The sequence below is a fragment of the Martes martes genome (assembly GCF_963455335.1).
Source record: "Martes martes genome assembly, chromosome: 2".
Taxonomy (NCBI): Eukaryota; Metazoa; Chordata; class Mammalia; order Carnivora; family Mustelidae; genus Martes; species Martes martes.
This window is the reverse complement of record NC_137889.1, coordinates 60,455,517-60,598,960: the sequence shown is the minus strand read 5'-3', so window position 1 is coordinate 60,598,960 and position 143,444 is coordinate 60,455,517. Positions and strand designations below refer to the sequence as shown.

The 143,444-nt window shown below is 46.5% G+C and overlaps 3 protein-coding genes across 3 annotated transcripts; 1 reads left to right on the top strand and 2 right to left on the bottom strand.

Moving 5' to 3' along the window:
* Positions 1 to 4,571: 4,571 nt before the first annotated feature.
* PNMA2 (PNMA family member 2) lies at positions 4,572 to 5,666 on the bottom strand (the record flags this gene model as incomplete). The annotated part of the gene is made up of 1 exon (XM_080796311.1): positions 4,572 to 5,666. One exon carries the CDS (start codon positions 5,664 to 5,666, stop codon positions 4,572 to 4,574), a length of 1,095 nt encoding a protein of 364 aa, XP_080652437.1.
* A 9,161-nt stretch (positions 5,667 to 14,827) lies between these two features.
* On the bottom strand, positions 14,828 to 15,133 carry LOC308338270 (large ribosomal subunit protein eL43-like; the record flags this gene model as incomplete). Its single annotated transcript, XM_080796310.1, has 1 exon — positions 14,828 to 15,133. The coding sequence occupies one exon, from the start codon at positions 15,131 to 15,133 to the stop codon at positions 14,828 to 14,830; it is 306 nt and encodes a 101-aa protein (XP_080652436.1).
* Positions 15,134 to 67,528: 52,395 nt separating this feature from the next.
* On the top strand, positions 67,529 to 136,355 carry DPYSL2 (dihydropyrimidinase like 2). Its single transcript, XM_080797614.1, has 14 exons — positions 67,529 to 67,757; positions 71,236 to 71,324; positions 72,973 to 73,157; positions 106,518 to 106,682; positions 109,069 to 109,130; positions 109,624 to 109,704; positions 110,256 to 110,324; positions 115,307 to 115,427; positions 123,505 to 123,661; positions 124,142 to 124,283; positions 126,353 to 126,523; positions 130,241 to 130,420; positions 131,269 to 131,434; positions 133,347 to 136,355. The coding sequence occupies exons 1-14, from the start codon at positions 67,719 to 67,721 to the stop codon at positions 133,436 to 133,438; spliced, it is 1,719 nt and encodes a 572-aa protein (XP_080653740.1). The 5' UTR covers positions 67,529 to 67,718; the 3' UTR covers positions 133,439 to 136,355.
* Positions 136,356 to 143,444: the final 7,089 nt, after the last annotated feature.

The following is a 143,444-nucleotide window of genomic DNA, read 5'->3' as shown; positions in this document are numbered from 1 at the left end:
GGATGCATAAGTTCTGGAGATCTAATGTACAACATGATGACTACAATTAATAATACCATGCTGTGTACCTAAAATTTGCAGAGAATAGATTTTCAGTGTTCTCACCACATGCATGCGTGCATGTGTGCACACGGTAACCATGTGAGGTGATGAATGTGTTTAGTTTGATTGTGGGGATCATTTCACAATTCATAAGGACATCAAAACATCACATTGTACTCCTTAAATACACACAATTTTTACTTGTCAATTATACCTTAAATAAAGCTGGAAAAAAAGAAAGTTTACTTTTGTGACAATTGCTTGTTATTTCAAGAAAGCTGTGGTAGGAGCTGAATTAATTGGGAAAGCTGTTGTACCAAGAAGACAGGGAAGGCCTTCAGCAGAACTGCCTTTAGGCTGTGCCAAGCAGGGGCAGGTCTGGGACAGGATGGGTTGGAGGTGAGCCTTCCCTGCCTTCTCTGGGGACTTTCTGCCTCAGCTCCTAGCCTCAGCACCACCCACAGTCTGGGTATCGCCTCCCTTTGCTTAACCTTTCCCTGCACGGGTGGGTGGGGGTGGGGTAGATTGGGAAAAAGCCTCAGCTGCTGCTTTAAGCACCCCACACAATTAATGGGCAGCTCCAGCTGGTGTCCTGAAAGACAGATTGAAATCCTACACCTTTTTTTCTTATGATCGAATTGATTTTGGCATCCGCTTCCAGAGTTACTCTAGTTTTTAAGAAAATGTTCATCTGGGATATCAAGGACCACTCGGGCACAGCAGAAGGTTGTGTAATGCAGGTCAGGACCAGGGACAAATCCAGAGCCTGCTACCGTGGGGAGGCTAGTTTCTAGGAAGCCCATCTCTGGACACCATCTTGCACCCCAGGAGACTTTCAAATGAGTAGAAGTCTTCCCTGAGTTAACTCGAGGAGCTCCTGGCCCACCCTGAAAGAAAGGAGTTCAGAGAGATGTCTGCTCTGATCATAAGTCTTTAGACCATTCAAAGGTTATGCTGATGGTCAACAAAAAATGAACTCTGAGTGTACTTGACAAGACTGTCTCAGATCCTCTTACTTCACTTCTGTGTTTCATTTCAGGCTCCACTCCTTGAAACTCTAGCTTCCAACCATCTTTGCTTTCCCAGTCTTGACTTGGAGGACTCCCTTAGATATGGCTTACATTCATTACCTTTCTCTTCCTACTTTTTCTTGCTAAAGATAACATCTGGCCAGGTACGATCCTAAATAGACTCTTCCCACATCGGGTTGCTTTGCCAATCCTCTGTCTAGGCTTGCCAGGACTGACCTACAGTGAGTGGTGGGGCACAGGGAGTCAGTTTATGCCAGGAAATGCATTTGCAAGTGGGGAGGTAATGATGATGAACTAAAAGAAGCCCCTTCAGCACTCTCCAATCTTTCCTGAGGTGGGAGACTGAGCAGTTTCCACTCAAGAGACATGAGGGCAGCAGGCTACCAGGAGGACCTGAGTTCAATGAAGGAATACGGTGCCAGGGAATTTTGCAAGGACTCTGACAATATAGGCTAGTTTGTCTAGGACATCATGAGTATCAGGAAGGCATGTTGGATGACCTTGAAGATCAGCACTGCAAGGAAACACAGTGCAGCATGGACAGGAGAGTAAAGATGAGACTGATGATCAGAATCTAGCATTTGGGATGGAGGGCGGATGACAATGGGATGTGAGGCTTGGCAGTACTGGTTGGTGCAGTGGAGATGTCACATGACCCTAAGGCCTGAAAAAGTTGATGGCCATGGTGAAAAGTTGTCTTCAGCAGTGGGCTAAGTAATCTTGGAGGTCTCAATGGCCAAGGGTCAGGACTGGAGACATTGTAAGTATAAAGTGCAGCCAATTTTTTATGAGGTTTTTTGCTCAAGTGATTGGGAGACAGTGTTGGGCATCCCTAAGGACACTCATCTTGTAATATGCTGCTTCGCACTGTGTATAGCCCAGGGATGAATCCTCCCTCATTTCACTGCAGAAAAGTGGAAAAGAAAAAAATTTCGAGAAGGCCTATGGCAAGAGAAATTTTCCTCCTACACATCTGCAAGGTAAAAAGAAAATGATTTCATCCAAAAGATGCAATGTTTTACCTCTAGGTCATTTCCCTCTTGGCAGAATAGATATGGAGGATTATCTGTACAGAACTTGACCAAGAAAGTGAGTTTGAGGTCTCTGAGGGAACAGGCCTCCATCTGTTGTTTCTATGGAATTTAAAAGGGAAATCGATGATGGGTGGACTGCACCCTCTTTCATCCCTAGAGACAAAGCTCAAGTACCCTTATTCCAGCACTTGGCTCTCAGGTTTTCCTATCTAGAAGAGTTCAAGTTCTTTTGGCTTTGGTTTGATTTTCTAACCTTACCTATCAATTTTTTTTGTGTGTGTGTGTGATGAAACTCCTTTTTCAAGCAACAGCTAACAACAGAATCACAATACATGAAACAAAAAACCTCAGAATTTTATTAGCATATATTTATTTTATAACTTCATGTTTACAACATTTTACTTTGTATACTGTCAATAGCTGAAAACAATGAGGCCATTTTCATGAATACAAAAAACCTGAAATCAGGATGTATTTGGTTGAACAGTATTGAAAAATTGTAACTTAGAAATGATCACAAATGGTACCTTTTAAAAAAAGTGCTTCTCTTACAATCTCAGGATATTCTTCCATTAAAATTATCCACCATCAGAAAGAATAATTTATTGTTTCCAAGTCAAATCACTACAACAATCAACAGCTGTTGGCATACTTATCACAAAGATAACAGACAGCAAGCACTCAAATGTACCAGGGGAGCTAATATGGTTTCCAAAGCAATGTGGTCACAACTTAACTGACAGATTATATATTTACTTGTTACCGCAGCACTGTTAAAACAATAAAGACAGCATGCATTAAACATACAATAAGTATCATGAAAATCAGGAGTCTTAAGCCTTATTGAAGGCTTTCTATGTTCCAGACATCATGCTAAGTGATTCAAAGGCATTACATCATCAGAGCCTAACAACAACCCTATTCTATTATGTTCCCATTTTCTTGATAAGGAAACTGATTTTTAGAGAAGTCTGTTGTACATAAAAAGCTACCATGATGCTATCTATCAACTAGCATTTAACTGAATGGTGCTCATTTATGCTCTCCAAGCACACATTACATCACAGGGCATGCATGGATATGATTTAAACACCTGTGAAATGCCATAACTTCTTTAATCTTTAAACAATTGAGAGAAGTCCAGATATGTGCTCAGATATCACAAGAGAATGTTACTTCCAAGGTCTGCCCAAGGTCCCTCTGGAAACATCAGGGAGCCTGTGGGTGAATGCCAGTGTGAGGACATTTGTATATCAACACAGCTTGAATCTACCTATTTTTCAGTAGAGATGTGAAGACTTCAAAATACATTTTAAAGATGGGACTCCTGAAAAATCTCTGCAGAACTATAGAGCACAACTTGGAAATCACAATGGTAGTGGCCAGAGGATTACCAAGAGACAGAAAGTTCCAGACTTCTATCTCAGCTCTGTCACTTGTTATTATTTTGATCCTGAGGAGACCACTTAACTCATCTGAGCTTCATCTTCTCTTTCAAAAAAGGCAAAATGGTAGTGTACTGGGATTGCTGTGTACAATAAATACAATAGATACATGTGAAACACCTGGGACATAACAGACCCTCAATAAATATGAGCTCCTTTCCTCTCCTCCATCCCCTTTGTTGCCAATAAAAATCTTCTCTTACCAGAACGGTCAGCTCACTAAATCCAATCCTCCCTCTCTAGCATGCCTCCCCATAATGTCCACTCTTTCTCAAAGGTGTCTGGCACACTGTAGATCTCTTGCAAGCAGAGATTAGGCTGAGTCATCTGTGCCTTGGGGGCCTAACACAGTGCCTGGAACTGTCCATCTGCCATCTAGCGGAGAAGTGGAGGAGTGCATCCCAAGTAAAGAAAAGAAACATCATAGGGGAGGTGGTTGTATTCATTTGGCAATGTTGCGTCTACTGGTGTGGTGACTTATTTACACATGGTTATTTAGCTTCTCCCACACCGCCACCGAGGCCACATCCTCAAGGAAGTGGTAAGCTCCCTGAGAGCACCATCCATGCTCTTAGATTTAGGATCCTGACCTCCTTGACCAGCGCCTCACACTGCTAGGCACTCAGAGAGAAAGTGCTGATTTGAGAAGGGAAATCACCTGGCAAGTCCAAGAGCTTCTATTTTTAAATAAATTACAAAAGATATTTTTTCCCTCACATCATTTCTCCTTTTTTATGGTAGGGGTAAACTTTGGTCTGTTTGGGAGACCTCAAGTGCCTCAGAGTCCTTCAGGCTTCCTAGCTCATATTTGGAACTGAATCCGGTGTTTCTTCTCATCATCCATGCAGGGTCCAAAAAACTCTCGGATAATTTTTTTCTGAGAGGGAAGCATTAAGACCTGGCTCCAAGCCTCGATTTCAGTTGCATACATTTAACGACAAAAAGAGCGACGTGGTCTCAGCCGGATAAAGCGAATGTCCCTAGGCGCGCTGGCCGTGGGTCCTGCGCTGAGCTGAGTTTTAGTCGTCTGCCTCGTGATGCCAGCGGCCATAGCCATCCCCTGCGTCGGGCTCTTCAGCATTCTCGTTTTCAAAAGAGGCCTCTTCTTCCTCTTCCTCCCGGATTACCTTCATTAGCTCAAGAAAGCTGGGAGGCGGGCCCTGATCCTTCAGCTCCCTCAGCCTGCACCAAAGGACCTCACTGAGGTTGGCTCCCGCCATCACCTGCTCCAGGCGGACCTGGTCTGCGATATTCCTGGGGATGGCTCTTTTCTCCACCGCTCGCCGGAGCAGGGTTTCTAACCGCAACACATAGGCTGAGACCTTCTCCCCCTCCTCCTGATAGGTCTTCAGGTACTTCACCTGGGAGGTCCTGCGGCTCTCCAGGCTTCCGAACACTTGCTTAAACGCCTCCAAACACTCTTCCACGCTGATGGCCGCGTTGTCTGCCTGCACTATGTGCATGAGGTCCAGTGCAGGGCCGCGCAGGCTTTCCATCAACCACCTTTTCTTTTCTGCCTCCGCTACCGGCCACTCTTTGACGATCTCAGTGGCTTGTTCCAACCAGATTTCAAAGGGCTCTTCCTCGGGAGCAGGCACGGCACTCCCTGAGAACACTCTCAGTTTCCGGTATCTCATGGGCAGCAGAGGCTGCGGGGCATGTGCCATCGCCTGTCCCAACCAATGCGCCAATAACTCTGGCGATACGCAGGGCGCGGTGGCCGGAGACACTGCCTCATGCCCGAGGGCTCGGAACATCCCCGAGACTGTCTGTCCCTCTTTTTCCAGAAATAGGTTCAGTCTTTCAAGAAATTCCGTGTCCTGGGTACGGGTCTTGAAGACTACTTTCCAGATCCCCCCCTTTCCCTGAACCTCAGTGGGGATCACTGAGACGTCAGTATCTTCCATAAGCTCCAGTAAGACAGCATTGGCATTCTCCTGCTTCCTGAATATTTTGCCAAGCAGTCTATACCTGCCCAGAGACTTCAAAGTCTCCTGGAGGACCTCCTGAATCTCAGCCTCATTACAGTCCACTGGTATCCCCATAACCATCAGTGACTTCTGTTCATCCACGCTCATGATCCTGCACCAGTCCTCTAACAGGGCCAGTGCCATGGTCCCGGTATTCGCTCACTCTAACTCTACGGCTACCAATTCCTTTGTGGTGCAGATACGCGCCGCAGTAGGACTCAGAATATCCTGGGTGAGCTCCTGAACTTCTACTTCCCCCGTGAATGGGTCCTAGGCCAACCTCCCAGCAGTCCCCAAGTCTTGGGGACCAATAACCCTTACTCGTGCCGTGGCAAGAACTCAGCACTGCCAGTTCCGTCTCTAGACCTAAGCCAAGATGGCAGATTGGGTATCTCGGTAATGCCAGTGCCACTCCCTGTGGCTCTGCAGTCCAGGGGCTGCTGTGGCTCTCTCCCGGATGCTAGCAGCCACGTGGTGGTGTTGACCCTTCTCCAACGGCCCCAGCCACCTGCAAGAGCTGCTCTCACTAGCCACTGGGAAAGGCCTCCACTCTGGCACCCAGTGATCCCGAAGAGAAGTGTCCCAGCAAGGTGGCTTGGACTCCTAGTGAAACAATGGTCAGTTTTACCACACGGCCCTCTCCTCCCTGGGGAGCACTGTGCTTTAGTTCAGGATGCAAGTGGGGGTAGACCAGGGTTCTGTATCATTTTGGATTTGCATCTGCCCCACTCTGTCAGACCTCTTCTTTGCTTAGAGTGACTTTTTTTTTTCCCTCTTGGGGGACCCTCCTGCAATCTGGCTTCCCCATCATTTGCTCATCAGGCATGCCAGTTAATGTCTGAGCCACGGTTGAACACAGGACTCGAGATTTTCCCCCATGTGAAGAATGAAATTAGATACGGCTAGATACCTGTGTATGTGTTCCAGCTGTTCATGAGGGTCACGAGCTTATTTAGTAGCTTCTAGAAAAGGAAGGTGTCACCCATCTCCACACAATGGTGTGTCTGGGTCCTTCTTAGCTCCAGCCAAGCCAAGCTGCCCTGTTACACATAAATAACAATAATATATATTTATGGCTTGATGATATCCAGTGATGACTGTTGATGAACTTATTTTAAAAATGACAATCCTTTACAATATAATTAAGTCTACTAAACAATATGGAGTGGCCCCATTTCTTTGACTAAAAAATCCAATTAATCACTCAAACAGTTAAAACCAACTTAATATAGGTATAATAATTTCCCTTATATACCATACCATACTATACTATAGGCATAATGATTTAGTATAGGTTAACCATTTTTTTTAAAGATTTAATTTATTTATTTAAGAGAGAGAAAGAACAAGTGAGAAAGAGAGAACAAGCAGGAGCAGAGGGAGAGGGAGAAGCAGAACCCCCACTGAGCAAGGAGCCCAATGCGGGGCTCCATCTAAGAACCCTGGGATCACAATCTGAGCCAAAGGCTGAGGCTTAAGCAACTGAGCCACCCAGGTGTCCCTAGACTTAACAATTAAAAAAAAAAAATCTCAGAAACAAATATGTTAAACTTGGAATTATGAATTCTCTTTTGTTATGTGTGGGCAAATGCACAACTAGGTGTTTCTTTTGCTATGAATGTTAAAAATGCTTCATAACCTTTAAGTGTGAATGGGTCATTGGAGGAAAAAGAAAAACAGGAAACACATGTGTGGAGAGTGGTGGAGACCAGGGGATATAGGAAGGGAAGAGTTCCTACCATCTCCCACTTACTGCCATGTGCTGTGTGTTACGGGGCTATGAATATCCTACTGTAGGCCTGAAACATCCCCATCAGTCCAAATGGGGTCCGTATGCCAAGATGTCAGCCCACAGCTATGGTGGCAGCTTCTCCCGCCGCAGGCACATTTTCTGAGTCCTTCTGGAAGGTGCTGAAGGCAGGGCATGTGCCAGAGGGCCAGGAGGGCAAAATGCTGGATCTGACCCCCAGCCAGCAGCCCCAAGGATCTGAGCTTCTCTGTGCCATACTTTCCCTTCTAAGATATGAGGGGTAACCTTCCTCTCATAATATTTAGAGGAAATAGGAACTGTATAAAGGTATCGACTGCCTGGGAAGAACCATCTCCAAGGTCTACACAATAAAGGCCACGTTGAGGTTAGGCTACCTTTGGCCAGCGGCTTTTTCCAAAGGTGATCTCTACCTGCAATGGAAATATTTGGACATTAAAACAAAAGTAAAAATCTTGTTATTTTCTCATGTAAAGATGGGATACATTGGAAAAGGAATCAGATATTCACCTGTAATTGTTGGATCGTTTAGGTAGATAGTGACCTTGGCCAAAGTGCCTCACTCTCTCTAACTCTGTTTCCTGCTCTGGAAATGGGTGATGATAAAAGCACTCCTCTCATGGGCTTGCTCTGGGTAGGAAATGATGTAATTTCTGTGGAAGCACTTTATTCAAATCCGAAGCACATCGGGTGCAAAGTCCAAATGCCTGCCTCTGGTTCTCTCGGCCCCTCCACACAAATATTCTTCCCCTCTCGCAGTCTCCTGTTCTCAGCCGGGTCCTCCTTCCCATCTGTAATGGTGGGCTAGTCTTCAAACTGTGACTGGTTGTCCTCCAAATTTAACTCCATTCCCCAAACTGTCCCTCACGATGGGGGGTGGGGTGGGGAGGTATCTGAACTTATCCTTCCAGGGGCAAGGGTTGACAATGGGAATGGATCTTTGGTGGCACTACACTGAGCGACGGTCTTGCGGTATACAGCTTCTCCTAACCCAAACCCACCCTGGTTACTGAGCATGCCCAGATCTCCCTCTCCAGCAGCCAAAGGATGGGCATCTTTCCTGCAGGATTTTGCCACTATGGAAAGAGGGGAGGGGCTGTAATCGACCAGAGGCAGGGATTAATACATGCAAAAGACGTGGGGACAGGAAAAAGCAATGAAACCGCGTTACCGGCACAAATCAAAATGCCCCGTATCTGCCCACCAACCCAGTAGCTGTGGCTGGTTTAGCTGCACGTACACACCAAGTCCACACATCTTTCCCCTGCGGGGCCTCACACAATTCAAGGCACCATCACAGACTACACCCTATCTCCTACCCCACCACTGGACTCGCACGCACGCACTTTACATCCCCAGGCACTTGGCGTCTGGCAACCTGGGAAACCCCGCGGCTCTGGCGCAGTGCGCCACGCGGGCGGGGGATCGAGGCGGGGCACTCTGGGCGCCGAGAGCTGGGGACTTGGGGAGTGGGCTTCAATCTGCGTCTTACCCTCTTTTTTGACAAGGAAGGAGGGGCGGAAGATACCAAATCAAGACAATCTCCTGGGCCCTTCTTGATGCAGTGGCGCAGTTACTGTACTTGACGCCTTTGGGCAATAGAACAGGTCTCATCCCACTCTTACTACAACTTGCCGTTCTGTGCCAGAATTTGCAGACTGCACTTTTTGCTACACTCCCACGGCGTGCAGACCTCTGTCTTTACACACACACACACACACACACACACACACACACACACACCGCCCACCGCGTTTGCTACGCCCTTCTGCATTTCTCCCCGCCAGGCTAGGCGCCCCCCACCACTGTGGTGCGGTGAGTGAGAACCTTTTCATTTCAATCTCTGCGTAGCCCACCAAGGCCCGCGGGTAACCAGGTTTCGTATCCCGTGCATCGTAAGGCCCCCACCTCTCCTTACGGTCTGCGCCATCCCTTCCCCATCGTCAGTGCTGCCCCTTCCTCCCTCCCCGGGTGTCCAGGCGTCAGTCGGTTCGTCCCCTTTTCCCCATCCATCAGCTTACACCCTGGGTAAAGGGGAGGAAGCCCTCTCTCTGGTGGACCCTTGCCCCTGTCCCACCTCTGCAATGCGGTAGGGGGAGAGACTGCTGGGCCAGGCAGGTGGGGGAGAGGGGCGCAGAGGCCAGGGGCTGCGCCCTCGGGTCTTCGCCCCTGCGTACCCTGCCCCATACTTACCCTGGCGCGGAAAGCGGTCAGCAGGCCCTGCGCTCCGCATCCATTAGCGGGTGGTCTGGCCGCTTCACTTCCGGAGCGCGGGGCTCTCGGAGGCCCGGTCCTCCCCTCCCTCCCCTGCGCTCCGCTCCCCTCCCCTGCGCCGCGCCCCGCCCCCGCCCCGCCCGCGCCTCCCTCCTCCCGCTGCTGCCTGGAACTGGCCGCCTCTCTGCTCCCGCTGCCGCAGCAGCGGCCCTCCCAGACCCAACTTTGCTGCTCGCGGGAGCTGGCGCGGCGGCGGGGGGCGTGGGCAGGGAGGGGAGAAAGCGGGGTCAGAGGGAGGGACCGGGAGGGGTGGGTCGCTCGCTCGCCAGCCCTCCTTCCTTTCTGTACACCTTGCGGTAGGCAGAGAGCGGCAGCCTCGCGGCAGCCAGGGGGTTTGTGCACAGAGAGACCGATTTAGGGACCGGCAGACGGACGGACGGAGAGGACCCTCCCCGAGCTCCCGCGCCATGGCTGAGAGGAAGCAATCCGGGAAGCCGGCAGAGGACGAAGAAGTCCCTGCCTTTTTTAAAAACCTGGGCTCAGGCAGCCCCAAGCCCCGGCAGAAATTCTGTGGCATGTTCTGTCCGGTGGAAGGGTCCTCCGAGAACAAGACCATCGACTTCGACTCGTTGTCTGTGGGCCGGGGCTCGGGGCAGGTGGTGGCTCAGCAGCGGGACGTCGCCCACTTGGGCCCGGACCCGCAGCCGGCGTACTCCCGGCAGGGCCGGCGCGCCGGCGGGGAGCCATCTGTTGAATCGAGCCGGAAGGTGGAGATCCGGCGGGCCTCGGGCAAGGAAGCCTTGCAGAACATCTACGACCAGGTTGGTATGGGGGCGGGGAGGGGGTGTTTGAGACGCTGTACCAGACGTGGGGTCTCTCCTCCCTAGGCTCCCTTCCAGCTCGGTGGAGAACCGAGGATCCCAACGTGCCCACCGTCCTGCCTCACTTGAATATTGCATCCTCAAATCTGTACATGCACCCCGCCCTACTTGCCCCTTCTACGTACAGGGTGCAGAGAGGCTCGGGCGCGGCGGTGGGCGGCTGTGCGCCCACAAAGGCTGCCCGCTCCTCCCTGGGCCTGGTAGGTGGGGGGTGGGAGTAAAGGCTGAACCGATCCCGATGCCCGGTTGGGGGTCGTATGGTGGTGTGGGGGAGGGTTGAACCGATTCCATTCTTCTTAAATCCTTCCGGGCGGCTTCCGATTGCAGTTGTGGCTGGGTGCCCCACCCTTTTTTGATGCATCTCGGAGCGTGCAGTGAAGGGTTCGCGTGCAGGCCCGAAGGCTCCGCGGGGTTCGGGAGGGGCGGGGGCTTCGACAGCCGCTCCCCGCCGCGCCCTGCGCCCTCTCCCACGATACCCCCTGAGGCGCCCTCGGCGCTCGCGTCCGGAGCTCCGAGGCCAGGACCATGGTCAGCGCCTCCGCGGACCGCCTGGGAGGATCTCCTCGCCCTACTCCTGTTCGCCGCGTGAAACGAGGGAGGCTGTGGAGTCACCCAAGGAACCCGAGACGCTCCGAATAGCCCATGTGGAGAACAAAGTTCCGCTAAGTCTCTCAGCGAGGGCTTCCCAGAGTGCTCCCCCCCGCCGCTATTTGGGAGGTGCTTTGGGAATGGAGACTTAGTGGATTATGTTCAAAGGGGGAAAAGAAAAGAAAAGGGGAAAATCCCTTTCATTTTGAATAGATGGTCAAAGATGGACTAGACCCCCTGTACAGTGTTAATGGAGAAACAAAGAAGACCAATTTGCGAACCTTGAATTTAGAAAATATCTGTTATCTCTGGCTATGGTGAACAGTGTGCATTTTAAGTGCGGTAGTCTTCTCACACATTTTTTTCTTTATCAGGGTGACCTTCATACTTGTGCATTTTCCCCCACATCCTTAATTTCTCCACCAATAGATTACACTGTGAAATGTTTTAACACTTGTTTGCTGTTTCTCTACCATGCCTACTGGTAAAGAGGAGAAATCAATCAATGATTGATTATTGAATACCCATTGTGCGCCTTGCCTTGTGGGGCAGGGAGAAGGTTAGCTATAAAAAGTTCAAGGTGATTAATTCTGAAGGGGCTTTCAGAGTAGTTGGGAGTGGTCTATACATATTCCCTGATTCCACCAGCATTTATTTAGTATTCAGGCTGTGTGCTTACAGTGAACGCATGGAGGACAATTAAAGAGTTGGTTATAATGGCCGGAACAGGTACTGTTTCCTGACATGGCATAGTTTTGCAGCTTTTGCCTTTTATTGCACAAATTCTAGGAAAGATAAACCACTTACTGTCATTTTCAAAAGGTGGGACAATTAATTAGTTGATTCCTCCTCTCCCGGCTCTGTCCTCTGATTTATTCCATATAGGGGGTACCTGATACCCATATTTCACTATGAGTCAGCCCAAAGAACTTAATCCAGAAAACTCACCTGAATTCAAGTGATCAGACAATTGAAGCAAAAGTTTTTAAAAATGTAACTAATATTGAGATGTGAGGAAGTGTGAAATACTTTCCCACATGAACACATTGGATGAGGGCCAAACCATGATCATATAGCATCATGGTTGTGCGAGTATCCTCATCTTTAACAAGTTGTGCTGGTAATCCTAATTTCTAAAAGGGAACGGAAAAATTCTTTGAGACAAGGGAGGGGTTATTTTTTAAATGGCAGATCAGGGGGCAGAGTTTGAGAATGGCCACCCTTACAATAATGGCAGCAAATTAAAACTCAGGTTTCAAAGGAAGAGTTTCATTAGGTTGAATAATACATCTTTTTCCCTGTCCATCTGGAAGCTTAGATGTTTGATCATCAGCTTATTGTATGAACACTCCCTGATTTTAGTAGACATTTGAAATTGTAAACCTAAGGTGTATGGAGGGGAAGATTTGAAGAGGAAATACACAACCAGAACCCCAGCTACTTTTAGCCTCTGCAAATTCACATTTGCTTTAGTTGACCAATTATTAGCAACAGAGGATGATTCTGCTTGGTTTTTCTGCAGCCTTCCATGAATTTTCATTCAATCTTGCCTTATCACATAAGGGCTATTCCTGGGGGATTGGTTTCATTCATGACTAAGAGCACTTACTGGGATCAGTACTTACAGAGGTTGAATATTTCATGTCTGTACAAGAGAGAAAAGGCATTTGGTGTGTGTGTGTGTGTAACATAGTGATTTTCAAAGGCACAGTTGGGCCCACCATTTTGATTGACTTGAGTAGTCATCACTTAATTTTCTGCTAATGAGAAACATGACTGCCAATCTCTCAGCGCGTTCCTTTCTGAAGCCTTGGGACAGAGACAGGAGGAGAACTAGAGTGAGTGGGCCCTGGGGTCCCTGATTTGCACCTCTCTCCTCCCCTGAATCTGTATTTATAGGTATTGTTAATGTATATAGGTTGGTCAGAAGTGGCTTTGTCCACCTGTTATGGGGGGGGGTCTGCTGTTCTCTAGCAAGGCTTTGGGAAAGGAGGGAACAGGCTTCCTCAACTCATATACCATGCGGCTTGTGGGACACTGGTGTCTACATTTGCATTTACAGGTGTTTAGCAGGTAATCATCAGAAAAAATGGGTGTGGCTCCAGCTGGGATGTTGGGTTTTGGTGAAGGGAAAAGCCAGTGTAGTGAATATGACTGAGGAAAGCTGCCTCTTTACTCTTTTCCTTTGTGTCCTTGGCAAGTTCCTCTTTGAGCTGCAGTGAGGTTAGACTGGTTTCCATCTGTGAAGGACTCTGAGCTTCTTGGAAGAGAGCAGAAAGGCTGCACTATTGGCCCAATTCCCCCTTTCTGGTGCCCAGAGGTCCCTCAGCCTCCTCCCTTCCTCTTAAGAATTCCCTTTATTCTACCTCAGACACAGTTTAACCAGGGATGCTGGATCATGAGCCTCTCTTCCAAAGTTGCTCTTTGGAAAGAGCAGGCTTTTCTTCCCACAGCAAACCTATGTGACTGGGGAGTGATTCTCCATTTCTGCAGGGCGGGTGCCAGTGAGTAAACTATATAGGAGTTCCACTGAACTTGACAAAATTCCCAGATCTGTAAAATGCTTTTTGATATTCCCTGCCATTGTGTCTCCCCTCATCCCCTCTCCAAGCTGATAACTCACAGCCCCTGGTGCCCAGTGACCATGCTGCCTTCTTGCTATTCAAGGCCACTCTTACCCATCCTGATGCTGATGCCCATTCTAGGTCTTTCTTCCTCCAAAACAACGAGTACTGAAATCACTCTTATCTTTGCCCTCATTTCCCGTTCAAAAATTCCTTCCTTGTGTTTATCTTAGCTAGAAAGACATCCCAGTGATTGAAGGCTTCTATCTGTTATGTGAATGACTGATATGTAGGTTGCCCCCAGAGATGCGTGTTTGATAGTAGGCTAGCATGTTCAACAAAATGAACATCTAGTTAGCCAGATATGTGGTAGAGCTTTGGCTGGAAGCCATGAACAAGGGCATTCATTTGATACTGTAGTGGCTGCATTGTTTCAAAAGAGGAGACATAAATATGAACATTTGTATGTTCAGGATTCCAAAAAGCCCAAGACCCATCAGGGAACAAAGGGAAGAGAAAGAAATGGTGATAATCCATAACTAAAAAAATAATTGTGATGAAATACACATAACATACAGTTTATATTGATCATTTTTAAATATACAATTCAGTAGTGTAAATACACTCCTATTGTTGTGTAATCAGCCTCCAGAAACTTTCCTTTTCAAAACTGAACTCTGTGCCATTAAACACTAACTCCGATATCCCCTCCCCGCAGGTCCTCGTATCAACCATTTTACTTTCTGTCTCTATGAACTTGAGTACTCTAGATACCTCCTATAAGTGGAATTGTACAGCATTTATCTTCCTGTGACTGGCTTACATCACTTAGCATAATGTCCTTAAGGTTAAACCATGTTCTAGCATGTGATAAGATTTCTTTCTTTTTTAAAGGTTGAATAATATAATTTGTTAAATTTTAATAAGTCATTAGTGATTGAAAATTTGTGGCACAATTAATAGTTTTGCAACCAATTATTGTGGGAGGAAGTAAGAAGGGTTACACTGGGAATGAAATAGACTTCTCCAGCCAGAGACCTGAATAGAAGAAAACTCTCACCAGCTAAACAGCCTCTATCATCTGTCTCCCTTGTGGCTCAAAGGTGGAGAAGAAAATTGCTGTCATTGTAGGTCCAATGGCAACATCTGGTTGAATGCCCCATAGTTCATAAACTCATGGGCCATGGGAATCGGGAATGGGCTGGGCATTTTCCTACCCTTAGTAAAGATAGGCTAGTTTTTCTTTTTTCTTTTCCTTTTTGTTACATAAATTAACCCATTTATTATAGGCTAGCAATGTTTCAAATGGTGGAGCTTCTCCTGGTCTTTCAACTTCTTCAATCCTCTGATGGCAGTGTTTACTGTGAGGGCAGAAGTGGTGTTGCGGGTCCAGGGGCCACCAGCAACGGTTTCCATGCAGGAGCCACAGAACCAGATCCCCACAGCTCCTCTTTTTGTCTTGGTTTCGCCACAGAAGGAGCAAGTGTATTTGGCTTGCTGGCTTATTTCACTCTTCTTTGCCATTTTCCTGAGGGAGGCACCATAACGGGTTCTGTATTTACCTATGATTCCAACCTTCTTGGTGCGTCGAGCCATGTTGCTGCCAACTAGATCTGAGCCCAGAGAGTGATAGGCCAGTTTTTCCTGTGGGTCCTTTGGTGCCAGTGCCCCTTTCTCCTTTCTTGGGAGAGTCAGAATTGACCATGGGGTTGAACGTACACTGCCATTGGATGGTAGAGCTTGAACGAGACCTAATGATTATTTAATCACCTCATTCTAGCAGTGGAGAAGGTGATGCCCAGAAAAATTATGCTTCATCCCACAAAATTCTCGTGATGGTTTCAGGGTGAGTTTGGAGGACTCTGGCTGCCCAGTCCCACTGCAGTCCTATACCAGTAAAATCGTGTTATTTTGGTAGCATTATATAATTCTAGAATGTACGTTTACATTCTAGATACTATATTTTAGAATGTGTAGAATATATTATTTTGAAACTTGCCTCAACACCTTCTGATATAGGCATTTTCCCTTTTTATAAATAACACTGAGATTTAGTGATATTTACTGACCACTCCCAAGGTCTTGCTCTGTAGTAAATGTATGACCTAGGATTTGAACCTGACTCAGTGCCATACTTCTTTTTTTTTTTTAAGGTTTTATTTATTTATTTGAGATAAGGAGAGAGAGGGTGTGGGGAGGAGGGGCAAATGGAGAAGGACAAGCAGACTCCATGCTGAGTGTGAGCCTGACATGGGGCTTGATCCCACAACCCTGAGATCATGACATAAGCTAAAATCAAGAGTTGGATGCTCAACCGACTGTGCCACCCAGGTGCCCGTCAGGGCCATACTTCTTGCCCTATACCATTCTGTGGCTCCATTCCACTGCCAGAGATAGTTACTGAGCTTAAAGGTACAATTTAGTTTTGCAGGCAAAATATTCTGTCTCCCATCAAACTTCGTATGTTCTCTGGGGTAGGCTCTGTGCTAAATGCTTTATGTGTGCTATCTTATTAATCCTAAGGTAATTCTATTGAGTAGGTGCTACTGTTACCCTTATTTTGCAAAAGAAATATCTGAAGGTAAAAGAAACTTGCAAAACAACTTGCTAACCAGAAGTAGGATTTGAACCCAGGTCCATGTGACTAAATAGTCTTTGAATCATTATGATGTACTGAATTGCTTTCTTTATTAATTATCCTTTTCTCATTTTATTTCCAAAGAATTAACTATTACAAAATAGTTCCCAGTGCCTACCTTTGTTTTCTGTTTTGTGGTGTACTCGTTGAAGCCATTTGTAAAAAGGACTGCTGATCTGTCTTTATGAATGTGCCCTAACCTGCTGATATTCTGTCCATCATTTTTTTTTTTTAACCCAAGAAATGTCTTCAGATATCACTGGGACAGAGGCCCAATCTGACAGTGTGAATGTCATGCCTTTCTAAGATGAGAGCAATGTGATGACAATGTGATTTTTCCACTGGATGTAAATCATGAACTAAAAGCAAATAACGAGGGAGCCATCAATAAAAGCATTGGCAGATGGGCTGATGGACACTTGAATTTGGTTGGCTGCAGCCTGGGGAAAAGGCTGGTAGCATAGGCCAAGAGCTGCATGCAAATAGTGCCTTGAAGGGGAAGCATCTGGTCTTGAAGGTGGTGGCTTGGGGTGTGTTTCTTTTTTTTTTTTTTTTAAATAAAATTTTTTTTTTAAGATTTTTTATTTATTTATTTGACAGGGAGAGATCACAAGTAGGCAGAGAGGCAGGCAGAGACAGTAAGAAGGAAGCAGGCTCCCTGCCGAGCAGAGAGCCCGATGCGGGACTCGATCCCAGGACGCTGAGATCACGACCCGAGCCGAAGGCAGCGGCCTAAACCACTGAGCCACCCAGGCGCCCCTTGGGGTGTGTTTCTGAGACATGTATAGACTGCTTGCCCGGTCTCTGATTTCGAGGCAGCTCTCCAGTGGAAAGAACTCCGAAGTAGGAGTCAGGAAACCCAGCCCATAGTCCTGGCTCTTGTTCACTAGCTGAGCCATCTGCACAGTCACCTAACCTGCGCTGTCATCAGGCGGGGCCTTGACTTCCAAAACTCCTCTCATTTCCACTAAAGGCTCTAAAAGAAAGTGATGCTGTCCCCGGCTGTTCATTCGTTCATTTGTTCTTTCTTTCTTTCTTCCTTTCTTTTTTCTTTCAACATTGAGATAAGATTCATATAACATCAAATTCTCCTTTAAACCATTATCATTTACAATTCAGTGACTTCTAGGACATTCACAGTCTTGTGCAACCATTTAATTCCAGAACATTTCATGGCTCCAAAAAGAAACCCCATATGCGTTAAGCAGCTACTCCCCAATACCCTCTCACCCCAGCCTATGGCGACCACAAATCCATGTCTGTCTCCGTGGATTTGGCCTGTTCTGGACATTTTGCATACATGGCATCCTACAACATGTGGCCTTTTGTGTCTGGCTTCTTTCATTCCTTGTAACGGTCTCAAGGTGAACCCTCACAGTGGCGTGCGTCAGTCCTTCATTACTTTCCATCACTAAACAATATTCCATTGTTTGTATATATCACATTTCATTTATCCATTCACCAGTTTATGGACATTTGGGTTGTTTCCACTTTTTGGCTTTCATGAATAATACCACAATTACCATTCTTCTACAAGTTTTGGTTTAAATATATGTTTTCAGTTCTTTTAAGTATACACTTAGGCACGGAACTTCTAGATCATACGGTATTCTGTGTTCAGCTTTTTGGGGAGCTGCGAAACCGTTTCCCACAATTTTACTTCCATTTTACATTTCCACCAGCAATGTACAAGGGTTCCAATTTCTTTCTGCTCATCCTCCACAACACAGTGTTTCCCCCTTTTTATGGATTATAGCTGCCCCAGTGGTTGTGAAGTGGTATCTCATTGTGGTTTTGATCTGCATTTACCCAATGACCAGGAATCTGAGTATCTTTTCATGTGCTTGTTGTCCATTTGCATACCTTCTTTGGAAGAATGTCTATTCGAGTGCTTTGCCACTTTTAAAAAACAGAGTTGTTTGTCCTTTTGTTGTTGTATTGTATGAGTCGGTTTTTTGTTTGTTTGTTTGTTTTTAAGATTTTATTTTTAAGTAATCTCTACACCCAACGTGAGGCTTACATTCACAATCCCAAGGTCGTGGTCAACTGACTTAGCCAGCCAGGCACCCCTACGAGTTCTTTATATATTCTGAATATCAGATACGTGATTTGCAAATATTTTTTCCCATTTTTTTTTAAATTATTTATTTATTTTAGAGAGAGTGTGCGCAAACAGGGGGTGGGGCAGGTGGAGAGGAACAGAAAGAATCTTATCGCAGAATCCAAGAATCAAGATCAAAATCAAAGAATCAAAATTGCGGACTCCACACCGAGTGCACCACGGAGCCCCACAGGGGGCTTTACCTCAGGATCCTGAGATCATGACCTGAGTGGAAAAACCAAGAGCTGGGTGCTCAACTGACTGAGCCACTCAGGTGCCCCTATTTTCCTCCCAGTCTTTGGGCTGTTTTTTTTTATCTTCTTTATATGGGCCTTTTGATGCACAGAAGTTTTTAATTTTGGGGAAACCTGATTTATCTGTCTTTACTTTTGTTGCTTCCACTTTTGGTGTTATTATTATTCCCAGTTATTCTCAAAACTACTAGATCAACTGAAATCTAGCAAAGAAGCTCCAGGGCCTCATTTCTTGGAATGATAATTATGTAACTAAATTCCGTTGCTTTATGGGAGTTTTGAAATTCATTTAGAATAGTATTTCCAATAGGTCAGTATTCTTGAGTGTTTTTTTTTTTTTTAAGGATTTTATTTATTCATTTGACAGACAGAGATCACAAGTAGGCAGAGAAGCAGGCAGAGAGTGAGGAGGAAGCAGGCTCCCTGCTGAGCAGAGAACCAGATATGGGGCTCGATCCCAGGACCCTGGGATCATGACCTGAGCCGAAAGCAGAGGCTTTAACCCACTGAGCCACCCAGGCGCCCCAGTATTCTTGAGTGTTTTGTGTACTACCTAAGTCTGATCTATTTCATGATCCTGTTCATATAAAGAAATTTCTTTCCTTTGTGTGTGTTCACACATATATTTGGTATTTTATATAAATATATATACACACAAGTTTTAACTTCAATTATATATGTAATAAATATCAATCAATCAATCAATCTACCTACCTATCTCCCCAGTGATTTGGGAACCACAGGGATGGTTTTGAGGAGGGCGATGATGAAAAAGCTGAATTTAGGAAAAAACAAATTTGAGAAACGAATTGAATTTTATTTTGTTCTATTTTTTTCTTTAGAAATAGCATGACAGTACCATGTTTATTGTACATGGGATGAGCAATTTTTTTTAAAAGAAAGAAATCCTTGATAATCTGATTATCTAAAAATAAGCATTGGTAACATTTTGGTATAATATTTTTTCAGTCTTTATACTCCCACCAAAAATGAATGAGAAATACTGTTTTTCAGCATTTCTGATATCACAAGGTATTATCATTTTTATAGATATTTCCCAAATTTGTAGGTGACAAGTGGTATCTTGCTTTTTGCCAGTTTTCCTACTAAAGCATTCATATTTTAAACACTGATTTATAAAAATTCTATATTAGAATATATCCACTTCAATGTCAACTTGTTACACATTTTTTTGTTAGTTTGCATCTGATTTTTGTGGCCTTTGTATTTTGACATCCAAATTTAAAGTTTGAACTTAAATCAGTTTATCTTTTCTGATATGTTCCTGCCTTTCAAGATTATTATTTACTTATATTTTCTTCTAAAACCTTTTTGGATTCTGTGTTTATTTATATTTAAATTTATATTTATATAAAAATTAAATGCAATTAATTTTTCAATACCTTGAAATTAGGTGTAACCTAATTTTCCAAATAGCTAGCCTGTTGTCCTAATGACATTTAGTGAATAATTATATTGCTTGACTTATTTTTTATATACTCCACCTTTCCATATGTCTGGATATCAGTTTTAGCTTCTTGCTCTTTCATGGATCTGCCTTACTGATGTAGTGGTTCAAAACTGCTTTAGTTACTTTTGCTTTTAAATATTTTTATTTTTTTCTGTTTTGCCACCATCCAACTGAATTGTCCATGAAAGATATTTTCTTACAGAAACCTGATATGATTTTTACCAGAATTATGTGAAATTTATCTAGTGAACTGGAAGATACATATAATTTTTAAGATAACAAGTCTTTCTACCTAAGCTTAGAGTATGGGCTTCCCTTTTATCTTTTCAGGTATTCTCTTCTGTTGCTCTGAAATTTTTTTGTTGTATTATTGCCAGTGCTTTGTTGTTATTGTGAATATAATTGTCATTATATTGTGTAGTTTACATTCTGTGTGATGCTTGAGTTTTATATTAATTAATAGCAGAGTACATTATTCAACTTACTCTTGGCTCTAATATTTTCCAATTGATTCTCTTGGGACAGTTTTATTACCTAATATTACTTTTATGTCTTTTTTCCACTGTCTTTACTTATTATTTCTTTTCTGTGTCTGACTACGTTGATTAGAGCTTCTAGAACAATGTTGGATAATGGTGGAAGTATTAGGGCTCCCTGTTTGATATTTGACTTTAATGAGAAGGTCTCTATACTTCACTATTGTTTGAGAGAGATCTTTCTATCATGTTAAATAATCATTGAATTCCTACTTGAGCCTACTGGTAACATCCTTCAGCCAGCAACGCCTAGGAGCGCACTTGTGGTTGAATGAGATGGGTTTATTACTTGTAGTGAGGGAGAACACACACAACGTGGAGAACCATGGGGCATCTTTGTGAGGGGGTACTTGAGAGAGATTATTTGGGTTTCAGTGGGGTGATTTGGGGGAGGGCCCAAGGAAATGAGGGTTCCCCATGGGCTGGGGATGCAAAAAGGAAGGCAATTCTATGATTTGTTGTCTCAATATATCTTACCTGTACAAGGAGAGATTGATGAGACAGAGCCCGAGCTGTGATTGGGAAAGAAGCAGCAGGCACTTAGAGCAGTTAGGATAGGGGGATTTGGTATTTTGTGACTTGGACAATGTTTATATTTTATCAGACATGATTATAGAGGGGTTTCATTTTTGTCTTGATCCATCATGGTCACTGAGTGTTCCGATGTCAATAATACTCTGAAATTTATGTTCAACAGGACAACACCCAGGCCAGCTCTTGGCAAGTATTTTCTGTTTCTCAATATACTCAGAATTCCATCCCTTGGGAATCCAAGCCCCAGACCCCAAAGAACTTAAACTTCCAGAGTTTGGAAATCCTAGCTTCTTCCCTTCTCTGCCTTGAGAGTCTGGGACACGAAACGCAATCTCCCCCCTGCCTGTGAATCTGAGCCCCGCCCCCTTCCTGACCAAACTGGCCCCAGATCAGAGCAGATCTCTTTCCGACCCTCTGGGAACCTCCCTGAGGTCCAGCCCGTCTCAGGGGACTCCGGAGGAAATCTGCAGGTGTTTGCGAGTGGGTGAGGGGAGCCTGATATCTTCCTGTTTTGTACATAGATTTATTTTTCAGTTCCAAGGAAGATGAATACATTTTGTGAAAAAAATTTTTTTGATTTGATCTGATAGATCATCTAGTGTGTTTCCTATCTGTTTCTGTTTTAGCAATATTTTCCTGCCCTCGAATGGAGATGCCAAATAATTTCTTGAATGTTTCCTCCCCACCCCCCATGATATCTCCTATCCCTTGTTCTCTAATAGTTTTTGGTAAGCTTGCTATTTTTTTTTTTCTTTTACTTATGTTCTTACTTTCAATTAAAGTGAGATCCCATCAGAATCCATGCTTTTACCAGAGGGATGTGTGAACTGACTACATGCATCGTTGAATCTTTACTAGGCTTATAGTTTGGGGCTTGATTCGAGCACCAGCTGCCTGTCCCATTCCCATTTTCTGGAGCTGCGTTGGCAGACTTTGGCTTTCATACTCCAGTGAAATTTCAAAAATAAATTTGGGGAACAAGCTAAGGGTTGCCAAATTTTTATGTTGCCAAAATAGGGACACTAAAGAACGAAACCAAACCAAACAAAAACATCACTACGTGGCGTCATCCCCTAACGTGAAGAACAATTTAGCGCCAAAACCATTAAAAGGAAAATGACTCCAGGATTTAAAAGTATGCATAAATTGAGCTTTATGAAAAATTACATGTCTTGTCCTTATTTTCTTCACTTTGACCTAGTGTGTGAACACTTTGCCCCAGGCAGCCTGGCATCAGCTACCAAACCAGCATGGTGGAGGTGGTCTCTCTCTTGCTTCTCCTCGTCTGTCCTTTCCTGAGTAGTCTCTTTTCAGAAGTTGTTATCTCTGTTGGATAAAGGACCACCTCTCACAGGCTAGGATAGGCAATTGTTCTCAAATGCACCTGGGATTTGTTACAACCAGGGGCAGTGAGACGCACAGTATGGAAATGGCTGTCCTGAAGGAGGAGGTTTCTATCCTCATGGATCCCTAGAACGAGAGACAGAGCATGCACACAGAGCTCCAGGGGGAAGCACCTGGGTTGGTCAGGAGGCAGTGGGATGAGGGGAAGACAAGGCTAAGAGCCATTATTGTGGTTTGGAACATGCAAGGCAAGGAAAATAGACTTAGTTTGGATAATTTTAGGGACCCTGGGGCATAAGAGCTCTTCCTAGTTGTCTTATACTTGGCGCTGGGGTGAATAGGGAAGTTGGACAATGGCCTTGAGTTTAAGAGCTTCAAAAATGAGATAGATGACTGTATGGGCTCTTGATAGATTAGTTTGGATATGAAAGGTGCACCCCCGAGAGAGTTTGGGAATGTAGGAATTGTCTAGTCCTGCCAGGGGCAGTCTTTCAAGGGTCAGTAAAGCCCCGGATGTCCTCGCACCAGAAATATAGAGCATAAAAAGACATGATTGAATACAACACTAGCTGGCAATAGTAGACTTAAGAATATTACAAGATTCAGGACTTAGATGTCTCTCGGTCTTAGGTTTACAGAATTACTGGGAACTTTCATGCTTGTACATTCTTCATTAGTACTTATTTGGAATGTTTTATCTGAGATTTCTGTCCCAATGCCTTTTTAAGTCTGGAAATCCATAACTCAACTTTTAAAAATTGATGCGTGTTCAATGTTATAGTTACAGTCACTAACAGAAATGGAACCCAAACCTGCTCATTCCACTGCTGGTCCACTTTATTTCTTTATATAAATGAACTACGTTTCTTACAGGGCGTATGATCATGCCAAAGCTGGTAGTGAAGATAGCTAGGAGAAAAAAAATCAACTGCAAAAAATTCTCATCCACAGTTCTGTGCCCTAAATCTCCTCCAACTTCAAGGACAGAATTCGCAAAAGCAGGATTTCTGGGCAGGATCAGCTTGACCTTCAGATCATGAGTCCATCCAGTGGCCGTGAGCCCACTAATCACGGCGTTATCCCAGTTCCCTCAGCCTCACCACAGCACATCAGCAAAAGGGTATCTTTGTAATGCTCTTCTGGAAATAACCGTTAACTGGTCTGAGGTAGCCTAATGAAGGTGTGGACTCTAAAATCATCCTGCAAGATTCAGGAATTAAGCCCTGCGTGGAATTACCCAAGTTTGAAATCAGAGGAAGCAATGTGGGGATGGTCTACAAACTTCTCTAACCCAACAGGACCAAGGGCTGCTTTTAGAATTCTTTAATGTTTAGCATTATCACCACTTGGTTCTTTTTCCTTCCTTGTGGTCATTTAGTGAGGACAGAAGATGTACTTCTGTGAGAAAACCACTCCCGTGTTGTGCGTGGCACACTCAGTTCTTAAGGTTTCCTTGAATGTCGCTGGAGAACTTAGTGTGTAAAAGATTAGGGTGACTGTTCCACAGTAAAGGGAGCCTTTGCTTATACGAGATGGTGACTTCAAGCAAATCACCCATTTCTTTTAGACCTGCTTTCTCATTTGAAAAGCGGGCATCAAAAGAGTGACCGCACGGGTTAGTGTGAAGACTGGTGCTATCGCATGTGAAGTGCTTGGCCTGAGTGAGGAGATGGACACGTGTATGAATAATTAAAGTGCCATTTGGTGAGGTCCATAACAGAGGTACAGAAGCCCTGCTGTGGGGACACCAAGGTGGGAAGGGTTTCTTTTCTGTTAACTTACGGCGACAAACTGTAAGTGGACTTGGAAGCCTTTCCAGGACAAAGACAAATGCTCGGCGTCTTCTCTACACTCAGGTCTTACACACTCTCCATCCTCCTGTCAGTGGTTGACTTCACGGGATTCACTGGGAGGTCATAGGGGAAACAAGTTTTGAGAGAGGAACCCACGTATCTTCTTACCGCTAACTATATCGCCTTCTATCCCTGGCACTGTCCTGCCCTCCCACTGCTCCCAGCAGAAGAAAGGTCCTACTGTCTCTCCGACCATCTGCTCACCTACGACCTGAATGCATCACTTCTTACCTCCTGAAACTGTCCACCCCGTCACCTCTACTGCATCGTTTCTACCACATACAAACGTCCTTTAACACCGCCATTAAAAAACAGCAACAGCAAAACTCACAGAATCCTCTCGACTCCACAGTCTCCTGCAGAGCTATTATTTTTCTATTTCTTTTCTTAGCAAACTTTTCTGAAGTCTTGCCTGTATTTGCTGTCTCCATTTCTTCAGCTTCCTGTTTAGAAAATGAACTTTCTAGGGGTGCCTGGGTGGCTCAGTCTGTTGAACGTCCGACTCTTGAGTTTGGCTCAGGTCATGATCTCAGGGTCATGAGATCCAGCCTGGCATTAGGCTCCGCAATGAGCGTGGGGTCTGCTTGAGATTCTCTCTCCTTTTCCCTCTGCCCCTGCCCCTCCCCTAGCTCACATACTCTCTCTCCCTCTAAATAAAAAAATAAATAAAAACTTAAAAAGAAAATGAATTTTCTGTATATCACACAGAAATATATTATTAAGCACAGGGATATGGCTAAAGCCCACTTCGAGCATTTTCCCCATCCTGTCTCTCCTCTGACCAAGATTTATGTGTTGCCTTGTATCCTTCCAGCCCCGTTTCTACCTATGTACATGTGCATATGTCCTTGCAAAAATGTGTAGTCTTATTAGTGTGTTTGGTTTACCTAAATGATACCACCCCATATCAGCAATTTATCTCTTTTCTCTCTTTGTGATTCAGAGGTCTGTGTTACTATATAAAAATTATTTTAATTCACATAAATTTATATTCTTTTAGCTTCTGATTCTGTTAATAATTGCTAATATTTATTGTGTGCTGACCATGTCCCATGTTTTACATGTGATTACTTATTTAGCCCTTTCAATGGCACTGGGGAGTAGAATTTCTTGTTTCCATTTTTAAAAAAGATTTATTTATTTTGGGGGTGGGAAGCAGGGGGAGGGGCAGAGGGAGAGGGAGAGAGAGAATCTCAAGCAGGCTTCACACCAGCTCTAGCTGGTCATGGGGCTCCAACTCACCACCTGAGATCAGGACCTGAGCCAAAATTGAGAGTTGGCCACTTAACCAGCTGAACCACGTAGGCGCCCCTGCTGTCTCCACTCGAATGAGGAAACTGAGGCAGAAAAAGACAAAGTAACTTGCTTAATTAAGGTTATATGCTCAGTAAATGATGATGTTAGGGTATAAAATCCGGGGCTCCAGATTCTGTGTTATTAATCGTGCCATTGTTCTACAATACTAATACACCATGGCTGATTGAGCTGGGTTTCTGTTATTTACAGTTGTTATTAATACTAAACAATGCCTCAGGGAGCATCTTGTACATGCTTTCTAGCTTGTGCAGGGGTGTGCATTTCTCGATAGTAGATGCTGGAGAGGAAAGTTCTGGGTCACGAGGTGAGCACATTTACCATTATGGATATTGTCAAATCCCCTTTCAGAGGGCTTCTCCATTTCATATTCTCAGTCACCAGATAGGAACATACCATTTTTTTACCATTTTACCAAAATTTTAAAAATTTTGCAATCGTACAGGTTAAAAATGGTATCTCATAAATTTCACTTGCCTTTTTCTTTTTAAAAAAGATTTATTTATTTATTTTGCTGGAAGAGAGGGAGAGGGTGCAGAGGAAGGGACAGAGGGAGAGGGAGAGAGAGTCCCAAGCCGACTCCCCACTGAGTACGGAGCCCAACATGGGACTCGATCTCACTATCCTGAGATGACAACCTGAGCCTAAAACAAGCGTCAGCTGCTTAACCAACTGCGCCACCCAGGCGCCCCAGTTTCACTTGTGCTAGTGGGTGGAACATCTTTTCCTATGGTCGCTAGTTATTTACAGGGTTTCTTTTATGAGCTGCCTGTTTATAATCTTTACCTGTTTTTCTGTGGGAGTATTTGTCTTTTTCTTTTCTGTTTGTAAGAGTTTACCTATTTTGGATACCACAGCTCATACAGATCGCTTCCATATGGCCTCTGTCTCTACTAAAACTTGTTGAGGTCATAGGAGCCTTCGCACAGTGGCTTCGGTAGATCTTCTCTGTGTCCTACTCTAACTCAGTAGGCCGCGACCACGCCCGCTGTAGTGGAGTGGAGGGTCTCGGAGCTGGTGAAGGAAACATGACCGCTAGATGGCAGGAGCACGCAACAGTCTTATTTGGGTGGGTCCTTTGACAAGGTGCCCGGGAGAGAGGAAGTCGCTCAGAGCTAGAGACCTTCCAGGGGCAGAGGGGGAGCCACCATTCAGAAGGGGAAGAGGGCCAAGGAGCTCCTGGGGGAGAGGGACACACTAGGCGATGGGGTTGGGGTTTCCATGCCTAAGTGATGTTCCTCAGCAGCCCAGTGGGGTGTCTCTGGGTCGGAAGGCTTCAAAGGGCAGCAGCAGCTTGGGGGTTGTTTTCTTTATAGTTGTAAGGTTGGGTTAGCCCTATTGGGTGCAGTTTTGTGGAATCTGCAAAGCAAGCAGGCTCTAAATGGCTTTAAAAAATGCATTTACAGCAATTAAATGTGTAAAAATTTGAGTTTGGTGTTGGCGGACTTTGAGCCTGAAGTCCCAGTGTACTGTGAAGAAAAAACAACGGAGGGCCCAATATATAGGGGCCATCTGTAACCCATTTACTTAACACTCTTTTCAAAACTCTTCTGATTTACATGATGCTGCAGTCAGGTTTTCTTCCTAATCACCTCTCTCTTAGTCCAGTTTGCTGATTCACACCTTCAATCCATCCTCTAGATCAGCTATTCTCAAATTTTGTGGACTCAGGATGCCTTTAAATTTTGAAAAATTGAGGTTCCCCAAAGAGCCTTTGTTTTTGCAGGTCATATTTCTCTATATTTACTGTTTTAGAAATTAGGACTGAGGAGATAAAATACATTTATCTATTTACTTAAAAATAACAGTAATAAACCCATTTCAAGTTAACATAAATAACATCTTTTACATGAAAAGTGACTAAAGGACCTTCTTATATATTGATTTTGTTTTCGTCATCTTTAAGTGTAGACAGTATACTATATGTCTGGAAATTGAGTCTTCTAATCTTTTTTAAAGCCAACAATCTTTCCTTAGATATAATTAAATATAAATAAATTTTATTTTAGAATGAAATTTCCTAATAGCACCCAAGATAAAGCTTAAAAATTTATTAAAATCATTGTTATAAACCAAGGAAACAAATTATACTTAGTTCTAGTTATGTTTCCACATGGGCTCAAGGAAATTCTGGGATTTCAACATAACTGTTTGTTGAATGATAATGCGACTATAGAGATATAGTAGGTGTAACTGATGATAGCTGGCAGGAACAGAGTATAAGTCCCAAGAAAAGAACAAATCTCTGAAAACACACATATTTGTAACTTAAACCTACCACTTTAGAAAATTCTGGAAAACATAATGACGCATAAGAACATATTCTGGTAACTGTTGGAGCTATATTATCAGCCTTTGGAAAATCCTACTATATACTCATGAGAGAATGGAATTGAAGATAAATTACATCTTGGTATTATTATAATAGTAATAGTTCTGATCTTCCAGACGCCCCTGCAGGAACCCAGTGCTGGAGTGAGTGCCTTAGGACTCAGACTAGAGCCTAAATCCTCTATGTCTACCTAGATGATGTCCTCCAAACCCACAGCTTTAAAGACATGTGCTAATGACTTTAAATTTGTATCTCTAACTTAGACTTATCCACTTGCCTACTCAGCATTTTCATATATATCTAATAGACATCTAATATATATCTATATATCTAATAGACATCTCAAAATTAACATGTCCAAAATAGAACTTTTGCCTTCTCCTAAATATGCTTATCTACTGGTCATCTTCAATGCATTGCACCACCGACATGAATGTGCAAGTCAGAAATCACAGTACACATCCAATGTTTCCCTGTTCCTCACCCTTATATCCATCCCATCAGGAAGTTTGTAGTGTTTACCTTCATAACACAGTTAAAATCCACTGACTCCTCTCCACCCATCTCTACACTTACCACTTGGTTGCAGCTACCATCTTTTTTCACCTGGACCATAGTAACAGTCTCCTAATTATTACTGTTGATTAACTGTTGTGCTACTATAATCCAATTCTTCCACAGCAGCTACAGTGATTTTTTTAAAAATGCAAAGTAGATTGGGTCATTCTTTTACCTAAGCTCATTCTGGCTCTAGTGTTTGTTTCCCAAAGACTCTTCATGATTTGGCAATTGTCTTCCACTCCATTCACATCCAGATCACTCATCCCTTTATTTATTATACTCTATTTTCTCAGGATTCTTTTCTTTTCCTTGAACATGGCAATCTCTTTCTCATCTTTCAGTCTTTGTATCATCTCTTCCCTCTACTTGAATCATTCTTTCCTCAGTTCTTTGCATGAATAATTCTTGCTTATGCTTCAGGTCTCGATTTGAATATCACCTTTATAGCAAGATCTTCCTACAGCAAGCCCTACAGAAAGGCTCCCCTTTATCTAAGCAGTTCTGTCCAGTAGAAATATAATGGGCTGGGTAACTTCACACTTTCTAGTAGCCACATTGAAAAAGTAAAAAGAACTATGTGAAATTAATTTTAATATAATACACTTGACCCAAACATATCCCAAATATTGTAATTTCAATATGCAATTGTTATAAAATCACTAATGACTTCTTTTTAAAAAGATAACTAGGGTTTGCTTGCTTTATTTATTTATTTACTTATTTGAGAAGGTGAAAGGAAGGGCAGAGGGAGAGGGAGAGAATCCCTAGCAGGCTCCACACCCACTGTGGAGCCTGATGCAGGGCTCGATCTTATGACCTTGAGATCATGACCTGAGCTGAAACCAAGAGTTGGAAGCTTAACTGACTGAGCCACGCAGGCACCCCATTAATGACATCTTTTGTATTCTTTTGTTCATACTAAGTTTTTTTTAGCCTTGTTGAGATATAATTGGCATACATTGTGAAAATTTAAGGTGTACAACGTGATGACTTGTTATGCGTGTGTACTGCAAAATGATTATCACAGTAGGGTTAGTTAACATCTCCATTACCTCATATAATTACTGTTTTGGTGGGGGCAAGAACATTTAAGACTTCCTCTCTTAGCAACTTTCAAATATATACTACAGTACTGTTAAGTATGTCAGCTTATTCATCTTATAATAAGAAATTTGTCACCCCAGAGCCCTTGGCGACCACCGTTCTACTCTCTGTTTCTATGAGTTTGGCTTTTTTAGATTCCATATATGAGTGATATCATACAGTATTCATCTTCTCTGTCTGACTTACTTCACTTAACATCATTATGCCCTCAATGTACTTTTGTGTTATCACAAATGTCAAGACTTCCTTCTTTCTCTTGACTGAGTAATATACGTGTGTGCGTGCGTGTGTGTGTGTGTGTGTGTGTGTATCACATCTTCTTTATCCATTCATCCACAGATAGGTGCTTAGGTTGTTTTCATATCTTTGCCATTGCGAATGATGCTGCAAGAAACATAGGAGTATAGATATCTCTTCTAGTTAGTAATTTCATCTTCTTTGGATATGTACACAGAAGTAGAATTGCTACATCATATGATAGTTCTAATTTTAATTTTTTCAGGAACCTCCATACCATTTTGCATAGTGGCTGTGCTAATTTACTTTCCTACCAACAGTGTACGGGTGTTCCCTTTTTCCCACATCTTTGCCAGTAATGTTGTCTCTGGTCTTTTTGATAATGTCCATTCTTATAGGTGTGAGGTGATATTTTGTGGTTTTGATTTGCATTTTCCTGATGATTAGTGATGTTGAACACCTTTTCATGTACCCGTTGGCCATCTGTATAAATGTCTAGTCAGTTTCTCTGCCCACTTTTAAATCAGATTTTTTTGTTTTGTTTTTACTATTGAATTGTGTGAGTTCCTTATATATTAAAAATATTAACCTATTATCAGATAGGTGGCTTGCAAATATTTTCTTCCATTCTATAAGTTGCCTTTTCATTTTATTAATTGTTTCTTTTGCTGTGCAGAGAACATTTTAGTTTCAGGTAGTCCCAATTTTTTAGTTTTGCCTTGTTGCTTGTGCTATTGGTATCATATTCAAAATATTGCTAAGACCAATTCCAAGGAGATTTTTCCCGTTTTTTTTTTTTTAGGGATTTTATAGTTTCCAGTCTTATATTTAAATTTATAATCCATTTTGAGTTATTTTTGTGAGTACTGTAAGATAAGGGTTTAATTTTTTCCGTATCTGATTTTCCAGTTTTTCTAGCATCATTTATTGTAGAAATTATTCTTACCCCATTAAGTATTCTTGGTTTCCTTGTCAAATATGTTTTGGCTTCCTATGACCAAATATGAGATTGTTTCTGGGCTCTGGAATCTGTCCCACTGGTCTATGTGTCTTTGTTAGCCAGTACCATACTGCTTCGATTATTACAGCTTTGTAATATAGTGAGGAGTCAGGAAGTGTGATGCCTCAGCTTTGTTCTTTCTCAGGTTTGCTTTGGCTGTTTGCAGTCCTTTTGTTCATTACAAATTTTAGGGTTGTTTATTTCTATTTCTGTGAAAATGCGTCTGTAGATGATTTTGGGTAGTATGGACATTTTAACAATATTCATTCTTCTGATACAGGAACATAGGATTTATTTGTATCTCCTTCAATTTCTTTCAGCAGGGTCTCACAGGTTTGGGCACACAGATCTTTTTTCTCCATGGTTAAGGTGGCTCCTTGGCTATTATGAATGGGATTGCTTTATTTCTTTTTCAGATAATTCATTGCTGTTGTATAGAAACACAAGTGATTTCCGTCTGTTCACTTTGTATCCTGCAACTTTACTGTATTCCTTGATTAGTTCTAATAGATTTTTTTGTGGAGTCATTAGGATTTTCCATACAAAAGCTCATATATCTGCAAACAGAGACAATTTTGCTCTTTCTTTTCCAACTTAGATTTTTTTTAATTAACTTTTTTCTTGCCTGATTGGTCTGGGTAGGACTTCCAGTACTGGGAGGTATTGAATATGATGTTAGCTATGGCCTTGTCATATATGACCTTTCTTATGTTGAAGTACACCCTTCTTATTATGGTTTCTGTCATGAAAGGATATGAATTGTTTTGTAAAAAGATTTTTCTGCATTTATTGAGATGATCATATAATTTTTCATCCTTCATTGTATTAAGTGGTGCATTACACTGACTCATTTGCAGATGTTGCCTCAACACTTGCATCGCTTCTATAAATCCAACTTGAACATGGTGTGAGATCCTTTCAATGTGCTATTGAATTTGGTTTGCTTATATTTTGTTGATACTTTTGCATCTATTTTCATCAGGATTATTGACCTAGAATTTTCTTTTTCTTGTAATATCCTTAACTGGCTCTGGTATCAGGGTAATGGTGACCTTGTAAAATAAGTTTGGAAGTATTCTTTCTTCTTCAGTTTTTTGGACAGGTTTGAGAAGGATTGCTGTTAATTCTTTTTTAAATGTTTGACAGAATTCACCAGGAAAACCATCTGGTCCTGGGCCTTTCTTTGTTGCTGTTTTTTTGTTTTTGTTTTTGTTTTTAAGGCTTATTTATTTATTTGAGAGGGGGAGTGAGAGAATAGGGGGGAAGGGGCAGTGGGAGAAGGATGGAGAGAATCTCAAGCAGACTCCCCACTGCGTGTAGAGCCTGATGCAGGGCTCAATCTTACAACCCTGAGATCATGACCTGAGTCAAAATGAATAGTCAGATGCTCAACCAAAGGGGCCACCCAGGTGCTTCTGTTGGGAGAGTTTTGATTAGGTTCAATCTCTTTACTCATTGGTCTGTTCAGGTTTTCTATTTCTTCATGATTCAGTCTTGGTAGGTTCTATGTTTCTAGGAATTTATCCACTTCTTCTACGTTGTCCAGTTTATTGGAGTATAATTGTTCATAGTAGTCTCTTATTACCTTTCATATTTGTGTGGTGACAGTTGTCATGTTTCCTCTTTCAGTTATGATTTTATTTGTTTGGATCCTCTCTCACTTTTCCCGAGTTAGTGTAGCTGAAGTTTTGACTATTTTTCTATCTTTAAAAAAACTCATCTCTTAATTTTGTTTTGTTTTTTTCCATTTTTTTTTTCTGGTCTGCAATTAATTTATTTTCTCTCCGATCTTTGTTATTTCCTTACTTCTGCTAACTTTGGGCTTAGTTTGTTCTCCTTCTTTCTAGTTCCTTAAGGTATAAATGTAGGTTATTTGTGACCTTTATTATTATTTTTTAAAATGTAGGTGTTTGTTGCTATAAATTCTCCTCTTAGAACTGCTTTTGCTGTATCCCACAAGTTTTGGTATGTTGTATTTTCATTTTCATTTGTTTAAAGATATTTTTAAATTTCCATTTTAATTTCTTCTTTTTTAAAAAGGATTTTATATATTTATTTGGGAGAGAGTGAGTGCAAGATATTATTATTTTTAAGTATTCTCTATACCCAAAGTTGGGCTTGAACATACAACCCCAAGATCAAGAGTTGCATCCTCTACCAACTGAGCCATCCAGACACCCCACCTCCGGTCTTTACTCCCTGACTTTTGGAAGGAAGTGCTCTTTGTCAGCCCTACTAGGACTTCAGAGACTTCTCAGATCATCTATGGATATATCTGCTCCACACTTCTTGCTCCCTCTTGTGGCAGAATCCTTAAGCTTGTCTGCTTTCTCTCAACCATGCCGTGCAGGACTCAGATTCTGAGAGCCTCCCCTTTGCTTGCCCAAGGGTGGAGCTAAAGCTCAAGTTTGTGGTCCTCTCCTTGTCCCACAAATTTGGGTTAGCTATTCACATGTGTTCACGATTTGTCTGCCAAAGCTTTCTCTTGCCACTTTCGCCCCTGTGAAGGAGCATGCACAGGGAGCCAGCCACAGAGTAGGGTGTGTGCGGGTGAGGTGCTCACAGCACTGAGGGTACCTGTGAGCCAGCTGGAAGGGTCCACAAATGAGGCATCTCCAGTGGCTCCTGGGCTGACTTCCTGATTGTTGCAGTTTGTTGGGTCCATGGTCAAAGGAGCGAGACTGATACAAAGTGAAGGTCAAGCAAAGCTTTATTTCGCGCCAAGCATCGAGAATCAAACCGACCGGCCAGGGCCGTCTCTTGCAAAGAGGCGACCTCTCCCAGCCTCACAGACTAACTTTTATAGAGCAAAGGCCATGTGGTCGAGCCTGGCCACACACAGGTGACCAATTGAATTACAATTCACCCCATAGTAGCTACTTGAACTAGCCTATCACTCTGGTCAGAACTGGCGCCCAAAAGGCAGGGCCCACATTCTTGGGTGGTTAGGGAGGTGCTTTCCCGATTGGATGTCTCCACCTGGCTTGACTCATCCTTGTATTCTGGGCTCTGTTACCTCCTCCTGACCTGACATGTCCTGGTATATGGGCTCTGTTATCAGGGGCTGGTCAGTCATATTTTACTGGTTTCCCAGACTTGTTTCTAAGTAAGTTCCTCGGGGGGAAGGGTCAATCTAAGTTTACTGCATAAACAACAAAATGGCTCGCTCTGGCTAAGCAGGCCCTTACACAGTTAAATTACTTTATTGCCCTTTGATTGTCTTATATGCTGCTCTTCCAGCCTCTACATACCCCCCACTCATGCAGCTCAGGATTTAGTAATCTGGACAAGAAAGAAAGGGCCTGTTTGGCGCCTCCCACATAGCTGGGGAAACTGGGTGCTCATTCACGTGTTCTAACTTTTCTCTATGGGAGGAATCACAGTCAAGAAGGGCTCAAGGCAAAGAGCTGTGTGCCATCCTGGGGTAGGTGTGCTGCAGGTAATTCAAGCTGTCCCTCTTACCATGCCAATGCATCCAAACTCTTGGGTTTGTTTTTTTCTCCAACGGTATGCTGGAACTTCTCTGCTGGAATCCTGGACTTCCATAAGGGCTCCCTTATCTGTGAACGATTGTCTAAGACAATGTTCTCCAGGAGGTTCTTGGCCATGGCTGAGAGGGACTGGTGTTGTTTCATGGGCTACTTCAGAGTCCACTGCTGAGACTGAGGTCTGTGTGCCTCTTACCCAACACACAGGGTGTGAGGCTACTCCTGGAGACCTACACACATTGTGCTGGATCCCATAGCTCCCACAAAAGCACATCTGTCTGTTGGTTTTGAAGGGATACAAGTGAAGGGTGTCTTATTCATTCATTTCGTTGCTATCTCTCCATACCAAGTCTTTGAAGTCTAGTATGTATCTTATTTATACTTACAATATATCTCAGTTCAGACTAGTCACACTTTTTTTTTTCTTTTTCTTTTTTTCTCCTCCTTCCTTCCTTCCTTCCTTTCTTCAAGAGTGGAGTGGGGAGAAGCAGAAAGAGAGGGAGAGAAAGAACCTCAAGCAGGCTCCACACTCAGTGCCGAACCTGACTGACATGGGGCTCAATCTTATAACCCTGAGATCATGACCTGAGCTGAAATTAAGAGTCCAGTGCTTAACTGACTGAGCCACCAAGGCACCACCTGCTCTGGAATGGTTTAAATAACATTGGGTTTACCTATTTTTTAAAGTTCTGATGGAACTCTCTTAGAAGGTTCTCGACAGGGATGGCATGCTTAGATGTCTGTTGCAAAAAAATTGTTCTGGCACAAGGGTGAAGAACTTATTAGATGTGGGAGAGTCTGGAGGCAAAATAACCAAATGAGATTAAAAAGCAGGCTTCAGAGGAATAAGACCAATAGTAGACAGGTGTGGTATCATGGTACATAGAGCACTGATTAAGGAGTCATCCAGAGCTGGAGATGAGTCAGTTTTTTAATTTTGGGGCTCAGTGTAATTAATCTACTGGCTCTGAAATCATATATGAAAAATAGAAACAGTTTTTTAATTGCCTCAACTCCTATTCCATAGCATTGTTCAGATTAGCCCAGAAGATTGGTGGAAGTACAGTGCCTGGTATTATCAGATGCTTTATAAATGGTGATTGTGTCTTATTTAATATCATGAAAGTCAAGATAGGAAGGGAAGAGAAGGAAATTTCGGGAGGTGAAAGATGGTCAACAGTGCAAAGGCAGAATCAAATGAAATAGGATGAAACCTGAAAGGATACCACAGGTTGGTTGTTAGGCTCTGGATCTTTGAACAAGGAGTGGAGGGTGGTGGAAGGTGGGTGGCAGCTCCAATGTGCAGTGAGGTTGGGGAGATTGGGAGGTGAGGTGGTGGGAGCAGATGGAGGGATCTCACCTTGATGTCCTTAGGGAAGACAGGTAGTTTGCTAGGGAGGCAGGCATGGGCAGGCCCTTTGTGTTTTTGTAAGTTTATTTGCTTTGGTACAATGGGAAACCCTGATCAGTCTGGGTAGTGAGAGGAGGGCCCCAGTGAGAGGGCAGGACTGATAGAGAGTGAGGGTCTGGTTTCCTTACTAGGAAAGATGGATTGGCTTCAAGTGCAGGGGTGGATGTGGTTTCTGGAGGATGATCAGGGCTTTTTCTTGCAGTTGGAAAGAACTGTGTGACCAGGGCTGGGGGTAAAGGTGAAGGGAGAGCACTTGAGGACGTTTATGTCTGGTGGGCTTGATTTTTAGGTAAAAGAGGAGGGAGGGTGTCTTCAAAGGCATGTGAGGCCAGGGTGTACTTCAGGAGAGGAATGAGTTTTGATAAAGGCATTTTAAAATGAGATATACTTCACACACCCTAAGATTTCACCTCTTTAAAGTGCATGATTTGGGACGCCTGGGTGGCTCAGTCATTAGGTGTCTGCCTTCAGCTCAGTTCATGATCCCGGGGTCCTGGGATCGAGTCCCACATCGGGCTCCCTGCTTGGGGCGAGCATCGTTCTCCCTCTCCCTCTGCCTGCAGCTCCCCCTGCTGTGCCTTCTCTCTCTGTCAAATAAACAAATAAAATCTTAGAAATAATAAAATAAAATAAAGGGCCTGATTCAGTGATTTTAGTTTGTTCTTAAGTTGTGCAGCCAACACACAATCTACTTTCTAGGCATTTTCATTATCCCTAAAGGAAACCCTTAAGCAGTGATTCTCTATTCCCTCAACCCCCAGCTCCTGGAAACCACTAATTTGTTTAACATCTCCACTGATTTGCCTATTCTGGACATTTCATATGAATGGAATCATACAATAAGTAGCTTTTTGTGATTTGATTCTTTTCCTTGGTTTTATAAACTGTGTGTTTGTGTCCCCCAACAAATTTATATGTTGAATCCCTAACCCCCACTGGGCTTGTAGTAGGAGGTGAGGCCATTGAGAGGTAATTAGGTCATGAAGATGGAGGCCCCATGATGGGATTAGTGCCCTTATAATAAGAGAAAGAGAACTAGTCATCTTTCTCTCTTTCTCTTTTGCTCTCTCTCTCCCTCTCCACCATGTGAGGATATGTTGAGTAGATGGCTGTCTATAAACCAGGAAGAGGACTTTCATCAGAACTTGACCATGCTGGTAGCCTGATTTTGGAATTCCGATCTCCAGAATTGTGAGAAATAATGTTACTTAAGCCATCAAGTCTATGGCCTTCTATTATAGCAGCCCAAACAAATACAATCTGTGTAATGTTTTCAAGATTCATCCAGGTTATAAGATGTCTTAGGACTTTATCCTTTTTTTGGCTGAATGATATTTCATTTTATGGGTATCCCACTTTTTCTTTACCCATTCAGATATTTGCATTGTTGAGATGCCTGCGTGGCTCAGTCGGTTAAGCATCTGCCTTCCACTTAGGTCATGATCCCAGGGTCCTGGGATCGAGTCCCACATCGGGCTCCCTGCTCAACAGGGAGCCTTCTTTTCCCTCTGCTTGCCACTCCCCCTGCTTGTGCGCTCTCTCTCTCTCTCATTCTCTCTCTGGCAAATAAGTAAATAAAATCTTTTTAAAAAATTTAAAAAGGATAGTTGCATTGTTTCCACTTTTTGGCTATTATGAATAACGCTACTATGAATATCTATGTATAAGTTTTTGTGTGGGCATATGTTGTCACATTCCTAAGGTATGTGTTTAGGAGTGGAATTGCTGGTTGATACGGCAAGACTGTGTTTAACCATTTAAGAAACTGCCAAATTGTTTTCTACAGTATGGAAACTGTTCTGATGGTTCCAATCCCCACATCCTTACCAATACTTGTTACTGTCTTTTTGATTATGGCCATCCTAGTGAATGTGAAGTGGTATCTCATTGTGGTTTTGATTGCATTTGTTTGCATTTCCTTCATGAGTAATGATGTTGAGCATCTCTTCATGTGCTTGTTGGCTATTTGGATATCTTCTTTCAAGAAATGTCTAAGTCTTTTGCCATTTTAAAAATTGAGGGTTTTTTTTGTTGTTGTTGTAAGAGGTTTTTTTTTTTTTAAGAGATTTTATTTATTTATGAGAGATAGAGAGAGAACACAAGCAGAGGGAGGGACAGAGGGAGAGGGAGAGAAGCAGACTTCCTGCTGAGAGCAGAGCCTGTCATGGGACTCCATCCCAGGACCGCAAGATCATAACCTGAGCCAAAGTCAGATGCTTAACAGACTGAACCCCGCAGGCACCCCAGGAGTTCTTTATATATTCTGGAAACTAGCCCCTTATAAGATATATGATTTGCAAATATTTTCTCCTATTCTGTGGGTTGTCTTTTCACTTTCTTGATAACATCCTTTGGAGATGAAAATCTTAGAACTAATAATAATGACAGCAGCAACAACGCTGGTTATTAGCATTATATGATCCACAGCTCAGATCTGAAACCTTACCTGTGTCAGACACCATGCTAAGCCATTTACGTGGACTATCTTATTTAATCCTTACAAAGATCTATGAGGGAAAAGCATGAGCTTTGGCATCAGCTGCCTGGCTTCAAACTGGCAGTTGCTACTGCTTACCAACTGTGTGACCCTGATCAGTTTATCTACTCTTTTTATGCAAGGTTGCTGGTTTTCATAAATTTAAATATAGGACACCCAGGAGTGCCTGGGTGGCTCTGTCAGTGAAGTGTCTGCCTTCAGCCCCGGGGTCCTGAGGTTGAGCCCTACATCAGGCTGTCTGCTTGGTGGGGAGTCTGCTTCTCTTTCTGCCCCAACCCTCCGCCTCAAGGCTTGTGCTCTCTCTTTCACTCTCAAATAAATAAACAAAATCTTTATAAATAAGTAAATAAATATAGGGCACCCAGCTAAATTTGAATTTCAGATAAACACCAAATATTTTTTTTCATGAAATAATTTTTTACTTTGTTTAATATAAGTACGTTTCATGAAACATTTGGGACATAGTTATACCAAAAATATTATTCATTGTTTATCTGAAACACAAATTTGACTGGACATCCTGTATTTTATTTTTTTTTTTAAAGATTTTATTTATTTATTTAACACAGAGAGAGATCACAGGTAGGCAGAGAAGCAAGCAGAGAGAGAAAGGGAAGCAGGCCTCTCGCTGAGCAGAAAGCCCGATACGGGGCTCGATCCCAGGACCCTGAGATCATGACCTGAGCTGAAGGCAGAGGCTTAACCCACTGAGCCACCCAGGTGCCCCTGGACATCCTGTATTTTAATTAAATTTAACTGGGCACCTTAGAAGTCTGTGACTGTTTCCTTGCTTAAAGGAAGGGAAGAACACTGTCTAAGTCTCTAGGTGTATTTTTTTTTTAAGATTTTATTTATTTTTGAGAGAGAAAGAACTAGTGGGGGAAGGGCAGAGAAAGGCCAACTCCCCGCTGAGCAGGGAGCCCAATTCAGGGGCTCAATTCCAAGTCCCCAGTATCACGATCTGAACTGAAAGCAGATGCTTAACCGACTGAGCCACCCATGTGCCCTAAGCCTTTCGGTGTCTTAATCTGTTTGGGCTGATATAACAGATATAGACTGGGAACTTAAACAACAAGCATTTATCTCTCACAGTTCTGGAGGCCGGAAGTCTGAGATCAGGGTGTTAACTTGGGTGGGTTCTCATGAGACCCCTCCCCGCTCCAGGTTGTAGGCAACCAGCTTCTTTATGTATCCTCACATGGTAGAAAAGAGAGCGAGCCAGCTCTCTGGCCTTTTCTTATAAAGGCACCAGTCCCATTCATGAGGGCTCTACCTTCATGACCTAATCCTCTCCCAAAGACCCTACCTCCAGATACCATCACATTGGGGGTTAAGATTTCAAAATATGAATTTTGAGGGGACATAAATATTCAGTCCATAACATTAGGGTCGTTTAGGGAGATTAAATGTGTGATACATATACGGTTTTGAGAGCGTGAGTTGGCATATAGTAAAAACTAAACTATTACCTCTGATATTATAGGAACTTTTCCTGCTCTAGCCTGAAGCCTGAATTTATTTCATAGCATGTAGGTATGGCAGCTGTGATAGAAAACAACAACAAAAAGAGAAACATACTGTGTTTTAGGCCTGTTCATGCACAATTAAATACTGAGATTTGGATTTTTTTTCAGTGTAAGGGTCATGTAGAACAATATTATGAATTGGGATGTAAATGGGTTATTTACTTCGATGAGCTGGTCAAGATTAGATTGCCAACTCGTGGACATTGTCTTGAAATAAATGTGCCAGGACACAGTGTCAGCATGTTCCACTTCAACAAGAATGGGGACTTTATGTTAACACACAATGCTATTATCCTTGCACGCTACCATTACAAGCTCAGATAGCTTTCTTTCATCTAAACAGTAAGTTCTCTGTTGGTAACATGCTTCCAAAAGGTAAATTACTAGGTGTGTGAGACATGAATGGTGGATTCATGAAGGACAGTAAAGAAGAATCTGGAAATAAGTTCAAAAGAAGCAGAACAGAAATGAAAGAGAAACACTTGCATCTGATAAGAGAAATGGTAAAGACCCTGAGTGCAGATTTATCGACAGGCGATGAAGGAACAATGAGGAAGATGGGAAGTACAGCTTGATGTAGGCCACTGAGGGGACTCTGGTGATGCCTGGAGGAAGTGCCTATTAAACCTGAAGTCCCTTCATTGCTGACAGGCATGCAAAGGAAGGTTATGATAGGTGATAAGGATAGATTTATTTGATAGAGAATTTTAAAAATTGATTTTCTGATTAGTGGCATAAGTAGATTTGCTCACAGCTAAATTTATATTAACGGTCTGTATGGAGTGAAAGTCATTCTTACAGAAATGATTGGGCAACGGTTTCTTCACAGCTGCCTGAATATTTGGATGATTAGGTCAAAATCAAGTGTTCTGGGAGAAGCTGAGGGATGGCCTTGATTCTCCACTTGCTGATTTAGTGGAGCCTGATTTGGGCAGGTTGCCCCGGCTCTGCAGAATGAAGGCAAGAGCAGCAGCTGCAGGGTGATTCAGCATTGGGTCCCTAACTCCAGGCTTTTGCTAGTTTTTGTTACATCTGGGGCAGTCTTTATTTATGCAGTATTTAATAAAATCAACTTCTTTTAAGCTTATTTTTTAACTTTAATATTTTGAAGAAATTTAAAATTTAGAGAAATGGGGACGCCTGGGTGGCTCAGTTGGTTAAGCAGCTGCCTTCGGCTCAGGTCATGATCCCAGCGTCCTGGGATCGAGTCCCGCATCGGGCTCCTTGCTCAGCAGGGAGCCTGCTTCTCCCTTTGCCTCTGCCTGCCACTCTGCCTGCCTGTGCTCGTTCGCTCTCTCTCCCTCTCTCTCTCTCTGACAAATAAATAAATAAAATCTTTAAAATTTAGAGAAATGGTACAGAAATAGTATAGACTTTCTCTATAACTTTGACCAGTTTCTCTAAATTGTTGACATTTTACTACATCTGCCTTATTCTCTCTTTAAAGCTTTCTCTCTCTTTAAACATATATGCACACCTCTTAATGTGTTTTTTCTGAAGTATTTGAAAGTTATAGATACAATGCCCATCACTCATTAACACTTTAGTTTGTATTTCCTAAAAGACAAGGACACTCTCCTCCATAACCAAGTATAACCATCAAAAGTAGAAAATTAACATTGATACAGTACTATCATCTAATTTTCAGGTGCCATTACAATCTTGTCAATCAATGTCCCTTTTTGGGGTTTAACATCTAAATCAGGACTTTTTTTTTTTTTTTTTTTAAGAGAGAGAGAGAATGAGAGCAGGGAGGGGAGGGGCAGAGGGAGAGGGAGAATCTTTTAAGCAGACTCCATGCCGAGTGCAGAGCCCGATGAAGGGCTCAATCTCATGGCCCTGAGATCATGATCCCAGCCCAGCTGAAATCAAGAGTTGTATGCTTGACTGACTGAGCCACCCAGCCACCCCACAAGTCAGGATTTATACTTAGTTTTCATCTCTTTAATATTCTTCAATCTGTAACAGTTCATGAGATTACATAAAGGTGTGGGTACCAGGAGGAAAGGGCTACTAGGGGGCACCTTAGAGGTCTGACTACTGTAGAGAAAAACGCTTCTTATGTCAGTGTGTAGCATTTTATAATTGGCAGGACTTTTTCCTATTTAATCCTCATCATACCCTGTGAAATTGACACTTGTGAGTTTGGGGCTCAGCAAGGTGTTGCTGCCCACAGTGACACAGTAAATCTCTGACACAGGCAGGACAGGAACTAGTCTGGGTCTCGCTTCACTATGCAGTACTGTTCCAGCTGCCCTCTGCCTCCCCAGGACATCCTGTGATAGTCTACTATCTGCTCTCCTCTTGTCCAGTCTGAGTCTTCTGGAACCCATGCTCCACACTGCAGATATTTTCAAATCACATCTGCTCCTTTCTTCAGTGCCTCTCATTAGTTTGTAATCCTAGCTTCTCACTTCATTAGTGTGACTATCTAATTATCTATTTCCTTTTCTAATCTGCAAGTTTCTGGATAATATGGACCTTGTTTGTCTTTACATGCCCAGGGCCCAGCAGCATGCTTGATACCTTATTTGTTGAACAGGCTGGAGGAGGGAAGGTAATTGCATGATGCTTCATGAAAAGCAGAGGCCAGGGTAGACAGATAGCTCTCATTGATCCAAAGTCTTTGTTCTTGGGAGTTTGGGTTACTGTCTGATTGGATGTGGGCTTGCAGGAATCTGAGTGATCTGTCTTGAGCTCCAAGGTCAGATGTGCTCTCCTGCAGTTACTGAGTAGTACCAGAACCTGCTGACCATGCAGGACTGTTGAGTCCTAAGACCCTAGCTTCATGGCTGAGTTTGCCTGGAGGGGGGATCTTCTGAGGATTTCGTAAAGTCCAGGCCCTGGGAGCTGGTGATTTTTGCAGCAGTTGCCTGCTATATATGGTACAACAGAACCTCAAAAGACCATGGGATTTGTCCAGTTTTGAACAGTGGATATACAGTCTCTGGGGCAGATGAGTTGTGAAGACAGAATGTATACACAGACTTACCCTCTAAACTCCTGATGTTTCGCTAAAAGTCAAGGAAAGGGACTTATGGTCATGTTGTCTCAATTATTTTCCATTATAGTTATCTAAAAATCTTTCAGCTAGGGCTAACGGGTGGTTGAGATCAGCACACTTAGTTGCAACCCATTTGTAAGAGAGAAAATATTTTGTTTTATTTTAGTTGCACAGACACATATGTATGTTAGGTCATGATATAAAACGTATTTTTTTTTTTTAACTAAAGAATTGTGGTCAGATGTTTCCAAAACACTTGTCTAAAATTTTCTGCTAGATGAATGTATGGACCACAGCCCACTATGGAGACAAGTGGTCATGTGTTCTTAGGACTGGATAATGTAAAAGCAACGTAGATTTGATTTTGGCAAGTTTTCTCTGATTTCCTCCCCCAGCTGCCTTGCATTCCTACTTGGTCTGTTTTTCAAGACAATATCTTTATTTATTTTATTATAGAAGTAGTATATGCTCATTGTGAAAAAAATCAGACATTATAGAAAAGAATAAAGAGGTGATTCTTATCTAATTCCACCTCAAGGATAACCACCTGTTCAGTGGGCAAATGCTGCAGACAGATTGCCTGGTTTCAAATACTTCAGTGAGTTATTTGACCTTTCTGTGCCTCAGTTCCTTCATCTATAAAAAGGAAATGACAATAATATCAAACTGTCTCTGGGATTGGTGTCAAGAATAAATGAACTATTTATTTAAATATTTAAACAATCATTTACTTAATTACTTAACTAAATCATCATCATTATTAGTAATTATATAATAGCATAATTATATAATATAATAATACTTAATTACTGAGGAGAGTGTAAAATAATATTTGGCACACAGTGGCTGCTCAAGAAATATTAATAGTATTAACATTTTGGTATATATTCTTTTAGAATCTTTTCAAGGAATTTATACACATACGTTTATTTACATTTATTGTGTGTATATACACTGTGTATATTACACTAAAAATAAACAGGATCAGATGAGAGGGATTCTGGTTTGGGGCCTGACATATTTGAAGTTTGGAAGTCATGACTTCTGTTTTCACAATAAAAATAAAGCTGAACAAATGAAAAATCAACAACTCTCTTTAGATCCATCAGATAACCCAGGTTACAGGTCAAACTATTATAACCACAATTGGAGAGACAAACTAATACAGAGAATCATCTTACTGGGGCAGAGACCCTCCATAAGAACAAGCACGGATTTCTTTATCCAAGACATGGTGGCCGGCTTTCAACAAAAAATTACAGAGCATACTAAAAGACAACATAGTTTGAAGTCACAGAGCAAACATCATAACAAGACTCAGATATGACAGAGACTTTGGATTTATCAAACAGGGAATTTAAAACAACTATCATTAATATAACTAAAAGTTCTAATGGAAAAAGGAGAAAACATGCAAGAACAGATGGAAACTCTAAGAAAGAATCAAAGGGAAACCCTAGAAAACAGAAACACTGTAACAGTAATGAAGAATGCCTTCAATGAACTTATCAAGAGACTAGACACAGACAAAAAAGGATCAATGAGCTTGAAGAAACTTTAATAGACACTTCCCAAACTGAAATGCAGAGAGGAAAGAAAGAATGAAAATGACAGAACAGAATATACAAAAACTGTGGGGCCAGGGTAGCTGGTGGTTTAGTCGGTTAAGTGGCCGACTCTTGATTTTGGCTGAGGTCATTATTTCAGGGTTAAGAGATGGAACCCCACATTGGGCTCCATGCTCAGTGGGGAACCTGATCAAGATTTTCTCTCTCCCCTGGGGTTAATAATACATTATATGTTAATTTAAAAATTTAAAAATTAAAAAAAATATATTTTCTCTCTCCCTCTGCCCTTCCCTACTGTTCTCTCTCTCTCTCTCTGAAATAAATAAATGAATAAATCTTTAAAAAAAGCAAGAACTGTGGGAGAGTTATAAAAGCATAACATATATGTAGTGGGAATACCAGAAGGAGAAGAAATAAAGAAAGGAACAGAAGAAATACTTGAAGCAATAATAACTGAAATTTTCTCAAAATTAATGATGGACACCACAACAGAAACCTAGGAATCTCAGAGGACACCAAGCAGGATATATTTCAAAAATGTATCCCTAGACATATCATATTGAAAAATGCACAAAATTCAAAAGAAATAAAATCTTTTTTTTTTAAGATTTTATTTATTTATTTGACAGAGAGAGAGAAATCACAAGTAGACAGAGAGGCAGGCAAGGGGGAAGGGGAAGCAGACTCCCCACTGAGCAGAGAGCCTGATGCGGGGCGGCTCGATCCCAGGACCCTGAGATCATGACCTGAGCCGAAGGCAGGAGCTTAACCGCCTGAGCCACCCAGACGCCCCCAGAAACAAAATCTTGGAAGAAGCCAAAAAGGGGAGCGAAGAGCTTGAGCAGAGAAGAACAAGAAATACCTCAGATTTCTCTTCAGACCCATGCAAAGGAGAAGAGAATACAGTGAAGTATTTAAAGTGGTGAAGAAAACAACAACAGGAGCATCAGCTCTATCAACTTGGAATCTTGTATCCAATGAAATTAGCTTTCAAAAGACAAGGAGAAATAAATACCTTCTCAAGCAAAATCGAGGGAATTTGTTGTGTGTAGATTTGCCTTGTGAGAAGGAATTCTTCAGAGGAACTCTTCAGAGAGAAGGAAAATGATCCAGGTCAGAAACTCGGGTCTACATAAAGGAAGGAAGAGCACCAGAGATAGAATAAATAAAGATAAAATGAAATTACTTATTTTTCTTGTTCTTTGTGGACCTAACGGATAACTGTTCAAAATAATACCAACAACATACTTGTACTGATAGCTTATGAAGTGCAGTGAATAAAAGCAATGATAGAGGAGATGGGAGGGAAGATTTGGGAATCCTTTGTTATCAGGTACACGCACCACCAGGGAAGCAGTTTAGTGACATTTGAAAGCGAACTTGGGTTAGTTGTAAATGTGTATTGCAAACACTATGACCACCACTAAAAAGAAGTTTAAAAGAAGTAAAAAGGATATACTTAGAAAGGAGAGAAAATTAAAACCAGAGAAGGTGGGGCACCTGGGTGGCTCAGTGGGTTAAAGCCTCTGCCTTCCGCTCAGGTCATGATCCCAGAGTCCTGGGATCGAGCCCCGCATCGGGCTCTCTGCTCAGCAGGGAGCCTGCTTCTTCCCTCTCTCTCTGCCTGCCTCTCTGCCTACTTGTGGTCTCTGTCTGTCAAATAAATTAAAAAACAAACAAACAAACAAACAGAGAAGGGAGCAAAGAGTTGGAGGGGCAAAAATAAGAGTAAAGATGCAGAAAAAGCAGCACAACGAGGGAATTCTATAGAACTGCATGCATTTTTTAGAAAAGAAGAAAGATCTCAAGTCACTAATCTGAGCTTCCACCTTGGGAAACCAGAGAAAGAAGAGCAAATTACAATCCAAAGTAAGGGCTCTTAGGTGGCTCATTCAGTTAAGCATCTGCCTTCAGCTCAGGTCATGACTGAGCCTCATATCGGGCTCCCTGCTCAGTGGGGAGCCTGCTTGTCCCTCTCCCTCTGCCCACTCCTCTGTTTGTCCTCTCTTGCTCTCTCTCTCAAATAAATAAATAAATAAAATCTTAAAAAAAAATAAAAGAATCCAAAGTAAGCAGAAGAAAATAAGTACTAAAAATGGGAACAGATATCAATATAATTGAAACAGGAAATGACTAGAGAAAATCAATGAAACCAAGAACTGGTGTCTTGGGGGTGCCTGTGTGGCTCAGTTTTTGTGTCTGCCTTCAGCTCAGGTCATGACCCCTGGATCCTGGGATCGAGCCCCGCATCAGGCTCCCTGCACAGTGGGAAGCCTGCTTCTTCTCCCACTCCCCCTGCTTGTTCCCTCTCTCGCTGTCTCTCTCCCTCTGTCAAATGAATAAATAAAATCTTTTTTTAAAAAGTAGTTTTTTAAAGAATAAGTAAAATCGATAGATCTCTAAGCATACTGACTAAAGGCAAAAGAGAGAAGAAACAAATTACTAATATCAGAAATGAAAAAGGAATCATCATTACTGATTCCAGGGACTTGAAAAGGATAATAAAGGAGTATTATGAACAATTCTATATCCACAAATTTGGTAGTAGAGATTAAATGGACCTATCCCTTGATAGACACATATACCTAAATTCACAGAACAAGAAATATAAAATCTGAATAGACATATCTATTAAGGAACTGGAATCAATAATCAATAATCTTCTAAAACAGAAAATGCCAGTGAATTCTACCAAACAAGGAAGAAAATGTACTGGTTCTTCGCAATGGCTTCCAGAAAATAGAAGGTGGTACTACTTTTTAACCCATTCTGTGAGGCCAACATTACCCTAATACTAAAACCAGGCAAAAGGCATTATAAGAAAAAAAAAATCTATAAACCAATGTCTCTCATGAACATAGATGTAAAAATCCTCAATGAAATATTAACAAGTAAAATCCAACAAAACATAAAAAAAGTTCTATACCACAACCAAGTGGGATTTATTCCAGATATGCAAGTTTGGTTCAACATTCAAAAACCAATTAGTGTAACTCATCACATTCATGGGCTAAAGAAAAAAAATCATTTGATCATATCTATTGAGATATGCAGAAAAAGTCTTTGATAAAATCCAACATCCATTCATGATAAATATTCCCAGAAAATTAGGAATATTATAGCTAACATCATAGTTAATGATGAGAAACCAAACACTTTCCTGTTAACATTAGGAACAAGCCAAGGATTTATCTTCTCATTACTTCATTATCTTCTCATTACTTCTCATTCAATGTGGTATTGAAAGGCCTATCTAATGCAATAAGATAAGAACAGGAAATAAAAGGTATACAGATTGGAAAGGAAGAAATAAAATTATCTTTGTTTGCATAGGACATAATTGTTTAAGTCATAAATTCTGAAGAACCAAACCAAAAAAACCCTCCTGGAACAAGTAAGTGATATAACAAAGTTGTAGAATGTTAATATAAAAAAGTCAATTGCTTTACCACAGCAGCAATCAACAATTGGAGTTTATAATTACAGAATATTTTTATTAACATCATAGGTATAAATCCATTAAAACCTGTAAGAAACCTATAATTCTCTGATGAAAGAAATCATAGAAGGTCTAAATAGATAGAGAGATAACCCATGTTTGTGGATAAGAAGATTCAATGTTGTTAAGATGTCATTTATTCCTAACTTAATCGATACAATCAGTGCAATCCCAATCAGTTATTTCATTAATACTACCAAACTGATTTTAAAGTTTATACAGAAATGGGGCACCTGGATGGTTCAGTTGGTTCCGTGTCCTACTCTTGATTTCAGCTCAGGTCATGATCTCAGGGTTGTGAGATCAAACACTGCATCAGGCGTCGTGTTAAGCATGGAGCCTGCTTAGGATTCTCTCTCCTTTTTCCTCTGCCCCTCACTCCCACTCGTGCTCTCTCTCTCTCTCAAAAAAAAAAAAAGTTTATAGGAAAAGGCAAAAGATTTAGTGTTGCCAATACAATATTCAGAGAGAATAATAAAATTGAAGGACCAATACTACCTGATTTTAAGACTTAATATAAAGCGATAGCAGTCATGACAGTGTAGTAATGATGAGAGAATAGACAAATAGATTTCAGTGCTAAAAGTAAATGAGCTATCAGGCCATGAAGAAACATAGAAGAAACCTTCAATGTTTATTTCTCGTGGGAAAGAAACCGATCTGGAGAGTCTACATGCTATAGGATTCCAGTAAAATGACATTCTGTTGAAGGTGAAAATATGGAGATAGTAAAGAGAATGGTGGTTGCCGGGGGGAGGGGGGCAGGAGGAGGAAGGAAATGATAAATAGGCAGAACACATGGGATGCTTAGTGCAGTGGAATTATTCTGTAATACTATAGTGGTAGATGCATGTTATCTTACATCTGTCCAAACCTGTAGGATGTACAGCTCCAAGAGTGAACCCTACTGTGAGCTATGGACTTCAGTGAATAATAACACACCAATATTGGCCTCAGCAGCTGCAACAAATCTATCATCCTAATGCAAGATGTTAATATGTTAACAGTAAGGGAACTGTGTTTGTGGGAGGGAAAGGTGCTATATGAGAGCTTTCTGTACTTTCTGGTCATTTTTGTCTGTAAAGTTGCTCTAAAAAAAGTATTAATTTTAAAAATGGGATTATATTATATTAACTGTTTTGTAACTTACCTTTCCACTTAATATGTTGCAAACATTAAAATATTAATAATTGCATGGTCGGAGTTATGAATTTAAAAAACTCTCCCTTGTTTCTACTTTTTTACTACTTCTATTCTTTTTAAGGATTTTATTTATTTATTTGACGGAGAGAAACACAGTGAGAGAGGGAACACAAGCAGGGGAGTGGGAGAGGGAGAAGCAGACTTCCCGCGGAGCAGGGAGCCTGATGCAGGGCTTAATCCCAGTACTCTGGGATCATGACCTGAGCCGAAGGCAGATGCTTAATGACTGAACTACCCAGGAGTCCATTTTTTTTTTTCCTATTTCTAATAGTACTGTGAAAAACATCTGTAAACACACATATTTGACGGTCATTTCCTTAGGATACATTTCTAGAAAAGGAATCAGTTTGTATCAAGGGGCATGCACATTAAAATTTTTACTTGTATTTCCCTCCATAAAGATTGTGCCAGTATATTTTCCTGTGAGAGAAATGAAAGGGCTCATTTCTTCCTACTTTGGTCAAAACTGAATGTTCCCAATCTTTCCAGGGTTTATTTACTTGACACAAAATAGTAAATAATATGTACTAATTGAATATTATTTTTGAATAATGTAACATTAGACATATTTCCTTTGTTTTCCTTTTTGTTTCTTATGAATGTGTTTCATCTTTAAATATACTGGAATGTCCACCTTTCTCTTACTGATCTACTGTAAAGAGTTAAATAAGGATATTAGTTCTTTACCGTCATGGATTCCAAATGTTTATTCCATAGTTTGTCACCTGCCTTTTAATTTTATGTATGATATGGAGACATTTCTATGAATCTCTTCATTTATGGTTTTTAGCTCTGGTGTCAGACTTCACAAATTCCCCTCTACCTGCCGCTCATTCTTTTGTCCTCTGGCTCCTGTAACTCGAACAAGTTCTAGTAGGAGATCAGACACATGGAGGAGTGGCCTGGGACTGTGGTCCAGGATGGTTCAGTAATCACACCGAGCTGGATTGAAACATCCCATGGAAGACTTTATCCTCTTCTTGCCTCGCATCCCAGCTCCCCTACTGTTAGTCCAAAACAGATACTCTGTCAATAGTAGTCACAGAGTTGGCTCAGCTAAAGACCAAGTGTAACTATGCATCATGAGCAGACCCCACCATGCCTGATGGTCTTGGCAAGCAATCCTGACTGACCCTGGGCGTGTGTTTTAGCACTTTCACATAACCAGGTATGTTTCCATTCTCTAGGCCAGGCCACATTTGGATTAGTTACAAATGAACAATAAACAAATCTTGAGACACTTAAAGACAGTGCCCCATCAAAGGATTTGCTTTATTCACTACTTAGGATGTCATGTAGATTTTATTCCCAGTGACCACTGGTGAGATGAACTTCTTCCGACTGAAAGTCTGAGAAGTTGTGGACATCCATTTACTTGATCTTGAAGATGGACATTAGTGAGTATGTCCCTAGCTCACAACCAGGCTCTGTGGGGTGGACCCAGGGGGAACTGGTCAGGGAAAGCCCTGGGTGGCGGGGGGGCAGTCCCTGGAGCAGACACCCAATAATGTTGCTTGGAGCAGGTTCATGGCTGTTCTTTAATAGAAACATTAAAAGAGTGAGTAGCCATAACTTTGGGGTACAGGGAGATTTCCTACAGGAATTTGGTACCCATCACACCACAGCCCCTTGTCTTTTGGCCACTGCTTTTGAGTCTTCACAGGCAGATTTTTTTTTTTTCTAATTGCAGTGGAAACATCAAAGCAGAGCCCTCTTCTGTCCACCATCCTCCCTTTGTCCCGTGTGGTCTCATGGTGTCCTCTGGCATTAACGACTGTTCTAGTTCATTTAGGCTGTCATAAAAGGATCCCATAGCCTGGGTGGTTTATAAACAACAAATATTTCTTTCTCACAGTTCTGGAGGCTGGAAAATCCAAGGTCAAGGCACCGGCAGATTGGTGTCTAGTGGGATCTTGCTTCTTGGTTCATAGATAGCTCTTCTCCCTGTGTCCTCACGTGACGGAAGGGGAAGGGAGCCCTCTGGGGCCACAGTTATAAGCACATTCTTCCCATTCATGAGGGCTCTTCCCCCATGATGTAATCATCTCCCAAAGCCTCACCTCCTAACACCACCCCACTGGCGATTAGGAGTCAATATATAAATTTTGGGAGGTCACAGGCAATCAGTCTATAGCAGTTACCATCCATGACCTAATGAATCCTAACTAACTCACCTAAGCCCTGACTTCTCACATGAGCACTTTATTATTCCCATTTGGTGTCTGAGAGACATCTCAAATCACCATGCCTTAAATGGAAATCCCTTCCACTCCCATGGAAATGTTGACCAGCCTCATATTCACCCATCAGCTTCCTGCTCTCGTGGGCTTTCTTACATTGACCGGGAGTTCCACAATTCCCCTCCAGTCAGGCGTCAGATCTAGGATTCAAACCTGGTGGTTTTCTTGAACCTCCCTACATCCAATCCAGTCATGATTCCCATTGCCCGGAGCAACGAGAAGATACATTGACTCTGATCAGACAGCAGAGGCTTGATTCCTGTCCCTGCCACTTACTAGTTTTGGGTCCTGGAGAAAGCTCCTTAATCTCTCTGTTTTCCCCCTGCACCTCACAGGGTTTGTGTGAGGATTAAATGTGAGGATTATGAGGATTAACCCGAGTTAATACATATAAAGCTCTTAGAACAATGCCTGACATAGTAATTACTGAAAAAGTGGTAACTGTTGATACTACTTTATCCCCAAAGTAAATGACTTGCCCATCCACTTTCTCTCACTGTTACTGGCCCCCACCCTACTCTTGGTTTTAATCGGCTTCACCTTCCTGTAGACTGTGTCCCAGCAATCCTCCTACTGTACAAGCAGCCAGAACAATATATAGAAAGTACGAATTGGATTTTGTTGCTCCCTGATTAAAGCCCTCAAATGGTTTCCTTTTAAACACAGAAAGTCTAAATTTATTTCCATGACCTAGAAAGTCTTCTACATGTGGTCCCTCTCTATTGCTTCTAGTTCAGTCGCGCAAGGTGGATATTGCTGCATAACAAACTATAAACAAACAACAAACTATAAACATAACAAACAAATGCAGTGGCAAAAGTCAACAATAGTTTTATTATGCCCATGGATCCTGTGGGCTGGGAATTTGGACACAGTAGAGGAGGGATGTATTGTCTCTACTCCACAATATCTGGGGACCCATCTGGGGAAAACGGAATGACTTGGAGTGACTTGAACAACTGGGGATGGAATCATCTGGCACCTTGGCAGTGATGGCAGGAAAGCAGGGCTCAGCTGGAACTGTCCGTTGGGATTCCTACATCGACTTCATCACGACTTGTGCGTCTTTCCATCATGGCAGCCTCAGGGTAGTTGGGTCCCTAACATGGTGGCTCAGAATTCAGAACATGGTCTTTTATGACCTGTTACTTGGAAGGCAAATAGCGTCTCTTCTCACATATTCTTTTAGTCAAAGCAGTGGCAGTCCTACTCAGATTAAAGGGGAGGGCACTCGGACCCCACTGAAGGTAGGAGAATATTGAAAAATTATGGCAGTGTTTTTTATTTTTTATTTTTTTAACTTTTAAAAAAAATTTTTATATGGCAGTGTTTTCATACTGCCTTACTTATCATTGTCTCTCTCTTCTGCTCTCAGCTTTCCAGTCACACCAGATTCCTTTCTGTTCTAAAGACACACTGTCTAATCCTAAACTCAGTTTTCACACTTTTTTGTACTTTCTGATGTGAACTCTCTTCTCCCAGAGGATTGTATGATTGGCTCCTTCTCAGGGTTTGGACTAAGTATTCACTCTGAAGGGACAGGATGACTTTGAAACTTTGCTGCCAGTGATGAAGCCCTGATAGCTCCTTCCAGAGATAAAGGCCTAAACTCAGTTCCCAGTCAACATGTTCTGACTTCTTTCTGTGGGGTCAAAGTCTTGACTTCTGCTGCCTGATGCTAAGTCCAGAAATTTCCCTCCAGGAGCAAGGACCTGATTTTTGCTCTTGGGACTAAATCCCCACTTAAATATCAGCTTCCCAGAAAGACCTTCCTAGACCACCATATCTAAAGTGACTCCCTCTTGGGCCACAGGGGTGGCTCAGTTGGCTCAGCATTTGCCTTCAGCTCAGGTCATGATCCCAGGGTCCTGGGATCGAGCCCCCCCTCAGACTCCCTGCTCAGTGGGCAGTCTGCTTCTCCCTCTCTCCCATGCTTGTGCTCTCTCTCACTATTGCTCTCTCTCTCAAATAAATAAAATCTTTAAAAAAAATAAAGTGCCCCCATCTTTCTATGCTGTTTATCTCATTGGTAGAGCTTAGAGCAATCTGTAGTTACCTTGTGTGTGTTTCTTTGCCCATTTTTAGTATGTAACTTCTATGAGGGCAGGTTGTAAGTTGTTGTTGTTGTTGTTGTTTTTTCCCATTACCCGATCCCTTGGCATGTAGGAGGCACTTGATATATCCTTGTTGGATGAATGAATGAAGGTTGAATGATGAATGGTCACAGGAAGGTTGAATGATGAATGAAGGTTGAGAGGGGTCAGAAATGAAGCTTTAGAAGTCAGAAATGTTGAAGTGGTTAACCTTCTGCTTGATCATGGAATGCATCAGAGAAAGAAGCTCGGGAGATAATGTTAAAAACATCATCAATATTTACAATGGGGTGAGAATGAACATTGAAATACAAGGAACATAAAGGCATGAGGGGAGCCAGAAGAAAGGCACCGAGAAACACGGGAAGGGGCCTCGAAGAAAAACAGAGCTGATAATGTTAAGTATCATAGGGAGGCCAATTAAGATGAACACTGCAAAATGTTCCTTAAGTTTACCGAGGAGGGGGCTCTTTGCCAGAGCTCTTTCAGTGCAGTTAGGGGAAGAGCCAATTGACAGCAGCTAAGAAGCTAGTGGGAGCTGAAGTTGAGGAGGTGCAGACCATGACACTGACTGTGATGAGAGTAATGCCAGGGCAATGGGTGGTGAGAACACAGGGCCGAGGGGAATGGGAAGGCCTGGGGAGTGTTTCTAAGCTGAAGGGAACAAGTAACAGAAAAGATGAGGTTCAGGAGGAAGAGGGTTGGACAAAACATGGATTAAGAAAGAACCTTTGAACAGGCTTTCCTCTTCCAATGAGATTGTAGGCAAGGAGAGAAGATGAGCATACATGATTCTCTGCTAGGAATACTCACTGCATGTGTAGTTCTTTGTTCTGCATCTGCCTGGCCAGGCAGACGGTGAGGTCCATGAGTGCAGGAGAGAGTAAAGGTCATGACAGCTTCTGAGACACATCTGAGAGTGTGACCAAGGCAAGAGCTTTTCTGAGATGATCTGTCCTAATCTTTAAGGCTGTGTGAGTTTTCTCTGGCATCTCTCTATAGTACTGGTGCAGGAATAGTGAGTTTAGGGTTGCTCCAGGATCAGGACGTTGCAGGGTTAGAGGAATAATGCTGCTGAGAGTTGTTCATGTGATGGACCATGGAATTCAGCTGGGATGAAGAAGGTGACTCAGCCAGCCTTGACAATGTGTGTGGGGATGAGCCTTCACCAAGCCCTAGAAGCAATGGCTGAAGGTAAGGGCAGGCCAAGGTTGCTGGGGTCAAGAAGATGAGGGAATTGAGGGTGTGTGTGTGTGTGTGTGTGTGTTCCACAAATTTTGAATGCAAACAGCATTAGGATAGGAGTTGATAGAAGGAATACTGCTGCTATAACAAATAGACCCCGATATATGTAATGGCTCAAGCATGAGGAGTTTATGTCCATATCATAGAACAGTTCAAGGTGTGTGTGACTGAGCAGCAGGTGGAGACGGGCACAGCGTCCCTGCTCCATGCGGTTAATTAGAGACTCAGGCTGCTGATGGCTCTACTGCCCACATGTGGCTCCCAAGGTTTTCTAGGGAACACCACCTCAGTCAGCCAGAAGGAGAAAGGAGCTTGGAGGAGCACAGAGAGAGTTCTGTCTCTAGAAGAGACAACCATAGTTCTCCCCCAGCCATTCAGTTGGCTAGAACCCTGCCACATCTAGTTGCTAAGTAGGCTGGGACATGTGGTGCGCTTGTGGGTCCCAGAAGAGGAGAACGTGGATTTTGTGAACAGGTAGCAGCCTCTGCCACATTGCAGTTCCACAGAAAGGCTGATCCAATTACTTAGACCCTGGATAAATATGGAGAGGTGGCCTGGAAACAGAGATAACACCACACTGGAGGGTGGGGCTTCTACGGGGTAATGGGAGTGTGATGGTCTGGAAATGACTTTGTCCAGTGGACAGATGGAGTTTATATGAGTCAGATTTATCTGGTTTGAATGCTGGCTGTGTCACTTTCTGGCTTTCTGATTTGGGCCCAGTTATTCAATTTCATTATTTAACTTCTTCCAGCTTTAGTCTTTTCATCTGTAAAATGGGATGGATGCCCCTGACTTCACAGTATTCCGTGGATAATGTGTGTCATAATTTTTAGTGAATAGCAGCCGTTTCATAAGTCATTTTTCTTCTGCTGCTTATTTAAGGCTCTTCAAAGTCACAGACAGAACTCTTGTTCAAGAAGTTGGATGAGGTCTGTGGTTGGCTAGAGCAGACCTTACATCAAGGCTACCTGGAGCCAGGTAGGTAGACGTGTACTAGACGTGCATGAAGAGGGTCCAGGTAAATGCTGGATAGTAACTGCAACACAGCCTCAGTGTGAGGGGCCCAATGGAGTGTAGAGGTCACACAAGCAGAGCCCAGGACCCTTCTCCAGGGGCAGCTGCTACCCTCCTCCAGCCGCCTGGGAACAGATACTAGAGTTGCCTGGAGCTTCTGATTTCCGGAAGAAGGTGAAGGTGCGGCTTTTTCATGAGAGGTCTCCTCACTCTAAAATGTTGGCCAAATTAAAAATCCATTGAAAACACTGTATGGTGAAACAAAGTACGTCTCTGGGGTGATATGGCCCACGGGCTACCAGTTTGTGACTTACATAGTCTCCATCACTTAAAGCCTTCTCGATCTGCACTGCCGAACACAACAGCCATAACCACAAGGAGCTATTTACATTAAAATTAATTTAGTGAAATAAATTAAAAATTGAGGCCCTCCCCCATTATACTAATCGTGCTTTTTGAATGCTCCACAGCCATGGGTGGGGGTGGGGGGGTGGCTACTGTGTTGGACAGAGCAGATCTAGAACATCCCTCTCATGGAAGAAAGTTCTTTTATAAGACACAGCTCCCTGGATGGAAGAAGCATGAAAGATAGTATCATGTTACAGGTGGTTCCCTTTCTTAGACCTTTGTTATGTTTTATCTGCCTTGATGAATTCAGTATCATCACACAGCCAAGATGGGGAGCAGAGGAAAGACTCACAGAGTTTCATGTTGTCTCACACACAAGTGTAAGACCCATCCCTGGGCTGTAACGTTGGTGAGTTATGGAGACTTGACTCTCTGGGATGGATGGAGAATCCACTCCAGCTTGGCTCTATCCACTGCACTCCGGACGTGCAAGATGAGATACACACCCTGTGTGAGGGGAAGGTGTGACATCCTAACACCTTACAGGCAGAACACTTGGTTCCTCCAGTGGGAAGGGATCGTGATCTGTGTGTCCTAGGTCCTTCTATGTTGGAATGGATATGCAAGGAAGGTGACTGTTGGGCAGAGATTGGGACTGATGCTTTAGTCAGGCAAGTACAGTCCATCGAGCAGGTCAGCTTTCTTGCACCCCATTTCAGGCAAAATGGGTAGCAGTGGCAGTGGTTGGTGGGGGTAAGGGGAATCTCCAAGGTGCAAAGGCTAGTGGTACATCAGTTAAGTAGAACCCTGGGATGGGGTCCAAGAGTAGGTCACTCTGAGAAGCACTAGCTGGTGGGTAGGCAACAGCCTTTCTGTGGGAGACCTGCCATTCTGTGGGAGGTCCACCATTTCTTGGGAGGTCCTCTATGCATATCAGATTTCTGTTCCTGGAATCCACCAGACTGGGGTCCAGGGCTGGACGTCCATCCTCAAGAGGGAGACTAGCAAGAGCCTGGCAGGACCCAGTCCATAGAGGTTGATGGCACCTAAGAGGGGCTGGGCCCCAACTCCAACTTCCAGGACCCCCCCTTCAAAGGGTCCCTGCAGGAGAAGGAGGGCAATAGTAACTGGAGAGAGTGGACCAAGAGCCCAGTGAGCTGCAAAATCCTGTGTCCCCTCTCAGAGAAAAATACCTAATATTCAACCCTGTCTTTGACAGCTTGCAACCCTCGTATCCCATTTGGACTTGTCTGGAAACTGAGGAATGTGGTCAAAAACATGATGGGGCATTCACAGGATTGGGGGCAGGTATGGACGTTTACAATGCCTTTGAGGCAAACATACACCTGACAGGGAAGGGAAAGGAGAAAAATGAAGAGACAAGGAATAGAAAAGAAGCTCTCCACATTCGACCAAAGGTCTTTTTTGTCCTCTTGTTTTCTGCAGGACATTTGAGGCAAAAGAATAATAACCACACAGAGAAAACTGATGCCTAGAGGGTGCTTTTAAGATGACGCAAAGGCTATCCTAGGAAGATGATGGGGAGGACGGGTTAGACCATGGTCATTGCTGTCATCCTGAGCACCAAATTAACTTTCACAAGCAAATGGGGGAAATTTCCAGATTGTCCCAGTAAGAACTGCTGCTGAGCATTAACTTCAGTGGGCTGAAATAGTGATGCGAGCAAGCTGCATTTTGGCCAACTGGCTGTGGCTATCCGTGGGCTGAGGGGCTGGCTTAAGCCAGGAATGGTTGCGTGTCCTGATACCACTTACTGTATTTTTTTATTATGATGCTGCCAGCTTACATTTTGCTGCATCCTTACAGTCAAAATTACAATAGCCTTGAAGTATTCTTTCCCACTTCTTCTCCACCATCTGACAGCAGGGGATGACTCTGGAAAGGATTGGTGTGGGGCTCAGGCTGTGCCTTAGCTCTGGCTTTGACCCTAAAGAGAGCTGAAAAGGAAAGTCTCAAACCTCAGGCTCTCCAGTGGTCACAAGTTTAGCATTCAGACTCCTGCAGCTCTGATGATAACCTTGGTGGTCCACCAGTTGATGGTTGCTTCTGGCACTTTCTAGGCAAAAATGGCCAAATGACTTGTTAAAGCCAAAAATTTTTAAAAAGCGGGGGAGGGGGGAGAGGAAAAATAGTGGGAGGGGGAAGAATAAAGGATAAGGAGCATTTGTCTCAATATTGGATTGAAAGAACATTCCAGGGCTGCCTGGGTGGTTCAGTTGGTTAAGTCACTGCCTTTGGCTCAGGTCATGAACCCGGAGTCACGTCGGGCTCCCAGCTAAATGGGGAGTCTGTTTCTCCCTCTGACTTTCCTCCCTCTCATGCTGTCTCTCTCTCTCTCTCTCTCAAATAAATAAATAAATACATAAAATTTTGAAAGAAAGAAAGAATGAACAAATGAACATTCCACAGGTTAAACTTGGTCATCCTGCCTTCACCTGTCTGAATGTTCCCCATACCAAGCAGGGACATTTGTCTTACTGGAGGATGCCAGTGTTGTAAAGATGGCCCTTTGTTTAAGGTCTCCGATCCCATTCCCATCAAGAAGAAGTGTCTATGGCTATGTCTGAAGATTCTAGAAGTTTCTGCAACATGGAGGGTCTCTCCCAGAGAGGGCGTAATCCATCTATAAGTACACAGTAGTGCTGACAGCAAGTTAGAGGTACATGGGCCCAAGGGGAAGTTCTGCAGTCTTCTCTGGCAAGAGACAATGGCTGTCATGAGTGTCCACTGGTGCTCCTGGAAACTTGGACTAAATGGATAGGGGCTAAGACAGAGCCTAGTGGTGAACTTTGTGCTTTGGAAGATCATTTTAGACTCAAGTGTCAGTGTAACTATATTTTATAACTGGGACTTTAGTTGAAGGAGCTTATTCATTTATTCATATGTTTATCCTTTATCCCTCCTTTCTTCCATCCATCTATCCACCCGTCCATCCTTCATCCACCCATCCATCCATCCGCTCACTCATCCATCCATCATCCATCCGTCCATCTGCTCACCCATCCATCCATCCATCCATCTGTCCATCTGCTCACCCATCCATCCATCCATCATCCAACCATCCATCCATCTATCTAGTCATCCATCCATCATCCATCTGCCCATCTGCCCATCCATCCATTCCTTCAGAATGTGTGTATGTGTCTACAAGGCCTTATGGTGCACACTGCAGAAAGAAAGTACCGTCATCTGCCATCCAGATGCTTCTTGTCTAAGAGGGGACAGTGTATAAAGAAATAACACAGGAAACTGCTTCAGGCACTCGGCTAAGGAGTCTTTATAGGGCCCAGTGGTGCACAACAGAAGGAGTGGTCAGCTCTAGCTGGGGTCTCAGGAGTGCTGCATAGAGGAGGTGATGGTGTGAGGGGTCAGAGAGGGGATGCAGCGATGGGAGACATGGAAGTATGAGTACAGACACATGCTACAAACAGCCTGACACATCCAGGGAAGGTGAAGAGCTTGATGTGGCTGGAGCATGGGATGTGGAACAGGGATGCCGACAGCACTCAAGAAGGCGCAAGAAGTAGGTGGAAGCCACAAATATGCAAAAAGTCTGGACACAGTGCTAAGGACCTTGGACTTTGTCACACAGGTATCGTGGAGCCGTGGAAGCATTTTAAATGGAAAAGTAACATGGTCAGATTTGCACTTTGGGGGAAGTCCTGATTCAGGACAGCGTAAGATCCAGAAGCAGCAGCGCCCTTAGGAAAGCGGCCACAGGAAAGATGGTGACACTGCCAACGAGACAGTGGCCCTTAGTCTCTCAGACCCCCAGGATCACTTTCTTCCTGTCTCAGCCAATCACCTTAAAGCGGTCATTTTACTAATTTAACATCATTCCTCAATCCCTGAGGAAGAGAGGGGAACTCCTGAGGCACTCGGCTTCCTCCCCTGGTTAGACGGCATGCCTACCTGAAGTCGGTGTGGCCCATACATGTGGGATCTGGTTTAAAGGCCCACATATGTGATGGAGAGTCTACTCCAGCTGGCGTAGCTTGCAGTCACCTACCTATCTGCTTATGTCCCTTCCGGTCCCGTTCTGCTTCTCGAAGGAGGCCGGGCATGCTCAGAACTGGGATGGTGCTCAGTCTTTGGTGGGTGATCTCGTGGGTGACATTGTGGGGGCCCAGGCCCGCGGCAGAGCACAGCTTCTCTGGGGCAGGGGAAGCACCGTGTATCCTCACCCCATGGCCTCGCCCTGCACAAGGCCTTGCAGCCCTCGGAGGGGCTGTGTGTGAGCTTGTGAGCTCACCTCCCGAGTACCCTTCAGTCCTCTTGGGCTGGTACACCGTGCGTAATAAACTCTAACTCGAGGGTAGGCAGGCGAGAGGGGAGTGAGGAAGCCCAACCTGATGAAGGGAAAATTCAGCAATTCTTTACAGTACCCAAATGGACTACTTCCAAGAATTCACAGACTAAGCTAATAAATCGCCCCCAACGAGGTCTCCAGGGACTCTTGTTTGAACGAGTTGGGCTAGAGGCACAGAAGGTTTTTGAGTAAGTGGGTAGTTCTCAGTATCTGAACACGGCTGGATTCTTCGAAGAGACCGAAGCTCCTGACATGTTATTTAGACTCTCTGGACATGCAGCTGACACGTGTTCTCCGTCCTCTGTGGAACTGACACAGCTTCTGAACCAAGGACGACCCAGATGGATGAGCATCTGCTTTACTTCCTAAGTGTGTTGGAGCCCGAGCCCGAAGCCTGGGCTTGGAAAAGGGAACCCACCTGCAGGTACCACGGGCGGACCTGTGGCTGGAGTCATGCCTGGTGAAGGTCAAGGCCCGGTGCACCTGAAGGCCAGGTCCCAGTGGGAGAGAAATCTGCCACAGGGAGCCACGAGGCTGGGTGACCCAATCCAGTGAGGTGAATTCTTGCCATCTGGCGTTTTAAACAAAGGAATGAATGAGGACTGGTGGGGGATTGGAGGGGGGCAGGTGCAAGTCAGGGAGGCAGAGGCGGAAGGGGAGGCCTGGGTTACCTAGGCTGGAGGGCTGGCAAGCTGGGGCAGGGCGGTGGGAGGCGATCTGCGCCAGGTCCTCAGAGAGGCTCCGCTCTTGGGCTGCTGTGGGAACTCCTGTTTATTGAGCTGTGAGCCCTTTGCTGGGTAGGGTGGAGAACAAGGTGGCTTAGGGAGGCTACAGTTGTTGTGAAGTAGAGACTAAACAACACAGATGGAAACAAATACACTATACACTTCCCACTGGGGTCCCCACTGTTGAGGGGCTGCCGAGATAGGGAAGGTAGCCAATATGTGGGGTGACTTTAGATAGGGAGTCAGGGCCCGTGTCCTGGAAGAGGGCATGGAGGGGTGAGAAGGACCATTCCTGCAGGGAAGGGGAGAGGAGAGGACAGTTGCAGCAGCTGGAAACTGGGGTGCTGGGGAGGTGGGGAGGGCAGGATGAGGCAGGAAAGAAGGCAGTCTGGATAGTTTGCATTTTCTTTAGGCAAGCTAAAAGGACTTGCCCTTTTAGCCCCCGGGTAGCTAGGTAAGGGTTCATTGCTCATTTACATGTTGGTGATCTCTATTATGTTTCCAATGAGAAGAGAGCTGGCCACTGACAGAAAGTGAAGCCCTCCTGGTGATGAAGAGAGAGAGGGAATTTTCGGACAAGGGGCAGGGCCAAAGGAGTGCAGCAAGTCCTTGGAGGTTCCCATGGTGGCAGCTGGGGGACTGGGAAAGGGGTAAAGAGACAGCAGGCCACCCATACTCACCTCTTTCACTTTCTGCTACGGAAGTACTTTATCATTTAAAGAACTAGTGCCTCGGGCTGTGGGGTCACCCAGATCTGGATTAGAATCCCGTGCACGCTCTTACACGCAGCTGGGCCTGGAATGAGAGGTTTCTTTGCATTTTATTCTCCTAGCTATACAACAGGAACGTGAAGACTTCCCTAGTAAGATTTTTGGGAAGGGTTAAATAAGGCGTATTTAAAGCACTCTGCTTTTCGGAGACTACAGCAGGTGCTCAGTAATGCTAGTTGCCTCCTGCAGACCCCATGAGTGTTTTACTAAAAGGCAATCAAGTGGGAGGATAGCGGGAATATTTACCACTCTTTCATAAGATGTTTCCATGGGGTACAGAGCAGAACCATGGGCCTACTTTGGGGAGTGGAGAAGTCCTGGGTGGGCCTCAGACCTGAGTGCTAGTCCATGTTCTCCCAGCTTCCTCTTCCGTTAAAAAGCAGGGTGTGGTCGGGTACTGGCTGGAGGTAAACCGGTTAAAAAACATCCCTGGGCCTTATCTCTGGAGACTCTAATCAGGAGGTCTGACCGGGTCGCAGGTGATTCCAATGCAGAGGCAAAATCACCCACGAAAACCCTGGGACTGGGCCCTTTCCTAGTTCTGAGTCGAGGACAGAGGGGACCCAAAACGCACTCTCCTCATTGACCACCAGAGGGCGGGCCTGAGGCACGAAGGCCAAAGCAAGGGGCTGTCTGTCTCCAGCCTCGGGCAGAAAAAACCTTATGGAAAATCTGTAGTCATACAGAGGATGATGTACAAGGTAGGTTACAAAGGAGTGGTAAAAGGAGACAGCCAAAGGCTACGAGATTCTGAAGTGCATGCTTTCCTCTGTGTCCCAGTGTCCAGCAGGACTGGGACAGATGAGCCTCTTGTCTTAACCCAGTAAGGTCTGGGTGGGGATGCTCTCAGAACTCCTGCTGAGCGGGCCAGTACTCTTTCCAGTGCTCGCAAAAGCGGCATCTGGCTCAGAGGGCCAGTCACTTCCACCCTCGTGGGTCAGCACTCGGCAACCCTGGGTAAAGGACACACCCGTTGGAAAGGCTTGGACCGGGCAGCCTGTGCCTGTCCCTCTGCGGACTGCCCCTTCAGGGTTCTGCACCCAGAGAAAACGACTGTTATGGCCAGATTCCATCTGCAGAGACGGTGTCACTTCCAGCTCAAGTGTCCTAGTCAGTGCCCTTAGTTTTTGGCAAGGAAGAATTCCGGTGCCTTCTCTTTACCACTGCATTAATTTTAACCTCCTCTGCAGTGTGCATTTGAGGTCGCAGCCCTCAGCAGCAGTCCTGCAGCGGAGAGGGGGTCTGGGGTACTTCTCTTCTTTGCCATGTCTAGGCTCTGTTCTTTTGGTCAAAATGTCTGTTTTGGGGTTTCCCTACTCTGGGACATCCTGAATGTTGCCCTTCCACAGAGGGAGGCCCGGCGGGGGCCGTTGAAGCAGAACCAGCTACTGCAGCGTCCCGAAGGGGGAAGCTGAAACCAAGAACAGTGGTGGGCCCGGTCTGAGGCTGGATGGCAGACTGCGCCGGCAGCTGAGGAACTGAAAACAGCCCAGTCACCCTGCAGCGTCCCCGGTCCTTCATCTCCTCACCCCCAGTTCCCGGCAATCTGTACAACTTGGACATCTTAAAAATCCTGACTGGATGTCATCCCTCTGGAGCCCTCCCCTCACCCCACTCCACTGTCAGGCCCTGGAAAGGGTGAGGCATGAGGAAGTGTTTTGAAAGAGTTCCTAGTCTTTGTGAGTGCCAGCTTTCAATGGAAAGTCCTGCTCGCCTCATCACGCCAGAGGTGAGGATGGCATGGTGTAGGTTGTAGACGTGACAAAGGGTTCCCTGCAGGCACGTAGAAAGAGTAATGGAAGGGCGGAGATGAACAGCCTAAGAACTAGTGCTCAGGGGAAAAATGACTCGAGGCTCCTTGTAGGATTCTAGAGTTCTGAACGGGATGCCCTCTCCCTGGATTTTATCAGGCGTGGTGGTACGTGGTGGCAGCTTTGTTTAGGGGCTGCTTAGCTGAAAATTCAGGCAGCTATGGCCACACAAGGAATAATGAGCTGCATTATAGCAAGGCTCTCTCGAAGTTTCTGGGACTTGGAGGAGAGAAGGAAGACCCAGCAAGGCGACAGTGCTAAGGGAAAGGCTGAGCTGGGGATTTTCCTGACATGAAAATTCACCATGGCAGTGACATGGAAGAAACATGGCAATTCTCTGGGAATAGCACCAAAGCATTTCATTTTATACCAAACGCTGAGGGCCCCTGCCACAGGTCAGGGAGGAGGATACTGGTCACCACAAGAAAAAATGCCAGGCTCTTGGCTTTCAGGAGTCCTGCTCTGACAGAAGAAGAGGACAAATAATTGTAATACGGAAGGATGCATGTTCCAGTAGCGGTGGAGAGAGGAGGTTGTGCTTAACACTTTAGGAGGCAGCAGGGAGGCAGAGGGCACTGAGGAGGTGAGCTTTAAGCTCACTTTTAGAGGAAGGGTTGAGGGACAAGGGAGGGAGGTGAAGGGAATCACATAGGCCAGGGCACGGATTTACAAAGGCACACAGCCTCGAGGTGCAGCATGTGTGCTGGTCTCTGTCAAAATGCACCACCTGAGCATGGGGATCGAGGCACAGGTGTCAAAGGACGGGAGGCGAGGTTGCAGAGGAGGCTGTGGTCAGAGACTGATGCAGAACCTGGGTACAATGCTCTCTTTTCATGTTTGATATGCACTTAATTTTCAATTTTTAAGAGATTTTATTTATTTATTTGAGAGAGCGAGAGATCACGAGCATGGGGGAAAGGTTAGAGGGAGAGGCAAACTCCTGCTGAGCAGGGACCCTGATGCGGAGCTCGATCCCAGGACCCTGGGATCCTGACCTGAGCTGAAGGCCAATGCTTAACCCACTGAGCCACCCAGGTTCCCTGATATGCATTTAATTTTTTAGAAGTTTGGAAAAATTATGCCCGAGAATAGACTAAAATATTTGGTTCAGGGATAAGGATTTGTAACTATACAGGAATTTTCATGGAGTGTTTGTCTAAAGACAATGTGAAAAAACAGTGTATATTAACAAGTCTATCAGTGCAGAGTGGGTGGAAAATTCTTCCCCACCCCACCCCCTTTACTTTTCTGCATTGCATTGAGCGGTAAGTATGGTAGGAAATGCAGATTGCAGACAGTTCCCTGGCCAATTAAAACTATTTGGTATCCTCTTTGTGCCAAATACTCTTAAGCTCTAGTCAGAACAGACAAATCAATTTAAACCTTAAATCTTTGGATGTGTATGAGTGGAAATGTCAGTTGTCATGGACTAAGAACCTCATACGGATGGCTACAGAAATAAGGTTGATACAAAGAAGACTGACATAAAAGCTTTTATTACAGGGGCATCTGGGTGGCTCAGTCGATTGAGCTTCTGGCTCTTGGTTTCAGCTCAGGTCATGGTCTGGGAGTTGTGGGACAGATCCTTTTGTGGGGCTCTCCATTCGGCAGGGAGTCTGGTTGGGATTCTTTCTCTCCCTACCCCACCCCTCCCCCTGCTCTCCCTCGCTCAAATAAATAACCTTTTTTTTTTTTTAAAGCTTTTATTACAAAGCAAACTATTCATTGGCAAGTTAGTAGGTAACAAGATACAGTTAAATCTGTTAAGATCAAACAGTTCAGGAGCAGGAAAATTTAACAAGAATCTTAAACAATTTAATTAGAAGTCATTCTGTTTTAAATTAATTTGAATCTCATTATGTGCTTGCTTTCCTAGTGGTATTTTACTCATGATTTAATTGAACACTTGCCCCCGGCCCTTCTGGAACCTACAGTTGGCTTTCACTGGTAGGAGGGCATGTTTTAGCTTTCTCAGACTTGTGACTTTAACCCTTACAGCTTGACACCAATACCTGCTGGCATCAAGTCACGTTGTTCTTAGCACATTGCATAGTTGCGGGGGGGGGGGGTGTCTACTTTGTTTTCAAGATGCACAGCTCATTGGAACTTGAATGAATTAGCCAGCTATGAAGCTTGCTGTGGCTCTTTTCTGGGACTTCAGGATTTACCAGAATAGGAGTGAAAGAGTATAATCTTACATCTTCTGGACAGACAGGTGGCCAGATGCAGAAAGACACTGGAACGTGGGCCCACAGTGGCCCCAGGATTATTTTGTATTTATCTGGCTAATCTTTGCTGAGCAGGTATGAGCCAATTAAATAGATTCTATTTTTTCCCCCCCATGCATGCCTAATGGCCTAGATTATGGAAGGTTCTATCTATCGTTTGATCTCAGGCAGAGAAACCCAAAGCCATGGGCCTACCCAGATGTTGTAGTCATTGTACTTGCCTGGGCAACATCTCCAGAGACCCCTGGTAGACTGCTCGGGATCAAGTGGACGGGCTTATTTCTCCTACAAGGATTCTGCAGTTAGAGTGCCACTACACGATTTGGACCAGCAGAGCCGAGGGGTTCCAGGCCCGTTCAGCTGGTAGCGCCAAGAAGGGAGGCCTGGAATGCGTTCCGAATCCTAACTAGTGCCTCTGATTGGGAAGTGAAGAGTGGCCTGTGTTCTTAACTCTGATTTCGGGGGTTTTCTCCATGACTCAGTTTCCCCTTCTTTCATTCCTCTTGCTTCCCCACAGCTCATCTCCTCTTTCTGTCCCATTGTGATGTGGAGGCCCTGTCCACGGCACCGTACTCCAAGCTTCTCCTGGGCAGATCTGCAGGCACCACCTGAGCACCCCGCCTGGGCAGGCGTGATGGCTCAAGAGAGCAGGGACCTACACTGGGCCTCAACGGGCGGCCCGCGGGCACCACAGGGCTTTCAGGGCCCATCTGTTTCCCAGCTCCAGCAGCCGACCACCTCCTTCCCGTGGCCTCGCTCCCCTGCTCGCAGTACGAAGGGCTTAAGCCACCGCAGCCTGCAGCCGGGCGCCTTCCCTCAGGATAGCTCTCCTCCCGCAGCTTGCCCCTGGAACCCCAGGCAGCCCGGCCGCGCGCCCCACGCCCCCGCGCAGCCCGGCTCGCAGGCCCGCGTCCAGCCGCCCGTCTCTCTGGAGCTGGGCGGCGGACGGGCGTGGCCGGCGCGGCGCCGCTCTCCGCCCCGCTCCCCTTCCCTCCGCTCGCTGCCCTCTGAATTCCCCATCGACTCCCGGGCGGAGGCCGAGCGAGCCTTCGCGAAGGGCGAGGGCGGCGGGAGGAGGGCCCGGGCGCCCCTCCCGGGCGGCGCGGCGCCGGCCGGCGGTGCAGTCGCGCGCTCGCCGCCAGCAAAGCCATTGGCTCGGCGCAGTCACCCCACGCGGGGCTGCAACGGCGGCCTCCGCGGATTGGCGCGCGGGCGGGCATCCAGCGGGGCGCGCGCGAGCGGGTGCGTGCCGCACGGGCTGCGGCGAAGCCCGCCGTCGCCGGGCTGGGCTCCCCCGGCCCGTAATGACCACCCCTCCATTGTCCTTGAGCTGCCGATGCTGCATTTGGGGCGGCTGCCAGCCACAGTCCCTAGTGCTCTGGCCTAAAGAAAGGGCGCGAAAGGCGCGCTCCCCGCTCGGGCGCACGCATCGACCGCCGCCCTCGGCGGCACACTGCAGCATTTCGCGCTCTCGCGCCGCTCCCCTCCCCGCCTGCGCTCATTTGCATATCCCACGATTGAGGCCAATCAGAGCTCGTCTCTCTCGAAGCGGATGGCTTTTGCCTGAGAGGAAAGGGAGTGGCTGGCGGCGCATGCGCCGCGGTGGCCGACTTGAACCGAGGCTTTTATTGCTGTAGTTTATTTCCACCCCTTTCCCTCCTGTTCTCTCTCTCTCTTTCTTTTTTTTCCGCCCTAGCTGGGGCTGTGTTGGAGCAGAGGAAGAAAGAGAGAGAGGATTGCATTTATCCGTTACGCTCCTGAAATCTGCTATCAGCAAGACCAGCTAAGCAGTTGCATCTTTTTCAATCCTGCAAAAAAAAAAAAAAAAATACCATCTCTTTCCTGGCAATTTTTGCTTTACAGCTATCCTCTTGAAATTATTTTTTTCTCAGGAGAGAGATGTCTTATCAGGGGAAGAAAAATATTCCACGCATCACGGTGAGTTTGGTACTTGGGAAATCTGCCGTCGGCCAGCAACCTTTTGTGGCAAAGAACATCTGAGGAATTTTTTAGAAGGAGGGGGAGGAAGAGGAACACAACTTTTCTTTTTTCTTTTCTTTTTTTCCTGTTTCTAAAGAAGGTGATCGGAGTGGTGGGAGACGCAATCATAGAGAACTGTAAGCTACGTGATTTGTAAGGCATTAAAATAGGAGCGTAAGTGCATTAAAGGACGTCTTAGGTAGCGCGCCAGAGCCGCTGTATCCTTTTATTGTCAGCGCGAGATGCTGCAGTGCTGGCCTGCGGGGTGTAAGCAAATGGATGCCAGATTGCATATGCATGGTTGAAGCTCGGATATTGTTCTCCGGGCTGCGTGCTGCGAGGCTGGACTCCGGGAGCTGGATGGGGGAGATGGAGAAATGGATTCTCCCTGTGCCTCCCGCCCCCACCATAAAGGCTTTCTGGAGCCTTCCTCCGGCGTCTTAGAAAAACGAGCGGGGTTCAGCCCGGAGGCGTAATGACAGCGGAGGGATGCTGGAAAGGGCAGGGAGTACCGGGATGATGTGGAAACGGGAAGGAAAAACAGGGACGCGGTGATGAGCAGGGGAGGGTGGGGGGCCAGGCGTGGGCTTTTTGTTGATCAGGGGCTGGTTTTTGGTGTCCCTCTCGGCTTCCTCGCCCTCGTTGGGGCTGGAACCGAGACAGGGCTCTGAACTCGCTCTCTTGTGTCTTTCTGCCCCTTCTGCAGCCAAGGAGGCGCCTGTGTTGGCGCATACAAAGCGGGCTGGGAGGGTGGGCGTTGGGGACAGCGCAGAGCCGGGCTCGCGGAGGTAATGGCGCTGCGCGACGTGCGGAGCAGATGGCCCGGCCTGGCCTCGGCCAGACAATGATCGCAGCGGCCGGAGGTGTCGGTGCCGTTCTGGGGCCTGGGGTGGTTAGTTTGTAAGTCACGAGAAAGAAAGAAAAAAAAAAAAATCTAAACGATGAATTTGCGATGCTTCAGCGCTGAACCATCGGTCTTGCTTTCACCGCTCTCCTGCCCCCACCCTCTTCCCATCTTTCCTTGGAAAAAAATTTCACCAGTCCTGGTTCTCTACATTTCCGAATAAAATCCCGGGGAGGAGGAACGCGAGCGAAATTCATTGTTATATAATGATATGCAATTGGAATTGGGCAGTTGATTGCTGGGTAGAACCCAGGGCTGAGGCAGAGACCGAAAGAATCCTGGTAAACTCAAGATGTGTTTAGGGTTGGATTTGAGGGCGCGCTTTCGCTCTGGTTTCCTCCAAGCCACGGACACCCCGGCTTCCTCTGGATGCACAAGGGCACACCCATCCGCAGGAGAGAGACGTGGAAACAAATGCACAGGGGAGGGGGCGTGTGCTCGGGAGGACTTTATGGGATGAGCCAAGCTGTGCTACGGCGGGGCGGGGGGGGGGGGTAACTAGCTTTTTCTGGAAGGCGGAAGACCCAAGATCCGAAAGGGCTGGGCTCAGGGGCACTGACCCCACGTTATGTGTTCCCTGCTCCGGAGGAAGGAGTCTAGAGAGTGGGGGTGGGGAGCAGATTTGTTGCAAGCCTCAAATTTGTTGTCTTCGTGAATGAAAAAGAGTTTCATTTTGACAGTGTGGGGAGAAAAAAAATTTAAAAAGCAAACAATCAAGACCTTTTTTTTGTTTGTTTGTTTTTAAAGAGCGCCCCCTCTACCCTTAAAAATCTAGTTGCGTTATCTTGGGACCTATAGCATGGTTTCCCTCCCTCCATCATCATGGCCAGCATCTTATGTAAGAAGCCTTCTGGAAGGCACTAGAGTGGACGGGCTGTGATGTCTCTCTCTCTCTCTTTTTTTTTCTTAGCATGATGTTGGCTCGGGGATTCGCAGTGATGGCTGGGACAGGTACCGCAGTGACTAAGGGCGTTGGTAGTGAAGGGCAAGGCTTCTCCTTCTAGGTGAGATTTATCCTGTTAGAGCTGGAGACTGAGGGAAAGGAGGAAGATCATTATAGACAGAAAAGGCCACTGGAGCAGGTGACCTTGAGCAAGTGGCTTGACCTGTCAGCCTTCATCTGTTTACCTGTAATAGTAATAAGAATCTGGCCCCACCCACCTCACAGATGAGTTTTGAGGCTTTGGTGACTTTGGATACATGACAGCATTTTGTAAAGGTCTTTACATTTACCTTACACAAGTGCAGAAATTACTGTTGACTGTTTATTCCCATTTGAGTTTCCGAAGGCTATAGCAGATGAAGGACCCTACAGTGCACAAAATTAAAATGATCTTACTGTTTTACATTATGTTAGGGAAACAATAAATACTTTCTGTACCTGGCTGTGTGTGCATTTATGTGTAAAAGTATCTTTTTCCCCTAGGTGTCTGGAAGCTTATATCTATTTTTATTACTTATTTATTTATTTATTCATTTATTCATTCATTCCTCCCACCACCACCCATATTTTTTAAAGATTTGCTATAATTTTCTTTTTTTGGTGGGTGATAAACACAAGTAGCACTTAGTAAGAATATTGGGTTTGTAACTGAGTTTTAAGTTAACCATTATCAAAGTGATTGCCATCCTTTAAAGTGTTTTGTATATTAAAAGAGCATCTGTGGTTCAACTTGTAGCTCAGTCTGGAAGAATACAGGTGCATCTCCACTGAACACAGGCCATGATATCCCACTCCATCAACAGCATTTGGGATAGAGATGAGTCATAATGTAACATTTCTGTTGTGTTTCTGGCCCTCATGTGCTGCTGGTCATAGATACATATTCTGCACTAATTAAAATACAAGTGCATCAACGGTATAGATTTTGGAACTTGCCATTTCATCTACTTGATCACAGAACTCTACCTTTTTCTTAACAACTTGATAGTTAAAATGGTGTGTATTTGAATGGTGTTTCCCCCCCTCTGTAACGATCTCTGTGATTTACCTCAAAGATAAAAAGCAAATATAAAGAATGTATTGAAATGAAACTTTGCAATGGTTGAACCAAGTGTGTTTGTGTAGTGTATCCCATGACAACAGACTTGGTTAATTTTTCCCCGACACCAGCCTTGCCAAGAATTGACTTCCCTACATGTGGGTGTATTTTTTTTTTTTAAGTGACGTTTAGCCTAAAGCCATTTAAAAAATACTGTCTTCTTTATCTGAAATGTTTTCATTGCTCTTTAAAGGAGATTGTTGTGTCTTCTTTCATTTTCTCTCTTCTTTAAGTGGAAAGGGATAGTTTTTGTTTTGTTTTGTTTTTAAACCCAGGATAAGCTTTGAGCTTTTGCCAGTAGATTCTGACTCATCAAGTGATGAATAAGTTGTCCATCAGGTTCCCCTTTGTCACTGAACCTTTCCAAAATTGACTCATTTTGAGCATCTCTTTTGAATAGTGAAAAATGTGTCTTTAGCTCATTGTCTTAGTGCCAGTGTTTCTCATAGGTCAGGTATGAATTGTGACCTTACTACTTTCTTTGTTTCAGAGCGATCGTCTTCTGATCAAAGGAGGTAAAATTGTTAATGATGACCAGTCATTCTACGCAGACATATACATGGAAGATGGGTTGATCAAGTAAGTATAACTCATTATAGAGACGAATTTGTGTACCTTCCTCGTATTCCTAAGCATTACTTACAGTTCACGTACAGAGGATCAAACTTTGGAGACTTCAGAGACTGACTAACTTAGGGTCTGTTTAAGCTCATTTTGATTGGTGGTAAGTAGTGAACTTGAAAACTCACATTTAGGGAATTCAAAGCCACAATTAAATGCACACCCATTTCCTTATGTGTTATGTAATTTACTATTTTAACTGAGGTGACACAGTATCTCCTTGCTTGGTGTGTTATCTATTGAATATATTAAAGATTTTCCTAGACTGTAGATGTTTCGGTAGATTGCCCAATCTAAAACACAAATGGAGTGTTACAGCCTCTTCTACCAAGATAACACATCTGCTTTCTTAATTAAGAATCCAAGTTGCGGGGGGCCAATGGACACCAAATTAACAATTCACCAAGTAACAAAGTACTGCCTCATCCTGAGGGCGTGGTAGGTTTCATTCTGTAAGTGGCAACAAACACAAGTAAGACTGCCCTTGTGTTTATTGTGTATTGTGTCGCAGAAGAGAACCAACAGAGGGTTAAGAGAGCTGAGTATATACCAGTATCCTGCCCTCCCGATTGGGACAGCTCACAGGGCCCTGGAGAAGGAGCACATCTGTTTAAAGACAAACACTAGCAAATGACATCTTTTAAATAAGCAGCATTCATCAAGTGCTAGCAGCAAACCAGTCCAGAGGAGTGGAAAACTGGAGTGGATGTGTCTGTTGCCTGGAAACTCACACCCTGATTTATGAACCTAAAATAGGTTTTAACGTTTCCTCATTTAATGTTTTCTCCATGTGTGTTCATTTGTGACATTCTCCGTTCCAGGCTCTCAAATACCATGACTTTCATGTTCCATTTTCCCCCAATTAGAAGGCAGCATGATACTGGCCTAGAAGTGAGCAAGCCTGCGTGCTATTTTTAGTCAACACTAATTTGTTTTAGAACTTTATCCACTCCTCCTTGATTACTTTTTCCTTCGGGAAAAACAAACAAACAAACAAACCTGGTAGGAAGATGTAGCCCAGATGTTTTTTAAAAATTGGAAATGAATCCGTGTCCTCCAACATAATATCAGTTATTCTGTCCTTAGTATCTGGGTTGGTGAGTGCATGCTTCCAGATTTTTAAATAGCTGTAATCATCATGTTCACTTTTTTTGTTTTGTTTTTTCTTTTGCTTTATTCTCCTACTACCTTTCCACCTCTGCTTTCTCAGGGTTGAAAATAAGTGTTTGTAACCTGCAGCCAGGCCTGGAGAGAATTGCTATGCGATAATGAGTTCAACTATGTGTGCTACAGAGAAAGTGTTGTGGCCTTTTCTGTAGATATCTTGGGGTCTTATTATCCTTTGATCTTAGGGGTTTTCTGGCAACTAAACCTTTTTGATCAGGGCTTCTGGTGCTTTATTTAAATTTTGTTTTCTAATATGCTCTGCTTTGCCTCTTAGTTGGACTTTGGGAATGGGAAGCGCACATATGAAAATGAACAATAATCCAAAAAGTCTACAGAACCGAGGGGAGGATGGTTGCTGGCTTCATGAAATGTCTGTCAGATGCCATTGGATCTGGGGATGGTTCATTTACAGCTGTTAACATCCATCCTTTTTATTTAGGCAAATAGGGGAAAACCTGATTGTGCCAGGAGGGGTGAAGACCATCGAAGCCCATTCTAGGATGGTGATCCCTGGAGGGATTGATGTCCATACCCGCTTCCAGATGCCTGACCAAGGAATGACGTCAGCCGATGACTTCTTTCAAGGCACCAAGGCAGCCCTGGCTGGGGGAACCACCATGATCAGTAAGAGAGCTTACGAATAGTAATCTTAGAGCTTGGGAGCCATTATCATTTGAAAATGAGTCTTTGCTGTTTGATTCTTTCCTTCTAAAAGTTGCTGGACTGAGCAGTGGATTGGTTTCCTGTGGAAGGGGGTGGGGTCGGGTCAGCCATTTGTCTTGGTGTCCTTGTCCTCATTTTCATGTCCAACTCGTAGTTGTCCAGGTGAACTGGAGGTTATGGTTCTAGAGAATCCTGGTAGGATAGAAGGAATGACTTCTTGCTTTTCTGCTTGAACTTGTGTCTTCCTGAACCTGAAAATATGATTTGATTGTGGTCACTTTAAAGACGTAGCCTTTGGAGTAATTGTTAAAGCTATCTGTTTTGAGCCTTTGCTCCAAAGTATTTGATTTTGGTTTTTAAGGAGTTCCTGAGGGTGTATCTTCCTGGAATGAAGATGGGGTGCGGTAAATGAAATGTTGAAGTGGCAGCCTCCATTCTACTGCTGAGAAAATCAAACGGGGGAAATGGCCTGGCTTTGACAGAAATGGAATTGAACAGTCATGTTTGGAGAGGGACGCATAGATATTATTGTCATTTAGATATAAAAATTGCCAGCACCAACAGCCGGGGGTCCCTCATGCATTGCTCCGAAGAATTCATGCTTTTCCTTCATCTAAATCTAAAGTCTGTTTCCTGGAATCATAGCACGCATGTTAAGAGTTTGCTTGTAGCATGTCAATTTCCAGTGTGTCTCCTGATGTCCCTGTAACAGATCTTTATTTTTTGAGGAGGTGGGCATGCTACACGGTGGCCCGTCAGACACATAGGTAAAAAACAAGTTTCTCTGAGAGTGAAAGTAAATATACAGTCTCCCTTCAAAACTTATAGTTCAGTTTAGAAGAGGGTCAAAGTAGAAAGAACTTTGCTATTTTATGCTTTAGAGAAACCCATTTTACTGCTTATTTTTCAGAATGATGGTCGTTTCCTCTGTAACTTCATGGTCTAGTCTCTCACTTCCTCTTTTCTATCTTACCACTTAGGTGAACGTTACCCTGCCATCCCTCTCTAGTTTGAGTTCCCCTACATTTTAAATTGTGCATTCCTGGTCTTTCTCAGTTCTCGTCCCAGTCTCCAGAGTGCCTGAAGGATGACGGACCGTTCTCTCCTGGTTCAGCTCTCTAATGACAGAGCCTGCAGATTTAAGTCTTATACTTCTTTTTTTGCTGCATACATCACCTTCTAACCTAATGGGGGCCAGTCTCAAGAGGTAAGGGGATCCCCTGTACACACCTCAGGATCCTGACCTCCTGCAGAAGGCTGCCATTTTGTCAGTGGCGTCTGTTAGGCCTCACCTGGTGCCAGTAGGCATAGCTGCCTGTCCTCGGGCTGGCTGCAGAGCCACACTCGAGCTTTGAGAAGCACAGACTGCTTGGGGGTCAGCCTCCAGAGCCATATCAAGGTTATAATCTGCCTCCATTTGGAGTTCATCTGAGGCCCCTGTAGGCCCTCACGTTGGTCACAGAGTGTTAAGAAGCCACAAGTAGTATTTCTTGAGTGAGTGGCCACTGACGGCTCTCACTGGAGGGATGGCTAGGCAGGAGCACTCCCTGGTGGAAATGCCCCCAACCTGGAGTCTGACATTCTGGGATCCGTCCAGCATTAAGTTGCTGTGTGACCACGGGCAAGTCACCTTCCTTGGCAGGGCTGCTCATCTACACAATGAAGGATTTGTGCCAGAGGACCTCGGATGTCCCTTTCTTTTTTTTTTTTTTTTAAAGATTTTATTTATTTATTTGACACAGACAGAGATTACAAGTAGGCAGAGAGGCAGGCAGAGAGAGAGAGAGGAGGAAGCAGGCTCCCTGCAAGCAGAGAGCCCGATGTGGGGCTCGATCCCAGGACCCTGATAACATGACCTGAGCCGAAGGCAGAGGCTTTAACCCACTGAGCCACCCAGGTGCCCCTCGGATGTCCCTTTCAGCTCCCACATTTGGTGATTCACTGAGCTCAGAGACAGTTGGCCTCTGATCAAAGACACTTTGCTCAGCAGATGTGTAAAACCCATGTTTTCTCTCAGCCTTACTTGAAAGACCCCATCATTCTGTTTCCTCCTCTCCTGCATCCCTGAATGTGCCTTTCGCTCCTTATACTCGACCCATTTTTGGTCCCCCTTTCTGCTTCTTGTCTCTTCTCTGCTTTTCCATCCTCCACCACCTTCACCACGAGCCAGGGCACATCCCTTCTTGCCAAGGCCCTGACTTTCTCTCTGACCTTCCTCCTCAGCAGCTCTGGGGTTCTTTTCCCTTCCTCCTGGGTGGGCTCCTTCTGAGCAGGAACAAGGGCCGGCTCCACCAGTCCTGCCCCTGGCCTGGGGGCTGAGAACAGTCAGCAGATGGCCTTATGGCAGGTCAGAATGAAGGGGGAGGTGAGGAGTTGGACCGTCTGCCCTACTCAGTTGGGCAGAACGTGATCATGTTTTAATGTAGGGTTTGTGGTGCATGCACTCAGGGCAAAGAGTAAGGGAATTTAATGAACAAACCCCAAAGAGTGAAAGTGGTCGTGGGGATGTAGTCAGAGTTGTCACACCCCAAACTCCACTGCTTTTATAGCCTGACAAAAATAGTAACTACCTTGCAAATAAGCAAGTGAGGTGAGTTACTGACCTCTATTGAATGCCCACCGGCCTGCCCTTCGCTTAGGAAGTGGGAATAATACAGGTGAGGAGGTCAGGGTTTTTTCTGCTTGCTGGTCATACATTCTGCAGTGGTTTCCAGTGAGTCCCCTGGCACGGGCACACTTTACGGAGACGGTTTGGACAAGAGGAAGAGCTAGCTGCTTCATGTGACTTTGTTTGGTACCTTCGACCTCCTCCTTCAATGAGATCGTAGCTTGATTTTCGGTGAGTCTGGAGGCCAAACGGAAGTGCTCAGGGCACTTGAAAAGATTGCAGTGAACACTTGCAGAAATAAGCCATCGAAGTAAATTGGTGCCCCCCGCCCACACCCATCTTGCTCCCATCTCTCTGCGTTGCCGTGTGCTTCTCAGGTCTGTCTGCATCCGCGCTGCCCAAGGTGGAAAATGTAGCTGAGCCGTCCAAGTTTAAAAATGGAGGTGACACGTCAGCAGCAGAAAATAATATTATTGCCATCAGACAGAGCCTCCCATTGAGAATGGCACAAGGAGATCTTTGTAAGGGGCGCTCCGTGCCGGCAACTTTGCCCTTTCCATCCAGCGATGGGTGGGCGGAGCCTCCGGGATGGGTGGGCGGAGCCTCCGGACGTGCCCTATGGGCCCCTTCCAGCCCAGGGGCGGGGGCGCGGGCGCGGAGGTTGGCTTTGCATCGTGGGGGGAGTGCTGCTCGCCTCCCCGGGAGCTTTATGATCATCAGAGGGAAGACCCCAGCATCTCCGGGAAGCAGATGGGAATGGTTACGTCCATTTTATAGACGGGAAACGTGAGGCCCTGGGTGGGGGGAAGGGCTTTCTTCACGGACACTTATCCTCTGCGTTGGTGTGGGTGGTGGGCGTGGAAAACACACCTGCAGCTCTGGCCTCCCCACTGCCTCTGGGATCCTGTCTCTGCAGCCTGCACGTGTCCTTACACCCTGGGCTCTTTGGCATGGTAGGGATAAGTGCCATCTCCCTCCGGTGAAGCCCTCAGTGGCTCCCTCCTGCCCAGGAACTCAGCTCTGGCAGCAGAGCCCTCCATGATGTGAACCTGTCCTGCTGCCCCGGTCTGGACGCACATTGTCACCTCAGCCAGGGATGCCCTTACCTTCTTTTCTTTGCCTCCAGGAAGCTTTGTTACCCCTGGAGGCCCAGCTGGCTATTACCTCTGTCCCAGAACCCCTGCTCAGCCCCCTTCACTGTAATCCACAGGGGCTCGGCAGACCTTGGGTTTTTATCCCATGGCCCTCAGGGCATCCATCCTGGGTGATAGTTTGGTCAAGGCTCCTGCCCCTTTCATTTCAGTCCTCCCCATGCACTCAGCAGTGTGTCCCTACCCCCCCAGGCGCTCCATGGACACTTCCTGTTGAATGAATGAATGAGTGAATGGAGACTCTAAGGCAACTTGGTTTCACACTTCATCTGAGCACACTGCCAGAGGACTGAGAATCCTGGGGTGGGGTTAGCGTGTCTGATGTCCATCGTGGCTGTTTCGATGAAAGCAGCTGTCTCCCGCAGTGACCCCCGTGTCTGCTGTCAGCCAGCGTGGCAGTTGGGGGAGGGAGGCAGGAGGCGAGCGCCCCGGTTGCTCCAGGCCTAACTAAGGTCGTGATCAGGGACTGCTCCCTCCTCTCCCTCTGTCTGGATCATTCTTGCAGGAGGAGGCGGGGGTGCACTGTCAGGCGGTTGTCCTGTGAGAGAGCTTGCTGTAGGCGCACAGGGTCTGAGCTGTTTGAGGAACAGCCCTGAGCACCGTGAGAGAGGCAGCAGCCGTTCCCCGACGTCCCTTGGGCAGGTCCGACCCTGTCCTTTCTGCAGAGTTTCGGCTGTGGAGGCGGGAGGCCTGACAGAAAGGCGAGGTGGCTTCCCAGGACTCCGCTGGCCAGGCTTTCCTCAGGAGACGTGGCTTGGGGTGTCACTGTGGTACATTTCCTGCTTGTCATTTCTTCATCTATGTGGCGTGTGGGTTTGCTCCCTGCTTCTGATGAGGACACATGTGTGAACACACACGCACTATAATATGAATTGTCTGTAATTGATACTTTGATTATTCCCTTTGCACCATTCATTTGACTCGGGTTGGAAAGTGTTTACAAAAAAGGCCGACCACATCAGACTAAAGTTTCAAAGTCCAGGACCAAAGTCACGGCCACAGAATCTGCCCGTGGCCTGGCGATTAGAAAGCCACGTTAGCCCATGGGCTGCCGGTGAAGGCTCCTCCTGTCTGCCGCTCACATCTCCGTGGGCCCACATGGGCGAGGTTGCTCTGTGAGCAGACCCCATGGGACTGGGCCTATGCAGGTGGCGCCATGTGAGTCCCAGCCAGGAATGGCAGGATTGGAAGAATGCGCCTACTCCCTGCAGCGTTTTGGGCTGATCACCTACTACGAGCTGCTGAGCAGGATGGAGGAAGGGAGGGAAAAGGTGAAGCATCCTGAGAGATGACACAGCCCTTCCTGAAGGGCTTTACTAAGTGCTGTTTTCATGAAGGAGGCCGTTGGATTGGGCTCGATCAGCCAGCCTCATCGACCTCGGGGTTTAGGGTAAGGCCCCTCCAGAAGCAGGGCTATTCCTCTTTGGGTCTGTAGGCCCTATGCCATGACATGTGGCAGCGATCCTCAGAGTTTGGGGTCTCAGTCTTCTGATGCTCCTGGAGCCCATTCTCTGACTTCCCTAGAGCAGGCTGCTCAGACTTCTGGGAGCTTCCTGTCAACCCTGTTGCCCGCAGTGACAGCTAGAGCCAGGAGTGGTAGCCGGGGAAGTGGAAATGTTGAGTTCTAGCAAGTACTTCCCAGTCTCTGGATGGTGAGGGATAGGCTCAGTGGTCAGTATCCTATGGCATCAGGGTTCCATGTGGCTAAGTTAGAGCCTGCATGACACATACGTGTCCGAGGACACCCTTGTTCTAGGTCCTGGCTCAGTAAGCCAGGCAGAGACTTCTTGAAGGCACGGATCATGCCCTGTCCATTCATATAGGGCACCTAGGCTGTGTGGACCTGCCTCTGCTGGCTGCCTGATCAAGGGCCCAATGGGTCTGGACCAAAATCTGGACCGCATTGCTCCTTCTACCTTCGTAGCTTAACATCGTTGTCCTGGGACCCCTCTTCTCATGTAAAATCCTAGCTGGGCAGCCCCCCCCTGCTCCTCACTACCTGGCAGATAAGGCTATTGAAGGCAGAGCTGCTCTGGCTGGAACGGTGGGCTGTGGGAGAGCCCAGGTCCTCGCCCCCTTTCTCACTGTGCTCCCCGTCTTGACAGCCCTTCTGCCTCTGGGGAATTCTAGGGTTTGGGGAAGCACAGTTCGGAAACCACCCCATTCCATATTGCCTTCCCCATTGCTTCCCTTCCGTACCCAGCCACGTGACTGCTCCCTGCACAGCGGAGTTGTAGAGTTGAAGAGGACGTTTAATAAGAAGGGACATACCCACTTAGTCATTGAAGAAAACTCCTAACCGCACTGGAAGTTCGCGGTGGTTTTTGTATCATCTCTCCGTCTGCTCAAGACAGGAACTGGGACAGAGCACCCATGTCCTTTTCCCTGCCTAGGTTTGCACTGCTTTGCTTGGCTTTTCCTAAAAGCCCATAATAGGTAAATACTCTGTCCTCATTTGCAAAATTAATGACACACAGTGTTTTAAGGGGACAGATGCCTGTCTTCGGGAGTGGCTGGCCTAGGTGTTTGCGTTTTCCTACCTACCATTCATAGTTCTGGCCTCAGATCACTCCATTTGGGCTGCTTGCCCCTTTTTCCTCTTGGAGAAGACCTCCCTATTTTTTTTTTTCTTGGAAAATGATTATTTCTTTGGGTTTGAGAGCTCTGCCTCTGACTTCCTGCTCTTGTTGGGTGAAGCCATTTACCCAAATTTCTTGATTTTAGGCCATCCTAACTGCCATGGTCATGATAAAGGGTAATTACAGTGAGTGGAAATTAGAGTTCTTTCTGGTCAACCCATTTGGGAGGCAGCTTTCTTTGAATGTGACTAAATGTTCCCCTAATGATAGAGAGGTTGTGGGGGGGCGGATTGGGGCTCTGGCTGAGGCTGCCTCTCCAGGGAAGGGAATTTTGAGGGGAGCCAGGTCAGTAGTTCCAAACCTCGATTGCACACTAGACTCCCCTGGGAAGTTTTCACAAACTTCAGAGACCAGAACCTCTGACTTAATTGTCCTAGGTGGCCTAGACATTAGTTTTTTAAAACTTCCAGCTAATGGCCAGGGTTAAAAGCTATGGATCTCGGGATCTTGTTCCAACAGTTGGTCTTCAGCTGAAACTGAGTATCTGTCAAGGTTTTCTATTTTATTTTATTTATTTTTGTAAGAGAGAGTGACTGTGAGTGTGGGGGAGAGGCAGAAAGAGAAGCAGGCTCCCCGGTGAGCAAGGAGCCCGATGTGGGACTGGATCCTAGGACCTTGGGATCATGACCTGAGCTGAAGGCATACACTTAACAGACTGAGCCACCCAGGTGCCCTCTGTCAAAGTTTTCTGAAAGATAGAGATGCCCTCTGCCCTCAGCTTCCTGCTATCTCCTGTCCCCTTTGCGAAGAGGGTGAGGATTGGACTGTCACGGGCCTGGGGTGTGTGGATTCTATAGCCAGGTGGCCTCTAGAAGCTTATCAAACAGGAAGGGCACCTGGGTGGCTCAGCCAGCCAAGCGTCTGTCTTCAGCTCAGGTTATGATCCCAGGGTCCTGGGATCGAGTCCCATATCAGGGTCCTTGCTCAGTGGGGAGCCTGCTTTTCCCTGGGCCTGCTACTCTCTTGCGCCTCCCCCCGCCCCCAACAAATAAAAAAAAAAATCTTAAAGAAATAGGATGGGGCTGAGCTAAGGTCACCAAAAGGGGCCTCCTCCTTCAGTTGCTGTCCTTGGTGTCCTGGGAGGGTGTACTTGGCTAACGCCCTAATAGGGCACTGGTTAGCACTTAGAGGAAGTGGGGTGGGAGGTGGGTGCTGGGGGAGTGCTGAAGTCAGGCTGGAGCTGGGATGTGAACTGATGTCCCCAGCCCTGTGGGCCACCTGCTGTGCTGGTTTCCCTGAGAAAACCCTACTGTCTTTAGGTTGAATCAGTAGTGTTTATGACCTAATCTCCCTCTAATGATAGGTCAGAACTGGAATCCTTCCTTGTGGGGAGCCTGTGAGGGAAAAATCAAAAGAGCCTGGTAATAACATAGAATCATAGACTTTTAAGGCAACCATTCAGATTTTCTGTCCCCGCCTCTGTCTGCCAGCTGGGTGAAATTGACTGGACCGTGCTTCAGAGGGCGACATAGCAGGCAGGGGTGAGAGAGCTCCCCGGGGCCAAAAACCTCCATTTAGTCCTTTCTAGGACGCGCTGCATGAGTGGGATCATGTGATACCTTAGTTCTAGATGGCCATTCCCACGTCCGTAATGTGGGGACATATTGGTGGAGTTATGTGCAAAGTAAGTGAGGTTGTTTGTACCACAACTTGTAAGTGATTAGTGTGACACTTGGCACATGTGTGAATCGATTGATCAGTTTGTTTACCTATCTAATCTATTACGTGTCTGTCTAATATCTCTGTCTGTCTGTCTGTCTCTTGTGTATCTCCTCTCTCATCTCTGTGTGTGATTTATCGTCATCCGTTCTATCTAGTCAGTGCATCTAGATAAATCTGTATTATCCGTCAAATCCATCTGCATAATCTAATGTCTGCCTACCTATCGATGTGTCAGTGGGTGTGTTGATGAGCTGTTCGTATCTCCGGCTCCAAGGGTGCAGTCGCATGCGAGCTGATTCCAGATGGCTCACCTCTCTTTGCTGCCACTTGGTGAGTTCAAGGCTTGTGTTGTCTTCAAGCCCTTGTAATGGACATTGTGTTCTGATCCTAGCAGGAATAATGACACTCTCTCTCTCTCTCTCTGAAACCCTCTAAAATGGCTTCTCATACAGAAATTTAAAATTTTACTTTTCAATTCCTGCCTCCCCTCCAAATAATCACTGGAAAAATTGGGTCTCAAATTTCTTGACAACACACTCCGCCCCACAGATGCAAAGCGATGTCACCAGGAAACAGCTCATCGAGTCAATAACTCTTGCCAGATTTGAATTTTCAGCCAAACAGGAATTCAGACGAGGCCAACTTGATACTTGGTCGTGGCTGTGCTGTTGGATGCGTGGGCCCCTCTGTGTCTCGTGGAGACTCCCTGCAGGCTCAGCAAGGAGGTTTGCGTTCCTTTCCCTGCACAAATGCCTCTTTCCCCTCAGTTCACTGAGTGCACGAGCCCAGCCCGGGGTCACTCCTCTGGCAGCATCGGTGACAAATTCTTCCCCAGTGGGTGTTCTACTGAAGGAGGGCTTTAGTCATAGGGGGCCCAACACGCAGAGAGCGTGGTGAGAGAGTCCGGGCAGAATGCTGAGCTCTCTTCTCTGGGCAGGCACGGTGAGTCACCTGTATTTGACATCGAATAAAGGGACCGTATTAGACCCCTCAGAGATGACAGTGCTGGTCCCTGATCCATGATTGGCCAGTTTTGGCAGAGACAAACAGCTGCTTTTTCTTTGACATGCACATTTCCTGTTGCTTGCACCCAGCTGGGAGTCTTTATTATTTATTGTTTATTTATTTCTTGCCTGGATTCACTAGCTACAAAATCATGGGGGTCAAAGAGCAGACGGAACAAATCCATCGTGAAGGCAAGAAGGCAGTTTAGTTAGCAAACCACGACCTGAGGAGTTGACAGATATTTTGGGGATACTGAGCCCAAGGGAAGGGGGTTGCAGCATTGGTATTTGGGAGAAAATGTCATTTTTGCTTTAGAGTTTTACATGCAGACCCTCCTGAGCTCAAGCCCAGTATTGGTGGTGTGTTGTCAGTGCATTTTACAGCGCTGGGTGGGGGCTTCAGCCCTATGACTGGCACGTGCATTCTAGTGCTTGTCCAGATGAACGCATGTTTGGCAGCAAGAGGGGGTGGTCCTGATTGTCACCCCAGGACAACAGGGTCAACCAGGGTGGTTTCAGTTAAACCTGGATGACATCACTCTTCCTCCAAGGGGCTTGCATTGACTTCTCTTGTCCTCGGATGAACTGAGAAACTAAATGACCCAGCGGCTGCTCTCTGGACCCTGCCCCCCGCCTGCAGGAATTCCCAGGGTGGAGCGGCATGGCTGTCTTTTGCACTTGAGATGGTTAGAAGAATGTGAGGTAACTGAGAGGGAGCAGGTCATTGGTACTACAAGACATTGATGCCGGCCCAGCCCTATGCCTGCCATTTCTGCTTCTTCCATCAGCCCTGAAGATGGGTGGGCTTCTGCTCATGCCATAAATGAGGAAATGAATGGGAATCCCAGAGAAGCCAGGAGACTTGCATAAAGCCACAGAGCTTGCAAGTGTTAGGACTGGGATTCTAATCCAGGCTCTGGGCAGACAGCCCCTGCAGGTCACAGAATAAAGGGGTGCTGTTTGCTTTTTAACAGCTAAAAATCATACTCTGTGCCCAGCGTTGGGCCAGGTGCTTCACAGATGCTGTAGATGCAGCCTCCACCTAGAGTTTGCCATCAGGCGTTGGGCTAATATCCATCTCCTAGAAACCGAAAGATTTTGAGCATTATCTCTATTGCGCTTTGATCTAACTTTCATTTATTTACCTTTTTAAAATTTTTTTTATTTAGGGGACCCTGGGTGCCTCAGTCGTTAAGCGTTTGCCTTTGGCTCAGGTCATGATCCCGGGGTCCTGGGATGGAGTCCCACATCGGGCTCTCTGCTCACTGGGGAGTCTGCTTCTCCCTCTCCCACTCCCCCTGGTTGTGTTCCTGCTCTCATGGTCTCTCTCTTTCTCTCTTTCTGTCAAATAAATAAACAAATAAATAAACAAACAAATAAATAAAATCTTTAAAAAAATTCATTAATTTATTTGAGAGAGAGAGAGCGCGCACACGAGCAAGGGGAGAGGCAGAGGGAGAGGCAGAAGCAAGAGCGATGGAGAGGCGTGACTGATGCCATACGTTCATGAGCTGAACTTAACCGTGCTTCTGGGAGGCCCAGGAGCTCTCTTCTGTGCAGGGCCTGATGGTGCCGTGTCCTGTCACGCAAGCTGCTTCAAAGGTCTTCTTGCCTTTGCCTGAGCCTTGTCTTTCCTCATTTCTCTGACTCACTTTGGCATGACCCCCCGCAAGGTTCACCGGGCTCAGCTCCTTGCCCGTCTGATTGGGAAACACCTCAGGCAGATGGCATCGTTTGAGGAGGAGCAAGGACGGGGAGGAAAGCCCGGCCCTTGGGGGACTGCTGTTCTGCACATTGCATTTTCCTTTATGGAGAGGATCCAAGGAGAAGCATGCGGTGGAGTGGAAAGAATTTGAGGCCTGCACTTCTTGACAACTCGTCTTCACAGAGCTGGGGATCAGGAGCCCTTGATTCTGGAAGAGACTCTGCTCTGTATTCATTAGCTCAGGCGGTTGCCCCGTAATCCTGTCTTGGTTTTGTCCATCATCCGAAGGGCCTGGATTAGACTTTCTTGCCTGATAGGGTTGCAGGAAGGATTCAGGGGGATGATGCATTTGAGGTTACGTAGGAGGGGGGGTTAGTTAGCCCTAAAGCCTAGTTTTGCATTTTGACAGTAAAAACTTTTTATCGTGACGCCTGGACCCTGAAGTATTTGAAGGTATTTTGTTTTGTAGCGATTGACTTTAGCAATCCCGTCCACATTTTGTCATCTATACCCCTCACCTTCTTTCATCGAGATTTGATCAAAGAGATCAGCGGTTTTTTTTGTTTTTTTTTTTTTTGGACATTATGGTAGCACAGCTTCTCCATCACCCAGATTTCTTCTCTTGCTGGAAGCATTTTGCTCTGTTATTGGAGAGCCCCCTGGCCCCAGGAAACATAGTTTCCACCTTTCTTTGGAAAAGGAGGATTTGGTTTGCTGAATTTTATATCCTGCTTAGTGGGAAATTTAAGATACCTGATCATTCTCTCCCTTGTATTCTACAAAAAGGCCTATTTGTTTAGTTAGGAAAAAGGTGCTTTCATTTTATTTTATTCTTTAAAAGATTTTATGTATTTATTTGACAGAGAGAGAGGCAGTGAGAGAGGGAACACAAGCAGGGGGAGTAGGAGAGGGAGAAGCAGACTCCCCGATGAGCAGGGAGCCCGATGCGGGGCTCAATCCCGGGACCCTGGGATTGCGATCTGAGCCAAATGCAGACGCTTAATGATTGAGCCAACCAGGCGCCTGAAAAAGTTACTTTTTAATAGTGGCTGGCTGCAAGGACAGGTAAAATTTGAACACCAAAATCTTTGTTCCTGGGGGCTGGATGATGGTGCAACACCTGACTGGGAGCTCCAGGTGAGGCCCGTGTGTGGGACTTAGGGATTGTTTATTGCTTGTCTCTTCATTTTGCCGCAGGGAGACCAAAGCCCAGGAGATGGGTGACCTTGGGGATGGGACAGAGACGGCTGCTGAGCCCTGTCTCCCATGGGACATATTTCTCTCTGTATTAGCCTGTCTTATGTGCATTTTCAGTTACTACCAGCAGTGAGTGCTGGCAGAAGTTCCCACTCTCTCCTCACAAAGAGAAACTTTTCCACCGTGCGAAGCTCATCTCTACAAAAAACTTCCTTTCTAGAGACTAGCTGGAAAAGGTATCATTCCTCTTTGCGGTAAAACTGGGTTTTTCATTAAATGGCGAGGCCTCTTAGCCTTAGAAAGACGGACTGGAAAGCTGATAAAAAGGAAGTAGACGGAAAGTTTTTATTCAACGATATTCCTGCTGCCTTTGGCTGGGGTGAATAGGCATATGACTTTTATGTCTCAGTTCTGAGAGTCAGATGATCCCGAGACCGTGTTCTGCGCAACGTTTGTTTCTATGACATAAAGCCCCGATTTCTATTGTCTCCTTGCCAGTTAAAGGTGGCCTCTGGCGACCGTTAGGTTTTCCATCCATGGCTGTGCCAGAAAATGCCATTTTCCTGATTGTGTTCCCTCTTCACGGACAGGCTTGGCCCTTGCCTTTTCTCATTCTCTTTGTCCTGAAGGCAGTTTGCATAAAAACCTGCCTATCCGTTCTGCTTGTTCCGAGGAATTTCATCCAGAAGAGATGCTGAGTGACAAGGTCTCATTGGATCAGGCTTCCTTCCTTCCTTCTTGCCTTCATTATTCGTATGTTGGTTGGCACAAACTATATCAACTCTCTAAATGTGTGTGTGTGTGTGTGTGTAGTTTATGGGCCATAAAACTTAGTCTTTTCAAGTGTACAATTCAGTGGTTTTCAAGATATTCAGAGAATTGTGCAACCAACACTACCATCTGATGTCAGAACATTCTCGCCACCCCCCAAAGAAACTCCATACCAATTACCAGCTACCCCCCACCCACAGCTTATGCCAGACCCTCAGCCACTCTCTGTCTCTGTGGATTGGGATATTTCTTATAAATGGAATCACATAACATGTGGCCTTTTGCGTCTGGCTTCTTGTGTTTAGCAGAACATTTTCAAGGCTCATGCCTGTCATAGTGTGAATCAGCCCTTCATTCTTTTTTATGGCTGAGGAATAGTGTGTTGTAGAGATAGACTGTGTTTTGCTTATCCATCGACCGGTTGATGGCATTTGGGTTGTTTCTACTCTGCGGCTGTTGTGAATGATATAATGTTCATTGGTGGACGGAATTTGTGTCTGCACATATGTTTTCGTTTGTCTCGGGTATCTATCCAAGAGAGGGAGTGCTGGGGTTTATGCTAATTCTGTCTTTAACTTTCCAAGGACCTGCCAAACTTTGCCAGTGGCACCATTTTCCGTTCCCACCAGCAGCGTAGGAAGCCTCCAATTTCTCCATACCCTTGCCAACACTTGTTATTGTCTGTTGTTTTGATCACAGCCATCCGGGGAGTAGGGGGCCGGGAGGGGGGGAAGGGGGTATGTCATTGTGGTTTGACTCTCTGGCTTTATTTTGAGGCCAGTCTGCTCTTAGTCACACTTACTTTGATCCATGATGTGAGAACTTGGTTTTGAGTATGCTTTCCTAGCCCTGCATGCAGGCATCTGATGTGACAAGGACAGGGGTGCTCATCTCTGTAGGACAGAAGACCTGAAATCAGGCCTACCCCAGGAAGGCAGGGTTCACTGTCCTGGTTGGCTGCCATATCTGTCTCTGCCCCCTCTAGACTGGTTCTCGTCTCACCCCATGGCCCAGAGTGAGTCCCGTTTTTGCTGCCCTTTGTGACTGTCCTTCATTCTGCTTTATGGTGGGGTGGGCAGGTCATTGCCCTATGCCAGGGAGGGAACTTGGCAGAAGCTCTTTAACCTGCCAGGGAACTCCTGGCTGAGTACCGGAAATCTCCCAAGCCAATCTATCATTCCTGCCTCAGATGGGCACCTCCTGCCTGCCCCCCCTCCCCAACGCCATAGGCCAGATAATTACCTTCTGCACTGATAGTTACAGAGGTCTTTACACACAGCTGCTCTCTCCTGGTACCCTCCTTTCCACACTGTAAGATACACAGGGCGGGAAACATTCCCCCGCTTCCCAGGAGGAAATCGCAGAACAGAGAGGTTAAGTGACTTGCCCAAGGCCACCCAGCTAATACAAGGCCATATGCAGTCTCAGGTCCTGGTCATCTGGTGGCATGTTGCTGGGCCTCTGTCACCAGGTGAGGGGACATCAGGCACATGAACGTGGTTTCAGGACGTGCGCTGGATTTCAGGTGGCATCATCATTTGCTTTCTGGGTGTTTCTGGTGTAACGGTGATGAGCACCTGCCGCATCCGAGAACTGACGGTGTTGTGCTGGGCGGCTGAGGCTGCATTCATGTGGGCTGCTGGAGGGTGATAACGAGGATGTGGTCACTTCAACAAAGTTAATTAGCGCTGTGGTTTCCTCTAAGAAAACCCTGTTCATTCATCCGTTCAGCTGATGTTTGTTACGCCACATGGTAGGTACCCATCTAGGCATTAGAGCTGCAGGATGGTCCCTGTTCTCCAGAAATTTGCAGGCTACTGGGGAGACCAACTAATGAAAGCTTACCCTATAACACGGTAATCCCTACACTAAGGTTCAGGGGCAACTGAGAAGAAATCTTTAAAATCTGCCTGAGAGGGTCAGGGGAGACTTCTGCCAAGGCTTGAAGGTGGGTCAGGATTTCACCCTACAGTCCTCAGATTGTGGGGCGGACGGCAGGAGGAGGTGTCCAGCCAAATGAGAGGCTTGCATAAATGGATTGAGGCATGTGGTATCTGGTAAATAAGAGTCTGGGATGCTTTAGAATTTACAAGTCAATCAGTATTTTGGGGTATTAAAAAAAATAAAAAAGAAGAGTTTTTAGCCTAATAGGCATAGGAAGAGTCTAGAAGGAAGGGGAGTGGGGAGCGGAGGCTGGTGGGGAAGGGTACACTGTAGAGAGCATCCTGTTGGTTGTTGCCGCTCATAAAGGAGAGCCCCTGCCACCTGTTTGTGTTTTTTTTTCCCCTGCTCCTCTCCAGGTTCTGTTCCCTTCAATCCCTTCCTGTCACAGGCAATGTTGAGGGACCCCAGGTTCTAGAGAGTCGGTTCCTGGAGGGCAGAACCAGGGCATTGACAGGAAATCCCCTTTGTGCCAGGACAGCCTTAGGCGCAGGGCAGGTTCTGGGGCGGTGTGATTGTGATGGGGAGGCGGGTTCCGGATGTGCCCAGATGGTGTTTGAGTTCTGCCTTCACTGCACACCAGTTGGGCAAGTTCTCATTGCACGGAGCCACAGTTTGCTATTTCTTCCTTTCTTCCTTTTTAATTAATTTCTTTTGAAATGGCCCGCATGCATACGTAACTGAAAGTTTATTTGATCAGCATACAGCTCAGTGGCATTGCGTATGTTCCCGCTGTTGTGCAACTGTCACCACTGCCCATCTCCAGAACTTTTTTATCTGCCCAGCATGAAACTCTACACCCATTAAACGCTAACTCCCTGGTCCCCTTCTCCACAGCTCCTGACAACTGCTATGCTACTTTCTGTCTCTATGAATTTGACTATGAATTGTGGAATCGGATTTGTCATTTTTTGTGACTGGCTTCTTGCACTCAGCATAATGTCCTCGAGGTTCGTCCATCTTTTTTTTTTTTTTTAATTTAATAAATTTATTTATTTGTTAGAGAGTGAGCGAGCACAGGCAGACAGAGTGGTAGGCAGAGGCAGAGGGAGAAGCAGGGTCCCCGCCGAGCAAGGAGCCCGATGTAGGACTCGATCCCAGGACGCTGGGATCATGACCTGAGCCGAAGGCAGCCGCTTAACCAACTGAGCCACCCAGGCGTCCCGAGGTTCGTCCATCTTGGTGCGTGTGCCACCTTCCTTCTGAAGGTGGGGTGATACTCCATTGTATGGCTATGCCATATTTTTCAATCTACTCATCTGCCAACGGGCATCTGTTGGGTTGTTTCCACCTTTTGGCTATTGTGAGCAATCTTCTGTGAGCAGATAATCTGTTGCAGTCCTTTTAATCCTTTGGGATATATACTCAGAAGTGCAGGTGCTGAGTCATATGGCAATTCTTAGCCACATTTCTCTGATATGTAATATGAGGCTTCAAGGTTACTGTGCATCTTAAATTTGATAGATTACACAAACTGCTGAACATACGCTTGGCACGTAATAAATGTTAATCCCTTTTTTTCTGAAGGGCCCCTTCCAAACTCCTGAAAAATGTACCCTTTAAAACAAAAGGACTTTAAACTCTTTAATGAAAAATACCTCTTCAAAGACACCTGGCTGGCTTAGTTGATAGAGCATGTGGATCTTGATCCCGGGGTTGTGAGTTCAAGACCCACGTTGGGCATAGAGTTTACTTAAAAAATAAATAAATAAAAATAAATGTTCTTTGCTGTTCTCATGCATAAAAAACAAAAAAAAAAACCTCCTCAGGGTAGTGCCTGGTCCCTTCTAAGTGAAGAGAATGGAACATAATAATTTGATGCCTCTGGGTTTTTATTAGGATCTATGTTAAAGCACTGTCCTGCCCTCAGAGAATTGGGCTTTTAACAACTCCCACAAATGGTCTCTAGCTGTTGGGAATATTTATCTCCATTTCATCATTTTCCCGCCTCCTCCCTTCCTGTCTCTCTTAGTGCAGTTAGCGTATCTGACTGGAGTTGCCACCCTCCTGCATTTAAGCTCATGTTTCAAGTCTCCCTGCTACTTGGAGACCAGATGACTGAGATCCTCACTGTTGTATGAAGTGAGACAGGTGCTGAAGGAAATTCTGTAATCACATTTCTCTGAGAGCAGTTTGTTTTGGTTGAATAGGAGTTTTTTTGGCAATTTTGTGGAGTTAGGAGTTAGGGGTCAGGTGGCCAGATTTGGATAGTGAGGTGTCATTGCATCTTGGAAATTATGCCAGGGAGGAAGTGAAAGCCAGATGAGTACTCTGTCACATCTGAAGGCCAAGTGGACAGCTTCCCTCTGGATAGTCTCAGAAGGTTTCTCTCAGGAGGGGAAATGGGCCCAGCTGGGGAAAGGGGAGGTGAATGAATGCGTGAGAGAATGTATCTCCCTCCTCTGGAGAGAGTCAGAGGAAGTACAGAGCTGGGAAATCAGCTGCTGGCTGCCCCCTGGGCTCCGTGGCCACTGTGCTTTGGCACTCCTCTACAGGACCCAGGAAAAGTCTGACATCTGACTATCTCTATTCTAATCCTCTCCCTGTCAAGTCATATTTTTCTAGGAAATATTAGCATTGTCTTCATTTGGTCTGTTTTATTATCCAGTATCTTACTTGTTTCTCAGAAGCATGTGTTCTTTTTGTAAAGTGTGTAGGAGCTGCTCTCTTCTCTTTGCTTTGAACTTTAATTTTGCATCAGGTCTCTGGGCCATGATACTTGGGCAGGAGTCCTAATGCTGACCCAGTCATACTTCAGTGTCTGCCTCCCTGCTGAGTAAGAGACCAGATTGCCAATTATTATCTTTGTTACTTATATCATTTCTGGAAGTCCTAGCCAATGTAATAAGACAAGAAAAATAAGCAGGAAAAATATTAGAAAGGAAAACTAAAATGATTGTTATTTGTTAGATGGTCTTAAATATTCAAAAGAATTGACTAAAGAAAATACTGGATTTAAGAAGAAAGTTTATAAAGATGACCAGTTTAAAAATATGTTTTCAAAATTAACAGCTTTCTCTTATGCCAGAAATAACCAATTGAAAAATATAATTTAAAAATCCTATTCACAATAGCTATGCAAAATAGAAAATAACTGGAAATTTTAAGAAAACATTCTTATATTAAGAGAGAGGAATTAATAAAAAAATACTATGTTAATGAATAGGAAGACCTAATACTATAAAGAAGCAAGTTCTTTAGGGATTAATCTATAAATTCAGTGTGATTCCAAACAAAACCTCAAGAGTTATTTTTGTTTTTTGACTCTTGACTGAAGGATTCTAAGGTTCAGGTGAAAGAATCATCAGACAGTAAAAGCCAAGAAAATATTTTAAAAGAAAATAATAAAATGGGTAGGAAGCCATGTATAATGGGATATTTAAAAAACCATAAAAAATGTCATAATTAAAGTGATATGGCATTAGCTCCAGAAGAGACGTCTATATTGATGAGATGAAGTAGAAAATGCATAAGTGGAACTGTGTCTAAGTGTTTAGTGTTTGAAATAAAGAACATTTCAAGCTCATGGTGAAATGATGGCGCATTATGCTGGCATAGTTATCCATTTGAAAAACAAAGAAAGATAAATTCCTTACCTTATATCCTATATCCAAATACCTTTTAGATGGGTTAAGTTAAATTTAAACAAAGTCAAAAGAGAACAAGAAGAGAATACAGATGAAGTGTCCCATAATTTAGATATTTCATCAGAGGTAGAATCAGAAAAGACAGACACTTGACAACATAGAAATGAAAGACATCGGGGTGCCTGGATGGCTCAGTCGCTGGGCGTGTGCCTTCAGCTCAGGTCATGGTCTCAGGGTCCTGGGATCAAGTTGCGCATTGGGCTCCCTGCTCAGCCGGAAGACTGCTTCTCCCTCTCCCACTCCCTCTGCTTGTGTTCCCTCTCTTGTTGTGTCTCTCTCTGTCAAATAAATAAATAAAATCTTAAAAAAAAAAAAGAAATGAAAGACATTGTCAGAGTAAAATAAATAAAAGGAGGAATACCAGAAGTAGGAAATTAGATTTGCAAAATATGATAAGCGATTGATGCATTTAAAATACAAAATCTTACCACTTCAATAAAAAGATGAACACTAAGAAAAACTAAAGGATATAAACGTGGTGTTCACAAAAGAAGAAATAATTCTACCATTAAACTTATGAAAAAATACTCAACTGAATGAGTAATACAAAATACAAATTAAAATAACAATGAGCTAAATTTTCGTCTTCTAAATGTTCAAATACTGAAAAGAATTGTAATTCCTTGTTAATGTGAAATGGGCACTCTGAAATTGTTGCTAGGTGCTCACATTGGTATGGCCTTTTGAAGGGCAGTAAGATAAGTATCTAACAAGAGCCTTGACAATGTATAAGCAGAAGGTATTCATACCGTTTGACTCCGAATTACCGATGTGCAACATTTCCCTCTAAGGATGTTCATTGTGACATTGATGATGAGAAAAAATTAAAAACAAGCTAAATGAGCAAAATAGGTGATTGGTTAAGTAAATGATGGCCATCTGTAGGAAAAGGTAGTATGTAGTCATTAAAAACCATCGTGGAAAATACATATTAATATGAACATGTTCATAGTGTATTGATAGAAGAAAGCAGACCATGACCAATATGTCCAATTTCATACAATTTTTTTAAAAAGAACTTTAGTGAAATATAATTTACATATTATAAAATTAAGATACCAGTTCTGTAAAGAATATATAAGTGGGTGTGTAAGTGGGTAGGAAAAGAGATTAGGTAGAGTACATCAGTGTGTATTTTCTTTGGATGATGGACTAACAGAGAATTTGGGGTTTTTCCTAAATTCTCTTGTTTTCCAGGTTTTTGACATTTAAATACTTTTTCACTTAAAGGAATTTTATAAAAAGAGAATTCCTTGGAACTCTCCTTTGCATCTGCATATTATCTCTTACCCCTGACGTTCCTGGGAAGGAAGAGAACATAATGTGAGGAAGTGTTTGAATTTTATGTACAGTGGCAGTGGCTAGTGTTTGTGAACTTTCAACTACCCACAGAGTTGTGAGGTTTAATGAAAGGCTCCCTGCGGGTGCCTGGGTGGCTCAGTCGCTTGAGCATCTGACTCTTGATTTGGGCTCAAGCTGTGATCTCAGGGTCGTGAGATCCAGCCCTGTGTCCGGCTTCACTCTGATTGTGGAGTTTGCTTGGGATTCTCTCTCCCTCTCCCTCTGTCCCTCCCCCACCACCCCGCTCGTGTGCATACATGCATACATGCTCTCTTTCTCTCTCTCTCTGTCTCTTCTTCTTTTTAAAAAAAAAAAAAAAGACTCCCTGAACAACTAGTTCCCTTATCAGGCTTAAACATCATTGTCCAGATACATTGGCTGTTATTCAGAGTCTTATTAATCAACTATGGTAAAAAGACCCATTGAACGGTTAGCCCTCAGCCTGAGATGGAGAGCACATGATGGTACAATGACCATGGTTCAGGCTCCAGAGATGTTATGCTATGTTTTTGAATTCGGTCCAGGTTCCTTGGAGGAAAACACCCGTCAATTATGTTGGCTCTAGATAGGGCCCAGTCAACATATGACATCACCAACTCTTCCTTCCCTGCCCAACTTTCTTTGGAGGGGATGCAAGGAGGACAGTTGTGCAACATTGGAATAAACAGAATAGGTACCAGGCTCCTCATGCTTTTTGTTTCTGGGTTGAGCTCCAATCTAAGAGCTGATCTGTTCTTTTCCAGATACAGGGAGACTGTCACAGCAGCTGGTGGATTAACAGCTCGTTAGCTAATTAGAGTCCTGTATACATGTCGGTTCTTATTTGAACTAGGTGCTCTTGTCTTTTTTTATATTATTTGGTGTGTGTCCATGAATGATGTCCTGAAATACGGTGGGTGTGAACACTACATCTTTTATTTCAGACCCTATTTCTGCACAAAGATGACTGCAATCAGGGTTTGTCTGATTAGCTACTTAAAAAGGAATGTAAACACGGCCATGTTTCTTTAATTTGCTTCCTGTTTTTTCCTGTTGTTGACCTTGACCTTGGGTCTTTGGCTATAGCACTCGACACAGTACTACCCATTATTATGTATGTGAGTATTTGGGTTTCTGTTGGGCTCTAACTAGGAAGTCACAGGTCCTCAAATTTATAGTTGGATTCCCTTTCCAACGAGGGACCATCAGGAAGGAAAACGGAGACAAACCCACTCTGCACGTGAAAGCCTTGCAGTATGAGTTTTATTTTTTTTGTGATGTTCCACACAGCCCTGTAATCTCTTATTTTTGGCAAGCCAGCCCTGAATCTGTGGTCCGGTAGCCCCGGGCAACCAAAAGCTGAGACAAACAGAGGAAGTGTCATTACTCACATGTTTCCGAGGCCACCTCATCTGGGCCCGGTGCTGCCAGCTGCTGCCCCTCTCTCGAGCTGGAGTTCCTCGGCGCGGAGTCGGACCAGGCCCCACACGCAGACCCTGCAGGTTGTTGTGCCCTGACCCCCGAGGGTCCCTGTTGCTTCTTACTTTCCTGCACCCTTTCTGTAATTTGTTTGCAGTCTGGATTTTATTTTATGGCAGACTTTGTGGTGGAAACAGGGAAGTCTCCATTTCCTTAAAGCAGCCCAAAGGCCCCAGGAAGTAGAGGGAACTCACCTCCTTCCCCGCAGCCCCTGTCACGCTCACACAGGCATGCACACGCACGCGCGCACACACACACATGCGCACGGACATACTCTTGCATCATCCTGCTGGTGTCCAGGATGTTGTGTGTTGTAAACAGAGCCCATGGAAGCGGGTGTGCTCAGGAAATCTGCAGACCCTCGAACAGCCTTTGCTAGGAACTCTTAGGAAGCTCACCTCCAGCTAGGTCCTCTCGTACCCCAAGGGGACTGGGGAAAACCAGATCCTGGATCCCAGCCTGTGGTGCCCGTATCTCTGGAGGTATTTGAAAATATGAATCGTTTCAGTGTTTTAAAAGCTGGCTGGAGACTTAACTGAAGTGATGTCTCCAGGGTAGGCCCAGGTTTCTTTGCTTGTGATTGGAATTACAGGGACTCTGTTAACGGTTTGTGTTTTCTGTTCTGATTGGGTCGTTTTTCTTGCATTTGACTCATAATAAAATGGGATGAATTTATTCATTCGTAATACATTCCATTTGATAGGAAGATTGTTTCCATTGTAGTATCCAGGGTTTAGGAGGGGTTGAGGAGAGAGGTTCCCTGGGAGGTGAAAAGTCTATACTTAAATTGCTTAAAAGAGGGTCTCTGATTCTTCCTGCGCTAGCATTTACTGTGTTCGATTTCATAGCCAGTGCCTACTTGCTGCATCAACAGGACAGATTTGTTTTGCTTGTCTTGGTCTTACTCTGTTTTAAGCAAAAGACTTAAAGTTCCATGCCTTTCTTGTGGCCTGGGAGCCAGGCCTCCTCCTTTCAGTAAGACCTTTATCCTGTCCCTTCCCATATCCTATTACTCCTCTGGGGTTTCTACCTGAGCCTACCTGGCTGAGCCATTCCCCTGCCCCCTGGTCCACCAGCAGCACTGGCGAATACCCTGGCCTCCTAGATTCTCCGCCCCCAAGATGCCTTAGGCCCTGGGCCCTTTGTGTGATACCTCTCAGTAAAATGGAACATTTAGGGAAGGCTGACTTCGTGCCAGGAATTGGTTCAAGCGGCCTTTTATCCTCAAGACAATCCCATTTTGCTTTTAAGTTAACAAATGCTTATGTAAGACCTTTTGCGCAAGTAGTGTCCTAAGCCTTTTACAATTGCCATTTCATAACAACCTTGTGAGTGGGTGCCTTTAAAATGTCCATTTTACAGGCAAAGAAACTGAGGCCCAGAGAGGGAAAAGGTTGCCAGGGTTTTGCAGGTCATGGATGGATGATAGAACTGGGGTGCCGGCTCAGGCAGTCTTATTATGGAGTTCATGCTTTTAACCCCTATCCTGGGAAGGGTACTGTTGCTATTCTTACTTTGCAGATGGGGAAACTGAGGCACCTTTTTTTTTTTTTTTTTTAAAGTAGCTTGCCTAAGGTCCTGGAACCTAGTCGGTGGTGGGGCTGGGGATTCAACCCACTTCCTGTGGGGTTTTTTTTTCTTTCTTTCTTTACTTTTTTTTTTTTTTAAGATTTTATTTATTTGAGAGAGAGACCATGAGCAGGCAGAGGGAGAAGCCTCCCCGCTAAGCAGGGAGCCCGATGTGGGGCTGGATCCCAGGACCCTGTAATCCCGACCTGAGCCTAAGGCAGAGGCTTAACCGACTGAGCCACCCAGGCACCCCTGCCTGTGAGCTTTCATCACATCATGTTTCCAGCACATTCGGCATGGACACTTAGAGCATCAGAGACCATTCCCACACGACACTATTTCTCGGTTCTCTGGCATTTCCTTCACGAGCGAGAGCCCAGCTTTGCAGATGGTGGTGCTGAGGCCCAGAGGTCTGAGCAGGGCATTTGAGAGCCAGCACACTGCGGGGCCTGTGAAGCCCGGTAGGGAGGAGTCACTCCCCAGGACTTCATGATGCTCCGAGGAATTCCAGGCTCAAAATGCTAGCCTGAAGCCAACTTTGTGGTTCTTCCACCGGTGCGTGGATAGGCGATGCCATAAACCTGGCTTTTCTTCAGACTCCAAATGCCTGTCTAATTACAGGAAACAGAACCCTCTCCTGCTGTTAGCCAACGATTTCAACATCTCTTGGAGGAATGCTCCATGGATCTGAAGTTTGAAGCTTTGCACTCTAACGAATTTGGCTGGGATTTTCACCTTTGGCTCTCCTCGCCTTCTCCCCAGGCCACGATTTCATCATCGTGCTTTGGGGATGGCACTTCCTCTTGAGTCTGTCTTCCTGTGAACATACATGGAGCTGAGGCAGAGCTCAGCCTCCTTGGGCACCTGGGCCCTCTCCAGCTCACATATTGGATGCTTGGCAAGGCAGCCTTAGTGGGAGCCGTCTTTGGGCTCCTTCAACAAAGCTGGGGGAGGGATTGAGGGGCTACCAGAGCTAAGATGGTGGACATGGCCATTTAATCAGGTTCTTGTTAAATAGTCAGTAAGTCCTTTGTACAGCTGGTTGGTCTGGTCTCTCGTGTATTACTCCATTCCCGATTTGGTCTTGGAAGGTTGCCATATATCAAACAGAGAAGACGGCATAGCCCAGTGAAAAGAGCTTTGTTTCTTACCCCCTTAAATAGTAAGCAAATAAAACGAAAATACCAGCGTCGGCTGGGGTGACATCCTGACATCTTGCTGGTGGCAGCCTGAAGGGGTGACGCTTTTGGAATGCAGCATGGTCGTCTGTATTAAGAACCCTAGTTCATCCAAGCTCTAGGACCTTCTCCAGAGAAAAGCACTTAGAAGAGGGGAGAGGTATTTGCGTGAATGTGCTCCCGAGAACGTTATGTAACACAGGAAAACTGGAAGCAGTGTACAGGGTCAGCAGAGGGGGGCCGTTCAGAAAGTTATAGGACATTCCTCCCAAAACAGCTCTTAGAAAAAATGGAATTACGAAGACTGTAAGGCAACATGGTATTAAGGAAAAAGTAAGTGTGCTCTGTCGTTACTCCCATGTAAAATAGATGCAAAAGACAGATCTGGAAGACGATCGAGAGAAAGATGCGTGGCTACTATGAGGATGGTGGGATTATAGGTAGTATCTTCTTATATCTATATATATGTGTGTGTGTATATATATATGTATATGTATATATGTGTATATATGTATGTATATGGAAGGATTTATAAAGGCAAGGCAACAGCGTGTGGAGTTTGGCTTCAGACCTAGGGTTAATTCTGGTATTGCTTATCTCATGTATCTTTAGCGACTCTTAAAACTTCCCTGGGACTCCGATTTCCTCATCAGTAAAAAGACAGAACAGTTTCTAAGCATCCTGGATCTGAACCTCATTCTTGCCACCGATTCCTCTTCATGGAGAATCTGCCAGACTGGCCTCGGTCAGTAAGACAGACTCCTGAGCGCTCAGGAGCCTCATTGCACACCCGCAGTTGAAGGCCTTTGAACGTCCTTGATGGTTAAACAGTGCACCTACGATTTTTCTCACCGTTCTTGGTTTGGTGGGACCTTTCCTGTGGGCGATGCGCAGCCCAGGCACATCGTTTCTGAGTGAATCGAAAGCAGACTACCAAGTCCTACCCCAGAGGCTGATGTTGAAGTGAACCCTTCCTGGGGAAGTGGCTTGCTTCTCTCGCTCCCCAAGCCCCCTGGTCGACTCTGCCGGGCCCTTTCCTGGGAAGACGGCGCCCATGCCGCCTGCAGGTGGGCTCCCAGACTCTCCCGATCTCACCACGTCTGCTCTTGCCCAGTAAGGGAGAGGAATTCGGCCCGTGGTGTGGTTTGTCACTCTGAAAGGATTTACACGTTATAAATGACCCTTCATCGCCACACACAGCTTTCATTAGCCTGGCCTTTGATCTTGCGGGCATGTGCTCAATAGGCCCATGTGCAGCCTACGCCAAGCCTCAGAGAAAAGGGTCTTATGAGGTGTGGACATTTTGACAAGCTTTTTGTCTGACATCCCACATTGACTGTCACCGGCTCGCATTGGCCATTTCCTCCTCTGTCCACTCGGTGAAGGTCATTAGTTCACGTAAGTGAACCTGCAGTTGTTTTCGACGGTGGGAGACAGCCCAGGTTTGAAGAGTTGAGGTGAGTGGTATTCCTAGAAACGGCAAGAAGAGTGCCGTTCGTAAAGGCTGTAATGCAAGGGGGGGTTGGACTCCTGCTCTGTGAGTTTGTGTCTCCTTGACTGCAGGCAAGTCTCCCGGCCACGGTTCCTTTGTGACGCCAGCATCAGAAACATGTCTGCCTCGCTAGTGTAAGCATCCCAGTGGGTCAAAGGCCTGTGCTAGTACTTTGTGAATCACTGAAAAGCGGTACCCAAGTGAGGCTGATACTCTTGCCATCAGATAAATGCAAACAGTGGTATGGGTCCGTTGTCCCATTCCCGTCGAGAAATGCTTCTGGAGGGGTGGATATATTTCTCTATTGGGGGCAGCTCTGCTAATGCGGGTGTTCAGTTGTGAACATGGTGGAAAGCTCAGGTTGTCTTTCTAGGATCGTCTTTAGAATGAGAAATAACGCTGGGTTTGGAAGCTGGGCCTTCTCTGCCCTGCTCCCCACCTCTCCTTTCCCACCTTCAGCCTCCAGCTCTAGCTCCCAGACTCGCAGTCATCTTCCAGCAGCCTGGAAGGAATGGCACTCTCATTCTGCTGGGCGCAGGCCACAAGAAGGGAAATGGGTGGGCAGGAGGCGTGGACTGCGGGGGGGAAGCTCCTGGTGCCCACCCCCAGCTTCTAGATGGGCAGCTCCTTTCACGTGGCAGAAGCCAGCCCCAACAGGTGCTCTGGCCCGTAGGGCTCCCCTGCTTCCAGCTGCAGATCCCGGGATTTGCCCAGTCCCCGTATCCATCATCTGTCGAACGCTGAGCCTGAGACACACAGCAGAATGCAGGAAGCAGAGGAAGGAGGAGGAGGGAGATCAGGAGGGAGGAAAGAGAGGACATGGCCAGGGGCAAGGAGAACAGAAAAGAGACAAGAGCAAGAAATAAGGGGCCCCGTGTGGGCCAGCTAGAGGAAAGGGCCTGCGATTCTGCTGCTCAGCTCCCCGCCGCAGGACCTTTGGAATAAATGGCAGACGTGTAAATGGAATTTAATGAAGTCGGACAGGGCTCCCGGGGAGATCAGCATTGAAGACGGTGGGGACCAAAGAGGGGCCAGGGGACAGTTACTCCGAGAAGCAGAGGCAGACATGCAGAGTGCTGTCCAGAAGCTGGGGCAGGCGTGGGCGGCAGGGTGCTGCGGGCAGTCGTGCCAAGGCTGCGGAGGGCGGTGGTGGTCCCCAGGGGAGGCAAGAATTGAGAGCTCGTTCGAAGGGTGTCCGCGCAGTGGAGCCAAGGGTGCAGTGGGCCAAGGGTGAGTGACAAAGCGGGACATCCACAGCACTCCGCTCTTTGCAGAGCCTGGTGGGAAGGGCACGGTGGGGGGATGTGCGGGGGCCCGAGGACCGAGCAAAATCACCTCTTCCTTGGACTCCTGAATGTCTTTTTTTGCTGTTGTTGTTCCCAGACTAGATTTTCAACATTTGAGGGGTATGGTTTGTATCTTCTATCTCTTTGTTTTGCTCCGAAGCTGACTGTTCACCAGATCACGTCGGAGGTTGTTTGCTTGTTTTATAAATACATTTCACTGGATTGCGCTTCAGCTCTTACTCCCTCCAGATTTTGGCTTAATGATTCTAGCAGTGATCACTGGATGCTGAGCAGTTTCTCCTGGCTCAGCTTGCTTGGTAGGACGGTATTTGTTTAGCTTTTGCAGCAAGATTCCATTAAAGAAAGTTTGGCAAAGAGAGAAATAAGGGGATTACCCAGGTGCCTCCAAGGTCGAGCAGTTAGGAGCCCGAGTTAATATCCCTGGACTTGCTACGCTAATTATACAGTTTTCTGCTTATTGAATTAATTGAGCTATAGGCTGTAGTTATAAAATATAAAGGGATAAGGCTCCATTTCACTTCTCAATGACCCACCCCTCCCCCCTCTTTTAAGAGTAGAGGCTCTGGAGTCAGACTTCCTGGGCTCACATTCCACCTCAGCCAGTCAGCAGTGGTACCAGCTACGGCCACGTTACTGACCACTTTCCAGAGTTCTCCCAAGGGCCTTGCTTGGCCGTGGCACTGGGGGTATCAATGTTGCAGGTCTTTTCTACGCATCTCTGCATTTTAAGTAATACGAGGGGGTTACTTAGCCCGCCTGTGCTCAGCTTCTCCTCTCCAGCTGAAAAGTGGGGCCCACACTGGCTGCAGCCTTAGTGGGCCGAGGTCGGGATGAAATGAGATAATCCACGAAAGACGCATGAAATCGCAGCAGACATAGGAAGGGTTCCATAAGAATAATTGGTACCGTTCCTCCCGTTGCGAAGTGTGTGAATTACACTTCTGTTAAAGGTAGTCACTGCGGTGGGTCCCCTTGCCAGCATTCAGGAGGGCTGGGTGTAAAACCCAGCCCCAGGGAGTCTGTGTGGCAGATGGCCGGGAAAGCTGTGTGCTCTGAGAGCTTTCCCAGGGAGTGCTAGGGAGCCATGGACCGGAGTGTTCAATCACAGAGCCCCATAGCTGGGCCTCTTGGGGGAAGAGGTTCCTCTGTGCTCCGTTTCTAGAGTTGGCCAGGGACCTTTCTTGCCAGAGGCATATGTGACCTTTGGTCTCTCCTCTGCTTATCGAGCACCTTCTGTATGCCGAGCACCTTCTGTATGCCGGTCCTCCCACTTGATGCTCTGGGGGACCCAGGGAAGAGGGTGTGCTCATATCAGAATAGCACTTTGTTGTTAACTAATACTGCCTTAGCGAGCACTCGCAAAGGGGCTGTGAGATGTGCGTGGTCACTGGTTTGTAGAGGAGAAATCAGGCACAAACATTTGAGGTATTTCCAGATCTTCGGAATAATGCTTCTTGGCTTTGCTGGAGAAGCAGTATATTTACACAAGGCAAGTAGGTAGCCCCATAACCGTGTGCTTTGGCGGCACCCAAACTACCTCTTGGAGGGGTTTATATGTGGCAATTTTCCTTATAAAGGAGTGTAACTGTCTCCCTCCTGGTGTTTCTTTTTTTTTTTTTTTTTCTTCCTGGTGTTTCTTGAGCACAGCTCTGTAGCCGGCATCCTTCTAAGGAGTTCCCAGGCCAGCTCGTTTCCACCTCGCGGGAACCCTGGGGCTAGGTACGAGTGCTAGCTCCATTTCCTCCACTACCGCTCCTCCAGGAGCCCCTGATGTCCCAAGGACAGGTGCTTTTTCTTCCTTCCTGCTTTTTTCCAGAACAAAATCATGTTATTCTAACTGGCAGGCGAGGGGCTCCCGAAGGCTCTTATCTCTCCACGAAAAAAGCTATTCTCTGCTGAATAGGTCACCCAGCATTTTGCTGAGTAAGTAGGTGGCAGCTCGATGCCCCACAGATGAACCATCATCTCCCTGATGGTTTGCTTTTAATTCAACTCTGCTGATTCTATCTAGGACGGGAACAGGAGAGGCAGACGGCTAAGTGCAGGGACTAGAGAATGAGGCAGTGAGGATCCTGGAATGGGAGGCAGGAGATGGGCAATTCTGATAGATTCAGTGCCACGGGGAGTGCAAGGTGGTACATGTACTAAATGGAGCTTCTACAACTTCTGCCCTCCGTGCATCCATGTGTGAGGCTTCAGAGAGGCTGGGGCCAGTGGGGGACCCAGCAGTTCTGTCCGCCTCTTTCTCCCACTCCACCTGCTTCTCTCCAGGAAACTTTTGGGATGGAGTTCCTGCTCAGCCACTTCAATTCCTGAGCAGGGACCATGACGATGACTTTTTTGGCACCTCTGTGTCTTCAGTAATGCTGGGCCCCTTGAGAGCTGGTCATAGACACCACTGTTGGCCTTTTAAACACTTGGGGTCTTGGATTGTGTCAAGGAGGGGGTCCTGGTGGAGGACCTCCACTGGGTGGAGGGTCCAAGGATCTCTCACAACTGCCTGTGAAACAGTAGTTAAAGTTAAAGACATAGGGGGTGCCTGGGTGGCTCAGTGGGTTAAGCCTCTGCCTTCAGCCCAGGTCATGGTCTCAGGGTCCTGGGATTGAGTCCTACATCGGCCTCTCTGCTCAGTGGGGAGCCTGCGTCCCTACCCCCTCTCTCTGCCTACTTGTGATCTCTCTCTGTCAAATAAATAAAATCTTTAAAAAACAAACAAACAACAACAACAACAAAACATAGGGTCTTCTGAATCCTGCAAACTTCAGAGGAGTTCTCTCTGAATTTTCAGTGAGGAGCTTATATATTTTGCCTTCAGCACCTTGCCAATATCCTCTAAATATAAAAATAGGGTACTACAAGCACTCAGGGCAATAAAGAGGAATGGAGGGCTGATGCCTGCGCCAGCATGGATGGACCTCGAGAACGTGATGTCGAGCAAAAGAAACGACACACTGATGAGCGCATGCTCTGATTCCATTTACATGAATATCCAGCTGGGGCAAATCTACAGAGACAGAGGGTGAAGGAGTGGTTGCCTGGGGCTGGGAGCAGCAGGCTTAGGAGGGAATGGAGAAGGACGGCAGAGGGGTATGGGGTTTCTTTCTTGGGTGGTGTTCCACAATTAGATTGTGACGACGGTTGCACAACTCTCTGACTCGCCTAGAAACCGTTGACTCGTACAGTTTAAATGGGCGAATCGTGTAGTATGTGAATTACGTGTCCATTCAGCTGTTTAAAAAATTGGGGGACTTTTGGCAGTTTTAAGAGAAGTAATAACAGTCCTTTGGAAGTAGCTGGTGTCTTCTAGAGGCAGGACCCTGGTTGTGACTCGTCGGGTGAGGCCGCTGTCCCGGGGCACGTTCCTGGCTCCCTCCTAGACCAGACTCCCGGGCCTACCGCCGAAACCACAGCATGTTTCCAAGGGCTCATCCCAGGGGAATGAAAACTCGGTGTGTGCCAGACATTTTGCCAGGTGCTTTCACACAGGCGTCCTTTAACCTGCGGCAGCCCTCCCAGTGGGTCGTTTCAGGCCCATGTTTTACGCAGGAAGAAATGGAGTTCCCAAAGAGTGGACGCAGCCAGGCAGAGCCACAGCCAGACCTGGCTTGCTGACCCCAGGGCCATTCTCTTCCCTGCATGGCGGAGGGCTGGGTTGAGGAGCTTTCTCTCACCTCTTACGTGAGGGGGAAGGTCAGCCGCAAGGCAGGAGCCAGGCTCTTGCAGGGACAGATAGCTTAGGAAAATCACCAGAGGGAAGGCCTGTGAGTTCTGGACAAATCCCCTGCAGGCTCGTGTCTTCAGCGGGGAATCTCTGCTCCCTCCGGAAGCGAGGATGACATTCTGTCCCGTTCCCTGCAGCAGCTTTTCCCCGGAGAGAGCTCCTATGGGAAGAGAACTGTGGGAAAACACGAGGAAGCTTTTCGCGGCCACGTTACTTGAGTGCTGTTAGTTCTTAGCGGAGGCATGTGAATTTCCTTGGAGCCCTCAGCTTTGTCTATGTCCCGAGTTTGCACGAGTTTGTCACTCTGGGAGCTGTTTTTGGACACGGAGGGAAGCCATCGTATTACAGCCACAGGGAACCTGATGTGGTTTGTAAATGATGATGCTGGTGGGTCAGGGTAAAATGGGCAGGAGTGAATGCAGGTGGTAGGAGAAGGAAATGGGAAGAGATCCGCATTCAGTGATGTTCGGACTGGCTCAAGGCACACATATCCGCTCCAAGAGAGATAACTACAAATGGGAATTCTCAGCCCAGACCTACAGAATCTGAAACTCTAGGGGTGATGTCCAGGAACCTGTGTTTTCATAAGCTCTCAAGAGAATTCTTAAACACACTCAAGTTTGAGTAGCTTAGCACCAGACGACCTTACATATACTTGAGGTTGAACAGGAAAATCTGGCCGAGTTTCTGGAAGGGCACCTCCTTCTGTGCTCGGCCCTATCTCGCCGGGAGGAGTGCGAGCTAGAAGGGAGCATTCATTCATTCATCAGAAACGTTCATCGAGCACTTCCTCTATCTGGGCACTCAGTCCCTGCGTTAAAGGAGTTTACATCCTAGTGGGGGAGTCAGATAGCAAACCACGGTAGGGGGGACAGGGGCAGAAATGACTGCTGATGGGGATACGATCCTGGGATAGTGATGAGAGGCGAGGATGCCTGAGTAAGAGCCAGGGGACTGGGTTTCCAGAGCGAGAACTGCTGGTGCAAAGGCCCAGAGGTGGGAGGGGTCAGGCAGGTCAAGGAATGAAAACAGCTGGGGGCTGATGGTAGTGAGCAGGGCCCGGGGCAGAGAGTACCACGATGAGATGAGACCCAGTGCCCGGGACGAATGGAGGGGATTTGAATCTGGATTCTCAAGGTGGTAGACTGCTACCGAAAGACTCATCAGCAGAGTGACAGGATCTGGGGAAAGACTTAAGAAGATCCATCTGGCTGCTTATGCAGAGTGGTGTGGTGGGACGGGCAAATGACTAGAGAGATTCTGTGATGGCCACAAAGTCGTATTTTCTTCTCCTCCTCCTCCCCTTCTCTCCCCCCTAACTCCCCCTTTCTTCTTCCAGCATTGCGGGGGGGCAGGCACAGTTTAAGAAAATTGGAACTGTTTTGTCAGGGTTTCTATGTTAGCGTTGTACAGATGGAACCGACTCGCATTCCCAGTGCACGTCCTCATAGCTTTCATTAAATAATTCTGTATGTGATACAACACCAGCGGTGCATGGACCCATTTAATTACATATAGTCTTGCTTATTAAGAAAGAGGATTTCATCAAAAGAAGATTCAGCTTAGAGGCCCACATTTTTGAGAACTGTAAAACCAAGCTCAGTGGATTACCGTTCAGCAGCATCTGCAAGATTTGATCCGTTTCAGAAATTCGAGCTCACTAGCGTTGCCGGGCTGGCATTTTTTTTTTTTTTTTTTTTAGTGGAGAACTGCTTACCTGGGTATAGACAATCTAATATTTTATTTAGAAGAATGATTCATAGCTTTAGGTTTCTGGAGTCCTGGGTTTTATATTCTTTGTTGCGTAAGTTTGGTTTGACCTTGGGCCAGTCTTTTCCCTTCATATTGCAGTGTCTCGGTGTAGAAGATGGGGAGTAAATGTTCTCTCATCAGGGTAACCGGGTAAGAGCTCTCTGAGATTTGGAGATACAGTACCTCTGTGAAAGCCTTGTGGCAGAAGGGAGCAGGAACCGAAAGGTAGCCCCCGTGGTTGGAGAGCAGAATGCAAGGTGGAGATAATCCAGAGTGATGTTGCAGACATAGGCAAGGGCCAAGCTGGGCAGAATCTTGTGGCCCTTGGTGGGGACTCGATTCCTTATCTTAAGAGCAAGGGGAGACTGTTGGAGGATTTAAATAGGTGAATGACAGAAGATCAATAGATACGCTGTTTCATCCAGTCTTCCTAAGAGATGTGTGTGGCAGTTCATATCCCCATTTGAAACAGTCCAGAAACTTAGGGTGCTGGAGATTAAGCCGCTTATCCAGGAGCAGGTACTGGTAGATGTTGGAGCCAGAGATCAACTCGGGTCAGCTGGATTCCGAAGTCCCCTGTCCTCCATCTCAGCCTAACTCAATACCAATATAACAATAACCACCATTTTAAAAGATGCTTTGAGCTCTTAAGACGAGAGATCTCCCTTAAATTACAAAGTGGTATTATGCGGCAGAAATATGAGCGGCATAGAGAGATTGGATATGCCGGGAACATTTAAAAGCCCCAGTCTGCATGGCTGTGGTCCAGCATCTTCAAGTTCCTTGCCGTCTGGTGGGGACGTCTCACTGGCAGTTATCAACACACGAAAAGGGCTGGCAGCTCTGGCCGGCCATTTGATACTGCCATTGTCCATAAGGACTCATTGTCCGTGAAATGTGTCTGAGGTACGTGCTTTCAGGGCCTTTGAGCTAGGTGATCAGGTCTGGGCAGTGCCTGCGTGGTTTCACCAGGGTAATCATGCACACCATGCCAAGTTTCTGCTTTCTTCCTCTTGGGGAGTCCGCTGTTTTCAGGTGATTCTTAGAAGCTGGTTGTAGAGATCACCATCTCCATTTTGAACCCAAGGAGCCTTGTTCAAGGTTGCAATGGGAAAACAGCTGCCGATGCTGGCCCTTGAGACTTCTGTTGGTGACGACCGGTGTCTCTTCTTTTCTAGTTGACCATGTCGTGCCTGAGCCTGGGACAAGCCTGCTGGCAGCCTTCGACCAATGGAGGGAATGGGCTGACAGCAAGTCGTGCTGTGACTACTCTCTGCACGTGGATATCACTGAGTGGCATAAGGGCATCCAGGAGGAGATGGAGGCCCTGGTGAAGGACCATGGTAGGTTGTGCTGACCAGCGGGCTCTGGGGAGAGTCCCCCTTTGATGCCTGAGCCGGTGCAGCTCTGTGAAGGATTGCTCTGTGAATCTCGCTAGCAGATCCCTTCTGTGCCTCACCTCCTCATCTGCCAGGAGAGAGGGCTGGGATGCAGCTAGGGCCCACTGGAGGTGACCATACCCAGTGCAGTAGCAGAAGCTTTCATGGACATGAGAACTTGAGCCTCACCACGGCGACCGGTTCTTATGGAACAGCTGCTCACAGCTTACTGGCTTGAGGGAACTGCACCCAGCCAGGTTGCAGAGTTGAGGCCAAGGATTTTGGGCAATCAGGTTGGGGGGCCCAGGATGTTAAGTGAAGCTCTTTGTACAGACCAATAAGAACCAGGATAGATTTGAGGGTGAGGAGGCTCTGGGACAACCTGAAGAGTCTTTTTTTTTTTTTTTTTTTTAAGAAGATTTATTTATGTGTTTTAGAGGAAGTGAGAGTGGCAGGAGGAGGGGTAGAGGGCAAGAGAGAATGTCAAGCGGACTCCCCGCTGAGCGCAGAGCCCGATCCAGGCTTGATCTCATGACCCTGAGATCATGACCTGCACCAAGACCAAGACTTAGCCATGTAATCACCTGAGCCACCCAGGTCTCCAAGTTCTTTTTTATTCCATGGGACTATTTTAGGGAGTAGGATTCTGGAGGTTGGGCCCTGGAAGATTCTAGGGGAGGCTGGAGGAATGTGAACTACCTCAAGGTACCCCTGGGACCGTTTTGTCCACAGGAACCTTGGGAGTTAGGGTGTTATCGCCAAGTCCCATGATCTTCTGGGGTCCTCTTGAGCTTGGCTATAGGCTAGACTCCTGGGGTGACATGTTGACCTCACTGGATCTTAACTGTCAGGGATGCACCTGGTGCTCTCAGGTTCCAAGACATCTAAGCTCAGAAGTACCATGAGCTGTGAATAAAATAGCAGGAGGGAAATCTCCAGGCACGGGTATGGTAGGTATCCATAGACATGGCAGAAAACGCCTAGAATGAAAGTCTGGACTCCTATGACCTTAGGGAATTAACTTAAATTTTTTAAGTCTCAATTTAAAAAAAATCTCTCACACGAGAGCATTGGACTAGATATCCTAAGATTCTTTCTGGTACGAAGATTGCACCTAAAAGAAAATAGGTCACCCTTGACCTTTGTTATTTTTGAGAATACTGAGGCTCCAGGGGGTTTAACTTTCCATACTGAAAGGGAATTGACTTTGGATCAGCCAGGAGGGTTACCATAGCAACTGTTGCCTGGCAGGAGAGAAAGGCTGGGATGTCCCAAGCCATTGAACCTGGGGCAGCGTCCAGCACCCCAGGTGGCTTGAATTAAGCTCCAGGACTAGAAGTTGTCAGTGTTTATGTTTGTGATGGATGTGGGGCAGGGATGTCTGGTCTGGTGCCTCGGTGACCAGGACTCTGAAATGCCAGGGTGAGAATTGCGACATGGGCTTGTTGGACCTTTTCTTACTTAAAAGGTTTCTAAAAAATCAGCTTGGAGTAGTTTATTTACCAAAGACAAGGCATTTATTATAGATCTTCATCCCCCTGAATCTTCTCATTCGTATTCTTAAAGTCCTAACAGTTGAGGGCAGGTTTTATTTTTTAATTTTTTAAATTGTGGTAAAATATAGCATAACCCAAATTTTACCGTCTGAGTCACTTTTAAATGTACAGTCACTTTTAAATGTACAGTCCAGTGACATCAAGTATGTCTGCGTTGTGCAATCATTATACTATCCATCCCCAGAACTTTTAATCTTTCCAAACGGGAACTCCACACCTGTTAAACACAAACAAACCCCAACCCCGCCCCCTCCTCTAGCCCCTGGTAAAGCCCAATTCTCTGTCTCTGTAAGTTTGACATATTAATGGGTCCTGCATGTCTGTCCTTTAATGACCGGCATATTTTCCTTCGCACCATGTCCTCAAGGTTCATCCATGTGACAGGATTTCCGTCCTGTTGTATGGCTGTATGACATTTCGTGTATCCATTCATCTGTCAGTGGACACTTCTGCCCTTTGGCTGTTGTGAGTAACAGCGCTGTGTATCTGGATGGGTAGACAAAGCGGGGAACTTCCAGTTTCAATAAACTTAGAGAAGAACTGTCAGGATACTAAAAAGAACTTTTGCACCCCAGTCTTATTTTTTTTTGTTTTTTGTTTTTACCAATTCTTTGTTTTACCTCATGTGGTTTATCCTTCTTTCTCTGCTCTGTCTCTGTGTCTCTCTCCTGTCCTTCTCTCTTTGTTTCTCACTCTGTACACATATGCACTGTATCATCTTTCTTATTTGCTTCCAGATTATTTGGTTTATGCATTAAAGTCACATTTCCGCCTCTATTTTGTCTGTCCACTAGGGGTAAATTCCTTCCTCGTGTACATGGCTTTCAAGGATCGCTTCCAGCTAACTGATTCCCAGGTAAGGAAAGTTGGCTTTCTGCCGAAGCTCACGGGCATTTAGTACATTGGGGCCAATGCTGTTGTCTTGGAAGCTGCCTCCAGTGTACGTATGTCCCTTAGCTTCGTGGGAAATGACTAGTGGATGAGGGTCCTGGGGTAACTTTACCTTTAGGGAGGGTATGACCCCAGTGTCCTGCCCTCCGCCCCCCAGGACTGGTGTTCCACCAGGTTCTGGAGTAGGCCTTGGAGCTCCCTCTTTGGGACAGCATGGCCCAGAGGTGTCCTCCATGAGCCTCGCCTACTCCCCATCCTTTAGGTTATGCTGCCTCTTGATTCCTGAGTGGTCCTACTCTGCCACGGGGGGCCAGAAGCCTTGACCTTGGGGCTTGTCAAGAGAGCTGGCTTGAGTAGGAGCAGCCGTGGGTGCTGTTTCTGACTCCTGTGACTGGCAAGGGCGTGGCTGTGCTTGTAAACGGGGAGATGGAAACCCATGTCTCTGTTCTCCCCCCCAGATCTATGAAGTCCTGAGCGTGATCCGGGATATCGGTGCGATTGCCCAAGTCCATGCAGAGAACGGTGACATCATTGCAGAGGTACGGCGCTTTCCTCTTCGTGGTGTCTTCATGACCTACAGGGCGAGCAGTGGGCTCGGGAAAGGGAAGGCACTCTGTAGCCCAGCTGCAAGGAGGAAAGGCAGGGTGACCCGGGCCACTGTCCTAGGACCCGGGGCTGGCAGTCTCACTGGCAGCATGGATGTTGGTGACACACACCTTCCTCTGTTTTACAGGACACTCCGCCTGTTCCCTTTCCACAGAGGAGCCATTTCTCCCGGTGCTGCCTCTGGGGTGGGCGGATGGGCGGGATGGGTGACCCCACGCAGACATTTGACACTGTGGCCCAGGGCTGGGCACACATGGGGTTTCAGCATCCCAGGGGAAGAGCTGAACACTCTTGGGAGCTCAGGTAGGGCTGGGGACAGTGTAGTGAGCCCTTCTATTCCCGAGGTCCTGGGATGAGGGCTGAGCGGTCAGCAGGGTTGTTTTTTACATTTTGCCTGAGTAACTCTTTGGGTCAAAGATCTAGCCATCAGACCCATGTGCAGTCCAGCTCTCACTAATGGCCTGGCTTTCTTTCAACCTTGCAGGAACAGCAGAGGATCCTGGATCTGGGCATCACGGGCCCCGAGGGTCATGTGCTGAGCCGGCCTGAGGAGGTGAACATCTGTTGAATGGGACATGTGACTCAGTGTCCCCTGGGGACTGCCAGAGCCACACAGAACCCACTTCCCATTGAGAATGGGGCTTCTCAGGATCTGAATTTGGGCCCTCTGAGAAGTCACTGGTTGCATGTGTGGGTGTCTATGTAGGCCATGTGAGGTCCTCGCTTGAGCTGTGGAGGAGAGCCGTGGGGGTTGTTTAGCCTGGAGGCTCTCCTTTGTGTCTCTGAGCCGCCACGTCCTTTCTTGGGTAGACATGAGCAGCTTCTTATTAGCATGCAGCAGTGTGGGTTTCATGGTTCATAACGTGGGACCTCCAGAATTTCACCACCACCAGGACGTCGTCACGGGGATCTAAAAGCTCTTCTAAATTGCTAAAAGGCATAAGGAGAATTGTCAGTTTTTCCATGGTAGGTCTGGGCAGGATATCAGCAGAGAGGGGCAGACAATCTTCCAGACCCAGAGGGACCACTGAGAGCAGGAGCACGCAGGCTGAGAGTCACTGTCTTGGATGGTTAGGCTTGTGAGACAGAAGGGAGGTACTCACATCTTACATGCTGGGGAATGTGTTTTTCTAAACTTAGAATCTGTGACCATTTTGGAAATCGGCTCCTTGATGAAAGGCTCCGTGGAGGTCAGGCTTTTGTGGACCTGGTCAGTTCTCAACAAAGAGAATGCTGGGTGTCTCATGGAAACGAACAGACTCTTCTTACAAGAGAGAAATGACAGGCAGTGACAGTCCTCAAGGAGCTGGCTGTTGGCTTTAACAGTAGGATTTTTCCTTGTGGCAACAGGTGGAAGGAGATGCTTGATCAGAGGAGTATGAATGGGACCAGTGCCCACAAAGCACAGAGCTTGAGAACGGGCGGTTCCCTCTGGCCCTGGGAAGGGTTCGTTTCTGACCTGTGGTACTGGGGCCACCGGCTCCCCCTAAGAAGAAGATAGATTTGTAAGGGTTTGGAGACCAAAGGTGCTGTGCCATCAAGATTGTCCGGGTTGGGGTGAGAGGGCAGGCTATCCATAGCTTTTTTCCTTTGACTTTGGGGGAGAAGTGAGGCTGGAAAAGAAGAAAGAAAGTCAGAAAGAGGGCAAAGAAAGAGAAGGGGGAGGAGGCCCTTGGAATGTCCTGCATGCACACAGGATTTGTATTTCCTTGTCCGCCCTTCTTCCTGCACATGCGCACACACACAGACAGGAACAGACAGACACACACATAGAGACAGAGCCACAGACATACACACACACACACCAGGGCACCTTTGGCACCATCTGTGGCCCTCAGGACACCTTCCTCTTGTCAGCTGAAGGACAGAAACTGTGACATTTCCAGTACTGTCCAGTCCCACTCCAGGCCTTAGGGTGCCGTTCCTGTCACACCATCCAACCTTCCACGCACACTAGAAAGCCGACGGGCTGAGCCGGGGCCGGCACATGGGTGAGGGAGGTTGAAGGTGACTCTTGTGGCCCCTGTGTGTGCTGTCGCTGGGGCTGGTGGACAGGGACTTGGGGAGGAGCTGATCGGAGAGAGAGGGCGATAGTCCCCGTAGCTGATGTTCAGAGTACCCGAGGCTGGCTTTGTACACCAGCGTGTAACATGTACTCACATGTGTACACACGTATACATGCATACTGGGAATGCTCGCCCTTGCATGTTTGCACACATGCGCCTGTGTGCGTGTGTGCACACAAACACACACTCGGGAGCCCCAGCTCACCGTAAAGCCGGTGGGCCCCTGTAACCAGCAATGACACCTGGCTTAGAAAGTGTGCTCTCCCCTTTGTCCAGTTGTCCCAGTTGCAGGTAGGGGAGGAGGTGTTGCCCTCTGAGAAGAGCCAGTGCCGCTTACCTTGTTTCACGAGGCTACTTCTGAGAGCCAGACTCTTGTTGAACTTTTAAGAGCCTTCCTGGGGGCCTGCTTTCCTCTCTCCTTTTGTCTGTCCTAGTATCCCCAGATCCCTGCAGACTTAAACACAGGACGCAAGCCCGGGGTTTGTGAAACGGACAAAAGCTATTGGAGGAGAGTTGTTCTCGTTGCTCTTTTGACCACTAAAGTCAAACCCGTTCTTCCACGATCAGACACAGGAGGTTTACCTTGTAGCAGTTGTTGCGTGGAGAATTTTGGGGTCCCCAGCCGTGGATTATGAGGCCTCCTTTGGGGACTGGCAGGTCTGGAGTGCTCTAGTTTGAGGAGCTCTGGGCTTTTGGGGAGCGCCCTGTTGTCTCACGAAAAGGCTATAGTGGGTGCTTTCCGGGGTCCCGTGCTTCTTAGCTGATCAGAGGCTCCCTGTCGGCCCCAGCATTTGGTTCTTCCCCTGAGCAGGTGCACTCTTAAGGACAGTCCCATGAGCCAGCAGGCATGAGCTGCTGCCTTCTCCCACAGCTCCTGGTGATGACTTTTCTGTTCGTTGCCGGGCATCTGTCGTGTGTTAGACCCTCTGTGGACAAAAAAGAGAAGAGAGCAGGAGCTTGAGCTGGACAGGGCAGTGAGGGAGACCAGCCCGCTTGCCAGCGGCAGCCGTTGACCTCGTATGAACACGTCCTTCCTTCTTGGTGTCATCCCCTGTCGCCACATCGTGGTGGTTAACTTGGCTCGGTTCTCCCCAGGCCCAGCTGGGAAGATTGAAAGGAGACCCCACCGGGGACGCAGAAATCTGGAAACCGCCTGGCCGCCCGGTGGTGCCCCGTGTGCATAATGACCGGGCCCTGCTGGGACAGTAAGACGAATGAGATGGGGATTGAGGATGAGATGGGGAGGAAGAGACAGGTGGAGAGTAACTAGGGAGGGCAGACTGTGATGGGCTCTGGGCTGAAAGACTGGCATCAGGGAAGAAAGTGGGGGATGCAGGGATGAGGGTGACAGGGACAAAATATCATCCCAGAGAAGGGAACTTTCCAGCTGGGCCCTGTGGGAAGTGCGACTGGGGTATGCAGAGATGGAGGACTGGGCATGCGAGGGTGTGTGGTATACGGACAATATTGTGTATTCTGATTGTCTAGTGGGTACCGACACTGTTGTGTGTTCCTAGGTGAGTGGCTGTCCTCTCTGGATCTTGGGGTGCCTGACCTTAAAAATCAGCAAGGTCAATAACCCCTCCAACCCCTTGATAACTCTAATGAGACAAACACAATTTTTTTAAAAAAATTTGAGCTATAATACTACTTTCACAGTATTTCAAGTGGGTGTTATTTAAATCCGTTCACTGCGTGTAAGGGGCGTGCTTAGGTACGCACAGAAGGGTAAATGTGGATCCCTTCACGGTTCTGGGAGGAACCCAGAGACTTGGGGTTTAAGTGACCTCTTTCCATGAGGTAACCTTGTAGTCAGGCCTGTGCCTTCACCGGGAGGGGTCAGAGCTCACCTCACGGAGGATGAGCAAATCCACACAGGGCCCCGCATAGAACTGGCACTTTCGCTCCATTTACTTCCTAATTGGTCTGATTTCACATTCCAGTTCACCCAGGACAGTCCCAGCCCATGCCCATTGCTCCCATGCCGTTATTAATAGTGCCTCTGTTCACTTTCAGAAGTGTTGGTGTTGGGCCCATTAATTGGGTTAGTCATTGGCGCCCCTGGGAAGCCGTGAGGCTTCTAGAGAAGTCCTTTCCGCGCTTCACACTGTGTACTCTTGAAGTGACCTCAGAGATTCCGGCCGTCCCTCCTCTGTGCTGCCCCTGGCCAGAGGCACTTCTGTTGTAACTGGAGTCAGGGAGAGGGAGGGCGGGTGGCTCAGCTATTCCAGGAATTAAAAACATTTGGAGGTTTAATGAGCTTTTGCAAGAGCCATTTGGTTTGCCTTTGAATTTTGAGACCTCTCTCTTCACATAGCTGATGCCCGAAAGGGCCAACGTGAATGAAGTTGTCTTCGTTTATTAAATTAGATTACCAGTTAACGCCATTGTAGAACTTCAGCTCTTGGTCAAGCTCCTGTAGAAGCTTGGTCGGCTAAGATAATTCCGTTAGGAGCTCAGCTACCTCTTAGGAAAAGTAGCAGCTCGCTTTAACCGTTAACATACAATAAAGTAATTTATTTGCTTGGGGAACATTTTGGGGTGACCGCTGCATACCAGGCACTACACTGGGAACTCTTGGGGGTCAGGCACAGAAGATACAAAAAATCTGAGTTGAACCTAGCCCCTTGCTGTGAGGCGTTGAAGTCACAGCTTCTGCCAGGATTTAGGGAGGGGGTAAAAGGCTTTTTGAGATCCGTCATTCTACCATTGCACAGGCTCTGCACTTGTCCATTCTAACGCATATATTTGTAGGGTATACCTTGAGCTCAGTAGTCATACTTGGTCAGGTAGTCAGCAGTAATCACTTGGGGTCTCTGGGTTATTCGTTGAAGCATCAGGTTTAAAGAATCATGAATTGGAACAGCTCTCCCATCCCACACTGAGGGTCATACCAGCCTGTGCAGCCACAGACATGTTACCCGTACTGAAGACCATGGCTTGCCACAAATCTGCCTGCTCCCTTTCCAGAGCCCTGTGAGGGTCCTTGGGTCCCATTGTGGGTGTCGGATAGAGCACAAAAATCTCATCCCTGGATGGCTTGACTCAAGACCCTGCAGAATGCACTGACTTGGGGGCAATCCTATCCGTGCCTGGTGGTTTTCTCATAGGAGCAAGCATTAAAAATCGCCTAGAGCTTAAAACCCACATTCTGGGTCCCATCCCCAGAGTTACTGATCCACTGGTTCCGGGAAGGGCCGGAGAATCTGCATTTCTTATCAACTCCTGACTGGTGCTGATGGTATAGGTCTGCTGGGCACCCTTCCAGCCACTCACAAGGTCTCAGAAGGAATGGCCCCATCATTTCCACCCACCCGTTTTGAGTGACCCTGGGAAAGTCTTCTTCCCCTCCTGTGATGCTGCTCAGGGCAGAACATGGTGGTGGCAGCCTCTCATTCCTCTCGGCCTCCGTTGGTGGGTTGAGGGTGCAGCCTGGGCACAGCTCTCACATCCACGTGCTCCTCTGCAGGTCGAGGCTGAAGCCGTGAACCGCTCGATTACCATCGCCAACCAGACCAACTGCCCCCTGTACGTCACCAAGGTGATGAGCAAGAGTGCGGCCGAAGTCATCGCCCAGGCCCGGAAAAAGGGTGAGTGTTGCCTTACCGACTGTCTGACTCCGGGCAGGTTCGTGAGGGAGGCAGGCGGCTCCTTTTCCAGACCTGCGTGCCAAGTGGGCTGTGTTCATCACGTTCCAGCATTAACCTAATTACCACCGAGCAAGGCGGGGAGCTCCAGTTTCTCCGTCTGTTCCACGGCGGCCGCCTCGTCGCCGTCTATTTAAAGCCCTGCACAGAGAGTGGGTGGGTGGGGACATTTCCCTCCCGCCCCCGCTGCCATAGACAAGTTGGCCTTGACTCGATGCAGTCTCCATAAACTAGGCACGCAGATGGCGTCAGTCTCCATCTGCCCCAGAGTCCTTCTGGAGAGCATTCTATTGCAAAATGAGTCCCTGCGCTGTGGCTGGTAGTGATTTCTGCCTGGGTGAGTAAGACAGTGTTGTGAGGGCGTAGGGCAGGGCGTTTTGCCCCCGGGCCCTCCTCATGTCTAGTTCTCTGGGTGCTTGAGTCGCTCCCTGTAAATTGTATTGACCTATTCGGGGCTGAGGCTGGCACTCGGTCAGCACTAGGGAGCCCATCGAGAAGGTTCTTGGGAGCTAGTTGACTAAGTACAGCCTCCCCTGCTGCTCGCAAAGGTCGGTCCGTGGCGCCCCTTATACGTTAAGAATGCAGCAGACCTCTCCTGTCATCTGCCATGGACTGTGAGTTTTGAGCCCTCACACCACCCACGTGTCCTGGGCTTGGGAGTCCAGGTTCGCGGACAGCCCGATGGCGCCTGGTTTGTGAGGGTGCTCATCCTGGCCTCATCATTTCTCTCCTGATCTTTGTCTGGCTTTCTCCTGGTCTCTCTCTCTTTCTCTCTTTCTGTCCCTTTATCTCTGTGTTTTTCTTTCCCTGTCAAGAAGGGAGCGGTGTGACCTTTATGCTTCTGTTTCCAGTTTTCTGTGGGATGTGATCGCATGGAGAAGGACCGTAGAAGTCCTTCAACGGTGGGTGACTTGGTGCGAGTCCTAGAACAGATTGCTCAATGACCACTGAGTCAGCTTGTCCCCAGAGATGATGGCTTCCAGACGGACCCAGCAGTTCTGTGCCCGGGCTCCTTGGCGCTCTCCCCCGGGGCCTCTGCCCGGAGGCTTGGCCACGCAAGGTTGCTGTGTTCCTATCCTCCTGGACACCTGCCCTCTCCTGGCTGCTAGTAGGAATTGCCTTTTTGAAGTAAAGGGACAGTCACTGGAGTAAGGCATCTACTCAGAATCAGTGTGGAGTTGTTTTCTGGGAGATGGCCGTGGATGATCTCTGTCAGTGACCCTCGCCTGGGCCCTTTGTCTTTCCGGGCACATGTTTGCTTCAGCCTCAGCCCCCAGCGCTGATCACGGAACCGCTGCTTCCACGGAGCATGGGGACAGTTGGCACCGTGTCTGGAGAGACGAAGTGAGTGGGTAGCTTTAGTTATTTTAGGAACCATGCTGTACCCAGATGATGATGACAAGCAAAGAGTTGAGAGTCTCCTGGGGCATAGGGCGTAGGGCATTTTAACATAGTTTTAATATAATTTAACGTTCCATTTAACAGAACGAAAAACCTGAGAACCTGCTTTCTGATTCAGACTTTTCACGTGTCCAAATCGGAGGCAGAGGAGTCAGTCTCTCACGAGAACCTGGCCCTGGCGGGCGGCGCCAGCCCTGGTCTGGGGCGCAGAGTGCTGGCCTGTGAGGCAGCTCAGCAGGCAGCTCAGGGGCTTCTCCTTCTCGTGCCTCAGTTTCCTTATTTGAAAAGGAGAGATGGAGTGTGTTACTGGATAGTCCAACCCTGCTCTAACACTCTCACCTCAGTGCCTGATGAGTCCCTCTGTCATCTTTTGGACCTTGACCCTGTGTGTGTATTGGGCAGCGAGCACTAAGAAGGGACTACTTTGGTCTGTTTGTTCCAGAACCTTGCACCTGTGAGTCCCTCAGTGTGGTGCCTCCATCACGGTTCCCATGGTGGCTTTTGCATTCCCACCGACCCCCGTAGTCTGTGGAACCCTTTGCTTTCCTCGGGCCTGAGCTGCCAGAAAGAACGTTCTGGTGCATTTAGGTGCTCATGAGCAAGAAGGAGAGATCCTTGCTTGCTTGTGGGCTCGTAAGGCTCTTTCCATCTTGTTGGAACTTCATCATAACAATTTTGGGAGGCAGCCCAGGCAGGAATTTTTGTGCTTTGGTTTACTTTGCAGCTGAGCAAACCGAAGCTCAGAGCTGGTGAGTGGAGGATTGGGCTTGATTGTCAGGTGCCTGACTTCAGGCCTGAAGAGCCACACGAGTAGCTGAGTTACCTTCATGTTTTGAGATTATTTTTATATGAGCAGTGCTGGTATGTGTTGGGGTTTAGTTTCTTTCTTTCTTTCTTTTTTTTTTTTTAAGAAGATTTTATTTATTTGACACAGAGAGAGAGAGCATACAACCAGGGGGAGAAGCGGGCTCCCTGCAGAGCGGGGGGAGCCTAATGCAGACCCGAACCCAGGACCCTGGGATCATGACCTGAGCTGAAGGTAGATGCTTAACTGACTGAGCCACCCAGGTGTCCCCGTTGGGGTTTTGTTTCTTAACAAACCTGGTAGAAACTTGAGCTTGTCACCTAGTAGAGTTGTGTGTAATACAGAAGCAAAGATTCCCAAACAACCAAGAAGGAAATAGGATAAGGTTTTATTACACATTTGCGCTCTGGGATCAAATCCCAGCTCGCATGCGTGAGGATGTGATGCCGGGCAGCTCCCATACCATCACTAGATCTCGTTTTCTGCGAGGGCAGGGGCTAGCGATAGTGACTTATCTTGTACGGGAAGATGGCACCTAACAGAGGTGATAGACGTACAGACGTTTATAATAATTCCCCGCTGTCCTCACGGTCAAAGAGTAAAGGGTTGGTTGGAAGTATAGCAAGGATGCCTGCTGATCCAGGCTAGGGGTTTTCTGCTAAGGATTCTAGTTCAGGTGCACTCTTCCAGTCCCCAGTGGCAGGTGGTAAGGCACTGCCAATTTTCTGCTGCTCCTTGTCTTCATCTGTAAAATGGATAGATGAAATCTTCATTTATTCGGCAAACTTTTATTGTGTGATCCTGCAGACTTTTGCAGTGGAGGCGAGACATGGTCCCAGCCCTCAGCTCCTTCGCTCGTTGGGGTGGGACACTTGGATAGAAAGTCATAATGGGAAATGGTCACTTGCATGCCAGGTATGGTTAGAATACAGAGGAACGGGCCACTGTTTACAGACACACCCCACCTGTCTCAGGGAGATCAGGCTGCATAAGGGCACTCGACATTTCTCTACAGTGAGAGTGGTTGAAAGACCATGATTTTATGTCTTCTTAATGCCCATGTGCTTCTCCACCTAGAAGGCTGCTGGTCCTAAGTCTGAGACAGGAGATATATAGGCTAGTGAGGATGGGAGATGACCGTAAGTGAGAGGATATTCTATGTGCACTAGACCCAGCGTGACTACCTGCCATCCTCCCATCTCCCGGAGAGACGGCGTCACTTGGGCTGTTCCCTCTGTGCTGTGCCCATCAGCAGGGCTTCATATCATCCACCCCATTCTGTAGATAAGGAAATGAAGACACAGCCTGGAAAAAAATATTTGGGGCAGTTTTCACTCTTCAAAAGAACTTAGACATTGGTCAATTCGATAGGCTCATTTCGTGGAAGAGACGTTAAAATGCAGAAAGTAACTATCTTGCCCCAGGTCATCCAGCCCATGGTTCTGGACTCCTGGCCACCTTTTTCCACTGAGGGTCCAGGGTGGGGATTTCTCTAGAAATGGCTCCCTCAGACTCCGCTTTGTCCACGAATGGAATCTAGCGTGGCTGCTGGTGCCTTCTGTGTAGGAATGGTAGTGTGTCAGCTGTGCCTGATAACCTCATCTGACAGACGTCCTTCCCTTCCTCCTCCTCGTCCCACCCCTGTAACTCAGAGGCGGAAATGTTTAGAACATCTGGTGACTGCTGAGGCATGTTAAACCCTGGGAACCCAAGCTGGAACCAAAACTTCCTATGCCCTTTGGGTCAATCGGAATGACTCCGGCGTCATGAGAAACTTGTGTTCGTGGGGCCTGTGAGGACCACCCCAACTTGGGGATGAAGCCTTAGCATTAAGTTAATTCACAACTTAATGATCTTGACATATGGTTGGCTTGTGACCATCATAAAATCTCACCAAAATCTGGGTTAGGGCTCTTCAGAGAAACAGAGCTCATATATGTATAGGGAGAGGCAGGGAGGGCGGGGGGAGAGAGGGAAGGAAGGAGAGAGAGAATGAGGGGCAGGGGAAGAGAGGGAGAGAGAAGCAGACTGGTCTGAAGCAAGAGGCTCTCAGGGTTGTGGGTGCTGTGAGGTCTGAACCCAGGCAGGCCCGCAGACTCGGAAGATTCGAGGCTGCAGCCCGAGCCCGAGGCTGTCTAGAGGCGGACTTCCTTCCCAGTCAGGGCCTTTGCCGGGCTGGGAGTTCAGTGCCCTGTTGTCGTGTAGCTACTTGCAGAATGAGACTCTGGGGTTGGTTTCCAGCCATCTGAACTCTGAGACTGCTGGAGATAAGGCTCTCTTTCAGGGCAGATGTGGAAAGTTTTGTGTCATTTCTGTAGCACTCGGGCCGGGGGTTTGAGTCACTGGACTCATCTTTTTCTTTCCCCACTTTGCCCATGTCATTAGGAAGAGCCAACCAATCTTGTTAGACTCAGTTTGACAGAAATGTTCTACGGAATCAAATCCATGGTCAACCCAAACTTAGCCTCTTCTGAGAAGTATCTGATAGGGGAATCCAGTGGTGATATTTTGTGCATCTCTGTTGACCCAACACGCCATGGACCGGTAGTGCTGGTTATCCATGGAGAGCCCCTAGGCTGTTGAATTCTGGCTGTGGGCTCTCTGAGAGGAGAGGGAGAGTGGCTGTGTGTGTTTGTGTATGTGTCCCTGTCCCAGTTGATTTCTTACTGTGCTTTCGTGGCTGCGTTTTGAAATACACATACATGGTTTCCCATTGTTTGTACTCTGGATTTGTCCTCCTGCTTCTCGTTCATGGGAAATGACCTGTCAGAGCCGGGAGCTGTCAAACACTTCTAAACCCCAGCCTCGCATTTATTCTCCACGGATGCACTCAGGCCCCAGGCTCGTGGTGAATAAACACCACTGCCAGGGCCTTACAGTTACTGTCCATGCTAGAGGGCCTGCCAGAGGCTGGCTGGGGGTCACATCCTTCAGTTCAGACTTTGCCTGGAGAAGAAATAACTGCTGCAGAGGAAGAGTCAGCAGTGTGTTTGGAGGAGTGCGTGAAGGCAATTTCAGCTTATTTCATGGTTTATTATTTTTGGGAGTTCTCTCTGGCACGCACTTTAGTGGCGTCTGTGGCCTGACGGAGGTCCGAAAGCTCATTCATGGCTCCCTTCCAGATAGGGTTTATAAAATGGGAGAGGTGCCCTGGGAAGGGACTGGGCAGCCATTCGGACAGGGGGGTGGGGCCCCGTACTTGTGGTCCCACATCTCCCTGGAGGTGGAGGTCCCCTACAGGATGGCTTAACTCCTGCCCTGCCTTTGGGGGCTGAAGAAAAGAAATCAACCGAGAGCCAGCAAGGACCACTGAATCCCTTGGAATGTGAACAGGCCAGAGCAGACAAGAGCCACAAGATGCCTCCCTCCTTCTCTAGGATCCCCATCTTAGCTCGGCCCTGGGCCAGGTGTCCTGTTCATCCTCAGTCTCAGGAGGCAGGTTCTGGTGTGTGATGGCCTTGGAGCTCTGACCCCGTGCTGGGCTTCCCGGGGGGTTGCTGGCTGGGTTCACCCCTTTGTGGGGAACTGCGCATTCCTGTGCACAGAGAGGACAGGACTCGACTCCCCAGCCTGATTTGTATTTCACGGAAGGCCATGGTGGTTGAGGACACTCACAGTTGTGGGATCCAGGAGGTGTTACAGGAACCAGATGCTCCTTGTACGAAAGTTTCAGGGAGAGGATGAGCAAGAACAAGTTACCGGAAAATGTTTACGCTTGCCCATGGATTTTCAAAGAAGGTCTGACCACTCTTGTTCTCTGAGCGTTCCGCTCTCTAGAACCTATTCATGTCCACGGAACCAGGAAAGCTTTAGGGTGGGATCCTTTGGTTCCCTAATGACCGGCAGAGACCTCCCCTCTGTGCTCAGGCAGTAGTGGTACCTCCAGACCCGGCTGGGTCAGAAGGTCCCGCTGAATGTGCAAACCAAAAGCTGGGAGCCGGAGGTCCCGTGAGAGCCCAGGGCCCAGCGCTGGTCTGCTTGGCCATTTGCGTTTAAAAATGGTGCTGGCAGCAGCTAAAGCCTTCTCATTGTGCAGTGTTCTTCCACTTCGGGGTGAGCTGGAGCCGTTTGTGCAGCTGCCCAGCTGGCTCCTCAGGACCAAATCCTGCCTGGGAGGCTTTGAGTGGATCAGGAACTCAGGAGCCTTTCGGATGATTCTGAGCTTTGGCCCTCTTCTGCCTGGGGGCTTCCTGCTGTGTGAAGCTTTCCTCAGGGTTCTGTAGCCCGCTGGCCCTCCAGCCTGGGATTGTTACTGATTTCCTCAGGCGAGCTGCGCTCCCCCAGCTGGAGAGCTGCTCCTCTGTAAAATTCCTGAGGATCGAGCAGCAGGGAGGGTGTTACGGTGTATTATCAAGAGAAAAGTCCTTGGAAGAGGCTGGGGAGAGGAAAGGAGGTGCATTCCTGACTGGGAAGTGTTTGGCCTTGAGGGCCTTGTGTTTGGAGAAGCGGGAACCCTGTGGGGGTTGCTGTGGGGGTGAGTCATCCATGTATACAAAGGGAGGAGGTGAGGAGAGATGCATTCCTGGTGGTAGTTAAGGCTGGCTGAGGTCAAATTCCAGCACTGATGCCCTCGATTATGTCCTTTCATCAGTGTGAAACACATTTATTGAGTGCTTACTGTGTGTAGGTAAACTCGTTTTCTTAGGAATTGTCCCATCAGGTGGAGAACCAGAAAATTCAAAATTGGGTGATGATTGGATTATTGGAGGTGAGGACCTGGGTGAGTTGTGGACGGTGCTGAGGAATGGGTGAACTTTGATACGAAGCTGGATGAGGAAGGGCATTAGATGCTTCCTTGGAAAGTTTGTTTCAATTCTTGAAGGCAGGAGGGCTGCTTAAGAGGAGTTTATGCAAGAGAATGGCATGGGAAGATTGCTCTGAAAGTGTCACAGGGAATGAGCAGAGGGGTGTGGAAGAACTTGGAGAAAGCAAAAGCAAATATGAGCTGTGATTGGGAGGCTGCGTCAGAATGAGCCCGGGAGCAAGGAAGAAGGCCTGATGGAAGGGAAGGAATGTGGGGTGACCAGGGAAGGATGTATTTAAGGTGTCGAAGCCCTGGCATTCAGTGGCTTTGGGACTCCCGATTTTCTGGCTTGCACTGGAACAGAGAGGAGGACGCGATTTGACGTTCTCAGATGATGTATTAAGTTAGGCCAAGCTTCTGGAAACACTAACATTTCAGCAGTGTAACTGTGCAGGGTCCCACATTTCTCAGTCTTGCCGAGTCGGCGGTGCCTCTGCTGGCTGTTGGGGACAGTGGCCCTCATGTAGGGATTCAGGGATTCACTTTGTCTCTTGGACCCACCCGCAGGGCTGTAGATAGGTTCCCAAGTGTTTCAGCCCACTGGTCTCAGGTCTAACTTCCTCTCTCAGCCCCAGAGCCAGACTGGGGTAGTGCAAAGGAGGGCAGTGGGGCAGTGTTGGGAGAGCCGGGAAGTGTTTTGTGAGCTGCAAGGTTCAGCTTGAGGTGGAGGGATGGTCCCATGGATGGCCCCAATGAGAAGGTCTGGATGGCATTTGGGAATGGGTGCTTGGTTGAGCAGGAGGTTGTTAGTAGACATGGGAAGCAGCAGTGTTAGAGGTAGAAGAGTGGGGCCCAAAGGAGGAGTCTTGGAGAGCACACTTTGGGTGGTGACTTCAGCTGGTGGGGCTCTCTGGCCATCAGCGTCCTTACTTGCAAGAGGGCACTGGTGTCTCCTTGGAGGGGATGGCAAGAGCCCGCAGACCGCAGCCAGGCCAGCAGTGATTCCCACCTGGGGGGTTTCCTTCCCGCGCTGTATCGTGAGCACTCAGCCTTGTCTTTCTGTTTGTCAGGAACCGTGGTGTATGGTGAGCCCATCACTGCCAGCTTGGGGACTGATGGCTCCCACTACTGGAGCAAGAACTGGGCCAAGGCCGCTGCTTTTGTCACCTCCCCGCCCCTGAGCCCTGACCCGACCACTCCGGACTTTCTGAACTCCTTGCTGTCCTGGTGAGTCCTGGTGACCCGGTCATACTCCCCATTCCCAGCCTCTCCCCAGACTGGCTGACCCATCAGGGTACAGCCTGGTGGACAGAAGCAGACTCGCACACAGAGAGACCTTTGTTCTCAAAATTGAGATTGCAGAGCGGGAACGGGGCATTATCGCACTGACGTTGTTCTGCGGGGAAAATTCAGATAAAACCTGTGCCATCTTGAAAGTCAACCAGCGAGGATGAAGTATCAGAAGGCTTCCAGTGTGGCGCTGCATCACCCAAAGATTAGATACCTCACGGAAGGGATTTAGATACACAGCAGTGTTACAATGAAGCTTCAGGACCGGGTTGCTTCCTCCTCAATGTCCTGTCTCCTGAGGGGGGAGGATAGGCTAGTTCAGAAACTTCCGGTGGTTTGGCAAATGAAAAAAAATCTGTCCAAGGGTGACTGGACGTCAAAGATTAGTTAAAAGCCGGCTGTGTGTTTTCCTTCCAGCGGAGATCTGCAGGTCACTGGCAGTGCCCACTGTACATTCAACACTGCCCAGAAGGCTGTAGGGAAGGACAACTTCACCCTGATCCCTGAAGGCACCAATGGCACCGAGGAGCGGATGTCTGTCATCTGGGATAAGGCTGTGGTAAGGAGCAGGGGCCTCGCTTGTGAACTGGTATCCGCTTGCCCCTGCCTCCTCGTCTCACGGTTGTGGGTCTCACGGAGGCCTTGAAATGGCAGTGGAGAGAATTCTAGAAGCTGGTACTTGTGTGACAGTATTTTTCCAGTTTGGAAATCCCAGACAGCTCCTTAGAGGTCATTTCCTCCTAAACATTACATATGTATTTATTATCGTTGTCCTCTGGGTCAGTGGAGACTGGGAAAAAAAAAAACAAAACCAACCCAGAGACTTTTTAAAATAAGGACTTTTTTGATCACTCAGGCAAACACTTTTTTAGCAACCTGGTGGTGACCGGTCTCAGGCAATCTTCCACTCTGGGAAATGGGCTCCGTTTCCTTAAAACTGTCTCTTCGGGCTCTCTGGAGTTAACCTTTCTGCCTGCTGCAGGCTTCTGGCAGGCTTGTTTTGAATGTCCACCAACCTTTCCGGGGTCCTTTGGGCTCTGATTTGCAGTGTTTTAAAACGTAGTAACACAACAGGTTTTTCTGGTTCTTAACGATTTCTTTAGATTATGGAAACAATATGTCCTTATTCCAAAAAGAGTAGGGAAGGGAGTCAAAATCCCTCATCACACATCTTTCAGATAACTGCAATGAACATTTTTGACAAATGTCCTTCTGGTTTTTGCCGGTGCAAGAGCACACGTGTGTGTGTATGCTATGTGTGTGTGTGAGTGGGTAGGTAACACTGGCATCATCTATATATATATATTTTGTGGCCTGTTTCATAAAAAAATATTTTGTGGCCTGTTTTATGAAAACAAGGTATCATGAAAATACCACCACTTCCTTAAATGTACTTGAAGAACTTGGCCTTTGGTAGCAGCAGATTCCATCTTAATGCTGGTCTGTAATTCATTGGTCATTCTTTGAATGTTCATATTGTTTTCTTTTTTTTAGAAAAAGAAATTTTTTTTTTAACTGGGACGAACATCTTGTATACACATCCTTGGACAGATTTTTAATGATGCTTGTAGGAGAAATTTCTAGAAGTGGTATTCGTGGATCAGAGGGTTTGTATATTTTTGAGGCTGTTTATGCCGACTTCTGCCGCTAGGCCCAAATTGGTATTATCACCAGCAAAACAGAAGTCTTACTGACACGGGTGGCGCATTTGTTTTACACTTAATTCTTCAGTGACTGATTGCAGCGAATTTCTTTTTCGTGTCCTTAATTCGACATTTGTCTTTCTCTCTCTCGATACTTGCTCATTTTCTTTGCTCATTTTTCTACGAGCTTCAGAGCGGGCTCCTTAACTCAGAAACAGGCAGTCATTTCCTCAGAGTCTATCTGAAGGGAAGAGGAAGACAAGCGGTAGAGACGAGGAGCTGCAGGGAAGGCTGTGAGGAGACCGGGGCTGGCCCCTACGGAATGCCACGGACAGCCAGACACCGGCCTAGGACCTCTGACTGGGCCAGACTGGAAGCCGAGGGCTGCACCGTGGTTGTGAAAAGACCAGTTTTTCCAGCCAAGCAGTGTTTCCTGAAGAGCCCGTGCTTCAATTTTTTTTTTCCTTAACTTTTTACTTATAGATTCAGAGGAAGTTAACAAAGACAAGACAGAGGGGTCCTGTGTACCCTTTATCCGGTCTCACCGATGCATGATTATGGCACCATACCCAAGCCCACAGAGTGACAGTGTTGCAATGTTCGCATGTGGTTCTGTGTCATTTTGCCATACGTAGGGTCATGTAACCACCTCCACAGTCAGGACCCAGATTTCGTCCATCGCCACAAAGACCCCCCTCTTTTGCTGCCCTGTGCTAGTCGCACTGACACCCAGCCCCTGGAGGAATCCCCACCTCGTCCCTTGTCTGTCCTCCATCTCCATAACTTCGTTATTTTGAGAGTGGGCTAGAAATAAAGCCTTGTGGTATGTGGCCTTTTGAGATTGGTTCTTTGACTCTGCACAATGCCCTTAACATCCATCCAAATTGTGTGGATCTAATGCGTGTTCCTGCTTTTGCTAAGGAGTGTTCCACCCTTCAGCTTTTTAACTTGCTTTTGGGGTGTACGTGTGTGTCATACTCTTCAGGTTACTGGGAAGATGGACGAGAACCAGTTTGTGGCCGTGACCAGCACCAATGCAGCCAAAGTCTTCAACCTTTACCCTCGGAAAGGCCGCATTGCTGTGGGATCTGATGCTGACCTGGTCATCTGGGACCCCGACAGTGTCAAAACCATCTCTGCCAAGACCCACAACAGCGTAAGTCCTGTTAACTGCATGGACCCAATCCCGAACGAATTAGAGTCCCAGAAAGAGACTGAGGCAGGGCGAGTCCCCAGAAAGAGCTTGCTGTGATAGGAATAAACTTTTTCCCAGGGTATATTATAACTTGTAATTTGCCGAGGGGGAAAAAAAAAAAAGCTGTCTTCTTATCTTTGGTCAGGACAGTAAGACTGTTCCTCTTCTCAGCATTTTGGAGTTCTTTATAGGTAGAGCTCTCTGTCTGTAGACCTTCAGAGCCTCCAAAGTCATGCCAAGATGTCAGAAGCTTCTAGAAGTCAGGCACTGCCCCATTTTAATGGTGGAGGGCAGCACCTTTCATGGCAGTGCCTGCCACAGTGGACCCACAGCAAATATTCAGATGCCCATTGGGCACTTCTCTTCTTTTAAGCCACTGCTTTCTCATGTCAGTGTTCTAGACAAAACCTCTCAATGACAGATGGCTCTTGTGGTCTTAAAGGAATGAACTTTGAGTTGACTTTTTCCCTCCATCCCGTTGGCTGGCTTAGCTTCCCAGCATAGTGTTACAGCTACACCTACGTGTAACTTAGATCACAACCTTGTGGGGATCTAGAACGGCCTTGGCGGGCAGAGCTCCTAGGGTCCTGCCCAGTGAACATGCCTGTTCATATGCATTAACAACGCTGTCCCATTCACTCTTCATGGGGCCTTCTCAGTAAAGAGATGGCACCATGACCACAGTTGCTTAGTGGGAAGATAGGAAAAGGAAGCTTTGAGAGCTTATGTGACCAGTCTGATGTTACATGGCTATTTTGTGGTAGAACCGGAACTAGAACCCCCAATTGTCCAGGGTTCTTCCCTAGCAGACCACACATGCAGCCTCTTGGGCAGGCTTAGACGGAGACAATGCTTCCCCTCCCTGGCAGTCCCTTCTGCAGAGGGGATGGGTGAACGGGGCTCATTATTTAAGCTGTGGATGACTTAGCTAAGGGGTGTGCGTGTGGAGCCCTTACCGTGGCAGGAGAGAGGCTGTGAGGAAGAGAGGATTTGAGGAGACAGAGTCTGCTATTCACGTGTCGCTCCCAAACTTTCCCAGAGTGATAGCACTGCCCTGCCTCTACTTCCAGGCAGCCCCGTGTAAGAGAAGTGCCTCTGATCTGTCCTCACCTGAATGGTTTGGAGAGTCCACACTAAACACATTTGTGCAGCATTAATCATCCGGGAAAATACAAATGAGAGGGTTTCCCAGCGTAATACGGTGTTTCATACTACTGGGCTAATTAGCTTTAATTTGGAGCATTTAGCTAACTATTACTGAGCCCGTTGCTAGAAGCGTCTGCCTGGGCTTTTCAGGCATCCAGCCAGATGAGTCATTTTAGGGAGCCCCAGGGTTGGATGTAGGTTAAAAGTGTCTATACCTGGTGAGCAACGCAGCCTCACTGCCTTGCAGTTTGGCGGAGGGGAGGGTCGGTTCTGTATTCCCTGAGCTGTGATCCAATCATTGGGCTTGTTAGTTTGTTAGTTTTAAGTGATGTAGATTCATGGGGCTGGTTCTTCCCATCTTTTACAAAATGGGGGATGGCTCAAAACCCTTTTAGTCATTTGTGATCTGTCGTTTATAGGCAATTAAATCAGCATGGCTCTGTCATTAAAGAGCTCGCAGTCCTATTGTGAAAGGACAATAGAAAAAAAACCAGACCATGGATGACTAGACATTTCCTAAATGCCTGGTCTGTGCCAAGTACCGTGCTGGATGCTTCTGTTCCTTTTATTTCCTTGAATCTTGGCATCAGTCCTGCGGGGTGGGCTTTATCCCAGGGAAATGAGGAGCCGTGAGGGACTTGTCCAAAGTCACACAGCCGGGGTATGGCAGACCTGGGATATGAACCCAGGGCGGATGGCCCCACATCCAGGGTGGTCGCCAGTCCTCCATTAGGGCGCAAGAAGAGCTTGTTGGAGTGTAGACACAGGTGTGGAGTAAAAGATGGGGCTTGATGGCCTCAGGGTGACACACACCCTGTCCAAGGTCGGAGATGACAGGAATCTGACAGTGTGATCTACCCGCGTATGTTGCTTTCGTGTTGTCATATTCATGTAAGCCTCGGGGGAGAGGCAGATGGCGAACCTGTAGTTTTGAGGCAGGATTCAAGTGATCTACTCAGAATTCCACACACAACTCCTGGATTTCACCAAATCCGAGATGCCTTGATATGAAGCTATCTATTCCCTGAGTTTGCATACCACCATGAAAGAAGACGCACCACTTTGAGTCTACTATGAGACTCCTTTAGGGCTCGCCTGTGCTTCACATAGGACAACTGAGAGGCGACTCTGCCCTGGAGAAAGGGGGGCAGAGAATCCTGTGTGCCTCGAAACATCGGCATTGGGTGCCGAGCAGGCAGAATATGTCCTGAGAGGCTGAGCTGCAAGCCGGTCCTCCCGCACATTGGTGGTGTGAATTCCTGCTGCCACAGCAGTCCACAGAAATGTCAGGCTGAGCAATTGATGTGAAATGGCCTCAGCATGGTCACCCCCTGGGCTGGTGGGAAAAGCCAAGCTAGAGCCCGCCCGCAGAGCTCATTCCGTTGCTGTGAGACACGCACTGATTCCAGGCATGAGTGTCTTCAAATGGATGACAGACAGTCCAGACTTGAGGACACACAGTCTGGTCCCAGAGTGCATTATGGAGCCACCCCTCCCCTCCTTCCTGCAGGTGTGTCTCTGCCTCACTCCTCAGGTAACTTCCACAGGATTCTTTGGGGTCTCGAGCAGTGCCGACGGCCTTTCCCTGCTGTCTTTAACCAACAGCACGGCATTCCGACGCTGAATGTGAGCTGTGAAGCCAGCCCAGGGCTCCCCATCCTCCTGAGCCACTGTGCCAGGCAGAAATGTTCTGAACTGCACTGTCCCATTACAGCTCTCTCTTCACAGGCTGACCCCTGAATGCTGATAACCTGTCTGACTTTCCCCAGAAAGCCATGCTGCTTTCTCTGGTGAGAGCTTCCCTGTGAATTCTCCAGCCACCGTCATTCATGCCTGGGAACAGGGCAGGCAGGAAGAAGTGCAGGACATTGTGGAACCTGGGGAAGGAGCACAGGGTGAATCGAAGCTGGGGGATGGGACCGGGGCCTCCTCTTTTCTGTTGCCTTCTTCTGCAACAGCAGACTCACATGCATGCAAAGATCCCGCCTGTCTTCCAAGAGGAAGCCCGGATATGTCACCCTGCAAAGCCTGAAGCTAGAAGGATAGCTTCATGGTTCCAGAAGTCAACTAGACGTCAACATTTCATTGAAGGAATTGGCTCGAGTTCCCACAGGCTTTTCACTCAGGGACTGCCGTTGAACCTTGTTGCTAACAGATTGAGAACCAGGAAAGCCAATGGGAAAACCTGCTCATGGGTGGCCCCATTTCAAAATTTAGAACTTGGTCAGAGAAGATCTTCAGATTTTAGCCCAATGGGTGCTTTAGTCAGTAAGGACAAAGCTGCCGCTCGTACAAGGAATCCCTTCCTTTGTATTTGTGTAGCATTTACAAACCCTCGTGCTTTTCCACACAGTTTTTCTGATCAGCTGTTTTCCCCCCAGAGTTTTGAGAGGCAGGGAAAGATAATTCTAGACAGGAAAGTGAAGACAGATTAAGTGCCTGCTGGGGTGGGCATTTGGGACAGGGCCTTTCTTTTGTTTGTGAGGTCTTGCGCAGGGTGTATGCTAACGTTTTCGTGCTCTCTCTTCCTAGTCTCTCGAGTACAACATCTTCGAGGGCATGGAGTGCCGTGGCTCTCCGCTGGTGGTCATCAGCCAGGGGAAGATCGTCCTGGAGGATGGCACCCTGCATGTCACCGAAGGCTCTGGGCGTTATATCCCCCGGAAGCCCTTCCCTGATTTTGTTTACAAGCGTATCAAGGCGAGGAGCAGAGTGAGTAGCTTTGATCTTACAAACTGTTTTTATTATGGGTTACGTTCAATTCTGTACATGCCGACTAAGCACTTTGAGTTAGAATATTGAGAGGAGGAGGTGGAGGAGTATGGAGGAGAGATGGCTCATGAATAAGGGATACATGATCTTTTTATTTCTGGAGCTCAGAATATCAGTAGATGAGTCAGGTATGTCCATAGCCAGCCAGAATGAAGTAAGACTGGTGTGTGTGGGATGTATAGTGGTTCAGAGGAGGTAGCCACTGCCGTGGGATCCTAGGGAAAAGTGTCATGGGGAGAGGGCATTTTGAGTTGGGTTTTGAGGATGAGGTAGGAGTTTGAGAAGTCAAAGAAGGGAGACAAGGAAATTAGAATGTCATGAGCAGGGAAGATGTACAGTGTATTCAGGGCGTGGTAAGGCACTGGTACTTGAGGACTGTGAGGCAGAGAACGGACAGAGCTGTGAGGGAATTACAGAGAGAGTGAGATTGAAAAGAAGTTTGAGCGCCTGATCTTGAACATGAGCTCAAATCTTTTCACATCATGTTTGGAGTTTCGAACTTGGTTATAAGTTAAAGTGCCTCCGGGGGGACAATGGTAAGAGACATTAGTCAGTTTTTGTAGAGTAACCAACTACCCATGGTCCACCTTGGGGGAACTTCAGCCTGGAGTGGTGGGGGCTGGCTCCTCGCTGACATCTGTCCCCACTGTATGTGTCCATAAGGGGAGCCCTCCATCCCCGCATCTCACAGGCCTGTCCTAACTGCCGTTCCTTCCCCCTTCAGAGAGTTGCCTGGGAGATGTCCTCTGTGAACGTGGCCTGAGTCAAGGGGCTCTTGTGTTTTGCAGCTGGCAGAGCTGAGAGGGGTTCCTCGTGGCCTGTATGACGGACCTGTGTGTGAGGTGTCTGTGACACCCAAGACTGTCACTCCGGCCTCCTCGGCTAAGACATCTCCTGCCAAGCAGCAGGCCCCACCTGTCCGGAACCTGCACCAGTCTGGATTCAGTTTGTCTGGTACGGTTATGGTTTGGTTGGGCCCAGTTCCACGGGACCTTTCTCGCTGAACCAGCAAGGCTCATTTCGTTTTGTTTTGTTCCTCCAAAGATTTTATTTATTTATTTGACAGAGAGAGAGAGCCATAGAGCACAAGTGGAGTGAATGGCAGAGGGGGAGGTAGAAGTAGGCTTCCCACTGAGCAGGGAGCCCAATGTGGATCTCGATCTCAGGACCCTGGGATCATGACCTGAGCTGAGGGCAGATGCTTAACCGACTGAGCCATCCAGGTGCCCCAAGGTGTGCTTTCGTTAAAGGGGGGAACTGGGAAGGAATGATGTTCATGAGAAATACTAATATCCCCAGAAATGTAATTCCTACGAAATGACCAGTTGGGTCATTTCAGAATCTTGACATGAGTTTACATCACATACAACGTCATGATGTGCATACTCTGTATATATAGAACTTGATGTAGTAAGAGGACATTTCTCCAAAGTCTCGTGTCCATCCTAAAAGAGGGTGTTGTGGTATTTCAGAACTCTCTTTGCCCCCATGTATGCAGCACATCGTGGTAGCTCAGCCTGTGGGGTCTGGAGCTTGAATAGCTTGACTGTAGCCAGACACAGCTATGCCTCAGTCCCCTCATCTATGGAATGGGTATAAGAGTAGTGGCTACCTCGTGGGGCTGTCAGAAGGTTTAAACAAATGACCATCCATGTAAAGTGCTCACAGCAGAGCCATTTGATAGTTGTTATTTGTATGATGTCAGCAAAGGTGAGCCGTCCAGATTGTCAGGCTTCCTTACTTGAAACTTGTGCTCCTCCATTTGGTCTATGGCTAAAAGCCTTCTTTTCAAGCTCCCTGAGCCACAGATAAGTATCCCACTCTATGGGATGTTAAAGAAACAGTTAATCTGATAGGTTTTTTTCCCTTGTCAAATATGCGGGGTTTCAGAAAGTTACCATGTATAATTCCATCTGTGGGTTACCAATTTTCAAAAATTTTATTATTTCGGTTTTTTATTTTTTTAGAGGGAGGAGGGACAGAGGGAGAGGGAGAAAGAGAATCTTTTTTTTTTTTTTTAAGATTTTATTTATTTATTTGACAGAGATCACAAGTAGGTAGAGAGGCAGGCAGAGAGACAGGAAGGGAAGCAGGCTCCCCGCTGAGCAGAGAGCCTGATGCAGGGCTCCATCTCAAGACCCCAGGATCATGACTTGAGCCAAAGGCAGAGACTTGAACCCACTGAGCCACCCAGGTGCCCCGAGAAAGAGAATCTTAACAGGCGCCAGCCACATCCAGTGTAGAGCCCATGGGGCTTGATCTCAGGACCCTATGATCATGACCTGAGCCGAAACCAAGAGTCAGACACTTAACCAACTGAGCCACCTACGAATTTTCAAAAAATTTTGAGAAGAACAAGCGCTAGTTTTGTCAGAGAGTGAAATGGGCATCGTCATGTCTGTGTTCTTTTATCTGATTGGGCCATTCCAATCTAGGGACGCATCCGCACTCTTACTCCTGGTTACACAGCAGAGATACAGAGTTGGGGGAACAGAATGCTGGAGAGAAGGCTGTAGAAGCCTTCAGAAAAGCCACACAGTCTGACTATCGAGGACACAGGCAGGCTGCAGTCTCAGTCAGTCTCCAGCTGAAACATGGTGTTATTTTATATACAGTTTTACTCTTTCAAGGGAGGGACCCAGCCAGCTTTTGCAAGGACTGCTTTCCAGGGTCGGTGATTTCTTTGGCTACCTTAGGCAGGTCCCTTTTTTGCAGTTTAAACTTGCAGTGAGGTTTTGGGAGAGGAATAGAGACGGCCTGGCCCTTTTTCTCCTGGGCTGTGCTGTTCTGGTTTAGAGGGGGAACTGCTGTAACTGCCGCCACTTCACGCGACCCTTTTTGACCCCCATCCCTGTCTCCTCTCCAGGTGCTCAGATCGATGACAACATTCCCCGCCGCACCACCCAGCGCATTGTGGCTCCCCCTGGTGGCCGTGCCAACATCACCAGCCTGGGCTAGAGGCCCGGCCCACAGCCTACTTGGGGATGGGGGATGGGACACCTGAGGACATTCTGAGACTTCCTTCCTTTTTTTTTTTTAAGAGCCTGTGATAGTTACTGTGGGGCAGCCAGTTCACGGGGCTCCCTCTTGGGCCCTGCACTCCGTCCCTCACCCGGAGTCACTGATTTTGCTCACCCCTTCCCTATACATCTAAGGAATATCACACCCAAGCCTACCCACCAACCCCATACACGGAACTGCATCCAACACTCAGACATGCGAAACAAAGCAAATCACAACGAGGGCGTTTTTCATCTCTAACCTCTGTTGTACTTGTTACCATCTTCTTTTTCATGGGGGGAGGGGGGCGGGGTGGGGGGAAGATAAAGTGAATTGCCCAGAGCTGCCTTTTTCTTTTTAAATTTTGAAACGTTTTCTTCATGGGTTTGGGGAAAGGGTGGGTGGGGGAGGGGGGAGAGTAAGTTTTTGTTTATTTGTTTTTTTTTTTCTTTTTACATACTAAATTGGGACGCCTAATTCAATATTAATACAAGGGGTTTGAACTGGACATCCTAATGATGCAATTATGTAACCATCGAGCTGCTTCAGGGTGGTTGGCAGACTAGTGTCCCTCCTGAGAGGCTCCGAAATGTCCGCATTGCATTCCATCGTCTTCTGCGTCAACTGTTGATAAAGGCAGGTTTTCTTTTGGCCTAGATTTTGCTGCAGATTACATTTCTCGAGAATTCTCTTCTCCTTTCTTAACATCTTTTCTGCTCTCTCTCTCTCTCTCTCGCGCTAGCTTTTTCATTCATGACTGTTTTCACGTCTGTCCCTTTCTTTGTGTTTCCTTCAGCCCTTGTCTCCAAGACCCACATTTTTTACCCGTTCCCCCGTGTCTTCTCAGATGACCAGGTCTCCTGTCTTAGCGTGGTCGTAAGAACCTGCCTAGAAGGGTTTGAGCTTTGTCACTGCAGCCATAGTAATATGCTTTCCTAGTCCACACACGACTGGTGCTACCCACCCACCCCCACCAGGATATGCGTTTGAGTTCGGGATGCTTCCGGGTGCAGTGGAAGGGCTGAGCTACCCACACTCACCTGTGGGCTCAGCATAGAAACTCGAACAGTACTGAGATGTTGCAGAAACCTGAGGCTATAGGACATAAGTTTTTTCCTCCGTGCAATGCTAACTAGCTAAAGAAAAATGCGGTCAAATCTGTACATTGAGCCCCATGACCCAAGTGAACCAGTCATCCTGGAGCCGGCCACCAGCTCAGTGTTGAGCTGGTGCAGGTCTGACCCTGAGGCCTGCTCTTTCCCGGCTAAAAGTATCTTTTGGGATTCCAGAGCACTCTGGGGCTTCTCATTTCGGGGCAAAAAGTATTTTCTTGTTCAATTGTTTTGGGAGATGTCATGCAGTACTTCTACACGAGATACATTCCAAGACCCCCAGTGGATACCTGAAATCGCAAATAGTACTAAACTCTATATGTATTTTTTTTCCCCATATGTACTTGTGATATACTTTAATTTATAAATTAGGCACTGTAGGAGGTTAACAACAACAATAATAAAATAGAATAATTGTAACAATATACTGTAATAAAAGTGATGTGGATGTGGTCTCTCTTTCTCAAAATACCTTATTCCATACTCACCCTTCTTGGGATGACGTCAGCTGGTAAGATGGCTATGTGATGGGATGAAGTGACGTGAATGACGTAGGCACTGTGAGCGGCAGCTCCTGCTGACCTCCTGATGGTACGTCAGAGGGGGGAGCACCTGCTTCTGGACATTGGTTGACCGCCAAGAACGGAAGCCTCGAAAAGCAAGACCACAGATGAACGGGCCCTACCGTATAAGGTGGCCTTCTAAACTCAGAAAATCCTTGGGAAATTCGACTTAGAGTCCATTTTACTTTGTGAGGGGGAACAGCTATTGAAGGAGCGATAGGTCCCGTCAGAGCTGTTGTGGGGAGAAGATCTTACAAATCAAGCATGTGGCCCCCAAAGAGACCGCAGGTGACCTTGTGTCCACATCCCCGCCCTCGTATCCATGACACTTCCCGCTAGCTGCCTTCGTGTCGGGCCTTGTCTTTGCCGATTCGTGTTGCATTTCCTTCCAAATGCGTTTACAGGTTCTCTTAAGCAATGTTAACGTTTGCAGGCTTTTACTGAACCAAATCTGCTTTCGTAAAGCATAACACGGAGAAGTAGGTCACTTACATCACACTCGTCTCTCCACACGTTTTGCCTTTGGGGTTATGGTTGGGGTTTATTTTTGGTTGTTGTTGTTGTTTGTTATTTTAACAGTAAATTGCACTTTTAAAGAATAATTGGTTAACTTAATATATTTGCTTTTTTTTTTTCTCACCTGCACTTAGAGGAAATTTGAACAAGTTGGAAAAAAATTTTTTTTTGTTTCAATTCTAAGAAACACTTGCAGCTCTTTTAGTATTCACTGAGTCTTCCTGTTTTTTCCTGTAGCAGGTCATGGTGGTTTTGGTTATTTTGATTGTTTTTTTAAAACAATTTAAAACCTGAAGATTTCTGCAGGCTGTGTAAGCATGTTTACCTGTTGGCTTGCTTTGTGTGTCTGTTAAATGAATGTCATATGTAAATGCTAAAATAAATGGACAGTGTCTCCGAACTGAGTAAACAGTGACTTGATGCTCTAAAAACATTGTAGGATTTAATCATAGATGGTTTCTAACCCTTGGAATTGTGATTGTGACCCATGAGTGGAGGAACTTTCAGTGCTAAAGCTGACGATGTGTGTAGCCAGGAGAGTATCTTCTTCTTTTTTTTTTTTTTTTGTAACCACTGTCTTAATGGCAAAATAATTATGGTAAAAAAAAAAAGGTCTCGTGTTTATTATTCCTTAAGAACTCTGTGTTATATTACCATGGAACGCCTAATAAAGCAAAATGTGGTTGTTTCAGGGGTGTGTCTGTGTTGAGATGTTCAAGGAGGCGGTTGCTGGTCCTGGCCCGCCTGTAGCCTTCCTTCCCGAAGCATTCACGGGTATCTTTGGCCTGGCTTTGCTGACGGTCCCAGTTGAAGAGTTTTCACTGCATGTTGGAAACTTGCAGGCAGCTCTGAGCTTGTGTCCGGGCCACTGAGGTCGAAGGTCAAACGGAACGCTAAACGGCAGAGCTGAGTGTCAGACAGTCATAGGCTATCCCAGCGAGGGCGTGAGATCTTTCCAGAATCAAGCTGCAAACCCAAGTTTGGAAGTGGGAGTCTAGGGGGCACCATGTAGGGTTGGTGTGGTGACTCCTGTGCTCTCTGTGTCCATAGAGCTGGTTCATCCCGGAAAATCTTCAAGCTACAAGGGGGTGTACAAGATAAAGAGACCGGGGTTGACTTGCATCCAAGGCCCAGTCAGTAGCTTGCAGGAAAGCAGGACATAGAGTTCCTCCACGCCCAGAGCAGGTGCCAGGAATGCAGAATGGGGAGGGTGGGGGTGGACCAACCCCAGCCGGCTGGCCGCTGGGTTCCCACAGTCCCTTGTTAACTGATGCTGGTATATTGGGTCTGAAGACACTGAATGAAGGAGGTGTGTGCTTGGGGCTCCCCAGGCCCCTCCTGCGGTTGAGGAAATCTTTCTCTCTTTCCTTTCTTTTTGTTTTCTATCCAGCCCTGTCCAAATAGGATATGAGGTGGTTTACAAAAATATACACACCATACCAAACTATAAACCAGAGTGTTTGAGTGAAGGGAAAATAAGGAAAAATAAGACCTGAGTGGAGTTCGTACCACACACCTGCCCTGAGGTTGTAAACTTGGGAGGGAGCTCTGAGTGTTCTAACAGCAAATCCAAAAAAGGGAGATGCAGCTGGAAGACCACAGAAGCTTTAGAGTGACCAGAATATACATTAGTCCTTCAGAAGGGAAACAGATTACCTGCCCTCCGCTCTACGGGCAAGTCCTGGTGGCCCCCTGTAACCAGTGCTGCATGTCGGTCTGGCTACTGCCTTCACTGTATGAGTGACATCACCGTTACTCAGGAAAATCAAATCTGTCCAGAAGACAGGGGCAGAAAGGCTCACCCTAACCATTATAGGACCCGTGACAAGAAGGGAAAACCCAGGCCACAGCCCATGCTCCTGTTCCCATCCTGGCTTCATCCTACACCAAAAAGTCCCCTTGCTCATGCCCACAGACAGCTCAGCCCCTAGCAAAGAGTCACCCCAAGGTTGTCATCCCTGGCTGTGAGGTCTGCCCTCCGGAGAGGCCCACGTAGATGCTGGGAGGAGGCATGGGTCCGTCAGTGGAGAATGGCAGGGTAGCCAGGAGCAGGTGCTCTAAAGAGAAGGTCCCATGGGATCCACATGGCTAGACGATGGAGCTGGGCAGAGAACTCTCTGGCAGTGTGATTTAATGCAAAGATAGATTTTATTTTATTTTATAATTGTTTTAAAGATTTATTTATTTTAGAAAGAGCGAGAGAGCGAGCACAAGGGGCCAAGAGAAAGAGGGAGAAAGAAGCACACACCGCACTAAGCGTGGAGCCTGATGAGGGCCCGATCTCACCACCCTGAGATCACGACCTGAGCCAAAATCAGAAGTCAGAAGCTTAACCCCCTGAGCTACCCAGGCACCCGTCCAAAGACAGATTTTAAAGCATCTAGGAAAAGCAAAGTAATGCAGACCCTGCAGGAAGGGTTTCCGTCCCGTGTTGGTAATACCCTCCAATAAGTTTCTGTAGCCCACGTATTTTGTAAGAAAAGGCAGATTTACTCTTTTCTCATCAACTGAGGTGGGGATAGGTTTGGATGGGGCCACTGACCAGGTACACATCTTTCGGGAAGCTCCATGGGCCTTTTTTACTCTTCCTGCAAGATAGAGATGATGTCAACCTAACTCGGGTTTAGGACCAAATCGGAAAGGACAAGCCTTACATCAGATGGGGTGCAGAGCCAAGGATTGTGAAAGACCAATGGGAAGCTGCTGGAAACAGTGTCCTCAGGGTCTGTCCTAAAATAGAACCAGATTAGCAGATGATCGGTGACGGCAGAGGTCTTTAGTAGAGAGCTGAGCCTGTTACCGTGACACATCAGAGAGGCTGTCGATTGTCAAACAGAACAATCTGTTGGCTGAAGTCCCCCACTGGACGGTAGCTAACATCACGTGCCAGGCTCTGCTCTAAAGGCATTTCACATGTCCGTGCACTTAGGCTTTGCAGCAACCCAGGAGAGGGCCCCTGGGTACTGGGGACGAGTCAAAAGTACAGAGAGTTAAACAGTTTGCTCAGAGCTGGGCCTTGAACCCGTCCCGTCTGGGGCCAGGGCTCACGTTCTTCATGAGTATTATTTAGTGTTTCTTAGGATTAAATTCCTGCTTAGAAACACATGGGAAAGAGAAGGTGGAAAGTGGCAGAGAGTAAGCCTGTGCGGCCAGTTAGATCCGTGGAGGGAAATCGTGGACAGGCGAGAGCATGGCGAAAGAGAGCGCAACAATCTCATGCAGCTGACACAGATTTGGAGACCTGTGGGCTCTAAGAGAAATAAGAGGCCTACAAAATAGATGGGGCTAGGAGAAAAATGGGTTAGAAGGAGAACAATAATAACTTGAGTATGGTTGAGTTTTATAGAGAAGATTTGGAGAAATTGTATTAATTTGGTGAAAAATTACAAATCGTGTATAGACACAAATGTATATACATAATTAATTTTTATAAGGACCTGGAAAGAAAAAAAGGAATGTCTATTTTTTGGGGTATATTTTATTTATTTATTTATTTATTTGAGATAAAGAGAGAGAGCTGGCAGAAGCAGGGGGAGTGGCAGAGGGAGCGGGAGAAGCAGGCTCCCCACTGAGCAGGGAGCCCAATGCGGAACTCGATCCCAGGACTCTGGGATCCTGAGGTGAACTGAACGCAGATACTGCACCGATTGAGCCATCCAGGAGCCTCAAAAGTAATGTCTGTTGAAAATACTTTGAGGGGCACCTGGGTGGCTCAGTCAGTTAATCATTCAACTCTTGGTCTCAACTCAGGTCTTGAGCTCAGGGTCATGAGTTTGGGGGAAAAAAAATAAATGAAAAGAAAATACTTTGAAAAGGAGCAAAGGGACCTAGATACATAAGTGCATTGCTGTTTTTGAAGACTGGATGTCAAGGGGGGGCAGTCAGGACAGGAACAGCAGATGCCGCCCGTAGCAATGAAGAATGTGGCCTCTACTCAGGGCTTGGGGTCTTGAAGGACGGACATAACGTGAGAGACTCTTGGAAGGAACTCTGGGAGGATTGAAGACCAAACATGATAGCACATAAAGTATTATCGTTCAAATAATGTATTATATTGAGGTTATGTATGTGATTAGCTTTGGCAGCTAAGCTTTGTCTGTGCTGTAGTTACACGATCATTCCTCATCCTAATAAACTTCATCCCTCTCTGGAAACCTGCTGCGTGGGTCGGGCATGGGGTAGAGGTCAGAGAAATGTGGCCCATACACTTCCAGTGATGACCTCGCTGGGACCAAGTGCTTCCAGCTTTATCTTACAACTGTGGGGACACCAGGGACCTCTGATGGAACCCAAGTGTAGATGCCTCAGGGAAGCAGTGGGGAGGAGGGAACTTATTGTGTGCTGTTCCCAGCTCTTAAGGATTGATCTCTCTTCAGAGAGGACTAGGTGAGGCTGGGCTTCTGAGGCTGTCCATTTCTGGTGGTTATTCCACTTGACTTTTCCTATCACTCCAAACGGCCGCCGTTCTTTATCCCTCAGCAGCTCAAAAGTCCTCTGAGTACGCAATAAGCCTATGACAAATCTGCTTCTCCATGGTGTTGTGCTCCCTCTGCTGGAGACAATCATTTTTATCTTTTCTTACTTAAGTATTAGGTGAGAAAGCACAGCATGTAATCAAGGACTGCCTTGTTTCTCAAGAGAACGAAGAACGAAAAACGAAGCTGTCTGCTGGGATGGACTGTAGGTAACTTCCCTAGATGTAGGGAGATGGGCCCCCAGGTTTATCTTCCACTCTGACCAGCGTTTCCACTCACTCACTCTGACTATACCCATGTTTTGATATCATACACCTTCAGTCTGTTGACTTGGTTGTCCTCCGGCTGTTAGTCTCCCCCTAGCAATCCACCAGGACCCCATGGCAGGCACTTGAACTCTCTTAATAGTTCCCTCAATTTCTTTGAACCCATGTCCTGAAACTGTACCTGTTGAACGAACCCAACTCTGGATTCCTGACCGCAGCAGCCCAGCCAGCCAGCACGCTGCCAGAGCAGCCCCTGCACCACTCTGTCTTGACCCAGAGCATCAACCCCAGAGGACAAGGACAACCGCTTCGGGGTGAAGGATCTCCTGACAATTGCTTGGTTGCTCCCCGGCATCCATGCCATGTGCTAAATCACGAGGAATGAGAATTCATGACCCACCCCTAGCTGCCCGGCCTCCCTCTAGGACACTACTAGATTCTGAGAGGCCCAAGCACTACTGTGCAGCAGGGAACATCTAGCCTTCCGTTCTGTTCTCACCTGTACCCCACGTGTTGTTCTGGGCATCTGTCATTTCTGCGCTTCCTCCTCTTGACCAAACCTCCCACTCTCAAACTCTACATACGTGCTTGAAGACCAACAAACTCACTCATCTAATTCAATAAACTCCCATCTTCACTGAACATTCCCTTCTACAGCTCTGATTTTAAAAAGAAATCCTGGGGGGAGCATCTGGGTGGCTCGGTAGGTTAAGCGTCTGCTTCAGCTCAGGTCATGATCTCAGGGTCCTGGGATCGAGCCCCGCATCGGGCTCTTTGCTCAGCAGGGAGCCTGCTCCCCCCCACCCCCCACTTCTGCCTGTCTCTTTGCCTACTTGTGATCTTTCTCTCTGTCAAATAAATAAATAAAACCTTTAAAAAAAATCCTGGTTCCTGGACAAAATTTCATCCCTAGTCTTCTCAAGAGGAAGTTCCTCTGTATCTCACTCTCTGCATTCTCCAAGATGGTAGGGGGCTGCCGTCCTGCTCAAGCCTCTATACTTCCTCCATCCTCTGCCATTTGGCTCTGGTGCTCTCACACCCTGCTCACTGCTGTAATCTACTGATTCAGAGACACTTCTCATTTATGGAAGACTTTGACATCAAACCATGGTGTAGCTTTGCCCTCTACACAACTCCTGTCATCAGTAAGAGTTTCTTCAACTCCACGGAGATGGCGCATCCAATATGCGAGATCGTCAACTGTATGATCCATTCTACACTCTACCTTAGCTACCCACTCCCTGGGCCATTTCGTTTCTCCAAATACTTTGCTGAAATTGCTGCTGTACACATTTCCTCCTTAACCAATCCTCTGGTCCTTTCGCTTGCTGTTCAAGTATTTCCAAGGTTCCTGCTCTTTGTCAGCACCAAGTCTCCCTGCCCCTCATTCCATCTGGCTTCTCCATCCACCAGCTTCCTCCTGTCTTCCTTCTGTATCCTACTTGGATTTCATGGTACATCATTTCATTCTTCTCTTGTCACCCTCCTAATTCCTTGACCCTTTGTCCTTTTCCATGGTGTCCTCTTTGTCAAACCACAACCCTAGATGAACCCAACCATCCTCCTCTGTAACTTGAACCACAGAATTCTGCTAGAGAAAATTACACAAGGCAGATTGCTATCATGAGAAAATCCTGGTCACTGACTCCAACTGAACACTGACCTGTGAACACTGGCCTGTGAACATTTCCCACGAGTCTTTTTTTTTTTTTTTTTTTAATTTATAGACTGGTGGCCTACTTTCCAGATCTTAAATCTCTGTCCTCCTTTTTTGTAAGTCCCCCTCAGGAGGTGTCTTTTTTCCCCATTTCACAAGGAAGGTGTAAACTATCAAGCAGAAACGTCTTTGACATCTCTTCACTAGATGAATAAAACTATTGTAGCTATCCCCATTCACCCTGTCTTCCTTTCCAGTCCCACATTTTGTCTAAGTCAGGCCCTCTACTTGGGTCAGCTGCACCCACCTTCTCAGAAAATTTTATCTATATTTTCAATCTCTCTCTCTCCTGGTTAATTTTTTTTTTTTTAAAGATTTAGTTTATTTATTTGACAGAGATCGCAAGTAGGTAGAGAGGCAGGCAGAGAGAGAGGTGGGGGAAGCAGGTTCCCCGCTGAGCAGAGAGCCCGATGTGGGGCTCGATCCCAGGACCCTGGGATCATGATCTGAGCTGAAGGCAGAGGCTTAACCCACTGAGCCACCCAGGTGCCCCTCTCCTGGTTAATTTTATCAACACCGAAGCATGCTCCAATATCTTTAATAAATCCCTCCCCTAAGTCTACATGTCCATTCTGATATCACTCTATTCTTCCTCCCCTCTTCAGAGCCAACTTTCTTTTTTCTTTCTTTTTTTTTTTTTAAGATTTTATTTATTTATTTGACAAACAGAGATCACAAGTGGGCAGAGAGGCAGACAGAGAGAGAGGGAGAAGCAGGCTCCCTGTGGAGCAGAGAGCCCGATGCGGGGCTCGATCCCAGGACCCTGAGATCATGACCTCAGCTGAAGGCAGAGGCTTTAACCTAACACTGAGCCAGCCAGGTGCCCCCAGAGCCAACTTTCTTGGATGAGATATCTAGGTTCACTGGATCCATTTTTTCACATCCCATTTACTCCTTAACCTATTCAAATCCTGACTGGACTGCAAAATGACCTACCTCCTTGTTACTAAATTCGGGGGAGATTTTCCATCTTTATCTTATCTTATCTCTTGGGAGCACTTGGTGCAATTGACTTCACCTTTCTTTCTTTGATGCTCGCTGATGTCACTTGCCTTACTTTCTTTCTATCTTTCCAGCCATTATTTGGTATTCTTTGCTTGCCATTTCTTCGTCACTGGACTTGGTATTTAGAAGCTTTCAAGTCTCTGCCACAACGGCTCTTTTAGTTCATTTCACTCTACATTCTCTCCCTAGACAATCTCTTCTTCCACAATTCCCTTTCTATCTACCTAACGCCATAGTGTTAGAAGGTAGGGAAGGAAGATTGCAGAGGAACTGTGGGGGAGAGATTCCTGGGAGCAAGCCAGAAAAACTG

Coding starts and splice junctions, on each gene's coding strand:
- DPYSL2 (XM_080797614.1), top strand. CDS start 67,719: ATGTCTTATCAGGGGAAGAAAAATATTCCACGCATCACG. Junction 71,325..72,972: donor ATGGAAGATGGGTTGATCAA/GTAAGTATAACT, acceptor CTTTTTATTTAG/GCAAATAGGGGAAAACCTGA. Junction 109,131..109,623: donor TCCAGCTAACTGATTCCCAG/GTAAGGAAAGTT, acceptor TCTCCCCCCCAG/ATCTATGAAGTCCTGAGCGT.